Source organism: Hippopotamus amphibius, chromosome 1 (assembly GCF_030028045.1).
Source record: "Hippopotamus amphibius kiboko isolate mHipAmp2 chromosome 1, mHipAmp2.hap2, whole genome shotgun sequence".
NCBI lineage: Eukaryota > Metazoa > Chordata > Mammalia > Artiodactyla > Hippopotamidae > Hippopotamus > Hippopotamus amphibius.
The window spans coordinates 47,823,927-47,938,758 of record NC_080186.1 but is presented as its reverse complement, the minus strand read 5'-3'; the positions used below and the strand labels follow the sequence as shown (position 1 = coordinate 47,938,758).

At 43.4% G+C, this 114,832-nt stretch overlaps 2 protein-coding genes across 2 annotated transcripts; one reads left to right on the top strand and one right to left on the bottom strand.

The window, feature by feature from the left end:
- Positions 1 to 263: 263 nt before the first annotated feature.
- Positions 264 to 40,920, top strand: C8B (complement C8 beta chain). The gene is made up of 12 exons (XM_057715382.1): positions 264 to 423; positions 6,436 to 6,592; positions 9,626 to 9,767; positions 13,607 to 13,748; positions 16,143 to 16,275; positions 18,276 to 18,473; positions 22,955 to 23,195; positions 25,221 to 25,349; positions 27,800 to 27,963; positions 35,813 to 35,966; positions 38,136 to 38,204; positions 40,357 to 40,920. The coding sequence occupies exons 1-12, from the start codon at positions 332 to 334 to the stop codon at positions 40,506 to 40,508; spliced, it is 1,773 nt and encodes a 590-aa protein (XP_057571365.1). The 5' UTR covers positions 264 to 331; the 3' UTR covers positions 40,509 to 40,920.
- A 10,369-nt stretch (positions 40,921 to 51,289) lies between these two features.
- On the bottom strand, positions 51,290 to 111,627 carry C8A (complement C8 alpha chain). Its single transcript, XM_057711424.1, has 11 exons — positions 111,446 to 111,627; positions 98,659 to 98,761; positions 93,554 to 93,698; positions 92,420 to 92,567; positions 87,033 to 87,222; positions 82,532 to 82,732; positions 80,638 to 80,878; positions 61,621 to 61,752; positions 60,305 to 60,462; positions 55,893 to 56,115; positions 51,290 to 51,963 (listed from the first exon to the last, which is right to left on the bottom strand). The coding sequence occupies exons 1-11, from the start codon at positions 111,520 to 111,522 to the stop codon at positions 51,812 to 51,814; spliced, it is 1,770 nt and encodes a 589-aa protein (XP_057567407.1). The 5' UTR covers positions 111,523 to 111,627; the 3' UTR covers positions 51,290 to 51,811.
- Between the last annotated feature and the right edge of the window lie 3,205 nt (positions 111,628 to 114,832).

Genomic DNA, 114,832 nt, shown 5'->3' with positions numbered 1-114,832 from the left:
GCAGAGAACGAATTTGAATCCAGGCCGTTTGGACCTGGAGCCCAGAGTCCTTATTGCCTCACTAACCGCCTGTCCTCTCAGCTGCTTACCCCAGAGTCTGTTATACATGAATAAAAACCAAGCTGCAGCATATTTTTCCATCATTCTCATTGGTTTCTGGAGTCACAGATAAGTCTCTATCTGTGCAAAGTCTAAGGCATTTCTGGTCACTGGTGGCTTTCTGTTTACTTTACTGTTTGCTCTCTGGGGACAGAGGCTGACGGTTGCACTCCCTGTGCAGGCTCTTTATGGGTCCAGGAGCCTTTGTCAGATCTACTGCCACATAGAAAAAATGCAGACATCCAGGACGTGGGCTGGGAGGGCACCGGCAGAGCTGTTTCTTCTCTGTGCTGCCCTGGGATGTCTCGGTTTGCCGGGGTCCAGGTAAGTGACGGTTCCAAATGACTCCCTAATCAATAATATGACAGGGAATATGAACACATCACGCTGACCCTCTCCTTGTCACATGCCTATTGAATAAGGGACATCTCCTGACGCAATTTGCATGCGTCTGATAAAATAATATCAACAACTCTTCAAATTATTGTGGAACCCAGTGACCGACTTCCACAAAAGTTCTTGTAGGAATCGGACATGTTTAAGTGTACTTTGTCATGCTGAGAATACTTGTTCTGTATTCTGAACAAAGCCTCGACACGATTCTTTATGTGAAAGGTTTGTTATGTGTGGGGAGAAAAGCCAATTCATCACAAGGATTTTAATGTGAGAGTGTCCTACTCTACCTGCTCATCAGCCTAACCTCGTTGTTCTCGGGCTCCCTCGCTCTCTCCCTCCCTCTCTCTTTCTCACACATGCATGCAGGCATTCCAGATGTTCCCAGCAGGGACATGGCAACTGGGGGATCCTCCTGGCAGAGGAGAAGCCGCCACCATCGGAGGCTGAAACTGTCAGCCATCCTAGGCTCCGTGTGAGCCATCCCTTGGGAAGAAGGACTGTTAATACCATTCCTTTTACTCATCCCATAAAAGCTGTGTGTGCACAGCCTCTCATGGGAGGAGCACCTGGTACCCACTGTACACACCCCCTGGTGTCAGCTCTGAACACTCAGTTCCCATTGAGCACCACCCAAGACCAGGGTAATGAGTGTTTGCTACCCATTGGGCACTCAGTGAATAATAGGTATTATGATTATCAAGAATCTCAGCTTGGCTCTGAGAAGAACGAAGCAGCCAAGGCCTTCCTTGTGTGTCCTGTGTGCCTATCAGGATCCAAGGAAATGTATCTGGAGTGGAGGGTTTAAAGGGATCATAGAAATCCTACATATGAACCCCTATGTGAGGCCCCTTGTCAGGCTCTGAGAATACAGAGATGAATAGGACACAAAGGGCTTATGTTCTCATGCAGAAAAACCAACATGTGAGCACATGTTATGTGTGCTGTTGCAAGAAATAGCACAGGGGCAGGTGGGAAACACAAGAGGGAATGATTGGCTTTACAGGAGATGGAGTCTGGAAAGGCTTCTGGATGAGAGGATGCTTGAGCTGAATCTTTACATAGGAATAGGTGTTTGCCAAATGGCCAAGGGGCTGAAGGGTGTTCCAGGCAAAGGAAGCAGCACAGACAAGGGCATGGAGATGGGAGAGCCTGGCTTGTTCCTGAAGCTGCACATCTACTTCAGTAAGCGTTGAGCACAAGGTCAGAAGCTGCCAGAGATGGGACCAAGTAGGAGTCGGGAGGAGTAAGATCCTGGATGGAGTCGGGGTGGTGGTGGGGGGGTGGTGGTTACACCACCTAAAGAGCTTATCCTCTAGGCAATGGGGACCCATGGAAGGGTTTTAGGCAAACGATCAACACAGTCAGATTTATACATTAGGAAGTTTACTCAGAAGTAGGAAGTGGAGGTGTGACTGGGTGAGTATAGACAACAGCTTGGGAAACCTTGCTTAATTTTCCAGTGATGTCACAAGATGTGTGTTATCCCTACTCATACTGTAAAGAAGAGCAAACGGGTCCTCAGAGAGAAGAGATTCAGTCACATCTTGTGAGTCTCTAACCCTTACCTGAGTCCAGGTTTAGTGCTCTGGCTTCTACCCGCAATTCCCATGGAGCAGTCTTGAACATGGCATGTGTTTGAATTCCATACACCATGTGGAAGTATAGCCTTCAGTTGTGCAACAGGAAATGCTGAGACCTCCTTCGTATTAGCTAAGAAAGGTTTCTGGTTTTAGTTACTCTTGTAGTCAAGTCAAATGAAATACTCATTATGTCAGCATAAGACTTACGTTTATTGCCACTCTGTGCCAGGCACTTAGATATATTAGGTCTAATTCTCAAAGCTATTTGAGATGAGTGCTATTGTTTACAGCTTACAGAGAGGGAAACTGAGATTTGGGGAGATAATGTAACTATCTCTGGGCTCCTCACTTACTATATCAATATAACAGAATATGGATTCAAATCTATTTTTTTCTGGTTGCAGACCCTGTATGTCCCTGTATCTTTCTGCCTGTAGCTAATATATTATCCCCTCTCCACCTGCATGGTGGATCTGACTTGCTGAACTCCCAGGCCATTTCTCTATCTCTGGACCACACATTTGTTGCCTTGAGAGGTTGCTTTAAATTTCATGTCTACAACAGCAAATGACACAGAGAAGAGAAATTGAAAATCCGCCACCCAAAAGCTGCCCCTTCCAGCAAAGAGGAAGGATGCTATTTGCAAAGGAGATGCAGCTGCCTAACAAATTGTGTGTGACAAGAAAGTTGTTGTGTCAGGGCATTTCTACAGAAAGCCAAAATACATTGACGCACCCCATCTATATAAGCTGATGGTTCGCAATTTACTGCTGACCTAATCCTGCTGCACACAATGGATCCATCTTTATTTTGGTCAGAGACTCCTGTTAGAAAGAGAGTAGGAGACAGGAACCAGGTGAAATATGTCCTCCTGCTGGCAACTGCATTCTGTGTACCTCGAGGAATGGCAGGTACATCCTTGCCAGTCCTTACGTAGGGGATCTGTTCCAAGGACTTGCAGAAAGGTGTTTGCTGTAGCATTGTTTGCAGTTGCAAAACATTTTTAAAAATATAAATGTCCTTCAAAAAGAATAAGTTGAATACAATGTATGTCTTATGATGGAACATCTAGATAGAAGAAAGGAATGAGACCTCTTTATAAATCAGCATGGTTAGGCCAGAAATACAATATTGATTGACAAAAGCAAGTTATAGAATACGATGTCCAGTGTGAGTGCAGCTCACAAAAGCAACGCTATGTATTGTATCTATATGTATGTATGTAAACATTTAAAAGACTGGAAGGATATATACCAAATTCATGACAGTAGTATCCTCTGAAGAAGAGGAGAAGAAATGGAATTGGGGCTAGTGTAAACCACAGATGTCAAGTTTATAAGGTTACTTTTTTATTTGAAAAAAAAGACTTGAAGGGAGTATAGCCAAATGTTAACATTGCCAATCCTGAGTATTTATTATTTTGTTTTCTTACTTCTCTGGGCATGTTTAATTTTTCAACATTAAAAACATACAGAGGATTTTGAATGGCAGAAGTCAAGGCAGTTGGTCAGAACATCCATCTGGTTCATCTCTGTAAATTCACAGTGTGAAGGCACGTGTTATAACAACCATACACAGAGGCCCTGACTGCCCCTGTCCTCTATCGGGTCCATGCTAGTCCCGGGAATTAAAGATGCAATTTAATGCTAGCCTTGCTTTCAGAGTTGCATTTTATAGTACTAATAAACCACACACATCTTAGCCAATGTAATTTATCAACATACTATTTATTCAGCTGATTATTTCATGATATTGCCACCGCCATAATGAAAATTGGGTACAAAAATGAGAGATCTGGTGGTTGTAACTACTTTTTACCAAGTTCCCTTATAAGTGATCATCTTGCCCTTACCAGGCTTTCAGATCTTAGAGAGGAAAATAATTGGGACTCCTAATAGCATATGTGCAGTTTACTTATCTACTCAGTCTCCACTGTGGCTGGAATTGGGTGGATAGTTGCTAAAAACACAATGTAACTCTTTTTTAGTAGAAACAGGAAGAGGATACCCTGCAGAGCTGTCAAATACATACTTAGGAGAAGCGGAATCACAGACAATATTGTTTTGTCAAACCTGCACAAATTGGTAGATAAGAGCACTGTCTGAAGCCCCCCCCACCCCCCGCTGTGCCGCCTCCTGCCTCAAGTAACCATTTTAAAGAATCCACCTGTGGTTTCCACTAGTCTTTGACCTTTTTCAAAGATCCAGCTTTACTAGGCAATTGATTTTTGCTGGTCTCTGGGGTGGTCATGGAGATGGATTTCACTGTAGTTAATATTATCCTCTTTTTAGGACTTTTGCCAAGTGAGAAGGCATTGTTAATGACCTTGTCTGGAGTGATGGGCTATATATTTGAGACAGTGGAAACTTTGTGACGCTCTCCCTAATGACTCAATCTTAGACCCAGGGATACAAGAGGCCTTGCAAGGAGATGGAGAGGACTGGCAGAGTGGATGCTGGCCCAGTTGCCCTCCGGGCAGCATAGAGAACTGGACATAACAGAGACTAGAGTGGAGCAGACCTCGGCTCAGACCCCAAAGCGACCATATACCAGCTGCATGGCTCTCGGCCATTTCCCTCATCTGGCTGGAAGGTTGCTGCTTCTAGCATTGTTGCCAGGATTAGATGAAATGGCATGGGTGAAACATCTCACCCGGGATCTGACACGTCCTGGACGCTCAACAAATCTTCTTTCTTTCTCTTCTCTTCTCCCTTTTTGCCTTGAAAAGAAATACAAATTATGAAGAATCTTACAGCGTTATACATTCTTTCAGATGGAAGAAAAATAGAAATTATAATATACCCATCATATTACATATGGGGAAACCCGAGGCCTAGGCAGATTAAATAACATGCCCATTCATTCCCTCTTTTACTCAATGTCCCACGAGTGCCAAGAACTCAACAAAAAGTGTTGCCTTATCTTCTAGACAGATTTCAGATCTCATGTGGCTTGACTGCTCTGTGGTTGTGACACCATCTGTCTCCCCCACCCCCACACCGGCCTCATCCCCCCACCCCCACACTGACCTCACCCTATCTCCCACCCACCTCTGTGTACTGTCCTCACTCTGGCCTGGCAGACACGAGCCTCTCCTTATCTGCTGGTTGTGCTTATTCCCCACGGGCTTATCCTTGGCCAGTGTCTCTCAAGAACAGTCTTATCCTCTCCCGTAGCTTTTCATGATCAGATCTGTATTTCTAGTACAAATCTCTCTCCTGACTTCCAAAACTATATAGGAACTGTTTATCGAATGACTCTATGTAGGTGTTCCACAGTCACCTGGAACTCAGCTTGCCCCAACTCCATCACCCTCAACAAATTCCTTTGCTCCCTCGTTCCCCACCCACCCACCTACTCAAACTAGAAACCGGCATCAGTCTAAACCCATTCCTCTCTCAAAGCCCCACCACATCCTATAACCTATCACTCTATCCATTTCACTGAGAAAAGTCTAGTAAGTCTGTCTTTCCCATTCTCTCTCCCCTGGATGCTGCAGTGGTTCGGGCTCACATCACACATTGGTACCACTGCTTGAGTCTCCTACCTGCTTTTCCTGCCTCAGGGCTCTCCCCACCTCCATCTAGCCTCCACACTGCAACCACAGTGATGTCCTAAAGCTCAGCTCTGACCATGGGGCCTGCATGCTTAAAAACCTTGCCTACTGGATAAAGTCTGGAAGAGCTAAGGTGTGAGACACATTTGTCTTTTCCTATCCTGAGACAGACTGTGAGTTCCAAAGCCTTTTGGAACTTATATTTCTCTGTATTCTCTCTAGCACAGTATTCTGAATTTGTTTGTTTGTTTGTTCTCAGAAAAAGTTTCATAGACTCATAATGTGAGAGGGCAACTTAAAGACTACCTAGTTGAAACTTCTCATTTTCCAGGGGATTAAACAGAGACCCCAAGATTGGGAGGATATTGCTTGAGGTCCTACATCTAGCTGTGGTTGTAATCCCTGCATATCTAAAGCACTTTAGAGTTTATGAAGTGCTTTCACATATGCTTTCTTATTTAATCCTACAAATAGCCTTATGAGGTAGGTATGATTCTCTCGTTGTATAGGTGAGAAAAGGGAAGCTCACAGGCATTGAAAAACCAGAGCAAGATCACCCAGCTTCTGACGGACTGTCTTCTGATCAGAGTTTAATACTCTTTTGACTCTAGCTGGTCATAATGTTCGGCAATAACTGGGGGTTCAGTACATACTTGTTGAATGAATTAACCTATACCTGACTGATATACAAATAGCCTCGCACAAATGAGCACATGTATATTAATTGAATGGACTGACAAGTGGTTGGATGTATACTTAATTCCCTTCTGATACTTGACTCTCTTCTCTATGATGACCTTTTAGAGGTGAAAGGCCACCCTCTCTTGAGTCAAATGCAGTCAATGGGAGCCTTGCCAAGACTAGACAGATGCGGAGTGTGGATGTCACATCAAGGCCTGTTGATTGTGAACTGTCCAGCTGGTCTTCCTGGACCACGTGTGATCCCTGTCAGAAGAAAAGGGTAGGTACCCAGGCTTTGGGAGACATCTAAGCTTCCAGGAGCCCTGATCCTCAGCAAGATTGGCTGAGGTACTACTGACGGTGCCAGGATCATGGTAGGACCTTGGTACATTTTGGCTGATTTAATTAATGGATTTTATTCCTCTGAGCTTTCAAGGAGCAATCAGATCCTTTCTTTGATTTTTCAGGTTTTTTTCAAAGCATATCTATCCTTGCTCCCATTAGCAGCTTCCTAATTAGACTTCCTGCCTCCAACCTTGCTCTCTTAATCCATCTTTCATGGTACAACCAGGGGAGCTATTGAAAATGAGAGTCTGGCCAGTCTTTCCCCAGCTTGAACATCTGAAGTCCACGCATGGTCTTTAGGATCAAGTCCAGACTCATGGTATTCAAGGCCCCCCATGCCCTAGACCTGGCCTACACCTCCATTGAACATCCCCCATGCCAGCACGCAGAACACGTGTGTTTCTCCGACCATTTCACACTCTGTTCCTTTATTCCTCCTGCTTTCTTGGGCTGGAGTGACCTTTCCACCTCCTTCACCGGCTAACACCTGCTCATGATCTGAAACTTTGTTTAGGGGCCACCTCTTTTGAGAAGCCTTCCCTGACCTCTCAGCCCACCTTGACCTTAGCTAGACACCCCTTTATGAACTGCAATAGCTCCTTATTCTTCCTGTATCCTAGCACTGTCAATTACTTTTCTTTTATTATTGATCTTTGCATTAAACTGTGAGCACTTGAAAACTTACTCAATTCTGTGTCTTTGGTGTACAGGCCAATGTCTGGCATGTAAAAGGTACTCCATAAATATTTATTGTTTGATCTCATCATATTTCTTGACATCTCTATAAGGAAGGGAGGATGATTGTTACACTTTCTGTTAGGCAGATAGATAAACAGAGACCCAGAGCAGGTAAGTGATTGCTCGGGTTCACCCAGTAGCAAATACAGACCTTGAACTCAGGCCACGGCTTCTTGTCTAGTGTTCTACCAGTCAAAATACACAGTCTCTGCAGTATTTATTCTTCTAGCTTCCTTGTCACAGGAGGGCTGACCCAGGAGTCAGCTCTAAGAAGAGCATGTGTGTCAGAGAATAGACAATGGTTCTCATTTCCCTGGCTCCTTGAGAAACTGAACCAGCCATGAGCTAGGACCCTAAAGAGGTTGTGGAAGTAGGCCCAGGACAATTACATGCTTAATTGGATTGATGTGGAGAGCCAAGCAGGCGCATTCAGGTCCCAAAGTAGGCTTTATTGCTGACGTGATCAACATTGATCCAATTATCTGGGTAATTGCTTCATCTGCACTGTAAACCAGGAAGACCCAGCATGAGCCGTCCGTCCATCCGCTAGCTCAGCCAGCCAGAGCTCTGCACTCAGACTTGGCTACACATGGTCCCTCGGTGGACATCATCGCTGTCTGCAGGGTCAGTGGCAGGGAGTGCATCAAAACCTTTCCATAGGAATTGGGAGATCTCATTCCTCCATCATCTCTGTGATCCTCAAACCCATTTCTGTCTCTAGTGCCTGGGGCTCGTCTTCCAGCATCTTCTTTGCAGACCTTATCCCTGTCCTGCCAGCCTCTGCCTTCCAGGAAGAAAGACTCTCTGGAAAATCAAAGGAGCATGGGTGGATGGTTGTCTATGTTTCTTTTCTAGAGCTCCAGATACCATGAATGTATAGCATTGGCCAAAAAGTTCGTTCAGGTTTTTCTGTAACATCTTATGGAAAAACCCAAACGAACTTTTTGGCCAACCCAACAATAACTGCGGCTGGTTAACTTGTGGTCTGCAAAGGGGCTGCTATCCTGGTTTGCCTCCTGTGGCGGCACCAAAATCTTGACTGTGACTAGCATTTGGAACCCACCCAAACCTGATCATTTCCTTCCTCTGCAGTGGTTTCTCATTGCCGCATAGTGAAGTACTAAACCCAACCTTACTGAGGTCCGGGAGGCGCTGCCTCACCTGCTTCTGGCTATGCCTCCCTCCATTTCTTACCACTCTCCCCCCCTCCCTCTAGATGTGGTGGATATCTTCCTGATTTCCCAGAACAAGTCGCATACTCTCTAGTCCCTCGGCTTTGGTATCTCTGTTCCCTCCCCCCGGGTCGCCCTTCTCTCCCCGCCTCATGCCAGCTCTCCGTGTTTGCCTGACGTGTCTCCTCGTCCTCTGGGGCTCAGCTTAGATGTCGCTTCCCCAGCTCCTGGGTCTGCACCAGGGTCCCGCTGTGCGTTTACAGAGCACTCTGTACCGCCCCTGCCGCGGCGCCCCCCGCACTGTGTTGTCACTGCCTGGTGTTCACCATCATCACCACAAGCGCCATCTGCAAGCTCCTTGAGGGCAGCCCGGAGGGCATGACGGTGACCAAACACAAACAGGTGCAAATAGCACCTACTTCTTTCAGCGCTGGGTGGCTCAATCAGTATTTTGGAATTCCAATCAATATTTCTGGAATAAACAAACAGGACGGTAGAGATAGAGAAATATTGACTGCTAAAACTTAATGATTAAAAAGAAACCTAAGCACAAGAAATTGAGTGCCTACTATGTACAACATAATGAGATTTCATATGATTGAAACTACATCACTATACATAGTGAATTAGCCCCATTTTATAGATTAGTAAATTGATATCACACTGCTTAAGTAACTTACCCAATATCATATAACTAGAAAATATCAGTCAGTGACTCCAAAGTGCATGTTTTTGCATTATAAGCTACTTAGTAAATGAGAATGCTTGAATCAACCCATTGGATTAATCAGGCTGAAAGACTGAACTGGCTACGTCAATTCTCTTACTACCTTTGACTCCAAAGCCCATGCTTTCCCCACATTCAGCAAATTTTTACTGATCACTGCAGATGCAGACTGAAGATAAGGTCCCTGCCCTCAGAGAGCTCCCAGTCTATTTGTCTATTCAAACAGAAATAGGCAAATAGCCAATGGCAATATAGATCCTTAAGTGTACCCCTCAGTTCTCCAGGTCCCCGAGGCTCTGCCCTTGGTTCACCTTGCTCCTCTCTGCTACAGTACAGACATGCCTACTTGCTCCGGCCCTCTCAGTTCCATGGGGAACCGTGCAGCTTCTCTGACAAGGAAGTTGAAGACTGTGTTTCCAACAGAGCATGCAGAGGTCAAGTGCGATGTGAAGGCTTTGTGTGCGCGCAGACAGGTATAAAGGGACACAGGAGTGGGAGGGGGAAGCTATCAAGTGAGCCGATGAACATGATGATGGGAGGACTGGCCATTGCCTCGTGCTCAAGATCGGGTCATGTGTCACGTCAGGAGGTCTCCTTGTCCTCCTTGACCTCTTTTTACACATATTGTTTCATAAAAACGACCCTACCGTGTAGGTGTTAATATTACTCCCGTTTTACTAATTGAGAAACTGAGACTTGGAGAAGTTATTCACCCAAGATCATATAGCAAGTAAGTGGAGCAGGTACAATTAGGAATTGGGAAATTCAAATTACATTCACTGACATCAAGGACACCAAAGTTATGTGTGCTAGAATCAGAAATCCCGAATCAGATCTTATTTTGACTTATTAGTAATTTAGAGAAGTCACTTCTTAACCTTTCTGAGTGTTAGTTCTCTTTTTTAAAATTTTATTGAAATATAGGTGATTTACAATGTTATGTTAGTTTCAGGTGTATAGCAAAGTGATTCAGTTTTATATATATATATATATATATATATAAAATCTTAAAATATATATATTCTTTTTAAGATTCTTTTCCATGATGGGTTATTACAAGATATTGAGTAGAATTCCCTGTGCTATACAGTAGGTCCTTGTTGGTTATCTGTTTTATATATAGTAGTGTGTATATGTTCATCCCAAGCTCCTAATTCCCCTCCCCCCCACCAAGACTATTTTAATAGTATCTGCTTTCTGAGAAGGTGGGCTCACACGGCTGCTATGGTCCTGTAGGACGAATGGATAGATGGTCCCCAGTGTCATGGAAAACATTTTCTCTTCTGCAGAACTTGGAAATCTAATGCAAGAAAATTGTCACCCTGTGGAAGAAATATTTAAGTCATAATACAATGTCGTTAACAGTAGTAGTCTTCAGATGCCAGAATGAGGGAGAGAAGAGGAAAGGAAGTTCAAATAAACGAGGTGCAATCGGGAGATAATCACCTGAGATTCTGTCCTTTGCCTGGTTACCTGATTCAATGCTGGGTTTAAATTTTGTTTAAAAGAATTGTTTGGTTTCTCCACTCATATGAGACAGGAAGGATAAAATGTTACCCCTTAGAAGGAATATGGAAGCATATCTCCTGTGACCGCCACCTCCACCTTTCCCATTTCCTGTGCCAAACAGTCAAACCCCATACACCTGTTGATTATATAAAGAAAACATTGGCCCCACTAATGGAAAACCAACTTGGAAAGTTATTATATGAAGCTGAGTTGTAAAGGGGAGAATAGTTTAGAGCAGTGGTTCTAAAACTTTAGCAGGTATAACCATGACCTGGAGAGATCGTTGAGCACAGATGCTGGGCTCTACCTCCAGAGACTGTTGATTCAGTAGGTCTGGGTGGGTCCCAGGAATTTGCACGTTTGGCAAGATTCCAGATGATGTTAATGCTTCAGTCAGTGGTAGGTAAACTTACACTTTAACTAGTAGATGTTTAGAGAGTCACCCCTACGATCAGGGGACTTTTCTGGAGTGCACACAGATTTGGCCATTTCCACCATCATTTTCCCTTGCCACCTTTCCATGATTACCTTTCAAATCTTTTAGGGGCAACCAGTGCTGATTAAGAGGATGAGGTATCCAATAAAAAGTTCAGTGCTGCTACTGAGGATGTAGATCAAAAGGAGGAAAAAGGTCACTAGGCCAGGTTGAGTCTGACCAGGTATTCAGTGTAAGAGAGTCGAAGCGAAGCTGATTTAATTACTACGAGTTTATAATGTTCAGTGTCATGTAGTGCAAGTCTCTCACTAACTCTTTTCTCCTCTGTTTTGTTATATTTGTTTAATTTTTTTAGATTTTGCATATAAGTGATAACATGCAATATCTGTCTTTCTCTGTCTGACTTATTTCACTAATCATAATACTCTCCAGATCTATCCATGGTATTGCAAATGGCAGTTTTTTATTCTTGTTTTTAATGGCTGAGTAGTATTCCACTATATATATATACATATATATATATATATATAGTATGTATGTGTATATATAGTTTTCTGCCATATATATACACACACACACCTCACATCTTCTTTATTCATTCATCTGTCGATGGACACTTGGGTTACTTCCATATCTTTGTTGTTGTAAATAATGCTGCTATGAACACTGGGATTCTTGTATCTTTTCAACTTAGTGTTTTCATTTTCTTTGGATAAATATTCAGGCATGGAATTTCTGGATCACATGGTAGTTCTATTTTTAGTTTTTTGGGGAATGTCCATACTGTTTTCCACAGTGGCTGCACCAATTTACATTCCCACCAGCGTTTTAGTTCTTTGAACAGAAAATCAGAAGTGATGTTAATACCTTACAGGTTTGCTATAAGCCTCAGGTGACACAATGGATATGAACGCTGTTTGCAGACTGTGAGTTCTGCTGGCTCTCTCAGAGGGCCACATTCAATGTAGCAAAGCCACCTGCAACAGTTAAATAGGGTGGGTAGCATCATTTCTCTCTGAAAGCTCTTTGGTGAGATAGTCCCTGCATTTCTGTATCACCAAGTTCAGCATAACCCTTAATGCATGAGAAAGTAAAACATTTTTGATTAAAGGAAGGAAGGAAAAAAAAAAAAGGACCAATGGATGGGCTGAGGGAGGGAAGGAAGAAAGGAGCCCACAAATGAATAATCATCAGCTACAGAACTAAGTAAACACTTGTCTGTTCAATTCATTCCTCCAGCTAATTCAGGCAAACCTATGCCTCTCTGTTTCTCCAAGGCTCCAGCAAAAAGAAGAGTATTTTGATCAAAATTATCTGGATGGGAGTTGCATCTCCCTGCGTTCCCTGTAACCATGTGGACTGTGCTTCGGGATGTTTCCAGAAAGAATTAGGGATTCTTAGAGCAATTTCTAGGGCTTATTGCAAATGCAAAACTCCATCCAATAAATCTGAAAGACTTTTACAGGGTATCCATGGACTCATTATGGCCAGTGTTCCATGATTCTGACCAAAGCCGTAATGGTTATTCAGGCTGGCTTTAGTTTAAATGCCTTGGAAGGAATATTTGAAAACCAGATTGTTGCTTTTATGCCTTTAATACCCCAAAACATTGGTTAAAAATGACCAGACATATCTGAGGAAAACAGATTACCTGTATTATGGGCTTTATTCTCCAAGAATATACAAATAAGAAAGCAAATCAAATCAATGGGGAAAAGAGTTTCAAGGAAGCAAAGGCATTGCAAATAATTTTAAACATACAGTCCAAATATTTTTATCATCTAAAAATAGTCCCAGTGGCTCTGGTCTTGAAGGCAGGGTGGTTTAGTGGGGGGAGTTGATGATGCGAAAGCTGTAAGTTCCAATCCTCCTGCCAGTACTTACCAGCAATGTGCATTTGGACCCTCGAAACACTAAAAATAGTAATAACAACATGTATTCAGCACTCACCATGAGTCAGTACTGTTTCATTTATTCATTTAAATCCCCAGCAACCCTAGGGGGTAGGTATGATGGCGTCTCATATTTTAAAGTTGAGTGAATTGAAGCAGGAAATCAGGTAACGTTGGGGAGACCCCATCACTAATACTATTGCAGGACCCATAGACTCCACCTCCTCTCACCCGCCCCAAGCAGAGGAGTCTAGCCTTCCTTTCTGTCTGGCCATCCAACCCCTGCCTAGCAGTGCTTTCAGAATTACAACACTGGCTGCTTTGGGGATAAACTGTGAATTCCATCACTCACCCCGCTACATGAAGACTAATACAAACAGACCGTTAAAGGTGCAGCAAAGTGGCCCACAGTGGGTCTCAAGCCATGTGATTCCCCCTCTTGCCAGCTGTGGGTAACCCCCTTTCTCCATCCCAGGGAGGTGTGTAAACCGCAGACTTCTTTGCAATGGGGACAACGACTGTGGAGACCAGTCAGATGAAGGAAACTGTAGAAGGATTAATAAAAAATGTCAGCAGGAAATGGACCAATACTGGGCCATTGGCAGTCTGGCCAGTGGGTAAGTTACCATCTCTCTGTCGTGGAGCTGGAAGGGCACATGGTTAGATGTGATTCTGGAGAAGAGACAGGGAGGGAGCTGTAAACAGAGTGGCTCCTTTTTTCCTTTCTGAAAAAGGCTGGTGTGTAAGCAGAGGCTTGTGGCTGCTGCCTGAGGACAGACCCAGCAGCTCCGGGAGCACGTCCCACAGGCAGATGGACAGATATGTCCGCAGGGAGGGAGCACTGAGGGCACAGCTGTATGTGGGGACCACGGGGCCCCACACGAGGGCTGGGGGCAGGGTGATTTGACACCTGCTCTGTGGCCATATTAGGTACTTTCTAAGCATTGCCTCTGAATCCTGTTGACAACTGTGAGGGAGGTTTATCTGTGTGTCTGTCCTGAGGCCCCAGCAGAGGGGCTGGCCCAGAGAAGAGGCTGCTAAGTAATCAGCCAGTGAAGGAGTGCCTTTCCAGCATGGCTCTGCGGCCACTCTGTGTGCAGCTTATCTGGAGGCCTCTGAGTTGGTTAAATCCTCTGGGGAGGTGAGGGTCAGAAGGGGCCAGACTGGCCTGGTGCTCACCCTCCTTTCCTGCAGCCTCTCAGCCTCCAGGGGAGGATGGAGGGCCTCCCCTCATATGCCTCACAAATCTGCACATGTGGCGCAGTGTGGGGAGCAGAGTGGCCCTGGATGAGGTCTCCTTCTTCCTAAACGAACCTCAGATCTCCATCCTGAAAGGCTGGCATTAGAGATACAGACTCCTCACATGGGGAAGACATCGTCTCAGGACCACCTTAGGAACTAGTGATGATAAGCTCCATCTCCTTGATAAGGAAGCTGAGGCCTAGAGAGTTAAGAGAGTTCCCAGAGGTCACCCAGCAAAGAGGGTGACAGAGTGGACGTTCAGGGCCAGCAGCAGAGCCCCTCTGAACCCTGCAGGAGGGGCAGAAGGATGGCTCACAGGCCACGGGACCCTGGCCGAGGCACATGTCTGTGCTGTGCCTGAGTTTTGTCAATTGTAGACGTAAGTTAGTGATACCCTTCTTGCCAGCTCTGTGAGGGATGACTAAGCGGGTGCCAGGGTGATGAACCCCCACATGAGATGCAGCTGGTATGGTGGAAGAAAGCAGACTCTGCTCTTGACTTAGACACTCAGACTTTAAGTCCTGGCCCCGCCAGCTGCTGGGCAGGTTGGTTGCCCTCTCTGTGCCTCACTTTTCTCATCTTTTAAATGGGTATAATAATAATACCTATGGATTCAAAGAGCCAATATGTGTAATTGATTATTACAATATTAAAGAAAATAAATGAGTATACATTATTATGCTACATGAAACTCTGTCATAGGAAAGAGAGCCCAAGACAGTTCTGGTAGAGCAGAACAGGCCAGAGAGGCAGAAGCTCCTTTTAATAAAAAAACAGAGCAGTCAGTAGCAGTCAAAGCAGGTCAGGAATGGAAGATTGCCTTAGGAGGCGGTAAGAAATAATGTCAAATTAGAGACAGGACTTTCATCCTTCCTAAACAGACATAATGACATCTACCACCCAGGGCTTCAGGGACACTATGTAAGGTGATGCCCTGAGCCATCCGTGACTGTCTGTTTTCAGTTAGACCCTCAGTAAATGGGAATTTAGTATCTTGTGATGGGGGTCATAGAGAAATTAAGAAGAAAACCTCCATCTCCACGGAGCACAGAATCTAGAGGAAAAAACAAACACATAAATAAATAACACATAAATAAATAATAACAAGCCTTTATCACAGACCAAGCAGTATTCTAAGCACTTAACAAATATGGACACATGTAATCCTCACAGCCACTCCAAGAGATAAGATTTTCCTTGTGCCCATTTTACAGATGAGGAGACCGAGGTACAGAGAAATTAACTGCTGTGCCCAAGGTTATAACTCGTAAATGGCAGAGCAGGCATTTGACCCCAGGCATCTGGCTGCAGAGTCCATGTTCTTGCCTACCATGCTAGACCATTCTTGGAAGGCAACTGCAGTAGTGCAGACAATAAATAAATGACTGGGGCAAGCACGGGGTCTAATGAGGACCTCTGCTGCAGCTTGGTACATGTGTCAGCAAGGGCTTCCCGCAACAGGCAACGATGGGACTCAGTCGTAAAAGAGAAGTAAGAGGTAAAACCATGAATGCCTGGAAAGGCATTTAGGCATAGGGAACAGCCCTTACACAGAAGAGAAGGTAAAGCTGTTTGGAGGAAGAACACCTCCAAGTAGTGTAGTGGGGGACTGGCATTGTGGTTGTAGCCAGGGATGAAGCTGGAAAGCTGCTTTCAACCAGATATTGAGGGCCTTGAGTGCTGTGCCGGGGAATCTGGGTGTCCTTTAGTAGGTCTACCAGTCGGGATTACACCCTCACCACTTCCGCTCCTCCACCCCTTCCCTGCAGGATAAATTTGTTCACAAACACCTTGGAGGGCCCAGTTCTTGATCACAGGTATTACGCCGGTTCGTGCTCCCCCCATTACATACTCAACACGAGGTTTCGGAAGCCGTACAATGTGGAAAACTTCACCCCACAGGTATGTGCTAGCAAAGAAGCCACCGCGGGGCCGTGGCGGGGGCATCGGCAGGGGAGTCGGTAGCGTGGATCCAGGCCTGGCCTGCAGCCTGCCTGCCAGGCAAGCTCAGATGCACCGCTTTTTCTCTCTGAGCTTCAACTCTTCATATGTAAAATGGGTGGTTCCTTCCTCTGGACACAGTGGTGAGGCTGACGTGCTGTGTATAGTAAGGCACTAAAGAGATGTGGTAGCAGTAGTTACACTAACAGTGATAACAAAAGCTACTGTGAAGAGACAAGCAGAGCTTAGAATTTGGAGTCTCATAGATGCCTTTGCAACTTCCATCCGTATCATCTTAAGTGCTCTGAGCCTCCATTTTTCTATCTTTAAGTTGGGAGTTATAAAGCTTCTACCTGCACGGAGAGAATTAGTGAGGTGACGTGTAAATGCTTAGCACACACAATACCTGGTTTAATTGGTGAGTCTCAGGAAGTGTTGACTCTTTTTTTTTTTTTTTTTTGTATGAAAAAAGGCTATTTTTGCTTTTTTATTTATAGCCATAGACAAAGAACACTGGTAGCCTCAGTTTCACATTTACATCAAAAGCAAATACAGACACTGTAGGTCTGTATTACTTTATTTTGCCTTTGGACAATTTCACAGACTTTCATATATAAACATTGGTATGACAGCTGGGACACCCTATCCAGACTTGCAGGGTTTATATAGACATTACAGACAGAGAATTGTATCAATGATGGAAAAGTGAATGGTCAGTGGGGTACAGAGTGATACAAGTGACGTAACCTTGTGACTGGAATCACTCATCAATGGTTTGAATAAATGTAGTCAGTTTAGTGGCAAAGAGATAGATGTCTCAGGTGCCTGGTGATGATAGAATCGTCATGACAGACATGCAAGAATCCTAGCATCCAGAGACAGCCAGATTACAGGAAGTGTTAACTCTTGTCATTATCAAGTCCTTGCCTATTAGAACCAGGTGGTGTTCTACGCATTTTTTTTAATTATGAAATGCTCTACCAAGATAAGCCTGTGTTATTGACACACAGACTAAAAGCAATCTCACAGGGAGCAGGGTTTAGAATAGACTATGTTACTGTGTTAAACAACAGAGACTGAGAAGGAGACCTGGGTGCCAGGCCTGGTTCTGTCACAGGTCCCAGTTCTGCTTTAGGCTAAGTTCCTGCTCTGCTCTGGGCCTCAGTTGTCTTATCTATAAAACGAGGGGCTGAACTGGACGGCATGGATGGTAGTTTTTACATCTAAAATTGTGAGGTCCTGAAGGTTAGGTTGCTACCCCTTCTTTCTCTTCCTTCCTGCCCCCCTCCCCCCCATACATAGTTCTTGGCTGAAAACGACAAAATGAGCCTTGGGACAAACACACCCTCCCCCGTGGCGGCCAGCGCCATCCCTGTAGCCTCGGCTTTCAAGGGAGGGTCTCAGAGCAGCCGTTTATCCTTCTGGTAAAAACAGCTCCTCACCCAGGCAGGATATATATCTTAGAGTCTCCTCTCTCCACAGCTGTTTTTTGAGCTCTGTGCCAGGCACTGTACAGTGTTTTACCCACATGAACCCAACCCTCAGAGTAAGCCTGATGGGAGGAGCCGTTATTGTCTCCATTTTACATATGAAGAAACTGAGGCACAGAGAGGTTAAGTCCAATATCAAGGGTTACCCACCGAGACGATGGTGCACCCCACCTCGGGTGCCTTACTCCAGGCCACACTCGGAATCACATCTGTTTTTCTTCCTCGGAAGCTGAGGTGTCATGGATGGGGACTTCAGGCATCCAGAAGCCGGTGGGGTGAGGGTGGAGATAATTTGGGGCTGGTCACTCGGGGGCCACCGAGGCAGCGCCCTTGGCAGTTCCCTGTGCACAGCACCATGAGCGCTGATTTTCGAGCAAACAGCTCCTCTAAGCTCTCAAAGGCACTTTGCTGCTGTTGAATTGAACTGATGTGAGTCAAATGACATGAACATTTTCTTTTTCCTTCCTTCAGACCCAAGGCAAATATGAATTTGTGCTGACAGAATATGAATCGTACTCAGATTTTGAACATAATGTCACAAGGACATCAGTCAGCAAGTCTAGTTTCAGCTTTGGTTTTAAAATACCTGGGATATTTGAATTTGGCATTAGCAGCGCAAGTGATAACGGCAAACGTTTTATTAGCAGGACCAAACGATTCTCTCATACGGTAAGTACCCTTTGGTTGCTCTTCCATTTGTATGTAATCATCTGAATTTTCATGCCTACAGATGTGCCTGTATTCTGTATTGCTGCTAGTCATGGCAACCAATTATATTTGTTACCCTGAAATCTTTTCACAAAAAATACCTTGGTCTTACATGAACTTACTTTTCTGAAAGGCCGAGCAGTGGTGGCCTTCTATAATTATTTACTCTCATTCTTTTTTCAGTGGGATTGTTGTTTTTTTTTTAACATTTTAATTTTAGAGGAGTATTGTTGATTTACAATGTTATTTTTTTCAGGTTTAATATTTTTATTGAAGTATAGTTGATTTATAAAGTTGTGTTAATTGCTGCTGTGCAGCAAAGTGCTTCAGTTATACGCATATATACATTCTTTTTTTATATTCTTTTCCATTATGGTTTATCATAGGACATGGAATATAGTTCTCTGTGTACTCTCATCTTCTAATAAACTTTCCCTTGGTTTTCGTTACGCTGAACAGCATAGCTTTGCGAGACTAAATCATCTCTGGAGACTTTTTAACTCCCAGCCATTTGACATTTGTTCCAAACAATCAGCTGAAATTCCTCTCCAGAATGTCACCCACGACCTCGTCTCCGACTTCTTGGGGGTGTTTCTCCTGCTTGTTTTCTGCTCCTTATCAGTTCATTTCCTTCCTGGGTTCTCGTGGCCCATGTGGGCTCTGTTTACTTTGCTGTCATCTTCCCTTGTTACTCGGCAGCCACCCCAGGTGACCTCTTCTAGTCACCCCCCTCCTCTACCAGGGCAAGCGTGAGCCTTCGCCACCGCTTCTATCCTTTCTGTGAAGCTCAGGCCTGTACCACCCACCCTCCTGGGTATCATTTTTTTAATAAATTTATTTATGTATTTATTTATTCATTTATTTATTTATTGGCTGTGTTGCGTCTTCATTGCTGCGTGTGGACTTTCTCTAGTTGTGGCTAGCGGGGACTACTCTTCATTGTGGTGCACAGGCTTTTCATTGTGGTGGCTTCTCTTGTTGCGGAGCATGGGCTCTAGGCGCATGGGCTTCAGTAGTTCTGGCGCATGGGCTCAGTAGTTGTGGCACACGGGCTTCATTGCTCTGAGGCATGTGGGATCTTCCCGGAGCAGGGACCAAACCCATGTCCCCTGCATTGGCATGCGAATTCTTAACCACTGTGCCACCAGGGAAGCCCCCTCTCCTGGGTATCATTACTTGGATGCCTTGTGGACACTTCAAAGCAAGTTCTTCCTCCCAAGCTCTCTGTGTTAAATAGCCTTCTTTTCCTTCCACCTTTCCAGGCTAAGAATATCAGAATCATATTTGGCTCTCTTTTCTATTCATTCCCACATTTTTTGGCCACCAAATCCTTTAGTTTCACTCTCCAATATTTCTTCATTTTTTTTTGAAGTTGATTTACAATGTTGTGTTAATTTCTGCTATACAGAAAAGTGGTTTAGGTATATTTATATACATTCTTTTTTGTATTCTTTTCCATTCTGGTTTATCACAGGATATTGAGTGTAGTTCCCTATGCTATACAGTAGGACCTTGTTGTTTATCCATTCTATGCATAATAGTTTGCATCTGCTAACCCCAAACTCCCACTCCATCCTCCCCTACTCAGCCCCGGCAACCACAAGTCTATTCTCTACGTCTGTGAGTCTGTTTCTGTTTCGTAGATAAGTTCATTTGTGTCATATTTTAAATTCCACATATAAGTGATATCATACGGTATTTGTCTTTCTCTGTCTGACTTTATTTAGTATGGTAACCTCTAGGTTTGTCCATGTTGCTACAAATGGCATTATTTTGTTCTTTTTTATGGCTGAGTAGTATTCCATTGTGTGTGTGTGTGTGTGTGTGTGTGTGTGTGTGTGTGTGTATGCCACATCTTCTCTATCCATTCTTATATCAGTGGACATTTAGGTTGTTTCCATGCCTTGGCTATCCAGTATTTCTTATTTGAACTCTGATTACATCTTCAGTAGCCCAGGCCCTTTCACCTCTGGCTTCCACCCTCCTAATGGGTCTCCTGTCCTCCAACTTGCCTCTTCAAATTTATGTTTTTATGATACTAATCTAATCATATTAGCTTCTCCCTATTGCCCATAAGGTGAAGGTCAAAGCCCGTGACTTAGGGGAAGAGGAACAATTGGAGTGGGAAATAAGGTGACAGGCACACTCGAAGAACCTTGGATTCCAGAGTGAATGAGGTGTGTGTATTCTCTGGTTCACTGAGAGTTTGCAACATGGGCATGATATGGTGGAAAACTAATCTGAGAGGAACATGGAGGAAATTAAAGCTAAAAGTCTACAGCGATTTATGTGAGAAAAGGGGAGTGGTGAAGGGCTCAGAAAGTTCTCTGCTGCCAAGATATCAACCAGCAGAAAATGAGTCGTAAACATGAATTAGACTGTAACTGTCTCTGCTCATTTTCCTTCATCTTCTCAGATGTGAGCAACTCGGGGATAGAGGCTGTTTCTTTCATCTTTAGATTCAGGATGGCACTTGGTAGGTGCTCAAGACTAAAATATAGTGATGAAGGACAGGACTGATTAAAATCCACTTGCCTTGTTAGCAGAGAAAAACAGGGGTAGCATCCTTTCCTCATTCTCTGTCTCCCTCCCTCCCTCCCACTTCCCTGATTGAAACAGCCAGTTACAGCACGATGTTTATATCATACTAGGCACTAAACTAGAGACTTGGGACCTAGAGAAATATAACATGATTCTTGCCTTCAAGTTCACCGTCTAGTAGGAGAGGTAAACATGTATGCAGATAACAGTCTTAATTTTGATATCAGTTGTAATACAGCATGGTCTACACTATAAAGGAAATATAAGCAACACAGATGCAATCCTGGGATATGGAGTGTGTTCAAGGGAAATTCAGGGATGGGATCACATAGGCAGCAATGGCTAAGCAGGAATTTAAAATATAAGTAGGTGTGTGTCAGGCAGAAAAGGGAGGGAAGAGCATCTCTAGGAAAAGGAACAACATGTGCAAAATTATGAAAGAGAAGGACAGATGTGCAGAAGAGCCAGATGTCAGATGGATGCTGAGGTACAGTGCGGGTGGTGGAGACCAGTACAGTATGCAGGTGGGGGGGACTTCAAGGCCATAGAAGTTGAAGCCAGGAGGCTATTGGGGGACAGATTGTGACGTTCTTACATTCAGAGAAAGGGAGCTGATTTTATTCTGGGGGCGATAGAGAGCCAATGCCGGGTTTTGTTTTGAGCTCAGAGGGGCATTGTAATAACAGACTTTCAGGATGTCAACTCTGATTGGAGCCTTGAGGGCAGCTAGAGGGAGAAGGGAGATCAGTGGGGAAGTTTTTATCATAATCCAAGCAGAAGAGGAAGCCTAAAATATTTAGAAAAGTCATGAACAGAGCACCTAGCAACTGCTTAGGTTGGAAGGATGGGAAGAAGGGAGTCGTGAGTCACTGGGGCAGGACTAGGATGAGGGAGAGCAAGACAGGGAGCAGGGGTGGCATGACTTATGGAGCTGATGGCTCAGCTGGCTGAGAGTTTTAAGATGAGGGAAGAATGTGTATTTCACCTTTTCCTCCGTCTTCACCGCAGTGTAGGCACCTCTCGTCTCGGGTTACAGTAACATTCCTGGATGCTCGACCTTCATCTAGCATCGCCATCTTTCAGCTTCTCCCAAACACCAGGAGTCACCAAACTTTTTCTGTAAGGGGCCAGAGAGTAAATATTTCAGGCCTTGCAAGGCCGTAGGGTCTCTGTGGGAACCACTGCGCTCTGCCATTGTAGGGTGACAGCAGCGATGACACTGCAGAGACATGTGGGTGTGGCTGCACTGCAGTAAAACTGGGTTTACAGAACAAGCACTGGATCCTGTGTGCAGGCTGTGGTTTGCTGACCCTTGCCATGCACTATGGTGTCTAGCCTTCCTGAAGCACCACTTTTACTCTTCCTTGAATGCCTTTTCTTCAGAGTTTAAAAAGCATCAACTGGCCTCTCCCGCCTTCCAAAATGGCCCACACTCTGTCTGTGGAGTGCATTTCTCCCATGGCCTCTCTCACCTTCCGAGATGGCTCACACTCTGTCTATGGAGTGTGCATCTCCCTGAATAAACTTTCTTCCTGTTTTTAAAAAACAACATCAACCAAAAAGTTGCCTTTGCAGGTCCGCAAACCCTGTCTCCCCTCAGAGTGGTCCACAGGCACCTGCTGCTCCCTGCCTTGTCAGCTCCTACTTCCCTTCCTTCTTGTTCCTTATTTGCTGTTGTAAGGAAGTGAGAGAAGAGCATCTCTTCCAAGCTGAAGAGGACATCAGGATATTTCTGAGAAATGAAGGCTTGTCAAAGAGGCCATCTTCCCTCAAGTCTCCTAAAGGAATCATGAGTGATGACCCCTGGCCAAGAACATCGGATGGTATTTGGAAAGTTCATCTTCTCGTTCCAGATTCCGGACTTTAAAGGTCTGCTTTTCCCTTGTTGGTCTTTCATTTAGAAAAGCGCATTTCTGCACGCGCGCTCTGACCTTGAAGTAGCGCGTTACAAGCTGAAGCCCAGAAACCTCATGCTGCATTACGAATTCTTTCAGCGAGTCAAGCAGCTGCCCCTGGAGTACAGCTATGGGGAGTATAGAGATCTCTTTCGCGATTTCGGGACCCACTACATCACAGAGGCCGTGCTCGGGGGCATTTATGAATACACACTCATCATGAACAAAGAGGCCATGGAGAGAGCAGGTACGCTGCCCGAGGACCGCGGCTTTGCTGATGCGGCACGTGGAACTAAGAGTTAACAGGGAGAGGCTTCTATTCCTTGTTGGGGGAGGGCTTATAAGTCATGCTCCTAGGTTTCCTCATCCCTCCCTGGCAGTACTTTTGCAGTTTCATTTGTGGATTCCTCGTCCTTTTCTGAATTTGTTGGTGTTGATCCTCCTCTGCCAGCCCCCTCTCAGGACAATCCTCTTTTCTACATAATTTCCCTCTAGACAGCAGCATCTAATCTCCTGGCTTTAAGTGCCTTGTACATGCAGATTATTCCCAATGTATATGTCTAGCCTCGATCTCTTCTATACGCCCAAGAGCACATGTGGAAATGTGTCTCGGATATCTCCATTTCAGTGTTTAATGACCATCAAAAACTTAACATGCCTCCAAAGAGAACTTTTGCATACGTTTCTTTGTAGTCCTCCGCATCTCAGAATGGTTCCACCATTCAACTGGTGGCTCAAGCCAAAAACCTGGGGGTCAACCTTGATTATTTTTCTTTCCTTCCAATCTGTTGGCAAGTCCCATCAGCTCTACCCCCAAAATTATATTTTCTCTCTTCCTTGACCGTTACCACCTTATGCTCACCCCGGGACCAGTGTTTCTCAAAATTTAATATGAATGTGAATTATCTGCAAATCTTGTAAGAGGTTGATTCTCATTCAGTAAGTTTGAGGTGAGACCCAAGATTCTGCATTTCTAACCAGCTTTGAGGTGGTACCAGTGCTGCAGGTCCCTAGATCACACTTTGAGCAGCGATGTTTCAGATTATTATCAGAGCCTCCAAACTAATATTCAGCTCCCGTTCCCCTTCTACAGTCCATTCTCCATACAGATATTACAGGTCTTTCCACGTGCAATCAACTTCAAGTCTGTGTGATTTCTTCCTCCCAACCCAGTATTCTTTCCTACAGCACGGCATTTCTCAGGTTAAGTGACCTGCCCTAGGTCACCCAGGTTACAGTGGCAGAGCCAGTGCTTGGTTACAGGTGCAGTGTACTTGCAAGAGGACACATGGCATGTAAAGTAAATTTAGGTCAGTGTGGCCTCAGTCTTGCCAAGATCAAGGGTACCGTCCTCCATACCACAGGTTTCAAAAGCACTTTTCGTAGTTCCTCAGATTGCTTCCAACAGAAAGGTTCTATGATCAACTTGGATTAACATGTAATAGATCCCGCTTCTAGGGTTTCACAGGCGTACTGAAATCAAGTGACCACTCCACCTGTTTTGATACAACATTTGTCACACTGGCTTGACTGCAGAAGCCTGGTTTCTTCTTATCTTACTGTTACAAGAATTAGACGAGATATCGTCATGGGATTCATGTTTCAAAGAGTATACTTTGGGGAAAACTGATCTACAGCAACATTTCTAGACAAGTCCAGTGTCAAAGCTGTTCTCCTGTCCTTTCCCTGACCTCAGAGTGCTACAGAAAGGTGCTTACAAGTCATACTGAAGACTTCAGCAAGCCTAGGATAGGAAGATGTCTTGAGGAGAATTAGAGAAGAACAGATGGGCAGTGGTCCCAAGATGAAGAGGGAATAAGGGAGATCAGCTCCTTTTTTTTGCCAGGCACTATACCAGACACTTCATAAGCGTTAACTCAACTAATCAGTGAAGAAGCTCTTTCTACTATCTCAAAGAGTAGAGTAGGGAGGGTCAGGGGTAAAGGGACAGCACACAGCAGCCTCCACTCACTGGATAAGGAGTCACATTTTTAGAAAGCGACTCTGAGCATGTCCTGTGTTTGGAGAGCAGCAAACACCCTCAGCGTCTTTGAAGAGGCTGAAAGGGGAAGTTGATGCTGATCTCGAATGGGGTCTCTGCCCTGGTGCCAGGAACTGCCTGCATTTCTTGTCGTCAAGCTGGCCACCCATTAATTTACACCTGAGTCCCTGCGGGCCTCCAGGAAGGGTCAGGCCTCTGGAATTGATCACAGGAAAAGGCACAGGACAAATTACCTTCTAGGTCATGAGCCTCTTTTCTTGCTTCCTTCAGGTTACTCCCTTAAGGATGTCCAGGCCTGCGCCAAAAATGATTTTAAAGTCGGTGTCGGCATAGAAGTGGTCTACGTCAAGCTGGGTGTGTCGGTGGGCAAGTGCAGGGGCATTCTCAATGAGATAAATGGTGAGTGCCAAGGGCATGTGACTGCTCTGCTTATCATCCTTCCCTCTCTAGCACCCCAGACCCAGTTGCTCTTTGAGCTAAAGACTCGATATTCCAAGGCATTTCAATTAAAATAATAATTCATTCAATAAAAACCTATCTAGCTCCTACTAGGTGTTGGATATGCAGAAATGAATAAGATGGTCTTCCTATCCTCATGGTATTCACATGAAGTCGGCAAACAAAGAAGCAAGGACAAGGCATTGATAAGCACCAGACCCAGTCTGGAGCATCAGGATAGGCTTCCTAGGGCAGTGATCGTTTGAATTGCAACTTGAGGAGTAAAGTATCAAGGTTGGTTTTTGGTAGGGGAAAAAAAATTTAACAATAAAAATTCGCTCTGGGGGCTGGGAGTTGGCCTGGCTAGAGGTAAGATGCTCTAGGCTGAAGGGGTAGGATCCAGGTGGAAGCAGTGGGGAAGACAGGTGGGGCAGCTAGTCGTTACCTGAAACCATGGGCGAGATGGAGACTAGAAGCCACAAACCGCATCGCAGAGTCCACATGGCAGGTAAGACCAGGAGGTGAGTGCTGAAACCAGTGTGTAGAACCAGGTGTCTGGGAGCAGAGAACTTGGAGGCCACACAAGGGATCTGGGAATCAACAGAGCAAGTGGAGTAGGAAAAAGAGGCTGATCAGCAGGGCTCCAATCCCTGTCCCCTTCTGCACCCCAAGCAGCTCTCTTTCATGTGCTCTACCTACTGACTTGTCCCTGCACATGTGATCATGTGTGAAGAAAGAGTTCCACAGCCAAAGCAGAAGAAAATAAAACAGCAATGAAACGGACTGCTGGTCTACAACAGTTTCTTGTGATTGATGTGTGGTGGATACTGTTGTTTGCTTTGGTGGGGCTGGGTTGAATGGTGCATCCTACGTGGGGAGGCATGCAGAAAACAAGGGGGTCTTTAAAGAAAACTTGTAAAGTAACCCTCCATCCAAGTTACTGGCCCGGCACCCCAAGACCCTTATCAATGACAACTCCTCCCTCCCTTTGGAGATAACACCATCCTGACTTCCATGTTAAACATCTGCTTCCTTTCATCATAGTTTTACCACCTACATGTATTGCTAACCAATATGACTTAGAGTTGCTGGTTTTTGAACTTTATATGGATGGAATGTAATCTTTTCAGTTCTGTTTCTTTTTTTCATTTGTCATCATGTTTTTGTGCATAACTATAGTTAGTTCATTTCCACTGCTGCACAATATTTTTTTAAATTTTTGTTTTTTTTTTTATCTTTTGGCTGGGCCACATGGCATGTGGGATCTTAGTTCCCCAACCAGGGATCGAACCTGTGCCCCCTGTAGTGGAGGCATTGAAAGCACTCAGTTTTAAACACTGGACCATCAGGGAAGTCCCTGCTGCATAGTATTTTATTGTGTAACGCTTTGTTCATTCTGTTGTTAAATTTGGGTTATTTCCTGTGTCAAGCAATTATAATCAATGCTGCTATGAACTTTCTAACACAGTCATCTGGTGCACATGCACAAGGGGTTCCCCAGGGAATGTACCCAGGAGTGAAATTGTTGGGTTGTAGAGTATGTACTTTTCCTAGACCAGGTAATGCTGAGTTTTTCTGAAATGGTTGTATCAATTCACAGTCTGACCAGTAGTATACAAGACTCCTTTTTTGTGATGCTCAGGTGTTGCAAACTCAGAGCAGAATAGTCACTTTACACCAGTTCCTTTGGCATTGGGCACACAGAAAAATTAGAATAGGAATGACTCACTGATATGATTGAGGGCTTTCTGGGAAACTCCATGAGAAGTCAAAATAATAATAGTAGACACTTTAGTGAGTATCTATTACATTCCATGCTCACCCTTTGCAAATTTTCCCACTTTTATCATCTGAGACAAAGAAATGATATATCTTAGAGCTCGGGCAGGGTTAGATGGGTAAATTCCTTCACCCTAATGCCTAAAATTTCTTATCTGCAAAGTAAGGATTATGTAGTTCCTATTTCATAGTGAAGATTAGATGAGTTAATGTATGTACAACATTAGATTAGTGAATGACACATACATGATTAATTATCTATCTACAATCTATATACCTATCTATGATCTATTAATCTATCCCTATGTATGTATGTATGTATGTATGTATCTATCTATCTATCTATCTAATCTATCTACTCTCTCTTCCATTGTTCCTTAGCAACTAGCACTTACAGATGCTAAAAACAAATGTCCCTTTCTTGTCCTGTCCCCAGCTTCTGTCATGTATGATTGAACTGCCCTTTTGCCTCTTGCACTGTGACTGCCTTGGTGGCAGGGATGCATGTCATCCACCTACATCTCCAGGGCAAGCTCTGTGAATATGGTAACCAGGTGGTCAGTTGGGTTGCAGTAAATTCCAAGGTGTGAAAATGGATCCTCTGACATGCCAGGTCTCCATGTCCATTTCAGACAGAAACAAGAGAAACACCATGGTGAGAGACTTGGTGGTCCTTGTGCGAGGAGGGGCAAGTGAGTACATCACTGCCCTGGCATACAAGGAGCTGCCGACAGCAGAACTGATGCAGGAATGGGGAGATGCGGTGCAGTACAACCCGGACATCATCAAAATTAAGGTACATGCAACTGCCCTACCTATCCTTCTCTCTATTCAGAAAACAACTTCTGAAGGGACGCTCTGAGCCAGGGTATAGAGTACGGAGTTCAATAAGACCCAAGCCCTGATCTTGAGACACATATATTATAATGGAAAATGTATCTGGAGTGAACCTATTGTAATGCAATAGTGCAACACCAGCTAAAGACCCCTGACTCCCTCTCACCTGGGCCCCCAAGTTGCTAAAGGAAATTAACCATCAGCTTCTAATTCCAGGCTTCTTAAATCAATATCATTTCCATTTCATCAGGGAATTCACTCATTCAGTTACTTGTTCATTTAAACATTCATTCATGCAACCAACAAATTGTTGCTAAGTTTCTGCAGTGTGATAGGAACTAAGGCACAGGAGGAAAACAGAGGAGGGTGCAAGGATGAAAAATACAGTCTGTGCTGAACAGTAAGATACATGCACGCATGATGATCTTACAGGACAGCATAATACATCATGGTGAATACTAACATGTTTTGGGCACCTACTGTGTTCACGACACACTGCCAAGAACTTTAGGAATGTTGTTTCATCTAATTCTCATTAGTCTGCAAATTACGTATGCTTATCTCCATTTTGTGGCTGATAAAATCAAGGTCACAGAGGTTGCATCCATCTGTGACTGCTCAAGCGTCTGTATTAGGTCCAGACCTGAGAATTTGACCTCTTCCCTCCCCTCCACACTTTCCTGTGGGTTTGGGAAATAGAAAATAATGATCCCAACCACCTGTCACCCAAACAACAGCAGTTTTGCAACCTTAAACTAAAAAGACGTTTGCTAGAACAGGACTGTCATACACATCAGCAGTGGTAGGTCCTTGCCTGTGGGGACTTCAGCATGGTGTCCATGTCACATCTTACACTGTCCTCTTCTTACCATTGTCTGTACAGTCACTGACGATCCACATCCACCCTCCAGAGATTTACTCTTGCAGCCAGGGAGAGGAGTTAAGGGGCTGGAGCCCTGATGAGAGACTCTGCAGTTCCCGACCCTGGCAATTTTCCAGTGTCTTTATTTATATGTCAGATGCACAGTTTCTGCAGAACAAGAAGGCTGCCATTCACTCCTTTCCTCTGCTACTTATTCAGTAGTGACACTTAGGGTACAGTTGCTGGCAAGCATGGAGAAGGATAAAGTCAGCCATAGCTTCATAGTTTGCAGGCAGCTCCAGAGAAATCTGCACTTGGCTGATGGCATGGTGACGTTGGTTGGTATCACAGATGGGCATGGGAGAGAACAGAGTTCATGGGAAAATAGATCCCTGGTCTTTGATTTTTACTTATATCTTACCTGAATCTTTTTTTTTTTAACTTAACAATTAATGGATTGCCCTGGTTACCTATCTAAATAGGTTGAAAGTGCCAGCCTGGGCATTGGGAATGTCAGGTGTCCAGCAGAAGGGGTGTGTGTTTTGTGTGTGTCCATTTGTGTGTGGGGGGGGGGAGAGGAAGAGGAAACACATTTTACTGTGCTAAGCACCTCAAACAGACGTGGCACCATCCCCAGAGATGTAGCACTTTACTGAAGGCACCGAGAGGCTTCCCAGCATGCATGTGATACCCACTATCAGTTCAGTGCTATGAAGGGCTGTAGGGGCTGAAAGGGGAAAAAGAATAGAGAATTGGTATGTTTCCAGTGGTAGAGGAGGTGCATTTGTTAAAGGTTTTTATGCACTTCTTCTGTACATCCCTAACCTGAGTTGGAAACATCTGTTGTGGGCATGGACTCTTTCTGGCAAGAGAAAACTGCATATGACTTCACATTATCTCTAAATAATTCTCTTCAGAGTGAGCTTACCAGGTAGTTGGAGCAGCAGTTGCTTTCCAGGAGAGCAGAGACCACTCAATAAGGAATTCCTAGACACAGAGTGTTGGCCAAGGCTTGTGTACATAAACCAGTCTTGAAGATCTGCAAACACAGTTCCTGTAGGAGCCAGGTAGGCAGGAAAGGAGACCACAGAAGAGCCCATTCACAGTGTTTATTGGTGAACTTTAGATACAGAGAGAAGATGTGGAGAAAGCAATGGACATATGTAAAGAGAACTTTGAACACAAAAGATTGAAATTACTTTCAAAATAAAGAAGACACACCTACATCTAAAAATAGAAGTAAACTTTAGATTATATTTACTTTGTGATTATAATAAAATTCAAGAAAACAAGGAATTTATGAAATAAAAAAATAGAAGCTGAGATGTTTAGACACTAATCAGATGAAAAGGGAAATGGCTGAATGTAGGAAGCCCAAAACACAATAGTCGAATCAAAAACTACATTGGAAACTATAAAGAACAGAATTGACACTGCAGAAAATTGAGTCAGTGATGTGGAAGGCACTATAAAAATGTTCCTATAATGCAGAAGCAAAAGACAAAGAGATTAAAACAATGGTATAAAAGAAATATGATGGACAGAGATTACAGAAGTGGAAATCTAAAAACCAAAGACTTCTGAGAAACATCCGGGATTAAATGTGAAGATGCATTAATCAAGCCCGTAATAAGGGAAACTTCCCCGAGCTGATAATGCAAAATGAACAGCTCATTGAAAAGGAGGCAAAAGTACTGAAGATAAAACAATACTGAGACACATTATGGTGAAATTTTTGACTTTGAGGAACAAATAGACCCTACAAAAGTAAAAGTCATACTGCTCTTAGAATTCTTTGCAGGGCTAAACGCCTGAAGATTACGGGGTGACAACTATGAGATCTTGAAGGAAAAGCTTGTGGCCCAGTGAAATGGTCAGTAAGGGATGAAAAATCCCCAAGACATTCTGAGATATTGAAGAGTCACATAGAGGATTGCCAGTTATAGCACATGAACATGCAAGATGTCCAGTTAATTCTGAACTTCAGACAAATGAGGAATTTTTTAATATAAATTTATTTATTTATGTATTGGCTGTGTTGGGTCTCTGTTGCTGCATGTGGGCTTTCTCTAGTTGCAGCGAGTGGGGGCTCCTCTTCATTGTGGTGCAGGGGCTTCTCATTGTGGTGGCTTTTCTTGCTGCTGAGCACAGGCTCTAGGCGTGCGGGCTTCAGTAGCTGTGGCACATGGGCTCAATAGTTGCGGCTCGCGGGCTCTAGAGCACAGGCTCAGTAGTTGCGGAGCACGGGCTTAGTTGCCCTGCAGCATGTGGGATCTTCCCAGACCAGGGATTGAACCCGTTTTCCCTGCATTGGCAGGCAAATTTTTAACCACTGCACCACCAGGAAAGTCCCAGGAATATTTTTTTAGGATAACCATCTTTCAAATATTTCATGGGATATATACTAAAAAATTGTTTGTTGTTTATGTGAAATTCAATTTTAACTGGGCATTCTGTATTTAATTGGCAACCCTAGTCACAAAGTCTACCATCTGTTAACATTTCTATAGTGGTTGAGGTACTAGGTTGTGGTCTGGGATTCAGGCTGATGGAGAAGCCATGGTAGGGAGCTTGGCATAGCCAAGCATAGACGGGAAAATACAGTAGTGACTGATTCAACTAGAGGTCGGGAGAGCCTAGGTTATGCCGCAGTGAAACACCCCCAAATCTCAATGACCTAGTCCAACAAAAGTTTATTGCTCAGTCACACATCGTGTCCAAGTATTGGTGAGGGGTCTTTTCTGGATGTCACTCAGGGATCCAGGCGATGGAGGCTTTATCTGGTCATATGCTCCCAAGATCACCAGAGCAGTGGTAGGGCAATGGGAAAAGTCACCACACTCTGCTCCCAAAGCTTCAACCTGGAAGGGACACTCCCTCTGCTCACCTTTCACTGCTCAGAAAAAGTCACATTGCAAACCTGCCTTTGAGGATGGTTCAGGGAAAAACAGCTCTGCGAAGTGCTCAGAAGGAAAAGAAGCTGATACATTTGGTAAACAGTGATAGTGAATCACACCTTACTAAAGCAGCTTAATTCATAGACTCTCTAAAAGCAGATTACTCTGATCAAGAGAAGGTTTTGTGTTTTTTTAACATTTTATATTGGAGTATAGGTGATTAACAATGTTGTGTTAGGTTCAGGTGTACAGCACAGTGATTCAGTTATCACGCAGATGCTGTGGTAGCATGACCTGGTAAGATGATGTCGGACTTAGACTGCCAGATCTCACTTGAAAAAAATAAACTCTGAATTCTAAATAAGGAAACCCATAAGTATAATTAAATGGAAGATAACACAACAAAATAATTTTGCCACACATGAAATTTCTCATGTGTAAGGAATGATACAATGTATAAGAAACATATCTCAAAGGAAATAGACAACTCTCAGAAGAACTCAGATGATAAATAAATACGCAAAAATTTAACTTCTCTAGGAATAAAAATGAAAATTAAAGTAATAATGCAATGTTCTTTTTTACCTATCAAATTAATGATGATTAAAAATCTATAGTCAATGTCATTGGGAACAATGAGATGGGAACTTTTATATGATGAAATAGGAATATAAATTAGTACAACCCTTTAGGAAAAGAATTTAACTGTATATATCCAACACATTAAAAATGTTTATAGCTTTTGATCCAATAACCCTAAATGCAAGAATCAACTAAAGAAATCATTTTAAAGGTTGGTAAAAATGTATCTATAAAGACATGCCTCATTTTATGTTACTGTAGTCTCACCTTATCTGAAGTTTCAGTTACTCCTAGTCAATCTCGGCCTGAAAATATTAAATGGAAAACTCTAGAAAGAAACAATTTATCATTTTTTAATTGCATGCCATTCTGAGTAGTGTGATGAAACCTCATGCTGTCCTGCTCCATCCCCACCTGGAATCCCCAACCATCAACATCATCTGCTCCTGACATCCAGCCATTGATATGATCATGGCTGATCCAGGGCCACCCAAAGCAGATGCTCCTTCTGATGATACATCAACAGTAGTAGCCTAACACTATGTCACAAATCTGTGTCATTCATCTTACTGCATCTCATCACCTAAGCAGTTTATGATCTCATGTCATCACAGGTAGAAGGGTAAGTACTTACAATCAGATATTCTGAGAGAGAGAGACAGAGAGAGCACGTTCACATAACTTTCATTAGTGTATTGTTATAATTGTTCTATTTTATTAGTTGTTGTTAATCTCTTACTGTGCCTAATTTATAAATTAAACTTTATCATAGTATGTGTGTATAGGAAAATACATAGTATATGTTGAGTTTGGTACTATTCATGATTTCAGGCATCCACTGGGGGTCTTGGAACATATCGTAGCTGATAATGGAGGACAATCATATTTGTAGTACCAAAAGGAAAAAGAAAAATGGAAACAACCTAAAGATTCAATAACGGGTAGAGTTGACTACATTGTAGTCCACCAATACAACAGGTTACTCTGTAGCCAGAAAAAATCATTTTATCAAGGATTATTGAATGGCATGGGAAAATGCCATTCAATAATACATGATGTTAAGTGGAAAAAGTGGAATGTAAAACAGCACTTTTCTTATGCCACCAGTTTGGTGTAAATATCTGTCCATCTACCTATCCAAAAATATATACTGAAAGGACACAAACTGCAATGGTAACAATTCAAATCTACTGCCCGCTGTTTACTCACTGTGACTGGCCAATCTCATTAACTTTTCTGTGCCTCAGCTTTGCTATCTGTAAAGTGGGGATGCAGAAGTCTCCCTGACTCGTAAGATGGTTGTGAAGATTAGGTTAGATAACATATGTATTTAGTTCAGCACCTAATAAATGCTAGCCATGGCAATAATTATTTGTTATTGTTTAGAACAGCAAACACCAGGGTCCATTATAGAGAATTGCATGGAGTTTCATAGACAGCGCCCACCATCTCTGTGCAGCGAAATGATCAATAAAATTTCCACAAGGGCAGGTGTGCTAAGGACCCAGTGATCACTGTGAGCAGTTAGGATTGCGTGTTTGTGGGAGAGACGGAGAAGAAAGAAGGAGGAAGGAGGGGAAGGGGGAGGGAGGGAAGAAGAGGAGGACAAAAAGAAAAAGGAAGACAGGGGAAAAGAACCAGCGAACCAAAAAAAGGACAGATGAGCCATATTAAGTTAAAAAGGAGCTGTGGAGGGAATCCTGAGGAACTGCTGCCAAGTTCCAAGGCAAACCGTCATGGAAAACTCTGGGACAGAGGTTGGAAGTGGGAATAATCACGGTTTTTATCACCAATCATCATGTGATGAAAAAACATAGATCTGGGTTCGTGAGCAGGAAAAAACACAGATTTGGGGTTAGAATCCTAGCGGTGCTCTGAGTTCTTTGACTTTGCTCACCTGAAATGGGGCTAGTAGCTGCTCCTGTGTGAGGAGGCAAGTGGGATCACGTGTGTGGGTCGCCAGCACAGCTCCCTGCACACAGTACACATGGAAGGTTTATTCCGGGTCTGCCCCTGACTTACTCTATTTCCTGGAGCAGATCTCAGTACTGGTAGAAAAATGCCTGGGGGGGTGAAAGGCAGGTTAAAGGCAGCCTTTCAAGGTTCTCTGGCAGGGAGAGCGGGTTGTTGGAGGAGCTCATCTTGGGAGTATAGCAACCCCCCCCCTCCCAAGTACCCCCGCCTTCCCCCAAGTGTGGCCAGCAGGCCGGACCATTCCGCAGACAGCCTCTGGATCAATTCATTGACCACAAAACGCTGAGACAATGGGACCACCAAGGGGCCTTGCTTTGCCTACTGGAGTGAAGGTCAGCATCGGATGCATTAAGAAATGGAAGCAATTTTCTTCCCACTGGAGGCTTCTATTAGGCATGATTGCCTGCATTTAGACAGACCCTAAACTCTCCAGGGCCGGATTAGGACAGGATCACAGACAAAATCTGGAGAGGAACCTGGCCCTGGCGCTGGTGCTGAAACTCGAGCCAAGAGGCTCTGAACATGTTTAACTGCCTCTCTGGACTTTGCCTCTGTTTTTTTCCGAGCCCACAAACACCATCACATCCATTTGTGGCTTCCAGTTCTGTGATGTGCCCACTGAGAGCATTGCTCTCCTGGGTCGCCACACCCTCACCTCCACGCCAGCTGCTGTTGCCCTAATGAGGCCTCCCATCCCCCTTTCAAACTTCCACCCACTGTTATTAGCAGCTCTCACTGAGCTTGGAGTGGGACCCTGGAGGCACAGCTGAGCAGTATATGAGTCTGATCTCCAGGAGCTTACAATCTAAGTAGAGAAGAAGGAAAAGGGACTTCAATCCAAAACATTGACCGCAAAGGAGCAAAGAGGTAGAATTTGCCTCAGATGAGTAGCGTAGGCAATATTTCGAGCATTTCATGGTGGGAAGGTGTTCTGGGAGCTTTGGAGCTCGGGAAAGGCTCCCTAATGGTGGCTCTGGCATGATATGAAGGATTTTCACGTTTGGAAGTGGGGGCGATGGGAGTGGCGATGCTTGAACAATGCTCCCGTAATACTTTCAAAGAGCTGCTTGTAAATCACCTCCCTCCCCCACCAAAGACAGATTAACCAGCTGCTCCTCTCTACCCATTACCAGTTACCACTGTTCTCTGTAACCACGGTGCTGCAAATATCTCTTCGTACTTCTGTCTCTATCTCTAGATTCTGAGTTTCTTGGGAGTGGGGATTTTATCTTACTCATTAAGTACGCTTCATGCCTGACACTTAGAGGGTATTCAGCAACTGTCTGTTGACCTGAACTTGAATGAGCTTATTTGTGGATATTGGATGGGGTGGGAAAGAGAAAGGATGGGGCATCCACCTACATGCTGTGCCTTCCATCTGAACCCACTGTGGTCTGCACGCACCAAACCTGCCCGTTCCTGTGGAGCCCTGCTTTCTGCTTCTATGTGATGAATGTTCTCTGTTGAAATAAACTCCTCTGCTCCCTTCCCAGGCAGAGCCTCTGTATGAACTGGTGACGGCCACGGACTTCGCCTTTTCCAGCACAGTGAAGCAGAACATGAAGCAGGCCCTGGAGGAGTTCGAGAAGGAAGTCAGCTCCTGCCAATGTGCTCCCTGCCAGGGGAACGGAGTCCCTGTCCTGAAAGGTACCGTTTCCAGTGTCGCTTGTGGAAGACGTCATCTGGATGGGCTGGTTCTGGGGCCGGGACACATGATCGTAATCCACACACCCTCCAGAGGTGTATTTCTGGGTCGGGGTTTGGTGTGTATCTCCACGGGAGTTTCTAGGTCATTCCCCAGTCCTCTGCCTCAAGTCCCAGGGACTGTCATAAAGCTCCCTTCTTTTTCTCAGAGGAAGAAAATATGAGCCCCCGACCCCAGCCATTGGGAGCCTTTTAAAGCTGAGCTTCTCCACCCTGATTGGGCATTAGAACCACTGGAGATCTTTAAAACTACTGATGCTCAGGCCACAAATGTGATCATTGCATGAGACCCTCATCAGGATGATTAACCCCTCTCCTCTCCAGGTACTTTTAATCTGTGGCCCGGGTGTGACTCACCATGGCTAAAGTCCCCACCTCCCTGGAGCACAGGGAGGCGGGGTTGCACCAAGGAGGTGCCTGCACTCAGGTGCCGCTTATGGCAAGGTGCCTGACATCGCTCTCAGGCATGTGAGAATCACCCAGGCAGCTTTTCACAAACACAGAGCCCTGGGCTCAGCCCAAAAAGGTTAAAGTGAATCACTGGGGTGGGCCTTTGAAAAAGCCTACCAGGTGATTTGTTGTAGAGTGAGGGCTGGGAAGCTGTCCTACAGCTGAATTCACTGGCAGACATGATCCATGATTTTGCCAAGCTTTTGGATAAGCAGGAGAGCTAGACTTGACCCAAGGGGTGCATTGAAAGGTACCAGTGTTAGGACCAGTGTTAGTCTGACTATCTCCCAGGAAGTCAGAATGCAGGCAACTAGAATAGGCTACTCTGGCTGCCAGGATACCTAGGTTCTAGCCACAGGGGACACTTGGGTAACAGCAGCTTTAAACCGAAGGCAGGAGCAGGCCGAGGCTGTGTGGTCTGCAATAAGGAGTGGGGATGGACTCAGGACTCTATCCTGGTCAGAGAAGAGGCCCTCCCTGGGCCGAACAGGGGAAAAACCTTGTGCATATCCTGACCAAAACATGGTGTGATGATCGGGGAATGGGAAGTGACAGCATGGATGGTGCACTAGAACTTGATTGCTAACTTGAGGGTCATATCTGGGGTCACCACAGTGGGCAGGGCAAACATGGGGGAGGCTGGGGCCTGGGATCTTCTGCTCCTGTTGTGAGGGGCTGAGGAAGAGTCTGGCCCAGAATGGTACCAAAACAGGGTATCAAGAGCAACTAGGTATAGCAGATCCCAGCCCAGGGAGCCAGCTGGACTAGAGGCAGAACTCACACGGATGGAGCGAACTCAAAAGAGGGGACGTGAGAGAAGATCTATTCTCAGGGAGAAAGATTCCACCTGCCCAGCTGAGACAGAGAGATGGCATGGAGAGGAGCAGAGCAGATGTAAGTGACAGCCTAAGAATGGGAAGTTCTGCCTCAGGACGAGGACCTATTAAGTGAGGGTCAGTTCAGCAGGAAGTGGGATTCATTCACCGGCTCCAGGTTTTGGTCTAGGGTGGTTGAAATCCCCCTTGCCTTGTGTGTAATATGGACCTAGAGAATGGGACCTACTGGAGGCTCTACTTTGGAGGTGAGGGAAAAAAGGAAGCCAGAGGCTGGAATGCCCACAGGGCCCGGCTTATAAAGAAAAGTCCTGTAAAGAGAGTTTGTGTGATTCAGGTGAGAGAAGCTTCAGGGTGACCTGTGACAGATTAACATAAGGCATAACTTCTAAAATGTCAGAACTGGCCAAAGGTAGCATGAGACAACTAAGGAGAGTGAGCTCCCCATCACTAGAGGTGTTCAAGCAGAGACTAGACAATTACATGTGGTGAAATTGAGCATCAATGACCATTGGCCCCAGTGACCTTAATAATGTAGCTTCTGACCCCCAAAACCCGTAAGTCTAGATAAAACGTCAGCTAACGGGTAATTTTCCGCAGCAACTCTACATCATTCCCTATGGTAGAGTAAATACCCTTTCATGAGCAAAGGACCCTCAAGAAAGGAGTGGGTATTCTTGGCACTTAACCTTCTTATTTCAAACTTTCAGTTAAATGTTTTCCCTATCTTAACCTAATGGAAAAGCTGTGATGTGAAGGGAGGGGTAAACTCCTGGAGGTCTTTGTTTCACCTGGTATGATTCATACTCTCTCTGCATTGTCTTCTCAGGATCACACTGTGACTGCATCTGTCCTGTCGGATTCCAAGGCTCGGCCTGTGAGATCACCAGTCGGAAAAGTAAGGAGTCCGTGAGAGTTGGTTGGGAAAGGGAAGTCTAGGGAAGTCCAGAGAATAATTCAAAGGAGCGAGAGCAAAGTCGGGGCACAGGCTAGGGAGCTGGACACTATGAAACCTGAGATCCATCTTGCCTCCTGATTTTGTATTTTATTATTTTCACAACTGAGAGTGCTCCATGGTACAGGACTGCTAAAGCATGGCATCTGCAAGGCATCTCTTTGAATCATTCTGGAATGTTCATCTTTTTTTTCATTTAGTGAACTCCTATTCAGCACTCAAAATCCAACACAGATGCCCCTTCTTCTGTGAAAATTATTCTAACCCAAGTAGAATTAATTTCTCCTGTGGGATCCCATAGGACTTCAAACATGTATCTATTATAGCTCTTAGCACATTCTGTTTTGGGTTGTGTGTGTCCACCTCCCCTGTGTCTGTGAGTGGGGATCATGTCTCATTTACCTCTGGGTCCTCAGGTTTCCACACAGTTTCTGCTGTTGAATTAACAACAGAAAGACTCAACTATCATGAAAATCTCTCCCAGCTCTCGGATTCTTTAGCCAGTTTATTTTCTAAGAATTCTCAACACACCCACGCTCCTCTTTTTTTTTTTTCCCCCTTTCTGTGACTTTTTTAGTGATACCGTTAAAAAAGGAAATGGCACATCCAATGAAAACACTAAATATTTATTAAGCACTCTACTAGGTACCAGGCACCTTGCTGCAGGCTTGGCCTCAGCGTGGATTCAAATTCCATCTCCATCATTTAATAGCAAATTACCTGACCTCTTTGTGCCTCAATGTCCTCATCTGTAAAATGGAGATGATGATATTAACTACCTCATAGACTTGTCTTGAGTCTCTCCTGAGACATGTAAAGCACTTGGGAAGGATGCCTAACCCATCGTTAGAGCAAAATAATTGTTGGTTAGTTTGTTTTCGAGCAAAATACAGAGTGTTACTTTATATTTCAGGTATAATAAATCCTTTCATCCTCACAACAACCTCATGAAGTAGATACTGTCAATACCCCCATTTTATAGGTGAAGAAACTGAGGTTCAGTGGGTGGCCAACTAACTTGCCCAATGGCCACACAGTTAGTAGGTAGTTAGTAGGGACCCAAGTTCAGGTCCAGTGGGTCTGACTCTGTAGCCTTTGCTCTTGGTGCCTGCTCTGCTCCCCTCCCCAGCAAAGTGCTCAAGGGTATCTTTACTCCCTCTTCTGCTACATCTAAACCAAACCCCCCCCCCACAACGGTGACCCGCCCAGCAAGAGTGTAATGGCACAATCATAGCATTTCCACTGGCTGCAGGAGACCTTGTAACCACCTCCCCCCCAGCTGTCTCATGTTACCAGTGGGAAAGTCCAGAGATATTAAGTAATGTACCCAGCACTGCACTGCAAGTTGAAGGCTCAGCCAGATGCATGATCCGTCATGATGGATGTAATTGATTATTTGCCAGTCTCATCAACAACCAGAAATCCTCAAGGTAAAGGCCAATGTCAGGGAGGGGAGAGCACAGTGTCATTACCTTATTTAAAACACACAATGACCACATAGGTAATAGAGCTCCCACTCAATACATTGAGAAGAAGTGAACTATCCAGCATCCTATAGGTGGGAAGTGTCTAAGCTGGAAACTATTCATTTATTCCACTAATATGGACTCAGGGACTCCTATGTGCCAGTTTAGGTGCTGGGGTTCAGTGGTGAGCAAATCAGATCTAATTCCTGTCATCATGGAGATTGCTCTTTAGAAAGACCAACATCATTTCAATTGTCCCAGAAATGCATTTCAAGTTTCCACTATAACTGCTACAAAATGCTCTGAGAGCTTAAAATATGAAGTACTGATGGGGAGTTGGGGATCAGGGAAGGTTTCCCTGCAGAAATAACACTTAAGCTGAGATCTGAAGGGTGACTAGGATTGACCAGATGAATAGAAGAAGGAAGAGTATTTGGAGCCAGGAGAACAGGCCCTGTGGTAGGAGGGAGCATGGTGAGCCAATGGCCTGAAAGAAGGACAGTGAGCTGGAGTGGGGAGATCAGAGATTCAGACTCCCAAAGCCCCAGGGTTTATACACCTCACCCCTTCTGTAGGGCACCAGAGTGTAATAAGGGCTAATTAATGTTCATTGACCTTCTTTCTTATAGATGTCCCCATTGATGGGAAGTGGAATTGCTGGTCAAACTGGTCTCCGTGTTCCGGAGGACATAAAACAAGACAGAGGCAGTGCAACAATCCCTCTCCTCAAAATGGGGGCAGCCCCTGCTTGGGCCCTGCTTCAGAAACACTTAACTGTTAAGGAAGGGGGAGCTTCTAGTAGGTGATGCTGCTGTGGGCAGCACACAGCAAGAGCTCTGAGCCCTCAGGAGTCAGGCCAGCTCACCCCCACACCTGCTCCCACCTGGAGCTGGCCCCGAGGGTAGAGGCTGTGCCATTCAGAATGTTTAAAATAAAGATATTATTTGTAAAAAGCACATTGATTTGAACAAATAGTAAGTTAAACAATAATTACAGTCTCCCGAAGGGCTTTAGCATCCTAGTAACCTTCACTTTGTTCGTCTCTACAATTTTATTTTGCTCACGTTTACTACCAGCCTGGAACTGTGTTGGGAGCTGTCCACGTGAAAGTCCCACTATCCACCAGTGACCTGCACATAGTAGGTGCCCAGTAATGAATCCATGAATAGATATTATGCTGTTTCTGTCTTAAGGAGCATGCTGGCTCGTTCAATGTCGATGGAGTTTGTATTTATTGAATGATTAGTACGTGCCAGCCATGGTGCTCAGTGCATTCATTCATTCACTCCATCCTCATAACAGCCTTATAAGGTGGATGCTCTATTAACCCTATTAAACAGTGGGAAAACCAGCTTCGAAGAGTTCAGTGACTTGTCCGAGGTTATGCACCCAAGGAGTGGGGGAGCGGGGCTGCACACCTGGGCACTTGGGCTCCAGAGTTTTAAACTCTTAACGGTGATGCTCCTTACCTCTCAGTTCTGGACATTGGACTAACAAAGAATTTTTTTATGAAATAGAGTGTAGAGGATGCTCCGTGTGTGTGTGTGTGTGTGTGTGCGTGCGTGTCTGTGTGCATGTGTGTGTGTGAGACTGTCAAATCCCCACCCACTGCATCCCGAAGAGAGTGGGTCTGGGTTCCTCAGCCCCTTCTCATGCTGAGCACAGGAAGCAAGTGGTTGTTCGGAGGCAGAGCTGAATTGTTGTGACATGAGTGGGTGCTCAGAGAAGATGCTGAGCTGGAGACAAGAGCCAGGGAGACTGATCACTGAATGAGAGACAGTTTAAAAAGAAAGGAAAACAAGAGGAGCGGTTGTGGTGGCTGGAAGAGGGAACACATCAGGAGATGTTCAAGCCGATGGCTGTGGCTCAATGGGCAATCTAAACCTTCCCTACCTCTGTACGTTGTCCTCTGCTCACTCATGCTTTTGTGCAAATCCCATTTGGGGAGGGAGGTACTTAAAGATGAGAATAAGAGGGCAGTTGATTTTGGTTACTAAACACCAAAATATTCTTATTTTTTAGAGTCAGTCAAGTGATCATTTAAGCTTTGTTGCTCTCATTCATTACGTCTCATTAAAACACCCTTAATATTCTCTTTGCTCTTGGGCACTCCTGTCCGATTGCATAACTTCGTGTGAAATCAAATTGGTGGGGAAAAAAAACAGTTGAAGGTGATTGGTTCACCCTATGCATTTTCACCCAATTTGTTTTTGGCCACATCATTTTGCTGTAAGTTTGCTGCTGGGCTGGGTGCCCAGACCATAACACATCCATGACACCAATGCACAGATCACCAACACCCGCCAATCAGGCCACTCAGCTCCCTGGAACTGAGTCAACAGAAGAACAATGGAAGGAGCTGATTCTTTACTGTTCAGGTGTTGCTATGGCAAGCTTGGCAATTCTGCCTAACTTACTGCATCCCTGTGTCCCCTGCAATTGAGCTGATGGGTCTGGGCCCTTGTTTGGCTTAATATTATTGCTTTGCCTTCTGCTGTTATTTCAAGAGGCTAATCCAATAATGCTTTATCTCTTTCATTATACCAAGGCTGTATAATTTTCTTGCTTTATAATCTATCTTCTTTTAAGAGTCCCCAGAGACAGAGAAGAGTGGTTCTGTCTTGGGTTGATGGGAGGCAACCATGAAGCCGACCCCAGCACGTCGAAGCCAGCTCCGCCAAATTAAATTCTGAATCTCAATCACAGCCACCACTTCTAATGGGAAATTTGAGTTGATTATGGAGGTGACAGCGCAGGTTCACATTTATTGCATTTAGCAGAAATTGTTTATCCTGTTAAATATGGTCTTGAAGGAGAGACGATTGAATTGCCGAGCGCCGGTGAATACCCGGGTGACGCCCAGGCACGACTAAACTGTGTAATAATTATACTCTTATTTGTGGGCTGAACTTCCCCTCGTGGCTCTTTTTGCAAACAAATGCATTTTGGAGGAGTCTGAAACATAATGTAAGAATTGAACAAAATAAATGCAAACTGTGCTTTTGGAAAACCTTGGCAAGTGTAACTCACACTGGCATCCCATGCCGTGAAGGAGCTTCAGCATCCGTGGGGCGCGGGCCAGGCAGTGTAGTTTGGCAGTGGTCCTGGAAGCTTGAACACAGCGCAGGATACCTGGGTGTGGGGGGTTTTGTGTCTAGGAGCATGAATCTCTGAAATGCTGGGAGCTCCACTGTGTGCCTGATGTCGGGGCAGGGAGCTCTGTGTCTGCACTTCCTCCCTGTGTGACCTTGGGATAATAATATAACTTCTGTGCGAATAATAAGTATTATAATTATTTTCACAATAGTAGTAATACTAATAGCTGCCAATTATAAAGTGCTTCTCAGTTTATGAAGTCTTTTAGCCTGCATTATCTCATTTAATCTTTATCTGAATTTGATGGGGTAGATATTAATACAATCAGCAGATGACGTGTAGGGAAGCCTTCTAAGGGAAACTTGGTCCTTGCCACAGATGGGCTGACTCTGGAAATCAAGGTGGGATGCTGAGGCCACGAGAAGGGCATCTGCTGGCGGAGAATCCAGAGGAAAATGCCATCTTTGTTTCAAAGGAGAGAACTCTGGCCTGCTCCCAGGCACTTATAGAAAGAGCCCTCTGGAGAGAGTGGAGCTGGAGCAGAAAGCCCTCAGGACACTGGCCAGGTCTCGCTGAGGACCTTCCTGATTAGCATCTTGATGGGCATATATTTTGTTATACAGATTGAAGATGTCCTTAGCGAAAGTATGACTGTTTATCAATGTTTCCAGGCTCTTTGGACACTGTATTATAATTTATTTTTTTACTATCTCCTATTCCTTCTCAAATATTGTGTCCTTGAAGACAGAGATAGTGTCCGTCTGTTGTACTCACATGTCCCAAGTGCACAGTACAAGGCCTGGCACAAGCAGGCAACAATAAGTCATTGCATGAATTAATGAACTAATGAAAAGGGATTGGAGCTGAGGGTGGAACCATCCCAGGCTGGATAGAATCTTTAGTGAATCTGTGGTACATGATGAAGGCATCATGAAATTTGGGGTACAGCAACCTTGAGATACAGGCAACCACACAGCATTGGCTGGTAGAGGCACGTATGGCCAGCTTGGTGGGCAGTAGTGCAAAAGAAGAGTAAAACAAAAGAAGCAGAAAAATAGCTGATGTCAGGTAGGGGCTGAAAATACTTGTTAGGGGATGTGGTAACACCCACTAGGGACCACCAGAAATCTCCAGGAAAACTTTACAGACGAAAGGAGCAGAAAACTGTCATCATTGGTGGAGTAAACCTGAGAAGCATATTTACAGGTTGAGAAAGAAACCAAGACTCAAGAGGGTTAAAAAGCCTGCCCAGTGTGTGGCAGAGGTAGGCTAGGAATAAAGAAAAACTTAGAAAAAAGTTGTCTTGCAACATTCCGACTTCACTTCACTGTCTCATTTGTGGATTCATTTTAAACCTACTATGACCGCCTAAACCCTAAGGGCATGTGGGAAGACATTCGGGAACCTTTCTGAAACCTTGAAAATGTTAAAGTATGTGGGCCGAGCGATGGGATTCAGAATGTCCTGCTTGAGCAGTGGAGGAACTGAGGGTGCGGGGCGTGGAGACTAATATCACCCTGTTTGGCCCTGAAGGATGGCTGGTTAGCCAAAGACGGGTAAGATTCCTCAGAAGAGGAACAACCTAAGACAGGCACAGCCGCAGAGGGGCCAACAGGGGTGGTGCGTAGAGCCTTCCTTATATCACTGTGTTTGGCCCTGGAGGATGACTGGTTAGCCAGAGACGGGTAAGATTCCTCAAGGGAGGAACAACCTAAGACAGGCACAGTCGCAGAGGGGCCAACACGGGTGGGGCACCGACCCCCAATATCTGAGAGAGGTCTCCTGCCCCCAGGGCTGTTTTGCTCTCCACCCCCAGCTCAAATCCACACCTGCTCAACTCGGACCCAGGAAGCAAACAAAGATACTTGCCTCAGTCATGTGAGGCCTTTGATTGTTTATGGGTGTGACCTGAGAATGTTAGCTGAAGAACTCAATAAAAGCAACCTGGGATGAGTCAGCAGGGCTCTTGATCCCAGAGGTCTTGAGCCCCCCGGTCCCACTTTTCTCTTCAGTCTGTGTCTGTGTCTTCTTCAAGCTTGCGGCACCCGTCACTCACCTCGAGTTGCCGAGCTGGTCTCGGCAAGGGCAGCACACTGGAATAGTACACTGTACATCTTTGAGAATCCCAGTTTACTGAATGCCTGTTGTGAAATGAGATTTTTCTATATTGTGTCTTCCCCTTTGAGCTGTCTTTCTGGAATGTTAATTCCAGTACTGAGGGAGGAATTCAGAAACTGGGGTGTGGGGTTTGCTGCGATTCCTTGGGAGAGGATTGCATCACGACCTCTCAGGCAGAACTGGAAACAGGTGAGGAGAAGCTGAGGGGCACCATGCTTAGAAGTGTGTGCCCTGGTGCCACACTGCTGCTTTTGTGGCCTTGCCTGGCTCTGTGGCTTACTAGCTTTGTGGTGTTACACAAGTTCCGTACCCCTCTGTGCCTCGTTTCCTCATCTGTAAGATGGGAATGGTGACAGTAGCACCCTCCTGGGGTTCGGGAGATAATGAATTAGCCATATACAGGAGAGCACCTGAGACAGCTCTGCATAGTATCCTTGACATCAGTGCTTCTGGGGATTCTCAAAACATCAACAAGAACTGTGGTTTGTGTGTTTGCTTTTTAAAAGTCATTTAAAACTGCTTGAAACTGGTTTAGTACATTTTGGTACTAAACCCACTGTAACACATGAGAACAAGAAAGACATAAAATAGCTTAGCTCCTAGGAGATGTCTTAATAAAGGACATGGAAAGCTTTTATATCCCAAGCTCTGGGTTATTAAGGGAAAATGTAACAGCATAATAACTAATATTTGCAAAGGGCATTACCAGTTACAAAGAACTTTCACATACCTAATCCAGCTTAATCCTCTCAATGCCTGCAAGAGGAAGGATTTATTATCTGCCTTTGACAGGTGATGAGACGGAGCCTCGGAGAAACTGAGCGATTTGCCCAAGACCACACAGCTCGAACGTGGCAGAACTGCCTCAGTCTGAGGGCGGCTGCCGCAGGGCTCCCCAACTTCCTGCTGCAACAGGAGCAGGTCCAGTTTCATTGTACGGTGGGTGCCTGCCCACCTGCCTGCTTGCATAGAAGGGATAGAAAGGCCCCTGGTCTGGCATCCCTGCAGCAGAGAAGCAGAGCTGTTTAGAAGGCTTTGTAGCAGAAGAACAGAGGGATCAGACCCCATACTACCACTTCCTAGCTGAGAAGCCTTGATGATGTCCCTTATCCTCTCTGTGCCTTAGTGTCGTCATCAGAATATAGGGCCAATAATTGATGGCTCAAGCATGAGGCTTGAATGACATGGCATATGCAAAGGGACTGCTCTCACCCCGCCCCCCCGCCCCCCCCCCCGACGCCCCAGGGTGCCTGGCGCATGGCAGTGCTCCACTGCCTTCCCATGCTTGGATGCTGAACCAACCCTGCCTGACATCCGGCCCTTTGTACCCTGCCTAGCAGGTCTTGCTTGTTGAGCATGGAAATTGCATGTTACAGAAAGGAAAAGGAAAGGGAGTAGGACTTGTCTTTGCAGCAGTGAATCTTGGAGGATTGCCAAAGGAAGTCAAGTGACTGTTCTGACATCCACCTCTGTGTAGGAAGCTGCTCCAGAGCCCAGGCATTCCCATTATTGGAGGCTGCAGCCACCAGTTATCTCACGTCTACACCTTGTAACCCTAGCTGCTCCTTCATCCATCACTGGCCATTGTCTGGTACCCACTCCTCCTTCCCCAACACCTCCTGCCGAAGGGGCCGCCTTGTTAATAAGCCAGTTTGTTCAGATCCTGAAAACTGTCTGATTCTGGCCCCTTTTATCCCAAACACCATCCATCCATCAACTGCCTGCTCCACATGCTTGGTTAGGAAAATGGGAGTGGCGGGGAGAGACAAATAACAGATAAAAGTTCTTAGCCGCTATCTCTAAAGAAATAGAATGGATAAATAGACCCGTCAGACACGTATCATGCCACTGGACAGCAAAGTCCATTTGTGAAAAACAGGTTAGGACGGGAGGATTTATGTCACATTTTAAGCTGTTAATATAGAAGGGAAACATATTTTCCTTTATCTCTCCCAGAGGAGGAGGGGAAACCCCTAGGCTATGAATGCAGAATTTTTAACTCAATTTGATGGCCTTTCCTTCACTAATGTAGAAAAGGTGGCCTCTGTCTTAAGGTATGCGGTCTCTAAGATCCCCTCTGATGTACCAGGAAGGTTGTGGGAGCCAGGATTCCTGTGAAAAAGTCTTCCATGGGGTTGTTTCTCACCAGTTCCTACACACTATATGCAAAGGCTGTTTCAGAGCCTTTGCATCTATCACGGAGGGACCAGGGAGAAAACAGTATCCAAACTTTTACTGGGAAGCTCCTAGGTGCTCAAGTGCTATGCCATGTACTGGGGCTCCACAAGTAAATCTGAGTCCCCATCTGCCCTGCAAGGTGTCACTGGGTGGGGGAACTACAGTGACAGAGTATGTCGCCTACAGTGATAAGGTATGGAAAGTGCTGAAATGCAGAGCCATATGAGGGAGTAGGATCTGATGAAGTGTGGGGGAGCAGAAGGGGTCAGCGTTGGCTTTGGGTGAATGGACACCTAATCCGTACCCTGCAGAGTGCTGGTGAAGAGCTGGGAGGAGATGGGGGCTGGCAGGCAGGGGTGCTTCTCAGGTAGTATGTAGGCCTGGAGGGGACAAAAAGCCAATTTGAGGGATTAAATTGGAAATAGTTTATTCATACAGCAAATATTAATTGAACCCCCTCCTAAGGCCAAATACTGTTGTAGATCCTGGGGATCCAGCCATGAAAAAGCTTGCATGTGAATGGGGAGAGGCACACCAAGAAAACATCTATACTCTCAGGTAGTGATAAGTGCCGTACTAGAAAAAGTAAATGAGGGTAAGGTCTTTGGAGGGGTATTATTTGGGCAGAGATGGGAATGAAACAAGGGAGTGAGTCTTGGATGAGCTCATTTAGAGGATGAGCATGTCAGGTGGAGGAGAAAGCAGCTGCAAAGGTCCTGAGGCATGAGAGAGCTTGGCATGCGTGAGGAACAGCCAAAGGGCTTCCATGGTTGGAGCAGCATGACTGCAGGAAGAGTGGTGGAAGGAAGTGACATCAGAGAGCCGTGAGGGCTAGGCATCCAGGGCTTTGTTGTCCTGTTAGAGACAACAGATTTTTAGTATATTGGCTCATAAAGTCTGCAAAGGGAGATAAAGGTGGAGTGGTCCATTGACATCAGACCAGAGCAAACCTTATGAATCCAGGTTAAGATTCTTGTGCTTTAAAATGATGGCTGTGGAGTGCTGAAGCACCAGGAGCTCCCGAGGAGAGCAGGGACGTGGCTGGAAAGGGGCCGTCTGTGGAAATCTCCCCAGGACCACGCACTGCTGCCCTCAGGAAAGGCCCAGTGACCAAACTAATGCTCCAAACCCAGCTCTCCCCAGCCGAGGGGGACCAGCGACCACCTCCAGGAGCTGAGCAGTAACTCCCCTCCACCCCTGTTGTGGTTTCCTACCTCTTAACTCTGCACATACTAGTTCCTCTGCAATGTCCAGCCCCTTCTTCACCTTTCTCTGCTTTTCTAAATCCCACTCATTTCCTAGACTCTGCTGGCCTCATCTCCTATCCTACCCGGCCTGTCTTCCTGCTCCCCAGACTGGGCTTCCTGCTGCTTCGAGGCCTGGGGCCTCTTTCACAGGCCTCCTCCATCAGACCAGCAATTCTTCCCGCACTGGGACTGTGTCTGATTCATTTTTGGGCCCCCAGCACCCAGCCCGGGGCCCGGCTTAGGGCTCCCCAGAGTGCTCATCCATTTCCCAAGTGAGGGGGTAGCAGCCCTGATTTTTTTCACGGATGAGACGCGTCCGTCTGCTAATCCGTATCACATGCCCTTCTTCAAACGGCACCCGGCGGCTTCCCTCTGCCATCTCTCATTCCTACACTGTGGTTTTTGAAGCCTACCCTTTCTCTCTGTCCATTTTCTTCAGCCTAAAGGCATCTGGTTCAGAAGAGATTCATTGAGTGCTGAACTCTTTAGATCTTCCTCTATCTCAAAGCAGAAAAAAAGAAAAAAGCCTCTCCTTATTGCTTTTCATTCTGTCATTAATTTACTTTTCAAAAGACACCTTGTCAAGCTGAAGATTATATCTTTAAACCGTGTTTTTACATCCGCTACCTATAAAACTGTAGATCATAGATCTCCTGAAAAGACCTGAGGGAGAACACATTTGACGGGTTTTATGCCTTTTGCGTGGTGAGCGCCAGGCATTCTTGAAGAGGGAGAGGCGCTGATCTGGTAAAGGGTGACTGCCGCTGAAACTGCTACTGCTGCTGTATTGTCATTTCTAAAGCTACTGGGGATGCAGCATCCTCAGAGGAGCGGAGCAGACGCTGGCCTTGGTTCTGTGACTCAGACAACAAGAAGATGGCATCGCTTAGCTGGTCATTTTGGCTCACAGGTGATCCAGGCAGTTGTTTAATCCCTATGTTCTCACCTTGCATCTAAAGGACTACACTTATTTCCTAATGAGCTTCCTGGCCTCTGCTTTCTTCCCTCTTCCCTGCGCCCCACACACCAAACTCCTCCACTGGCTGACAGCCCAGAGCAAAGGTTGGGGAGCACGTGCTTGACGGACTGCATCACACCCTGACCAGTCTGTCAGCTCTGTGACCCACCAGGCTCAGCCTCTCGGAGACTCAGTTTCCTTAGCTGTAACATAGAACTCAGAAAACAAATCTTCAGAGGTCCTGTTAAGACTAGATAAAGTACACGGATAAACCTTACTGTGGTGCCCTTTTGTCATCCACCCCATGAACGTGTAATGATTCCTTCACTCTCAGAAATTCTCAACCTGGGAAGCTTTTATTTATTTATTTTTAAATTTTTAAAAATTTTAAAAATTGAAGTATAGTTGATTTACAGTGTGTTAGTTTCAAATGTGCAGCTGTGATTCAGTTTTATATATATGTGTATATATACACACACAGATATATATATATATTCTTTTTCAGATTCTTTTCCACTACAGGTTATTACAAGGTATTGAAAGTAGTAAACTACTGACCTCTGGCTCTTACCTCTAGAAATTTGGATTGAGTTGGTATGGGGTGAAACCTCTGGACATCAGCGTTTTTAAAACTGCCCAGGTGATTCTCGTGGGCAACCAAGACTGAGAACTACTGCTTTTAGATCAAGATTGAATGTCCTCTGTAAACTGCCCACTTGCCTGGCCAATCTGCCTCACATCACTTTCTAGGGTATAACTACCACTCTGCAGCAAATAATGAATGGAAATTATTAATGGAAATTAATTTAAAAAGTAAAAAGTAAATTAATGACAGGATGAGAAGCAATATGGGAGTCTTTTTTTCCTTATTTAATTAAGATCTAAAGTGTTAAGAAACAAACTTCTAAACTATAAGCTTTCATAATAGTAACAAGTGATGCTAATAATTGCATGTGCCAGGCATTGTGCTAAGTATTTTATATAACTTCATTTATTCCCCCCTGCCCACTCCAATACATATGCACCTACACACACCCCTGATGTTCTCTCAAGTTCCAACTTTGTCACGTGCTGTGTTTCTATCTTAAAGTTCTCCTCCCTCTCCGCCTAGTTCAAAATTCCCTCAAGGTCTAGGTCAACCCCATCCCGTATATTTAATACACACAAGGAGAGGTAGATCCCTCTTCCCCCTGGCCTCCTTTGGCGCTTGGGTGCCACGTATTTTGGCGTTAACTCAGCAATGAACTTCCTGTCTCCCTAAAACTGCTTCTAATTGTTTCGTGTGTGTGTGTGTGTGTGTGTGTGTGTGTGTGTGTGTGTGTATTTATATGTCTCATTATCACCAAAAAAGATGGACGATTCTGGAAGGGTAGGGAGTATATGTGTATATGCATATATCAGTCAGCAGATGTTTCTTGTACTGCCTGAGACTGCAGATTTCACCTTCAAGGAGCTCACAGTCTATAGAGGAAACGTATGGGTCAGCAGGAGAAGTCAGTGCAACACACACATTCCCTGTTTGAGGCCTGACTGGAGTGCTGTGGGGACACCACGGCAGGCTGTTGTGACTGGCTCTCCCATAGGTGGGCCAGGGCAGGCGCACCGGTCCAGCGCCCTCAGATCCGCACTCCACTCTGGGAGGCTGACCACATTTTTGAACTGACTCTTGAGTTCAGTCCCTCACTTCATCCTCAGATGCTTGTCAATTCTCTCCAATTCAAGGCACAGCCCTGACCTCTGGGGATGTGGTGCTGAACCAGACAAAGCTGACCCCAGCCCTCAAGATGACCGTCCATGGGGAGACAGGTCTTACATAGCCACAGGAGGCTTGGGACCCAGTATATAATTACCAATTGTGAAAAAGGCCATGAAGGAAAAGAATAGTGTGCTGTGAGAACATAATTGCGGGAAAGGCGATATCTGTGGTAAGAACTCAAGTAAACAAGAGAGATTAATTGAAGGCACACAAGAATATATTGAGTTCAAGTGAAGGAAAATTGAAAGAACTCAAGCCAGTCTTTAATTTTTCTCCTTGTTTCACTATATCTGTTTATCTTATAAACTAACAATGGTTTTCTACAAATGAGCAAATATTATCAAAGAACTGAGATCAGTCTCATTGTACTTTGTTTTATTGGCTATTGATGGTTTCAAGAGTGTCTGCTGCCTTATGCTTCTACCATCCTACAAGTTCTTCTGAGACATGGATCGAAATTTCTCCTTTTTTTTTCTTTCTTTTATTTATTTATTTTTTGGATGATCCAAAGTGCTGTGAGCGGTTAACCCTTTAGTTAACACTCAATACCCAATTGTGGCTGAGTTTTGCGGCTAATGGAACAGCTGGTTGCTGATGGCATGGCCTGGTCCAGGACAAAGAAAAAGTCCATGTTGATTGGCATCTTCTGTCAGCTGAGTGAAGTCAGTATCCAGAGGTCAGCGTGGACGGTGACATCCGCTGCCTCGGCTCCAGCCTGTGCCCAGAGGCCCTCAGCATGCCTGGGTCTGCACTCTGTGGCCTGGACACGAGGTGCCTCCGTTCTGGGGTGCGGGGTTGTTGCACTCTCTCCTCCTCTCCTTGGTGCCCGATTTGCAAGCAGACCAGGAGCTCCAGCAGCTCCAGTGACCATCTGCCTTGGCTCCTGCATGGATAATTTCCCAGGGGACAGGAGGTTAGCATACAAGCAGCAGCTCGGATGGATGGTTAAGAGTGAGGCCCAATCCACCGCCCTAGAGTGGTCTGCAATCTCTCCTTGGGGAAATGCCTCAGTGTAGCCAACCAAGACCTCTGTGCTCGCTCCCTCGCACTTAATTTGAAACTCTGGATGGAGTGAGAAGAGGCCACTGGGAGCCCATCTCATGAAATTGGAACCCGCAGTTCCATGGAAGATGGATAGTGGAGAGAGGCAGGGAGGCGCGCGCCTCTGGAAGAATGTCACCAAGCCAGCGGAGGGTGTGCAGACGGAGCTTGCCCCAGCTGGGGCTTCACAGGCAAAGGCCAGCCAGACACCCCTGTGGAAAGGATTGCTGGGCTTTTTTTTTTTTTTTTTAATTTTTTTAATGTGAACCATTTTTAAAGTCTAGTCTTTATTGAATTTGTTTCAATATTGCTTCTTTCATGTGTTTGGTTTTTTGGCCACGGGGCATGTGGGATCTCAGCTCCCGGACCAGGGATTGAACCCACACCCCCTACATTGGAAGGTAAAGTCTTAATCACTGGACCACCAGGAAAGTCCCAGGATTGCTGGGCTTTTAAATGAGGGCTTGCAAATCAACCCCACTCAGACTCCAAAGATGGGGCCACAGTGGGTGACAGATTCTCTGCACAGAGCACCAGAACACACGCACTGACCATGGGCCATCTCTAGAAATCCAGTTTATATATTATACAGTCCCTCTAGCCTGGGGCTGCTGCCTCTTACTGGCTCTGTGCCTTTGGACCAGCCCATTTCCTTTCTCAGCCTGAGTTTTCACCTCTGTAAAGGAAAAAGGCGGACTGATCCAGTAGGGTTTTTCCATCATTATTTTTTTCTTTACTGGTTTTCTCTTTTTTCTTAAATGAAATCTTCTATGGGCCCCAACATGGAAGTCAGATGAAAGGGAAGCTGCTCTATTTGAAGCTGGGGTCTCCATCAGGTTTTCCCTACTCCCCTGGGGCAGCTCCTAGGAGACCCCAAGCTTCCTCAGATCCCAATGTATCATTGGATTAAATTATCTTCAAGTGCCTTCCAGCTCTGTAATTACACTCCCTGGTGGGGCAGCCACAGCAGGGTTCTCTATTTCTCCCACCTCTGTGGCTTGGTCTCTACAGGCAAAGATTTGCTGGGAAAATCCCTGGGGACCTACATCAATGGGTCTCCATGGTGGTTGACTCCACAGCCTTAGATTTCCTTGCCAGATTGATCTCCGTCCGGCTGAAAGTTCAGTCTGATAGCCCCAAGGCCACCCGAGGTCCATAGCCCTCAGGCATGGAACAAGGTTAATGGAACACCCCGGAGCTGCCTGCAACTGACTGAATGTAATCTTGCAGGAGAAACGGGGTTGGGAGGACCCAGCCCACTACGCCCTGCCATCCCCCTAGGTCACTGGTGTTGTGTCCCCCTCTCCAGTGCCCATCATGTGTACATATGACTCAGCATGGCCACCACCAAGCCCAGCACTGGATCATTGGCGTGGCATCTCTAGGTAGCCCACACTCCCTGTTCACTTTGCTCTATGCTGTGTGGACAGGGATGCAAACAAGTCACTGGCTCTGAGGGCCCTTGACATGCTCTAATTCTAATTACCCAGGCAGAGCTCACATCTGTCCCTTTAAGCAAGGTCAGCCTGATACCCATGACCTGGGCCGTACCCTCCCTCTTCACTCTGCAAAATGATAGTGCAATCATCTTAGATCTTCTACCCCCGTTCCCCAAATTTCCAGACTCTTAGGATGTAAATTAGTACAATGTAACAGTTAAGAGCTTTGGTCCTAACATCAGACCACCTGGTCCAAGTCCTGGCTCCCACACTCCCCAGCTAGATGACTCAGGAGTTATCTCACCTTCCTCCTGCCCCCAAGACCTCATCTGTGAATTGGGGTGATAATAGTATTTACCTCCTCACATTTTGGGGGGAATAAAGGAGTTCATGCACATAAGGTGTTGCAATATTGCCTGGTACGGAATTTGCTACTCTTTCTGTTCATTGACCTTTGGACCTGCTGGAAAGTTTCCTGGCCAAGGAGGCAAATGGGGACTGAAACCACATCCAAACTCTGCTTGAAAAGTCGAGGAATCCCTGGGCCCCGGAGCTGGGCAGTATCAACCCCGAGTGGTTTTCCTTGTTTCTCCCAATTTACCCACCTAACAGGCAGTTCCTTTTTTCATTTCACATGAGAAAACTGTACCAGGCTTGGCCCTGGTCATTGTTCTGCTTGGTTTTTGTTCTCTGCATCCTCCTTCATAAGGACTATGGAATCCACTCACCATCGTGGCTCACCTCACTTAGAATTCCTCCTACAGGATACCAGGCAGCTTGTTGGGACCCAATTTGTACTCCCTTTAGCTCACAAAGGAGGGGTTTAGGTGTGGCACCAACCCAGGACAGATCTTCTTCCAACAGGGCTTTTTATTCTTCTTACTTATTAGAATTGAGCTTGCCATACAAGTTAGCCGGTTTAATCCTCAACCCAACCTGTGATGCAGGTACTGATACCATTCCCATTTTTACAGGGGATGTCCACCCAACATGCAAATTGGCAGCCCTGGGACGTGAAGGCCTATTTGATACCAGAGCTATACTATCCTGTCTCTCATTTAGAATGACTGAGAAAATTGTAAGCCACCATCATCTAATTTTATAACCAGGCTCCTATCCCATCTACCCTGCACTTTGTTTGTTTTATCTAGAACCTTAGATATACCCATCCAGACTTTTTTTCCTTTACATTTCCTTCATTGCAGTTGACAAATGAGATTGATTTATACATTGATTTGGTAGCCCATATTTTTGCCGTCATTCTATGTACCAAGTATACATGGAAAATTGGAAGCTCAGGGATTAGAACATGCATAGAGATTCTTGGAGCTAAAGGGAAACGTAGATGAGAAAGACAGGCCCCAGAAAGAAGAAATGATTAACCAGTGTCTCAATAAATAAGTGAAAAAGCTGAGATTCACACCCAGGTCTCTGCACTTCGTTTGTTTTTTAGACTTCTTCATCTCTAAGGGACGTGGCTTTCTAACCCTCGTCTGAGAACTTTCTTTTCTGGTGCCAGTTGGTTTATGTTGCAGCTTAATGTGTTTAAATGTTGAAACATTAAGCATTACATTACTTGCCCCAACCTTGTTTTTAGTCATGACTCTTTGTGCTATAATGACAACTTATCCCTTGAAGTGGGTTGAATTGTGTCCCCCAAAAGATAGGTTGAAGTTCAAACACCACTGTGAAAGTTACCTTATTTGGATATAGGGTCTTTGCAGATAAAATCAAGTTAAGATAATGGCATGTTGGATTAGGATAGGTCCTCATCCAATGACTAGTGTTTTTATAATAAGAGAAAACAGAGACGTAGAATGGAGAACACCTTGTGAAGACAGAGGCAGAGACTGGAACGGCACAGCTACAAGCCAAGGAATGCTGGGTGTTGCTGACAGATGCCAGAGGCTAGGAGAGAGAACCGATTCTGCCAGAGAGCCTCCAGAAGCAAGCAACATGGCCAACACACCTGGATTTGTGATTTCTAACTTCCAGAAGTGTGAGACAATAAATTTCCATTGCTTTAAGACACCCAGCTTTTGGTAATTTGTCATGGCAGCCCTAGGAAAGGAATACATCCCTCTGGAAATGAGTCCTGTTGTCCATATACACCTTAGTAAAAAACAGTTCTCATCTGAGAGGGTCCTAATGGCAAGGAGAAAGCATAAGAACCAGTAGGTGTAGGGGTTCAGCCATAAAGCTCAGAATGTGGGTTCCTAGAGCAGTGGGCGAGGGCACAGAACGGAGAGGCTGGGAACCCCAAAGGTCCTTTCTGTGCTGGCCCCTCTAAGCTGGAATAGGCCAGAGCGTGAGCAAGGATGCCAGGTCTTACCCTCTGACTCCATGTGCTCACAGGCAAGGCCATGGCGACCCAGCGGGCACTGACATGTGCAGCTGGTACCCTCGAGGATGGGCTTCCCATTGTTGAAGCAGGGCCCACAGCGGCAGGTGTTGAATTCCAACAGGTACTGGTCCAAGGCTCGCTGCATGTTCTGGCGCTTGGTCTCCAGAGGCCCCAGGTTCGTGTGCCGCAGTATCTCATGGATGGGCTGCAACTGTTGCACGAAAAGAACAGAGGGCCCCTTCCTGGAATCTATCCAGCTTCCCGGAGCCCAAGAACTAGCCTTCAACTTCTGGAAGGCCTGCTACATGCCAGGCACAGAGCCACATGCTCAACTTTATCCCGCTGTATTGGATCCTGACAGCCACTCTACGAAGCAAATACTAAATCCCCCAACCCACAGATGAAGAAGCAGAGGCTCAGAGAGTTTGAGTGACCAGCTCAGGACCACACAGTGGACCACACTGAACATGGACCTACTTAACTTTGAAAGCTGTGGTCCCCAGATCCCAGAGGAAGAGCCCAGAAGCTATCTGCGCCAACACATCTGCCCCCTCCAGCACTTTTAGGAACGGGGAAGAGTATAAAGTATTTATGTGTGTGTGTGTGTTTTATTGTCAACCATCAAAGCAGAAATTAATAAAGTCCTTGATACAGTTGTGTTGCCACTGCTGAGCACAGCCCCTGATGGTGTGAGTGTGGTGTTTGCCTGTGTGTATTCGGGGAGGTGGGGGCTGTTGGTGGAGTTTTGCGTTTGCAGCAACCCATTCTAGGCAGGGCTGTAGTCTAGGGTTTCTTAACCTCAGCACTATTGCATTTCCAGCTTGACAATTCTTTGCTGGCGGGGCGGGCAGGCCTCTGCACTGTAGGGTATTTAGCAGCATTGCTGGCTGCTATCCACTAGATGCCAGCAGTACCCTCTAGTCATGAAAACCAGGACTGATTCCTGACATTGTCAGATGTCCCCTGAGGTGGGGGTTGGGGGGTGGGGTGAAGTGAAGTGGGGGGGCAAAGTCAACCCTTGGTTGGAAGTAGATGTAGCAAAGAGCATTGACTCTGGAGCTAGGAAATCTGGCTTCAGATCCCAGCTCTGCGACTCCTAGCTGTGTGATCTCCGTCCCGTTACACATGAAGCCTTCCTTCCTCCTCTTAAAGTGAGGACAGTAGTCCTACGCTCCAGATTTATTGTGAGGGTTAAGGTTGAGAGACGGGGAAAGCCTGTCACATAGTCAAAGCTAAATAAATGCTTCTCATTTCCCAGCTGTGTGGCCCAGAACTCATAACTGCCCCCCCAAACCTGAGCCCTGTTATCTATAAAATGGGGATAACAACCTACTTCTTAGAATTCACGGGAGGATCTAAAGAAGTAATAAATGTGAGATACCATTGCAAAGAGGAAGAACAGTATAAAATAAAGCATCACTTTTATTAGTTAGATGTGATGGTAGTAAAAAAAAAAGCCTATATTTTTCAAATTGTATGTATATATGGTTATCTTCAGCATGCTTATAAAGCTATATATTTTAACACATAATCATAAAATGAAAACTCTTTTTCAGATCTGTCATTTTACAGGAGAGTAACCTGAGGGTCTGAGATGGGAGGCATTTGCCAAAGTCACAGAGCTATTCAGAGATGGGACTGAGCCCCACTGGAGCAAACTCACTTCTCGAGAATCAGAGGTCAGTAAGGGCACTCTCCATGCTTTGAATGGGTTCCTGGAAATATGTACAGAAAGACCCATGGCAAACAAACCTTGACCTGTGGCCAGGGGCTGTGGCTGAGATCACCAGTCTGGTCATGTCAGGACTGGCTGGGCCCCCAGCCAAGGGGAGACGATCATTACTGGAAGTTCAGGGAATCTGGCCCCACTGTTAGGAAATCAGTGCAGAAAGGGCTGCCCTGGTTAAAGAAGACTCTTAGTTTCAGAGAAGGCCAGGACCTCTGCCAACTTCCCTTTGACCTTCCAGTGGACGTTAGCACTCAGACCCCCATCTCTCCTTTTTCATCCCTGAATTCTCAGGAAGGGGATTGGGAAGGGCTGTGGGACTTAAAGAGGGAAGAGGGATGGAGAATGATTCTTAAAATGTTAGAGTTTGAAAAGATATTGGCAACGGTCTTGTTCCCATTTTACAAATGAGAGGAAAGAGTCAGAGAAGGCAAGTAGTATGATATCAACACACTATAACATAACATAACATAACATAACAACATAACATAACATAACATATAACATAACATAACATAACATAACAACATAACATAACATATAATAATATATACCATAACAGCATCATCACATAGCACGATTCCTATGTTCACTCAGTCTAGGCACCTGCCATAAACAGGCACTGCTAAGCTCTGGAATAGGCAAGTGAATAAGACTCTTTCCACTCCGAGCATCAGGTTCCAAATAGCTCCCTAATTGGTCTCCTCTCCATGTCCACAGTCTGTCTGTCTGTCTGTCTGTCTGTCTGTCTGTCTCTCCTTCATCCTTCATACCTCTGTGAGCATTTTCCTTTCAAAGCACAGCTCTAGCTGTGTCACCCCCCCACCCTATGACCTGCCAATGACCTCATGCATCGATTCCAACCTTCCAGGGGGCATCCTGGGTTGTGAAGGGGTCATGAGCATCAGAGTCCATCGGTCTTGTCTCCAGTTGGGCTGTGCCGTTTCCCGGCACTGAGATCTGGCCAGCTTACTCACCTCCACAAACCTGCTTCTTCACCTGGCGTTTACTAAGTACCACGTCTCTCTCCCCAACCTTGGGATGTAACATTTTATTATCCCCATATTCTAGACTAGAAAACTGGGGCTCAGAAAATGAAGTAACTCATCCAAGGTCAAACATCAAAAAGGTGGCTAACCCATGAGCCAAACTATATTTTTTCACCCCAAACCTAGGCTCTCTTTCTCAAAAGACTGTGTTGGGTCTTCTCTAAACCATGAATGTCAGTCTTCCCCTTGGAAGTTTTGCTCAAGGCATACAAAGAGCTCACCTCTTGCCCATGAAAGTTTATATATTACTCCTGATAGCAATTTTACAGTTTTGCCCAAATCACTAATAGCTTGATGATAGCAATTTTCAGACCCTATGTGAATTACAGGTGCGTGAAAATGGTCCCTTACTTATTGGAGAAGAAATGAAATCAAGGTTAATCCATCTGACCTCTTTCTTCATAGAGAAGAGGGTGTTATAATAGATTTTTAGGTTTAACTGTTGGTATATATTTTAAGAGAAGGAATGTATCCACACCTGGAATTTTTAACTATATATAGAAAATGAGCAAGTGTCAGGGAAAATGGGCAAGAAAACAGTAATATTTTACTTAAAAGCCCCAAATACAGCTCTTTTTTCCTAATGGACTGCCATTACATATGAATTGAATAGTGTGTCAATACCGGTAGAACAATCCACTTCCTTTGCAATTTGAATACAATTTTACTTTCTTCGTGGTGTTAGAGATTTAAGGCAAGCTTTCTCAACTTTGGCACTATTGACACCAGGGGCCAGATATTTCTTTGCAGTGGGGCTGTTTCCTGTGCATTGGGGGATGTTTAGCAGCATCCAACTAGATGCCTGTAGCATCTTCTCAGTTGTGACAATCAAAAACATCTTCAGACGTTGCCAAGTATCTCCTAGGGGAGCAAAATTGACCCCAGTGGCTGAGAACCATGGCTTTAAGGATGGTGCTAGGATAGAGAGCGGAGAGAACTGGACATGAATTCCAAAGGTCTGGGATCCAGGTACTGCTGCATATGAGCTCTCTGTGACCTGAAATGATTCACTTGATGACTTGGAGCCTCAGTTTCCTAATCTTTTCAATGGGGAGAATCCTATCTGTACCAGAGGTCATTGAGATGAGATCATTTAGAGCAGGGGCAGCAAACTATAGCTTGAAATCACACTCAGCCCACAGCTTATTTTTGTATGGCCTTTGAGCTAAGAATGATTTTTACATTTTTACAAGATTGCAAAAGAAAAAAAAGTAGAAGAACTTGTATGAAAGGGACTGTATGTGGCCCACAAAACCTAAAATATTTACTATCTGCTGCTTTACAGAAAAAGCTTGCCAACCTCCAACTTAACAGATGTGATTTTTAAAGTCTTTTATGTATGTGTGTTGTGATTTTTATAAGGTGGCCTAATCCTGAAGAAATTCTGGGGCTACTCGTGTAAAACTAGGCCCTGAGCAGATAGTAGGCTTGTGATCCCAGCTCTCCTGTGGCCTGAGCCTGGAGTCACACATCCCTGTATTTAGACGGAAGGCCACCAGTTCAGTGTGCCGTTACATTTAATCTTGTTCTTTGATGGGCTCATAATAAGAAATATGAAATGATCTGCTCTGCTTCACTTTCATTCCTCGTGGACGTAGAGTTTCTTCAACTGCGAAAAGACTTACCTCAAAATCAATAACAACAGGATTATACTTTAATGACCTCCCCCAGGAACGGTATGTAATGATGCTCGTCTCCTGTGTCAAGCCACCGCCCCAGCCAGGGCTGCCACCTCGCACCAGAGAAATGATGTCTTCCACACCCACTGCCTTCTCGTTGGTGTCTGCCATCGAGAGAATAACCGCATTAGCTCATTTTCTAAAATGCCAGAGGACTGGTTGGCAAGCTCCACTAATGATATTTGGAACAAAGTTTAAGTGGTCTCTCATTCTTCTACCTTGCTCAGTTAACTAGCAGGACAAGGCAGAAAAGAAGCACCAAGACTTGGAAATAGACCCATCCTTTGGATTAAAGCAGACCCTGGGAAGACAGCCCAACCCAGCATGGAGGAGGGAGAAGATGGGAAAATGGATGAACATTCATTCATTCATTTATTCTTTCACAAGTCAGATGTTTACTTGGTGCATACTGTATGCCAGATAGGTTCAATCAAGTATCCTAAGTGCTATGACAGATTTCTCTCTCAGTAGGGGTGCACAGTAGGGGTGCAGAGAAAGATGTGGTCAGATCCATGGTAGGGGTGGGGAAGTAGTCAGGAAAAAAAGGTGATTTATCTAGAAGAATGGATGAATTTTGGCAGGTAAATGGAGGGAGGAGGGAAGGGCATCAGAGAGAAGAAGGATTTGACTTAAGGCCCTGAGACATGAGTAGCCCAATGCAATGGGAGTAACTGAACCTCATCTACTCATCCACTATACTATAAACTATTCCATCATCCCTGCATTCTCTGTGTCTCCCACCTGGAAAAAAGTACTCAGTACATGTTGAATAAATGAATAAAGACATGAACACTCGTAGTGACCTGTGCAGGAGATGTTACGAAATATTCTTGTACAGTCTTTCTCTAATAATTATTCTTTGAGCTTGGACTTGGTAACCACATTTTTCTCTCTCAGCAAACTTGTTTCCTCCCACTGGCCTGTACCTGATGGGACTTCATCTCAACAGTCAACTTTCCAGGTTCTGCCTGCACATTCCTTTCATCCCAGCTCTTACTTAGATCTTTGTCTAGGGCTTGAAATCTAGGAGGGTGCACCATACCAAGTCAAATATTTCTAAGGTGATCTCAGCCCATGCAGAATTCAAAATAGGGCCACTACAGGTCAATGGTTTGGGCTTTCAGCAGATATGCAGTATGACCATTGACTGAAATGGAATCAACTGGGGTGGGGGCAGGGGGGAATAGTGTACATGTCGTGATTTTGTGTCCAAGGGAAAAATCTGGCTTTTCCTTTTGGGAAGCCCATTACTAAATACTTGCCCATTTCACCACCTCCAAGCTTTTTACAAGCTTCTCCTGATAAACGTCCTTCAACTCGTGTTTCATCTGTAATCTCATAGTCGATGCCAAAAGATCCTCCAAAGCAGGTCTCAATTTCATGGCTGGTAACACCTGCAACAGGAAGCAGAGAAACACAGAATGCTGAGATGCTGAAAGACAGTGAATATGGTAAAACCAGCTCATAGTAGTAGTTCCAGCTCACTAGCTCACAGTAGTAAAAGCTAGCTTTTATTTTGCATTCTAAGTGATCTGGGTTGAAATTCCAGTTCTTTAATCCAGTTTCAGTGTTCTCTTCTCTATGGTCCAATGCATATATTCTTGAAATGAGAAGGAATGTGTATTGCACACACTAGTTGGTCAAAAGCGCTTGTTCCCTTTCCTTTGCACATTCTCCACAGAGCCTCCTTAAGACAGTGATTCTATGTCATCCATCTCTGCACCCCCCTGCACCTAGCACAGTGCCTGGCCCAAGGTTGGCACCAATTTTGCATATGTTGCCCCTTCTTCGCTCCTTTTTCACTGTCTTTCTAAAGTCTACTCAAGCTCCAATTCAAATATCATTTCTTCCATGAAGCATTTTGGATCAGAATACTTTCCTCTTTATTCAGAGCTAACCATGTGCTTTGTTTGGGCCTGAAGAATAATATTTGTCCCAATTCCTTTTTTCCAGGTCCTCTTTGTACCCCAGAGAGGCCAGAGTGATGTAAAATGGATAGATCTCTGTGGGGAGGCTGCCTGACTTCTGACCCCATGAGAACTGTGAAGCCCACATTAGCTGTCTCCGTCTCTGTCTATATCTGAGGAGCTGCTGAGGAATCTGCATTTTGCCAGTGAGGAACATGATTCTCAAAAGAATAACATCATTTTTCCCCAACCCCACAACCTGTAAGTGAACAGAGCTGGATTTCCAATCCTTGGTCAGCTGATGATATAAGGCTAGAAAAGTAGACTGCAGCAAGATATTGACCATTGCTGCAGAGTTTAAATTCCTCTGTAGCTAAAGCCTTCTGAAGGTTATGAACTGGAGTTTTCATTTTCAACCTAACATTACTTTTCACTATACAATAGTTATATCCAATTATACAGTAATTACGACCAGTCAGTGTATTATTCTGGCAACCACAAAGGAAAAGTAATTTAGGTTGTAATTCAATTAAGCTAAGGATTAGATTCAATATTTTCAGGGGAGTATCGGGCAGCAAGTTTACTTGCCATCATTCCCACGAAACTGCAAACTCTGTGGGGTCAAGGACTGGCATCTTATTCACCACTCTCTTGTCAGCCTAGCAGCACGAAGTCTGCCATGGGGGAGGAGCTCAGTAAATATTCTCAGAATAAATGACTGATGAATGAAAAAAGTGAATAAATGAATGCCAAGAGTCATTTGGTAAGGGCTTCTGATGGAAAGAACCTTAGAAGTCAGGAATCCTGAATTCAAATCCCAATCACTCAGATGAATGGATAAAAAAATTATTATATATATAATTATATATATTGGTTAATATATATGTGAATTTTATATACAATTATATATAATATATAAATAAAATTCATATATATATTAACCAATATATATAATTATTATATATAAAATTGTGTGTATATATGTATATACTCTCTATATCCCACATATATACCCTATATATATTCCATGTATATACTGTGTGTGTATATATATATATCCCATATATATATAAAATAGTTATTCAGGCTTAAAACATAAAGAGATCCTGCCATTTGCAACAACGTGGATGAAACTAGAGGACATTATGCTAAGTGAAATAAGCCATATGCAAAAAAGGAAAAAAAAAAAAACCTCCATGATCTTACTTATATGTGAACTCTACAAAAGTCAAATGTATAGAAGCAGAGCATAGAACGGTGGTTGCCCGGGGCGAGGAGGTGGGGGAAAGGGGAGATGCTGCACAAAGGTGCAGTTATGTAGGAGGAATAAGCCTAGAGACCTAATATACAGCCTGACAACTATGGTTAATATCAATAATATTGTATTCAATACTGGAAATTTGCAAAGGGAGTAGATTGCAGTTACTCTCATCACACATATAGCTATGTGAGGAGAAGATATGTTAACTAGCCTAACTGTACAATCATTTCACTTTATATGTATCGTCATCATGGTGTATACCTTAAATATATACAAAATTTATATTTTTTAAGTAAAACGAAACACATCCCAGCCCCTGAAAGCCTGTATGAGCTTAGAAAAGGAGCATGATCTCACTGGGCCTCAGTTTCCCATATATGGAGAGAAGGCGCTGGACTTGCTCATCCCCCAGGCCCTCTCGGCTGCAGCTCTCTGTGCCGCTGTGCGCAGCAGTTTCTGAATAACTCCGCGCTGAGTGCCTGGGAGACGTGATGCTTTGAGCACCAGCACTCAGCACCAAGCACAGGGCTGCTTCTGCCATTTCCGTTCAAGTACTTTTAATTTTTAACGTACTACTGATTGAGGAAGATTTAGCATATTTAATTGTTTTGATTAAAAAATGCTTCAACAGTGATAAACAAAAGTGGATGAAAGGAATTCACTGGGCAGAAGCCAGAGTGATCACTTAGGTGAGTGGTGGAGTGCTGCCGAATTAAAGTGACGGGATGGGCTGATTAGTGGGGGCTGGAGGATGCCTGTGGAGTGATTATGCTCGTGAAGGGTCTGCCGACAGCGTGTCATGCACTGCTGGAAGAAGAGACTTCCAGCTTGATTCCAGCAGCACAGCTTGACTGCAAAGAATCGCCTCCCGAGGGTACTCTCCTGAAGGAGGGTATCAGCCAGCAAGGCGAGGTCCGTGACTTAAGAACTGTACAGTATGAGAGCTAAAAGTATCCTTAGACACTTGCCCCGTATTTCTCATGTTTACTTGTGATGCCCTTGGTTCATAAAGATTATCTTGCCCAAGACCACAGAGCTAAAAAGAACAGTGGAGCTGAAATTCAAACTTGTCTGTCTCACAAGAATTAGCGGTATGTTCACTAATTTTAGTTATTGCATCAGACTAAATTCTGCTGAAAAATTTAGTGAGCATCTACTATGTACCATCCCCAATGCATTGTGTGTTGGACAAGGTAGATACCACGATAATAAAACTAATATGAATATGATGCAAATCTGAGTAAGTAAGGTCCTGTCCTTGAGAAGATAACAGGTGTGGGGCAATATAGTCAATGAAGACTCAATTGGATCCAGAGATGTGCTCATTTCAATAGACCGGGGCCGGAAGAGGAGTCTCTCACCAGAGGCAAAGGGAGCTGCTAAATCACAGCCGTCTACAGAGCACCCATGGGAAACCAAGACCAGTAAGCTGGGGTAGGGGTGGGGGAGGTTAAACATGATGCCAAAATCCAGGGCTTGAAACTGGTATTAGAAGGCAAGATGCAGAACCAGAGAGACAAACGCAAAAAGCAGAGGAGAGGGTGAGAAGAGGAGCAGAAAAAGGTCTGGAGCAATCGTGTAGCACTTGCCCAGATGGGCGCATGGCATGGGTGGACAGTCTGTAGGACCAGGCAGTGCTCTGCCAGGGTTCCCACCTGTCCCATCAGCCTGACTCCTTAGATGTCAGCTTTGGACCAGATCAAACTAGCATTTGTTTTAGACTTTTGTACTCAGTAAACTGGAGTTGATGTTTGTTAAACCTGGCTACATATTGAGATCATCTGGAGGGCTTATTTAAAACACAGGTTACTGGGCCCCACCTCTATCCATTCTGATTCTGTATTTCTGAGTAATCAGCAATCTGTGTTTTTAAACAAGCATCCCAGATGAAGCCTATGCAGTGCATCTGGGATGAGATATTGAGTACCATGGTCCTACAGAGAACCTCCAGTGGCCTGTCACAGAAAGCTGGCCACCATCCTATCCTAGTCAATACCTTTGTCAATGCCTTGGATATGGACTTAGCAGCCAGGCTCATTGTATCTACCCAGAGGAAGAGACTAGAAAAAAAATCAGGATCCAAAAAGCCCTCAAAGGGCTGATGGACAGACAGACCAAACATAGCAAAATGAGACTTGGGAAAGTTGTAACATCCTGTCTTGGGGATAAAATATCAAGTGCATGAGCACAGTAAGAGAGCAAGCCAGCTTCGCAGAACAAAAGGCCCAAGAATTTGAGATTACTTTCAGCTCAGTAGGGCAATGAAGCCGGGTTAAAAAAGGCCAGGTGAAGACCATACCCAGGGAAGTGAAGGCAGAGACAACCTCACTCCCTCTGCGCAGGTTAGAGAAACCCAGAACCTGGTGCCAAGTTCTGGGAGCCACACTTTTAAAAGGAGATAAGAAAACAGAACATTCACTGGACATCACACAGCATTTAAAAAGAAGGACATCCTGCCTATGCAACAACGTGGATGAACCTGGAGGACGTTATGCTAAGTGAAAGAAGCAAATTACTGCATGATTCCACTTAATATGAGGGATATAAACTAGTCATATTCATAGAAGCAGAGCATAGAATTGTGGTTGCTGGGGGTTGGGGCGGGGGATGAGGAGTTGCTCATCAATGGGCATAAAGTCTCAACTAAGCAAGATGAGTAAATTCTGGAGATCTGCTGTACGATATTGTCCCTATAGTTAAGAATTTCATATTGTGCAATGAAACATTTGTTACAAGAGTAGATCTCATGTTAAGTGTCCTCACTGCAATAAGATTAAAAAAAAAAGAAGAAAATGGGGAATGACTGAATAAGAATGGCATGAGGGTGAATAAATTTAAAGCCAAACCCTTTGGGGAATGTTTGAGGGGATGCAGGATGTTTACCTGAACAAGGAAGGAGAGGTTTCTCTTTAAGAGAGGTCAGTAGAACAAGATTCAGCTCTCCAGAGGGTTGTCTTGAGGAAGAGGAATTAGGCTTGTGTGGATACAAGCACAAGGACTAGGACCAGAAAGGAAGATGCTACAGGGAGATAGATTTAGGCTCAACATAAGGTAAATCACCACAACGCTCAGAGGCCAAGGAGATAGGATTTGTTTCATGAGGCAGTGAGCTCCCCATATCTGGAGGGTCCCAAGCGGAAGCTGGCTACTTGCTTGTGAGTAGAAGGGTTTGCAACATTAGCAAGAGATCTTTTAAGAGCTCCTTTAAAGCCAAGACTCTGAAACTTTAAGAAACACAGCAGAACACCTGAGGAACATTTGAGATAACTTGGGTACATCCTTAATGATTTCTTATTGTGTGCCGAGCATCTAGGAAGTAAGGAGGGCTAAGGGGAGTGTTCGCTGTCAGTGAACTTACAGCCAAGTATGCAGACATGGACAGGTAAGCTGATAATTCTTATACTTTATGACAAGGACTTTGAAAGAAGGCAGCAAGGCCGGGGCAGTCTTCCTTAGGGGTCAGAGGAAGGACAGCAGAGGCAAGTTGAAAGGATGAGTAGGGATTAGCCAGACAAAGTGAGGAGAACATTGAGAGCAAAGGGAGGCCATGGGGAGGCCTTGTGTCCGCAGCAGCAAGGCTCTGCTCAGAAAGGCCAACATGGTCTGAACTCCAGCATGGAAAAGAGGGAGATGCAAAACAGTCCAGGAAGTACTGGGAGACCCTTGGGGTCCTTCCCACTCTAGTCTGGTCCCCAGAGGAGCTGTTGTGCCTGCCTGACAGGCCAGAAGCCCAGGGGACACGTCTCTGGCCACCATGTCTACTGCTTGTTTCACACCTGGCCTGGGCTGTGGTGCAGGTGTGAGACCTGTCTTCATAACTCCGTGGAGATGCTGCATCCCTGTGGCTCCGAGGCAGAACAAGGCAGCCTTATTTCTGAGGTGCCAGAATCAGCAAGTCTCTGTCATTCCTCAGATGAAAAGCATCAGGTGGAAAACAGCAGGTGTAATGCATTATTTATCTCTATGCAGCAAACAAATGCCATTCAGGTTACTGTGATCTATGTGCTATGTTGCTTTGCTACGTTGGTTGCCCTCAAAGAGCCTCAGAAGGGAAAGGAAGAATCATATAGTCTATTTCAGGCCATACCATTGGAGAAGATGATTGTTCTGTCTGAGACTGGATGAGCTGGGAAATGTCGGCTAACTTCCCTGCCCCCTAGGTGCTCCTGTGTGTCCATTAAAATGCATGCTTCTTCCCAACCCCCTGAGAAGAAGAGCGCAAGTACCTCTGTGCCTTTGCATGTGTTATTCGCTCTGACTAGAAAGTTCCTCCCACTCAGCTCTAGAAAACATTCCCTTACTCCCAAGGGCCCTGTATCTATGTCCCCGCAGCATCCCCGTGCGTCCCTCAAGGCATCCCCATGCTTCCCTATAGCATACTATTTAGTGCACCATAGTAATTGTCAATTTCTCGGTCTGTTCTTCCAGTTATCCTGCAAACTTATGAAGTCATTTCTTGGATTTACAAGGCTTGGCATCTAATAAGCCCCCAGAAGTGCTCAGGGATGGGCTGATTCCAACCCACCTCGACAATACCTCTAAAATGTTTTGAGAGTCACAGATTTTCTTTTGGTTGATGCTAGAAATCATATCTTTGTAATAATATCTCACACTTGATTAAGAGTTGATATCTTGTAAAGCTCTTTCATCTGTATTATCTCACTGGAGGCTCACAACCATCTTATGGGGCCAGGAGGATTTACTCCTTTTACAGGCAAACTGGGGTTAGAGAAGGCAATAGCTGTGGTAGACAAGCGTGTGAACTCTGGAGCCAGAGTTCTATCCTTCACTGGGAATGTGGCTTTGAATCTCTTTGTGTCTCATGTTCCCCATTTGCAAATGAAGATGACAATGGTTTCTACACATGAGTCTCTAAAACCGGTGTCTGGTACAATTAAGTGTTCAACAAATCTTGTTTGTTGTTGCTATGATTGTTAGGTAACTTGCCCAAAGTTCTGTGATTAATAAGCCCAAGAATCGGGGTTTGATGCAAGGTATGCTATATCCAAACTCAGGGCCTGCACCATCTCATCAAGCCAGTCTTACTCTGCAGGGAACCGTTCACCACGGGGCATGAATAGCAGTGGCCTCACCAAGCCCCTCATGCCATGTCCACCTCACTCCACAGAGCAGCTCAGAAAAAGGAAGCCATGCTCTCAATGGGCAGTGTTGGGGCTGCAATCTCAGGAATCCCCCAATCTTTGATAAAGGGCTACCTTCAGGGCCTCTGGCCTGCTAGATAATTTTGGTCGTGATGAGAGGTAGTAGTATGGGTGAGGCCAGGCTTGGAAATGGAGATTGCCTGAGATGGAAATTTCCATATGCACTTACTATCTGAACCTTGCTGTATCATAGTTATCTCATCTATAACACGGGGATCTTAACACTGTCTACCTCATAGGGTTGCTCTGAGGGTTAGATGAGTTAATCTATGCCATGTGGAGCACTTAGGACAGTTCCTGGCTTGAAATAGCAATAATGGTCAAGTATTACTATCATTACTGCTGCCAGAAATGCTGCAGCATACATAGACTGGGCTCCTGGTTCCTCATCTGCACTGGAAAAGTCAGGGAAGAGGGGAGCCTGAGGCTTTTGTCAACACCAAAAACTGTACTATAAACTGAGAGGGTGTGAATGAAGCAGATGGAGGGAGCATCCACACTATGTGCTGGGCAAAGATTTTCCAGGCGTTATCTCATTTAATATTCACAGATCACTCCAGAGCAGGTACAATTATTCCCATTTTAGAGATGAACAAATCAAGGCTTAGATAGTCCCAGTCACTTGCCCAAAATGATATTATAAGTAAATAGTAGAACTGGGATTGAACCAAGGTCTGTGTCCAAAGCCCATTTTCTCCTGGCCACATTATATCACTTGTGGGAGAGAGAGCTAACTGTGGCCCTGGGAGTAATTTTGACATCATCACATTTTTTTCTCCTTTCGGGCTGAGGCTGTTTTCAGTGATAGAGGTAGAAAGTCAAAATCAGGACAAATTCAGGAGAATGATACTGAGAGTCTCAGTTTCATGTATATGCAAATGACTTAAGGGGGGTGGGGACAGAGCCAAGACACCAGGAGTCTGTCAGTCAATCAATACCATCCATCACTGTGAAGCCTGGTTGTCATGGTAACTGGGGATAAAGCCCAGAGCTTGTTAGAATCTAGTGCCTGTCTGTTCAGGATGATTGGTTGGGTAGCAGACACAGCAAAAGACCTTTTGGGCCAGCTCAGACTATTTAGCCATGAATATAAGACCCTTCACAATTAGGTTCCTGCCCCCCTCACCATCCTCACTATTCAATCCAGCTCAGACTCTTCAGGAATCCACCCCGGAATCTGCAGAGTGTAAGAGAAACTCCAGAGGATACCAAATATCTATAGGTTTAGATTCTGAATAAGCCCTGCTAGAAAGACACTGGGTCTCTACTGTGAGTCTGCCTCAGCCTATGGGCAAATCTCCAGAAACACATCATTCACCAGATGCATTATGGAAACAGGCAATTGTAATAGTGTGATATACACAGAGCTATGCCCTGAGTGCACTGAAGTACAATACCTAAGACAGGCTCCCAACCTGGAACTGGGGAGACAGACTGCCTGGAAAACCCTATCTAAGCAGAGACCAAACGTGAGTAAGCATTAGCCAGGTGAAGAAGGGAGGGGGCGTGGAGGGGAGCAGAGTTCTAGGTAGAAGGAGCAATGCCAAGGAGAAAGTGGCTATGATTAAGTCAAGGTGCCAGCAAAGAGCTCAGGACCTCATAGCCCCATAGTGAGCAGTGGGCTGGAGGGCTGACCAGGGCCAGGACATGCTCCGTTGAATGCCACCCATCTTGTCCTCCCGCCTCAATGTCCACCTCTGCATGGCTCCAGCAGCTTGCCGCTCTGCAGCTTGTCATCCTCTCTGTGGCTCCCTGGAGGCCAGCACTGACTCCATTTCCAGCCTACTGATGTCATCACTCCTCCTGCCGTAACCCAACCACTGGATTGTTCTCATGTATGCACCGGCCTCAAGGGCAAGCCCTCCACAGAGTCTGGCCTTTGGGTGAATCACTCATCTCCTACTCCTCACTCTCACCCACTTGCTGCTTTAGACACTCCCATGCAACTCTCTCTTCTTAGACAGCTCCAGCTGCAGCCTCCACCAGGCAAGCTCCTACTTCTACTAACTTCAGAAGATCCGGTTTGAACGTCTCTGGAATCTAGAAAATGGGAGGGCCGGAAAGGCTGGGTTGCTGCCTCCTTTGTGCCTCTACTGTATTTATTTCTATCAAGCATTTATCTCGTTGTATTATTCTTAGCCCCCAGCTGACTACACATTTCTCTAGGGCAGGGATCTGTGGTTTCACTCCTGTGTCCCCAGAAATCATGGGTTCTCTCTGAGTATTTACTAGGTGAGTGGATGGATGGATAGATGGAGATTAGATTATGAGAAGGGTTTTCCTCAGAGGTTGTTCCCTGCCTCCTACTTTGGTTAGAAGGGAAAATGCTCTGCTCAGAACCATCCTGAAAGGGAATTATCAGCAAACAACAGCAATAATATATAAAGGCAATGGAACATATGAAAAATTTGAGGAACTTAAGTTATATATGCATCTCATCCCAATTACTCTCCATACACAGCTTAATCATCTGGGCTTTGTCTCATTCTAGTAAAGGAATAGAAAATACATAGCTCAGGGGCGCTCAATCCCTGCTCACACCCTTTAGGAATCCACCCTGACCCTCCAGAGTGCAAGGAAAGCTGCAGAGAACGCCCAGGATTGTTGGGCTTGGATTCTGATTTAGCCCAGCAAGAAAGACACTGAGGTTCTACTGTAGGTCAGCCCCTGCCTCCTACAGGCATCACTAATTGCTCACAATACTTTCTGGCTGAGCCCATATCTGGTGTCACAACCCTCAACTCAGCGGTCCTGGTAGCATTTGCTATTGAAACCACCTGCCATTGGTGGCTTAGATATATTTTCTGGCCTACAGGTCTTTGAGGTTCGCTTCTTTGAGTGCCATGGGTGCCAGCACACCATGCTTGTTCCTGGCTCTGTGAATGTACCTAAGCTTCAGAACAGACCATCACAAGCTGGTCAGTTTAACCCTTAACAATCGTCTGTGACCACTCCCGGTCAAGGGTCAAGCTGACCCAGTACTGCTCTTAGGAGTGAATATTGAGTATAATACTCCCTTGGGTATTTTTAAAACCTGATTTAATCACTTTCAAAGCTATCATGAGCAGTTTAATAGTTTTTTAAAAGAAAATAAGTGAAATAAATATCCAGAGGTACCACAAGAAGCACTGAAGTGGGAATCAGAAATCCTCATTTCACACCTCACTCTGCTTCTCACCAGTGGTGTCACCTTGGACATGTCATTTACCTTTCAGTGCCTGGTCTTCATCATTTGTAAAATGCGTACAGCCATAAAACACAGCTCAGAGCATTGCCAGGGAGCTTAAATGGGATGAGAAGCATGTAAGAGCTCAGCATGCTGCCTGCCACAGAGTTAGAACTCAGTGAATGCTGGTTTTTTCATCTTCATTTGGATAAGCTGTTTTATGACATGAGACTTCACACACCTATCTTGGCAGTGATTACTCACATCTGCCTCTAGCTTTCCCCCTTGACTACTTTCCTGTGATGGTTAATTTCATGTGTCAATTTGCCTGGGCCAGGGTGTGCAGATACTTGGTCAAACATTATCCTGGATGTTCCTGTGAGGGTGGTTTTGGATGAGATTAACATTTAAATGGGTAGCCTGAGCAAAGCAGATTGCCCTCCCTAAAGTGGGTGGGCCTCATTCAATCAGTAGAAGTGCTGAATAGACAAAAAATCTGACCCTCCCCTGAGTAAGAGAGGATTCTTCCTGCCTGACTGCCTTGAGCTGGAAAATTGGCTTTTTTCTTGCCTTCAGACTCAAATTAAAACATCAGCTCTTTCTGGGTCTCAAGTCTGCCAACTTTCAGACTGGGACTAAACCCTCAGCTCCCCTGATTCTCAGGCCTTTGAACTCAGACTGGAACTAAACCATCAAATCCCCTGGGTCCACAGCTTGCCAAATGCAGATCTTGGGACTTGTCAGGCTCCACAGTTGTGTGCGCCAATTTGTTATAAGAAGTCTCTTTACATATATATGTAAAGTATATACTGGAGAACCCCAACAAATACACTTCCTAATGACTTCATTATGGCTCTTGATGATTTTTCCCTCATTTAAAGTGATTAGATACATGTCCACAATCAGTGGAGCACACTAGGTTAAGACAGTATGTCTAATGCTGTTTTAACTACCCCCAAAAGTAAGCAATGCATTTTAAATCATGATCCAGTCCACTTACATCCATCTAAAATAAGTTGCAATACTTAACCACACTTTGTGTGATGCTCTCTGATGCTTTCCCTCTTAGCATATCCCCTCTTAGTATAAACTGTTTCATTTTGTTAAATACTGGTCATGACCCACTAAGTTGCTCTCCAATCTGCTAATGAGCTGTGGCCTGCAGTTTGGAAAATCCTGGGTAAAACACCTCTGAGGCATTACAGCATGTTGGTTAGCATCACAGGTTCTCACACGGACCTCTGGCTCCACCCATAATAACAATGTGACCTTGACCTTGCACAAGTTAGTTAAGGTTGCTGAGCTTCAGATCTTCATTTGTAAATTGGGGATTATAGTATCCTCTTCCCAGGTCTTTCCTGAGGATTAAATGAGACAGTGCATTTAAAGTGCCTAACTCTGTCTGCCACATAATGAAATGCTCAGTAACTGTTGGTCATCTTACCAGTGCTGCTAGAGTCTAAGCCCCTGGAATATAGTATCAGAACGAATGACAGAAGTGTGGGGAAATGGGGCGAGGGGTAAATACCTGGACAATACACAAAGTCTACATCAGAAGACCTTAGTTCAATACTAAATGAATCATGTTGAGCCATTTACTTGGGGTCTTTGGACCTCAGCTTTCTCTCTATAAAATTGGGAAAAATAATAAAATTCCTCATAAGCTATTATGAAGATCATCTTGCATACCAGATGTGAATGACTGTATTTTATCAACCTTAGGCGTTATTATATGTAAATATATTTTATTAGAACCAAATATTTCAGTTAATTCTAAGTACAGTGAATGAAGAGATAATTTGTTAATCCATTTTAGGTAGTAACCAATTTGGTTGTCCATTAATAAATCATCCCTGACTATAATCAGATGATTATAACAGAGAAACCCTGTTACCTTCTATATAAGGGGACCCATGTTGCTATCTAGACAGTGCTTACCATGTTATGTGTGCTTAATAAATGTTGCATGAAAAGCTAAAGGAATGAATAAAGAGAGGAAAGGAAGGTGGAGGAAGAGAATATAGAAGTATAATTGATATCAACTTTAGTGAGATTTAGGTCATGTCCCTGTGACTTTTTCTACCCAGTGTGTTAGGTGGTAGACCAGTTGGTCAAAGACCCCAGCTAGAGGGCAATGATCAATGATTGGCTGAATGTACTGCACTCTCCCTGGAAGGATCTTTTCCAGGGTCACTGTTATCTGGCATCCATCAAGGGGAGGAATGATGGAACGCAGGCACTGATTTAGGCAGAGTTGTTAACACCTTGAAAGATAGTGATGAGAATTCAAAGTGACCTTGATCAATGGTAGGAGCAGTCCCTCCAAAACTGGATGAAGCTCTATGGACAGAAATGAATGGCCTTGATTTAAAAAATGGGCAGGTTGGGGAGGAGGCATGATTGCTGAGTCTCCAAGTCTCCAGCAGAAATATTGGCCACTGTGGGCTGGACATAGTGATAATGATTTCCCTTCCATTTGAACAATGTTTCAGAGCTGACCAATTGCACAGCCCGATGAGACAGATTGTCTTATTGTCCCTACTTTACAGATGAGGGGACAGTTAACATTATAGAGTTACTAACTAGAAAGCTGGGAATAATAAACATGTGGTAATAGCAACACCAACATAATGCAGCAATAATAGGTACCATTTTTAAACTCTTACTATATGCCAGGCACTGGGCCACCTGACACATAGATTGTTTCATTTCATATTCATAACAATCCTATGAAGTATCTACTACTTCTATCATTATCTCATTTAGGGGAACAGGAAACTGAGGCCTGAAGAGCTTAATTTGCCTGAGGGTCACATGGTTGATAAGCAGTGGAGATGAGATTTGAACCCAAGGAATCTAGGTTAGAACCTTTCTCAGCAATTGATGCTTATTGAGTGCTCATTAGAGTCTGAGCATTACACTAAATATTTTCTTTGGATAAGTTCACTTATTCCTCACAGTTACTCCATGACTTAAATGCCATTAATACCTACAGATTAATAGGTGAGGAAATTGAGACTTAAAATGATTAATCTGTCAGTACTCACACAGCTAGTAAGTGACAGAACCCATATTTTCAAACACTAAGCTATCCTAATGTCCTGCGTTAAGGGGAAAACTATCTATTTAAACACTTATCTTGCAAAACATACTTGGAATTATTTTCAAACAAACCCTTATTATCATTCCTATTTGGTTCTTGAAAAAACTGAGGTTCAGAGAAATTAAGTACCCCATCAAGGTCATGCAACTGCTAAATGGTAGAACCAAGATCCCCACCCAGATGTGTCTGACTCCAAAGTCTGGATTCCTTGCTGCCATCTGCCAGCGTATTTTTTCATTCCACAGACCTTGATCCAATGATATTTGCTACCTACGTTCCCACCTAAAACTGTAATCCGTAATAGTAACTACTGTTCAGACCTTGTTTTATCTATCACATGCTTTTTAGAGTCAACTCTCATAATAGCCTTTTGAAGTAATGTTATCCATACATTAGTTATGGGAAAACTGAGATTCAGAGATGCAAAGTACTAGCTTTTAAATGGCAGAACCTACATGAAAAGCAAAGATATCTCTGTAAAAAGAACTCTTGTCATTACCACATTGCCTGATGGCTTTTATGGGACCACAAAATGCTACTGGCTTCCTTCACAAGCAGAACGTCAATAGAAGTCATTTTTTGTAAGGTCTTTGCAGAGCCCTTTCAGTATGACCCCAAACTATAGAATCATGAACGTTTAGAGCCTTGAGGGCTATTAGTTTACTTTCTATTCCATGCATGGTTTCCATTGTAGCATCCCTGATGGAGGTATCCTATCAGACTTACTTAGATTCCTTAACTGATAAGAAACTCTATTTCATGTTACATTTTGAGAGATGAAGGGCACAGAAGCTGAGCCAAATGTGTCAGGACCTATCTACATTAGCCAAAAAGGGGATCTAGTTCACTGTCTAGTAGAAGAGACAAGTATAGATATAGATAATTACAAATGTAGATAATTACAGTTAGCATAGTATATGAATTAATATTGTATGTATTAATGTAACATATATATTTTGGATTCTTCTCTTGGCTCCAGAATCCGTGCCATATTTCCCAATGCCTAGAGGCATCTCTGCCAGGAAGCTGGCCCTCTCAGGAGAACTCATCCTGTCCTTCTCACCATAATGTGTGTGTGTGTGTGTGTGTATGTTGGAAATATAATATAGAAGGAGTATTTACACCTCACAATTCACACTCAGGCCATCTGCAAATAATCTAAACTCTACTTTCAAAATATGTCCTGAATTGGTCATATTCTTTCACCTCCATTCTTTATTCCTTACCTGATTATCAACAAGAGTCTTCTAATTCTGCTCCCTGAGTCCACTCTCACCCCCTCTAATCTGTGCTCTGCATAGCAATGGAACTGCCTGCTGACACAGAGATTAGACCATGGCACTGCCCTGCTGATAACCCTGCAGTGGTTTCCCACTTCGCCACAGACATGGACTCTACTTCTTACCATGACCAGCAAGACCATGTGCAGCTTCTTCCAACCTCAGCTCCCTCCTCCTCCCCTTATCCACAGGCTTTAGCCACACATTGCTTATTTCAGTTCTCAAACATGCCAGGCTGTCCACTCTGCCCAGGACATCGTCCTTCCTTCTTATCTTTGGAGTCTCTTTCTGAATATCTTTTGGACCTTATCCCAGTTTGGATTTCATCTCCTCAAGAGACCTTCCCAGATAATCCTAAACTAAGTGATAGTCCTCTCCCTCTCCTCCATAGTTATTCTCTATTTCTACAACCTGTTCATTTTCTACACAGACCTTAACACAATTTGCCATTATATATGTATCTATTCATTAGCTCACTCAACAGACGTTATTAAGGCCAGACACTGTTTTAGGAAATGAATATCTGAGGGTGAGTCAAAAATTATCCACACTGCAGTTATATTAAAAGTTCTATAAATTCTACAGCCAGCGTGCGGATAATTTTTGACTCACCCTCGTATAACAGTGAACAAAACCTATGAGGTCCACCCCTGCTTTCATGGAACATGCATACTAGAAGGAGGGGGTTGACATTAAACAAATAAGCATATGAAAGTGGTAATTACCGAATATATAACGATGTTCTGAGAATTAAAAGTGGGTGCTATAACAAAGAGGGACTGGCTACATGGTCAGAAAAGCCCTTTCTGAAAAGGAGGCATTTAAGTTGAGATCTGAGTGATTAGAATACAGCTATGCAAACATCAGAGAGAAGGGTAGCCCAGAGAGAACAGCTAGCGCCAAGGCTATAGGCGAAAATAAGCTTGCTGTGTTAGTGTTAGCAGAACAACAATGATGAGAGCAACAAGAAAAGAATACAAAGAAAGCAAAAAGAAAAGCCATCACACTCTAGCAGTGGCCAGATGAGAGATCATAGTGGTTTGGACCAGTTAGATGGTAACAGGAATGAACACAAATGCCACATATGCTTTAGAAGTAAAGATGACACATCTCACTGAGGCAACAAGGATGACATCTGGATTTTTGGCTGCTTATTTAGTTTCCTCCACTAGATTGTGAGCTTTGCAAGAACAGGAACCATGTCGATTTTGTTCACCTGGCACATAATACAAACTCAATTTAACATGGTTGATGAATGCATGTCTGAACAAACAAAACTATGGAGAAATGGGCAGAGGGATGTCAGGTCAGGTTTCACAGAGGTGGGGATGCCGGTACAAGGTTCAGAAGAATGAGTTGCAATCTGTCAGGTTGGCAAGACAGGAAAGTGCTTTGGAGGCTGACAGCACAGCATGCACAAAAGAAGGCAGGAAACATACATGAATAGAACAGTGTCACTGAAGTACTTGACCTGCCCTAGGTAAATTATTGCTCTGTAATGGGGCCAGACTCCAGAGAAGCCAGATGGTGAATGCGCTCTTCTCTTTGTAAGATCTTTATATAAAGACAAATAATAAGAGTTCCAAAGAAGGGATGAAGGAGAAAAAAAAAATCTATATCCAGAAATTCAAGCCCAAAGCCATACCGATTCCTGTAGAAGGTAGAAAGCTGTCAGCCGCAGCCCATGAGGAATGTCTAGGGTCCCATTGAAGTCTGACATCACCTCCCCAACATCCAAGATGTCCCTTGATTTTTGATGCATGGTTTCATGCTGTCTTTGGGGGAGAAGCATTTTATCTAAAGGACACTTTAGAAGGAAACAGCCTTGTGCATCCTCTGGGATGAACCCATAGAGGATCTGAGGCAAACCCAAGGACAAAAGACTCCCCCAGAGCAAACCAGCCCACGTGTTCACTTAAATCATCCCGTGCCAAGCTCAGCTCTTTGAGGACATGAATGTATACCACACAGGGTGTTTCTTAGAAACAAGCACTTAATAGAATATAAATATTATTAAAGTCATATAGATCAAAGATACACAGAGAGAAAAAAGACATTAAAAAAGAGAAGAGAGAGAGAAAGAGTGAGAGAGAGGAAGAAAAAGAGACAGAGAAAATTAGACAAACATCAAACATGGAGAGAGGGTGCGTGATTCTATTTGTCAAACAGAAAGAAGGTAGATGTTTTTTTCTTTGTAGGTTAATATGTAAATGACATTCTGATTTATTAGCAGGCTCCAGCAGATGAGGTGATGATTAGCACATTTCCATATTTATAGAAAAGCAACACTAACTTTCCGGATTTATAGAAAATCAGCTCTTCACAAATAGCAAATTGTGCTATTATCGACATATGGTTTTCTATAAACAGAGCTGAGGTAATTATCCCTGGGACAATTCGTTGGTGGGCTCCTTTTGAATATTAACCACATTGGAAGCCCATTTCTGCCTCACAGATTTTTAAAGAGGAGGGGCTCGAGATACCCCAGGCAATTAATTAGTAATCCAACACCAAAGACAGAGCCCAAATGATGTTCTACCACGACCATGTGGTGGAAAGACCATAGGTCCAGGGCTCTGACGCCAGCTTCCTGCAGCCCCGGGCCAAGTAATTAACTTCCCTGAGGAGCCTCAGCGTTTCTGAGGCTAAAACTAGAATTACACTAACCTCCAAATGTTGTCAAGAAAATTAAATGGGAATATACATAACAAGTCCTGGAACTTCGTAAGTACTCAACAAAGGTTAGCTCTTTTTCCTTCCTCATGTTTTTGAGTGACTCTAAAAAGATCCACTTGAATTAAAATTTTCAAACTCTTTTTATACTGATCTATCCTGAACTATTTATTTTGTGTCCGCCCATTATACGTCTTTAACTGGAAAAAAGTTTCTAGAAGGAATAATTTATCTTCACTACCTACAACCCACTATGATATTTTCTATTCTGTTCTGTGTTGTTGTTTAAAATATTTGTGATCCATACATTGATATCAAGACCTACTATTGGGTTTCACCTGCAGTTTGTAATGTGCTACAAGATGTTAGGGACTATGTTTAGATTTGCACGCCTTTGAATCCCTAGCACGAACACATAATAGATACTCAATAGATATTTGAATTATAAAAGAATGGATACATGGATAGATGGATGAATTAATGATGATGCTAGACAGGAACCTAAGTTAATGTCCCCTTTTGAACTCCATGTCTTGTTCTGCCCATGCACTACGTACTAAATCCTGCATTGAGTGCTAAAGTGGTAGGAAAGTGTCAGACATGATGCTTGCTTTCAAGGATCTTGCTATCTAGGTGGAGAGAGAAATATTAACATTTGGAAAATTATTTTTAAAGACTAACAGTGTGGAACTTACATGAATGTGTTGAAGAAAGGAAGTGGCCAGCCTGGGCTGGTGAAGTCAGGGAAACTTCTTGAAACTTGGAAGTTGAATTTGGCTTTGAAATATGGCTATACCTTTCATCCTTCTACTCATTCATTGACTTGATCAGTGGTTCTCAAACTGTATTGAGCATCAGAATCACCTGGAGGGCTTGTCAAAACACACTGCTGGGCCCACTTCCATAGCTTCTGATTTAGCAGATTTGGGATGGAAGTCTGAGAATTTGCATTTCTAACACCTTCCCAGGTGACGCTAATACTGTTGGTTGGAGTCCACATGTTGAGAACCACTGTTCTAGCAGTTTGGGGTGAGACCATGAAGATTGTTGATGTCACACTTAAGAGTTTAGACTTTATTCTTAGTCATTCAGGGTATTAGGTAAGGAGGTGGTATCTTAGATTTGTGAAGTAGAAGGTCCTTCTTGTAGCAGTTGTTGAGAATAGACTGGAAGGGGTGAATCTTCCCCTAGAGACCATTTAGGAGCTGATGCAGTAATAAGTGAAAGATGGGAACTCAGCCTACGATTGTAGGAGGGGATGCAGAAGAAGGGATGGGTAAGAGCTGCTCAGGAGAGAAAACAGAAAGGTCTTAGGGATCTACAGGGGTGGCAGGGAAGGAGGGATCTGGGATGACTCCAGGTTTCTGCCATCACTGACTGATTGGATGGCAGTTCTATTAACCAAGAATCTACATTTAAAATATCTTACTATTTTAAATGGCAAAACTCCAGAGATTCTTTATTATTGAAGAGGTAACTATGGTGCAACAGAAAACACATGGTTTTGGAGAGAAGTCTGAGTTCATATTCTGTTTGTGGTTCTTACTAGCAAGTCATTTCACATTTTTGACCCTCAAGTCCCTGTAAATAGTAATACTAATGCTACCTTAAAGAGTTGTCGTGGAGGTTAAATGAGGTCATGCGTGGCTGATAGTGCCTAGAAAACTGCAAACCATGTCTGGTGTACGCATCGAACACTGCATGCCTCGAGCATCCGTTCTACTTACCAGCTGTTTTCATTTTTTCTGTGTTAAGCACCAGGATATATTCATAAACGCCACCCATCGTTCCAGATGTTATGTAATGGGTGCCATAGTCATCGATGAACTTGGCGTACAGGCCGTAATTGTACTGCTCCGGAAGCTCCATCAATGACTGCACCATAACTTCGTCCAGCATGATATTTTCCCTCCTCATCTTAAACTGAGCAGTCTGCACCTTTGTGAAAATTCTCATGAAGCTGTATTTCTGCCAGCAACAACAACCACCATCGAATGAGAGAAAAGGACAAAGAGAGTATACGTTTTACCACATGAGATTATGCAAAAGGGCAGCATTTAGTACCTGTGGGAAATAGAAATATATTTACATGTAACTGTATGAACAGAAATACATATAACAGAGTATTATTACATTTTGCAAGCATATATTAGACACCAGCCTGGCTTCTCCCACGTCTTCATCTCTGTTCCCACTGCCCCTGTCCAGGTCAAGATCTCAACAGCTCTCGCTGGGTTGGTTATTACAGTGTGTTTCACTGTGCTCCTCACCTCTATTCTGCCTCCAGTCCATTCTCACCTCTACATCTCTCCCTGCTGTAGTTAAAGCATTGCATGATGCAACCTCCTGCATAAGTATTATGTATCCATTAAAAATTATGCTTAGGAATATTTTGATGATATGAGGAAATGCCAGCATCACTTAATTTATTGGACAAATACCTATCAGTGCCTGTAGTCACATGCATTATGCTAGGTGCAGAGGACATGAACTTGAATGAGAGAGGCCCCTGCCCTCATGGAGCTTACATTCTAGTGGTAATCTTGTACTGTTCAGTAATCAAGAAAAGCAGGATACACAGGACCAGGGTGAAGTTGGATTGGGTTACAAGGAAGAGGGTCATGTATGAGCCTTACTTGAAGGGAATATAAACCTTGATCCAAAGTCATAGTGAAAGTTGGAAGAAGCCACCTGCTTTTAGAAAAGTCCACATGAATTGTGACAGCCAGATCTCAGCACAATACTTTCCCTTCATATCAATAGCTTGTTTGTAGCAAAGCTTCAGAATATAATTTATATTTGTTGAAGAAGTTAATTTTTATAACTGTATTTTCAACATCCAAAATAATGTTTTGAGCCCTAAGTAAATTCCCAGTTCTGGTATCAATGTCTTGAGGCATTTGGTAACTTTCCGATCAGTTCAATGACTCTCTCTTCAGCTCCTGATTACCTCTCCATACTCATCACTCCCTCCGTTCCATTCCCACCTGTGCTTCAGCCCGCAGAAGTCCTTTCAGTCCCACATTTGTGTTAAGCAGTCTCTCATCTCCAAGCCTTTGCTCATGCTGTTTCCCAGACCTAGAACAACCTTCTGTTAACTTCTGCCCCGCTTCATCCTGACAACTGGTACTGGTCTTTAGATCTCAGTTTAGGCAGACTTCCTAACTTCCTCAAGGATGTGTTGCCTGACCTCTCAGGATAATAGGCAGTTAGTAGTAAATGTTTGATGAAGAAATGAAGATTCATTGAGCAGGCCAGTCCTCCAATCTATTTGGAAAAGCCAGGCTTGCTTTAGAATTCTTCCAAGTCTTAGAGGGCTTGGCTATTTCTCTTTAAGACATTACCATTCTAAGTGTTTCCCTCTAAGCTCCAAGTAACCATGAAAGGGATGGGGAAAGTGATAAGAGCACTAGTCTTATTGTGCAATTTTATTCCCTTTGTGATGCTTCTGTGTGGGAAAGCGTAATAAGAAAAACAAACATGATTACCACTGATCAGACATTTCCAATTACACAAGCAAATGAAGGTTCAATTACTACTGTACTTTTTAATGCAGCTAAGGTAATATGTGTTCAGTGTAGATTATGGAATACTGTGTGACACGGGCATTATGTTTAATACCTTTTGATTATACTTGCTTAACTTATTCAAGAGCGAAGTGGCTCGTGACCCAGATAAACCTGCAGTCACGGTAAATGGGCTGTCAATCAAGCCCCCACCAATGGTCACTCCAGCCGACACAGACTTGTCATTTTTTACATTAGAATAAAGGTCATTTGCATCATCATACAACTCTGAAGAGCTTCTAGTATCTGCCAGGGCCTGAAAGGAAACACATAGGTGTTAGCCTGGTGCACTAGCGTTACATACTTAATATTTAAGTATGTAACTTAATACCTAATACTTAAATCTTTGCTTTGCAAAATAGCCAAAGATTCAGATTATTATAAATAATTCTCTTAAGTCTATTCCAAATTGATACTAAAATACAGAAAATTCAGCGGTGCTTAGTCTTTAGTGGTACCTGCCTAAGGAGGCAAAAGACCTGTATGCAGAAAACTATAAGACACTGATGAAAGAAATCAAAGACGATACAAACAGATGGAGAGGCATACCATGTTCTTGGATTGGAAGAATCAACATTGTCAAAATGACAATTTTACCCAAGCAATTTACAGATTCAATGCAATCCCGATCAAATTACCAACGGCATTTTTCACAGAACTAGAACAAGAAATCTTACGATTTGTATGGAAACGCAAAAGATCCCAAATAGCCAAAGCAATCTTGAGAGGGAAAAACGGAGTTGGTGGAATTAGGCTTCCTGACTTCAAACTATACTGCAAGCCCAGAGTGATCAAGACAGTATGGTACTGGTACAAAAATAGGACGATCAATAGAACAGAACAGAGAACCCACAAGTAAACCCAAGCACATATGGGCACCTTCTCTTTGACAAAGGAGGCAAGAATATACAATGGAAAAAAGACAGCCTCTTCAATAAGTGGTGCTGGGAAAATTGGACAGCAACACATAAAAGAATGAAATTAGAACACTTCCTAACACCATACACAAAAATAAACTCCAAATGGATTCAAGACCTACATGTAAGGCCAGACACTATAAAACTCCTAGAGGAAAACATAGGCAGAACACTCTATGACATCCATCAAAGCAAGATCCTTTTTGACCCACCTCCTAGAATCATGGAAATAAAATCAAGAATAAACAAATGGGACCTCATGAAACTTAAAAGCTTTTGCACAGCAAAAGAAACCATAAACAAGACAAGAAGGCAACCCTCAGAATGGGAGAAAATCCTTGTCAATGAAGCAACGGACAAAGGATTAATCTCCAAAATATACAAGAAGCTCATGCAACTTAATACCAAAAAAAGCAACTAACCCAATCCACAAATGGGCAGAAGACCTAATTAGACATTTCTCCAAAGAAGACATACAGATGGCTAATAAACACATGAAAAGATTCTCAATGTCACTACTCATCAGAGAAATGCAAGTCAAAGCCACAAGGAGGTATCACCTCACACTGGTCAGAATGGCCATCATCAAAACATCTAGAAACAACAAATGTTGGAGAGGGTGTGGAGAAAAGGGAACTCTCCTGCACTGTTGGTGGGAATGTAAACTGGTACAGCCACTGTGGAAAACAATTTGGAGGTTCCTTAAAAAGCTAAAAATAGAACTACCATATGATCTAGTAATCCCACTCCTGGGCATATACCCAGAGAAAACCATCATTCAAAGAGAAAAACACGTACCATAATGTTCATTGCAGCACTATTTACAATAGCCAGGACATGGAAGCAACCTAAATGCCCATCAACAGATGAATGGATAAGGTGATGTGGCACATATATACAATGGAATATTACTCAGCCATAAAAAGGAATGAAATAGAGCTATATGTAATGAGGTGGATAGACCTAGAGTGTGTCATACAGAGTGAAGTAAGCCAGAAAGAGAAAAACAAATACTGTGTGCTAACTCATATATATGGAATCTAAAAAAAAAAAAAAGGCACTGATGAAGCCAGTGACAGGGCAAGCATAAGGATGCAGATGCAGAGAATGGACTGGAGAACACAGGGTTGGGGGGAGGGGGGCGAAGGGGAAGCTGGGATGAAGTGAGAGAGTAGCATAGACATATATACACTACCAACTGTAAAATAGATAGCTAGTGGGAAGTTGCTGTATAACAAAGGGAGATCAACTCGATGATGGGTGATGCCTTAGAGGGCCAGGACAGGGAGAGCGGGAGGGAGTTGTGGGAGGGAGGGCATATGGGGATATATGTATAAATACAGCTGATTCACTTTGATGTGCCTCAAAAGCTGGTACAAGAGTGTAAAGCAATTATATTCCAATCAAGAGCTTAAAATAAAATAAAATATTTATTTAAACACGCACACACAATTCTGATAAAATGCTATGTTGTTCTGAGCATGTATTTCTTTCCAGCAGGTTTATCCTTCTTGTACAGATGGTTACTTGGCTCTGCAGTAGAGAGATACAGAAAGCCATGTCTAAGCGTGGACCTGGGAAGAAAGGGGCAAACGCATGCAGGTGGTGATAATTCTAAGCAGAGATATGCTTAGGGACCACCCGCAAGTGTTTGGTTATTTCATTCCAGGACTGCATTTTTCTGCCAGCTTGACCTGAGGAGTGGTCTTGTGCCTTGCTTGAGCCAAGGAAGCAAGGGTTAGGAGCCCATGAGCAGTTCGCTCTGTAATCACAAGAGCATGTGTTGAGATGGAGGCTCCATTAGTTTGGGTCCTGAGTGTCTGTGATGAGTTTCCTTTCCACCTTAGGATGGATGAGTAGAATAAGTGGGGCATTGCTGCTTTAAAGCACTGAGATTTCAGAATGCTTTGTTGCCACAGCATAACCTAGTCTATCTTGCCTGATATGTAGGCCCTAGACTGTCCTCCAGGTTAGGAAAATAGCATTGTCTATGTTTTCCAGCTTGGCATACTGTAGGCCTGATGGCAGAGGAGGAAGTGGGGTGGGGAGAACCAATTTATTTTTTTTAAACTGTAGTTGATTTACAATATTGTGTTAGTTTCAAGTATACAGCTTCAGATTCTTTTCTATTATTGGTTATTACAAGATATTGAATATAGTTCCCTGTACTATATAGTAAGTCCTTGTTGCTTATTTATTTTATATACAGTAGTGTATATCTGTTAATCCCATAGTCTTGATTTATCCGGCCCCCTCCCCTTTCCCCTTTGGTAGCCCTAAGTTTGTTTTCTATATCTGTGAGTCTGTATCTGTTTCTGTTTTGTAAGTAACTTGGTTTGTATTATTTTTTTAGATTCCACATGTAAGTGATATCATACAATATTTGTCTTTGTCTGGCTTACTTCACTTAGTGTGACAATCTCTAGGTCCATCCATGTTGCTACAAATGGCAACATTTTCATTCTTTTTTATGGCTGAGCAACATTCCTTTGTATATATGTACCACGTCTTCTTTATCCATGCATCTGTTGATGGACATTTAGGTTGCTTCCCTGTTTTGGCTACTGTGAATTTCTTAAAAAACAGACTCCATAAGCCTGGCCTTATCCTCTGTCAATATTTTTCTCTTGAGAAACTTGGGGGAAGGAAATGTGACAAGATAATTGTTCAGAGTCCTGGCATCCTATCATCTCTCATTATAGGTAGAATGTGGAAGATGCATAGATAGAATTTGCATAATCTCGCCTCCCTTCTAAATGGTGTATAGCCAGGCTTAGTTCAGATAGATCTGGATTTAAATTTTGTCTGTACTACCTACTGGGCCTGGTGCTTTATCCCTCTGAGTCTCTGGGGTTTTTAATCTCTAAAATGGGCCAATGATAGTATCTGACCTATCGTCTTGTGATGAGGATTCAGTGGGAGAATTTGTGTGAAAGTAGAAGAGCTGGCACATGGTAAGCCTCCAGTGAGGTTTGCTGTGTAGACGGCTTACCCAGAGAGTGAGGGGTAAAGAAATGAATGGTCAGGAGCAGGCTCTGGAGCTGACTGAGCGACATGGTGACCAGGAGACCACAGAATTTTAAAGATGAGGAGAATCTTAGGGATCATTAGCAGTTTGCAAGCACTTTTCAATAGCAGAACCCTTTCTTCCTACAAAATCACATAGAGAAAGCCAAGAGATGAAGGTCATCAGTGAGGACTGCTCTTGGTGAAGCAGGAACACAGGTCTCAGAACCCCCTGCGACCTCCCGTTCTGCCCCCACGTTACACCTTAGGAATCTGGGCCTGCGGAAGGGCAGTGAGCTGCTCCAGGTCTGATATACATCTGTCCTAATAGAGCCAAAACCTGAAAATAGGTCTTCTGACAAGCAGCCCAGAAAATAGGGCCCTGACTCTATTTTATTGATTTAGCACTGGAGTGGAGCTCCAGCAGGGGGGTGGTCCCATTTACAGCATGCGGCTCACTGACCCTGCCCTTGCCTCTTCAGCACTAAGGATGTGTAGGGGCAGGTGCAGCGGGACCTTCAGCTACCAGCAAACACTACAGGAAATCAGATCTTCCAAAGCAAGGCATCTCTCTCTAGGCTTTCCCTCCCTGCTCCCACCCAAGGGCCTATGAGCACCCCTGTTCAAACTTACTTCAAAGTGGTACTTCAGGAAATTGTAGGGTTTCCGGAAGTACTTCTCATCATCTCCATAGTAGAGACGCTCACAGGCGGAGTCATACCGGAGCTCCCTCCACTCCCCGTTGTATACGGTCTCACACTGGCCCCCATAATACCTGGCATCGTATACGCTCTGAGCTTCTTGCTGAGTCAGGATATTATACCTATATTGGAAAGGCAAGCAGCTTCTGGGAGAGAGCATTGGAAAAGCAAAAATAGCACAAAATATCCTCTGGACGATGATGTAGTGGTGGGCTGAGCAGTGTTTCTCAAACTGTGTTCTGTGGAACCCTAGGTTTCCTTGAAGTATCTTAAGGGCCACTTTGGGTAATAATGGAAGATGGAGTGGACTGGGCCTGGGCCCCCAGGTTCCCTTAGGCCAGATCAGACAGATGATTCCATTCAGCATCGAGAGAAGTACTCCTACATAGGAGGCACCCTAAATATTTGTTGAGTAAATTGAAGAAGAATATGAGTGATTATCAAGAATCTAAGCACAGGAACCAGACAGTCTGGACCTGTCTCCCATCTCTGCCACATCTAGCTGTGTGACCTTGGGCAGATCATTTAAACTCTTTGTGCCTCAGTTTAGTCATTTACAAAAAGCAGCTGATACTACTGCCCTCAGAGTTAAATATGAGTTAAAACAAGTAATGGAATCATAACAGTACTTAGCATACATGAAATACTAACTAAATGTTGCTGTTGTTCTTGTTAGTATTATTTCAGAAAAGGTTTTGCTGCTAAAAAATAGGTTTGAGATATTGGGTGTCGTTCATAGTGCGAAGCTGGAGGATCTAATCCTCAGAAAGGCTGTCATGTGGAGGAAGCACAGTGTGGAGGTCAGGGAGACACCTGCTTAATTTCCAGCTCTGTCATTTACTAGCTGTGTGACTTTGGACACATTCTTGATAATTTCTGAAGCTCATTTTCCTCATTTGAAGAACAGACCCAGCAAAACTACCTTTCGTGGTTTTCGTGATGTCTAAATGAGAGTATCAGAGTAAAACAGAAGTACAGTTGATAATAATGTTTCTTTTCCCCTAGCCCAATACCTTTCCAGAAATAGTTCCCATATTTCCCTCACTGGGGTACTTCAAATCTATCTGCCCAAGTTCTCTGTTTTAGGTCATGGATGGTTTAACCATATTTAGGTAAAAATAATGTGAAACAAGTGAAAAACTGCTTTAATTTCATGCAAAGAGAAAGTTAACAAAAAACATTGCAAGTTGGCTGAGAGTTGTAAGACCTAAGAATCTAAGCCCCTTATTTGTGGATAATAAAATGGTTGTTCGTCTTTGCCTCTCAAACTCCTATTCAGCCTTTAAGACCCAACTCAAATATTGCATCCTCTATAGCATCTTCTTTGATTATCCTGGACAGACAATTGTCCTTCCTCTGTGTTACCATGTCATGCAATGATTGCCTCTGGCATAGCATTTGTCATGTTTGTTTATGTCCTCCATGAAAGGGCACAAAGGCAGATGAGCAGGGGAAAACCGTGAATAAAACCTATTTCAAAGGAATACATGGATAATTAGCACCTCACATGCAGTAGAAATTCGATGTAAATGCATGTCCCTCTTCTCTTCCTTTCTCCATCTCTTTCTTCACATTAGTGGAAGTGATGTAATAATAGCTGTGATGAATTGAATACACACTACACCAGACATTTAGCATACATTAACTTTCAACCTCATGACAATTTTGTAAATGCAAAAATTGAAGCTCAGAAATAATAAGTAACTTGCCTATAGTCACAGCTGGAATTTTTTCCTTGATTTTTTTTGACACTACTATCTGGGTTCTTACTCTTTACCCTGCAGTTTCTATCATTCCCCTTATGGAACATGTTTCTGCCTGTAGCTGATAAATACAGGCTCTCCAATGGGCCAAAGAAAAGCTCAAAAGAATGATAAGCCCTAAGATTGTAATGTAACCTCTAACCATAAGTAAAGCCTACGTATATTTGGAAAATCTGACTGCAGAAGCCCCAGTGAAAATAAAAAGAGAGAAATTCCACTTTTTGGAATTTAGAAATATTCACACATGTGTGCAAAATTATGTAAGAATGTTCTTTGCAGCACTGTTATAAGAGAAAAATGGAAAACAATCAAATTATCTTTCAATAGGAGATAGTTAAGTAAATTATCATATAGTTATACTACAGGAGAATTGGAAAAAAATTTTTTTTTTTTTACAAAGGGCTAGCTAGTAAATACTTTAGGCCTTGCTGTCTAGAAAAAGACAATAGAAGATATGGGAGGAAAAACTTCAAAATATATTATTAAGTGAAAAAAGCAAGTTACGGACATCATGTATAGTCTGATCACATTTATGTAAAATACACTTATGTCTGTAATGCACAGTACATCTGATAGGCACACTTTCCACACAATGTATGCTGTCAATACAGTTTTACATGATTGGAAAATTCCTGCTGTTAGCAGCGTTCAGCTCTAGGGAGGGAAGAGAGAGGGTGAGTGGGTGGGACCAGGTGGGGGACCGTGAAGGAAGAGCTTCAGTTTTTACCTCAAACAGGCATTACTTCTGCAACAATAAATGACAATTAAAAACTGGGAAATGCCTAAAGTAGAAAAAATAAGATATCAGGAGCGGCCTCTGAGATTTTGAGATAAATGGAAAATCACCATAATGTCAGCTGTTGGGAGTGGAGGTGGGCCTGTTCTGCTGGCTTCAGTGTTAGGTGTGGGCAGAGCACACAACTCAACAAGTATATCTGAAATGCTCCTGATGGAATCACATGAGAGCAGGGCCATGGTCTGTGATCTTTTTGTCAATAAGGAGGGAATTGTTTCTCAATGCAACACCTCACTATTTCATGCTTGTACTCTGTTCATCCCACAGTCACTTTCAAAATCAACAAGAATCCTCTTATTGACATTAGAGGCTGAAACATGTTCTCCTACTGTTTGTATGTTGAAGTCCTGACCCCCAAACCTCAGAATTTGTGTTTTGGTGATAGGATCCTTAAAGAGGTAATTAAGTTAAAATGAGGTTTTTAGGGAGGGCCCCAATCCAGTAGGACTGGTGCCCTTCTAAGAAGAGGAAGGTAGGACCCAGCCACGTACAGAGGGAAGACCATGTGAGGACACAGGGAGAAGATGGCTATTCACAAGCCAAGGAGAGAGGCCTCAGAAAAAGCAATCCTGCTGACATCTGCATCTCAGATTTCTAGCCTCTTGAGAAAATAATTTCTATTGCTTAAGCCACCTATTTTGTGGCAGTTTGTTATGGCAGTCCAAGAAAACTAATATTATTGGTCTAAAAGAAACAGGATTTCAATCATCTTTTCATTCGTATGTGTCTACATGCACTTACAGGATTCTGTCCCATCTTCTAGGTGGGCTGTGATCCGAAGGTAATTAAACCACAATGAATGAGAGCTGCATTTCACAGAGCCCACACCTGACCCCGAGTGGGCTGCCATGTGGCCAGGTCACTGCGTGATGAGTACTCTCTCTCTCTGTTTCCTCATCTGTAAAGATCCACCTGTCATATTGATTTGTTTCACTGCAATCAATACTCAGAGAGAGGCTATTCTAGGGAAAGCTCTGGCATAAGGGCTGAGGAGATGAAAAAGATGAATCAGAGCAGCCTCTGTCCTCAAAGAGTTTATATGCAAGTTAGGGGACAAAGTCCAAAGCAAAGCATCAGGGAACTAACCATACCATGTGTCACTATGAGTGTGGCCCTGTCCTGGGTGCTGGAGAAGCAGAAGACGATGAGGACCCCTTAGGGGACCCCTGGGAACAGAGGTCTCTGCCCTGTTGAATAAGTATGGGCATGCTGGGAGCAGTGGGAGGGGACTAAGCCAGCCTAGACCGTGTTGAGAAGAGGGGAGGGGGTGTCAAAAAGACCGGCTAGAGGAGGTGATGCCGAGGAGTCTTAGCTGGGCTGGCATAGCAAAGTACCATACCCAATATAATACCCAAGTCTGGGTGACTCAAAGAATAGATATTTATGTTCTCTCAGTGCTGGAGGCTAAAAGTCTAAGAGAAAGGTGCCATCAGAATTGGTTTCTGGTGAGGCCTCTCTTCCTGGGTTGCAGATGGTCAGCTTCTCGCCATGTCCTCACATGGCCCTTCTCCGTGCACAGGGTGAGAGGTGAGAGAGAGCTCTCTGGTGTCTCTTCCTCGTCTTAAAAGGACACCAGTCCTATTGGATTAGGGCTCCACGCTTATGAGCTCATTTGGCCTCTACAGAGGTAATTTGTTAATTACCTCTGTAAAGGCCATATCTCTAAATACAATCATCTTGGGGGTTAGGGCTTCAACATAATGAGTTTTAAGGGGATAGAATTCAGGGCATAACACTAGGTAAAAAGTTAACTGGTTAGGAATACAGGGAAGGACATTCCAGAAAGAAGGAAGTAACTTTATGAAGGCTCAGAAGAAAAGAATATGATGTGTGCAAGGGACTGAACGAGAGTATAAAGTACACAAAAAGTTACCATCAAAGCTGATTGGATCTCAACAGAAAAAGAAACTGTGGCCTCAGAGGCATAAGTCAGCAATGGCGAAGTGGAGATTCAAGCCCCACCCCGTCTCACCCTAAAGCCTGTTTTCTTTGTACTGCGTCACGTTAGCCTTGGTTATATCATCAACTATAGTGCAAAGCAGAGTATGAACAGGGCTCCCGGAAAGTCCGCTTGGGTCAGAAAAGAGCTATCTTTTGGGGGTATCGGAAGGCTTCATGGAAGATGTAGCCTCTTAAAAGGGTCTTGGGAATGGAATTGGGGCAAGAGGGATGAGCAGTAAAGTGGGAAAGGGTGAAAGGAGGACCCTTGGGCAGAGACATAAAGGGGAAAACACGAGCTGTGTTGTGTACACAGGACTGGCAAGCCACGTGTATGGGCTGAATGTTTGTGTGCCCCCCAAATTCATACATTGCATCCCTAACCCCTTGTGTGCTGGTATTTGGAGTGAGAACTTTGGGGGGGTCTTAGGTCATGAGAGTGGACCCCTCACGAATGGGATTCATGCTCTTATAAAGGAGACCCCACAGAGCTCCCTAACCCCTTCCACCATGTGAGGACACAACGAGAAGTCTGTGTCCTGAAAGAACACCCTCACCTGACCAGGCTAACACCCTGATCTCAGACTTCCAGCCTCAGAACTGTGAGAAATAAATTTCTATTGTTTATAAGCCACCCAGTGTATGGTATTCTGTTAGAGCAGCCCGAATGGACGAAGACACTTAGAGGGATGGTGAGGGCGGCCTCACAGGATGTACTGCAGAGGAATTCCCCCAAACGCCCTCTTCTTTCCCTGAAGCTAATACTCACGATTGAAGGGAGATCATGCTCTGCACCCACACAGCCAGTCAGCAGGGACTCACCCTGAGGTCATCCTTTCTGATCCTGGGATCGGGTCATACTGGCTGCAGTCATCTTCCCAGACCCTGGCGTCTTCACAGTCATCCTCGTCAGAGCCATCCAGGCAGTCCTTGTCTCCATTACACACCAGGTGGCGTTTCAGGCAGCGACCTGAGAGAGGGGAGGCCGTGGGTGCATCTAGAGCATCCGGGACTCTGCCTCCTCCCTCAGACCTGCATGCATGGCCACCAAGTCCATTCCACCTCTGAGATAGCGCTTCAGTCCTCTCAGTCCTGTTCCATCCGCCTTTCTTCCTCACTGCCTCCTCCCCGCTTCCAGCCTCACTGTCTCCCACCTGCAGCGCCCCCAGCTCAGGCCCTGCCCCAGGCTTGCTCTCTCTAATTCAGTCTTCACATCACAGCTCCAGGGATCTTTCTAAGATTCCATTTCTGGCCATGTCATCTCTTGCTCTGCATCCTCCAGGGCATCCCTGTTTCTTTGCTTGCAAATGCCACCATCTGGCCCCAGGTTACCTACCTGGTCCATCCCCTGCCTCTTTTCCCAAAGCACTTATTCTGGGCTGATTGTGAGTCCCTAAATCCCTGCATTTTTGCACATTTTGTCTCCTAGAAAACTCTTCTTCATTTTCTAAGGCTCAGCTCAAGTACCATTTTGAATCCTGCCCTGACTGCCCAGAGCAGATTTAGGCACCCGCTGTCAAAGTCTGTACATTGGACCCTGTACATCCACCTGTTACACTGGCTATCACAGGACATTGTCATTGCTTCCTTATAGGTCTTTCTTCCAAAGAGACTAGGAGTACTCTGAGATGAGGCACACAAATTTTTCACCTCTGCATCACCAGCAGGTAGCACATTGTCTGGCCATCATATGCACCGCATCAATATTTACTCAATGAATGGATAGAGGAGTGAATTGTACCTTTTCTAAATCAACAGATGTTCCAACAAAGTTGCCTCAAATTTACTTGGGCTGCTGACTTGGCTTAAAATTCAGCTTCCTGGGTCCCATCCCAAACCCCAGAACAACTTCTAGGGGAAGGGCTCAGGAGCCTACATTCTAACAAGCTCCTGGAGAACTGTTTTGCATATTAAGTTTGACAGGCACAGCTGTGAGCCTGCTGAGATGCTACTCACCTGTCTCCTTACACTGGAAATCCTGTCCACACTGTGCTTGCTTCACACAAGTTTTGGAACTGTGACAGCTGGCTTCGTCCCAGACAGTCCCACTGCAGATGGTTCCCCCAAACTTGTTTGGCTGCAGGAGGCTCCGGTATCTGTACTAAATCAGATTTGGAACCAGACACATTCATTGTCTGTCAATCAACCGAGACTGATGCAGGCAGGTCTCAGCTCAACGTAAGGAATGACTGTCTAATGATTGAAAGCTACCTGCAAAGCTGTCTTTTGAGGGGATGAGTGATCATAAGTGGTGGTGTTCAACCAGAGGTGGCACTGTCACTGGCTGGAATATTGAGTAGGGCCTCCAAGTATCAAATGAGAGGTTTGGACTAGGTATTTCCAGGGTCTTCCTACTTGCTAGGAAGGACCTCTATCACCTCCTTCTGAAGGCAGTTAGTACCTATTCATCTTTCAAGACTCATGGTTTACCTCATTGGGAAAAAACTTCCCTAACTAAGTAATTTATTCTCAGTTCCCTACATACCACCACTCCTAGCACTTGTCATATAAGGTTGTGATTGGTTGTCCACTTCTTTGTTTACCTTTCTCACTAGTTTAGGAGCCATTTGCACACTGGATTAGGGTCAGCAGAGGGAGGGCCGTGTCTTATTTGGCTTCATATACTTGGCACTTGACCTATGGTCAGTTACATGGGAGTCACCTTTAAAAAGATGTTTATTGCTTTTCCTTTGCAGCGTTTCTTACTGTCATGGCATTTGCTCTTTCCTTGTGCCATGTCTTACATGGTTCAGGTGGGGGTGACATCACCCCCTCAGTCACAGGATGTGTGGATGTGAACGAGGCAGGGCAACCAAAGTACCAATCATCTGCCAAGATGCAGTGATGGGCTCATGACTCAACCTTACAGCAATCATAGTCCTCTCTGGGAATTCTCTTTCAGGACTATTGGAAAAGACAGTTTCTTTTCAGCGGAAGTTGCTGGGAATTGCGGGTATCAAGTGATCATCTTGCCTGCTATATAGAAAGAGCCCATCCAAGAACTAGAGAGACAAAAAAGAGCCCTGAAGACATCATCTGAGGCCCTGTGTCCAGCGTTGACTGCAGATGAATAAATACTTATTGAAGGAAGGAGAGAAAGAATAAAAATGCATACCAGTCTTGGGCTCAATGTTGTTCTGACACTGTTTTCTCTAGGGAGTACAGCGTTAGGTCCTAGTGCATAAGGGGGAAGCTGAACAGTAAGATATTTCAAGACACTGGAGTTCCATGCTTGTCTTTAAGAAGCTTAGAGATGGTTGAGGAGATAAAAAATATAACAATAAAAAGCATGCTGTATGGAGAGCTTCACACTGAGTGTCCATCAGTACCATGTTTTCTGCCGCCTCTTACGCTGGCTCAGCTCACAGGCCCTGCCTTCAAAACTGTTACGAAGGAAATAAGCAGGCAATGATTTGAGAAGTAAGACAAGTGAGTTTCTGACCTGAATCTATGTATTACTTGCTGTGTAAAGTTATCAGTGCCTGGTACTTTCTGCCTCAGCTTCCAAATCTGTAAAATGAGGTAGTTGACCTAGTTGACCTCCCTAGTCACAATTACTAATGATTCCTTCACCTTTGTCCTATAGTTGGAAAAGCACGGGCATGAGATTAGACCCACTGGATCCAAATCCCAGATTCACTTACCAGCTGCCCATGAGCAAGTCACTGGTCTTTTCTGAGCACCCACTGCCTAATATGTAAAAGGGATTTTGTGAGAACCGAGCAAGGAAAGGTCCGAGGACACACGTAGCCCCGTGCCTGGCATATGGTTGGTGCTCAGGTAGCAGAAGTGGTTTCCACATCATTATCAACATCAATGTCAAGGTAGCCTTTTCCAGATGCTTCCAGGGGTGAGTGCGAAGCAGTGAGGCTTCCCCTCTCTTTCCTCTTGCCCACTTCTGCTTACTTAGCAAAGAGGCAGAGGTAGCAAAAAGAAGTGAGGATGCAACCTGCCCATCTGCCTTCCCTGACTTTCAGTTAATAACAACGATAGATTTGTGAACTCAGTGAGAAGAGATTATAATTAATGATCAATGTGGGAATATGAGGATATTTTCATTTTCTACCCACACTCTGGCCCCACAATGCAGTAAATAAAAGAGAGCTGATCATACAAATGTAGAACCAATTCTCTTTCTCACCCTTGAAAACATTCATCAGTTATAAGACCTGCAGTTACCATTGGGATGACGATGGTGATGGCAGCTGCCAGTTATTGAGTGCTTGCTACTGGCCAAACACTTCACATTCTTTATGTCACTTAATCCTCACGAGTCTAGGAGGTTAAGTACTATTAATGATCCCATTTTAAGCTGGGTTAGATTTTCAGTTCTGCCACTTACGGTATATGTGTTGCTGGGTAAATTACTTCACGTCGCTGACTCTCAGTTTTCTCATCTATAAGATGAGATCTGAGAGTGTTCTGAAGATGAGCGATAACACAGAGAAAGACCTCCACCTTCTGCATGGTTCTGCTACGTGCTTAGTAATGATGGTGGTTGACGTGGGCATCATCCTCGTAGCCAGCTGTTGGGCTACTCCGAAAGGATTATGACTGAGCGGGACTCGGATTGGGTGACCTCTGATGTCACTTACTCCTCTCCAGATAGCTCTAGGAGAGGCAGGAGAGGCATATAGTTCAGGTGCATGGGCATTTTGGGATCAGACTGACCAAGTTTTAAATCGAGGCGCCCCACATTCTTACTGGGCCACCTAAGCAAAGGGATTGATGGTGTTTATCACCAACTGTTGGCTGTGAAAGTCAAAGAAGAAGATGATTTATGTAAAGCATTAGCACAGTCCTTGGTATACAGAAATTATTTAATAGATCACTACAATATGTTGTTATCATCCTTCCCATGGTTTCTGTACTTGGAATGATGGTGCAGACATGAGGTTCATTCCCACCCACTCCCTATTTTCTAGGTTGTTATCAAATAATGAAGACACTGGGTTGCAGGAAGGTTAGTAAGGATACTCCCCTAGGGACTTCTCCGTGCCATTGCCTGTGGTTGGCATCATTAAGACATAATTTTCTTTTCTAGCTACTAGATAATGTTTCCTTCCAGAAATGCACATCTTTGTTTGGGTGATTTTGAGAGGAAGAAAAACATTAATAAAAAGAAACTCAGATGGCCTTTCCATCAATTAACAGAATTTAATTATTTTAAGGATTACTTTAAAGACATGACTTTTTGAGTCTCTAAGAAAGTAATCAGTATTGATTCAAACTGTAAGTCATTCACCTGTGCTATCTGCTATCTAAACTGCAACATAGAAGGAAAATGTAGCTTTAGGATGTTGTTTAAATGTCTAATCAGTTGAATAACGGCCATGCAAAGAAATTAAATCCTAATCCTTGAAAGTTGTAAATGTTACCTTATTTGAAAAAAGGATCTTTGCAGACATCATTAATTTGGAGAAATTACTCTGGATTATCCAGGCGGACCCTAAATGCCATCACAGTGTCCTTATAAGAGGAAAGCAGAGGGAGATTTCACACAGACACATAAAGGAGACACACAGAAGTGGAGGGGGTGATACAGACACAGGAACAGAGCCTGGAGCAAGGAGTCCACCAGAAGCTGGAAGAAACAAAGCACGGCTTCTCCCCTAGAGCTTCCAGGGAGAGCCTGGCCCTTGACTGCAGACTTCTGGCCTCCAGAACTATGAGAGAATACAGTTCTGTTGTTCTAAGCCAACCAGTTTGTGGCATTTGTTACAGCAGACTCAGAAAACTAATCCAGGATGTCAAAGCAGAATGAGAACTGGGGGCCAGATATTTTTAAACCAGGACGTCTGAGATTCTTTGGCATATGCCAGAGATAGGAGAGGCAAAAATCATAAATTTTAGCCTTCAAAGTTGAATAAACTAGCTCAAAATGGTATTTCCACCAGTATTGTCAAAGCTTCACAGGGTACTTTAACTGAGGAGAGGGTCTGGGGGCAGGAGGATGATCAGCAGACTCTGCAAGAGGTCAGATCAGAGAGGAGCAGGGCTTGATTCAAGGCAGCGGGAGTGGGGTTGGAGAGGAGGGCACAGAAAGGAAGTATAGAAAAAACTCACATCTACTGAACACTTACTATGGGCCAGATGCCATGAAAAGCACTTTGCATGCATTACTCATTTAACACGCTCAGTAACTCTGTGGTGTAAGTACTATTTCTACTCCCACTTATAGAATAGGAATCAGAGGCACAGAGAGGGTAAAAATTATGTCCAAAGTAACACAGCAAAGAAGGTGCAAGCCAGAATCTAAGCTACAGAATCGAAGCTGAAGCACAGACTTGACAGCAATAGGCTAATAGATAAGGTTCAGGCAGTGGTGTACCGTGTAGGAGGGCCGCACCCACCCTGGGTGCATTCAGTGAAGGCATGTGTCATCTGCAGAGATTTTAAAATACAAAGAAAACGGAGTAGAAGTTAGTCTTCTTTTTATCATCCCCATGAGCCAGCGACTCTGAACAAAGGCAGCATTGTAATGCTCCTCCCTGCCAGAGCCCGTGCCCTCAACATCGCCCTTATGGCCACTGACATTAGCGATCATCTTGGACCAGTTAAAACCTCTTAGATGGGCAAGATAGATACACACCTGTTCACTGGGTGTGTCCGCCTTCTCAGTGCATGAGAAGGAAATCCTCAGGAACGCCCCGTGTGCCATGCTTTGGTTTATCTCAGTTCCCCATAGGTCATGGACAGCTTGGCACTTTGTTCCTAAGCCATCGGTCCCTCCAGATGACCCTCATTAGAGGGCGATACATAGGCTGGGACCCAGAGAGGGCAGTGGGGACAGTGTGCGCATGTTCAGAGGGCCACTTTTCTGCATCTGAGCCATAACATACACATCTTCTGCAGCCTCGTCCAAATGCTTTACCAACAAAATCAGAAGAGGTGGAAATGAGTTCCATCAGCCACGTGTCTATGGCATCTGAATACCTATTTCTAGACCCACTTTCTGCCCAGATCTCTAGATTTATAGACCTGACTGCTTATCTCCATTTGAATGCCTGGTACACAATTTAAAATGTTAAAGGCCCCAAAATTGGTCATAAATGTCTCACCTTTTTCTCCTGGCATGGAAAGCAATCTGTCCACTCTCCCCAGTTGCCCAGCTGGCAGGAAACAGCTGCAGGAGTGAAACTCTGAACAGCCCGACTGACTCTCCTAAAGAGAGAAAAGACCCCTGCTTCAATTTTTAAATTTTTTATCATGATCATTTTAATTTTTGTAATTATAAATTCAAAAAGGTCTTTTAACATGACAGTATCTTAATAATATGAAAACAGATGCTGAACTTCCCCCCAGCTTTATTGAGGCATAATTGACAACAATTGTGTGGTACATTTAAGATGACCAGTGTGGTGGTTTAACATATGTGTGCATTGTGACATGATTATCACAATCGAGGAAAAACATCCATCACCTCCCATAGCTACCTTTTTTATTCTTTTTTTTTTTTTTTTTGGTGTGGTTAAAAAAAAAAACACTTCAGATCTACTCTCCTAGCAAATTCCAAGTATAAAATACACTATTACTAACTACAGTCACCATGCTGTGCATTAGAGCCCCAGAACTTTTTCGTCTTATGACAGAAAGTTTGTATGCTGTGACCAACCTCTCCCCATGTTCCTGACCCCTCAAAGCCCCTTGTAACCACTATTCTCTCTGGTTCTGTGAGTTAGACTTTTTTTTTAAGATTCCACATATAAGTGAGATCATGCAGAGTTGTCTTTTTCTGTCTGGTTTATTTCACTTAGCATAATATCCTCCAGGTTCATTCATGTTGTCACAAATGGAAGGATTTTCTTCTTTTTTTATGGCTGAACAGATGATTAACGTATCTAATTTATAAAGGTTACCCCTTGATTTGGTCATCTGGGTACCTGTAGCTGTAGAGCATGAAGCAATATCACAACAGGTATTCCCTTAGGCTTCAAGTGATCTGGAAGAGGGAGTGGGGTGGTAACAGGGAAAGGAGAGCAATGTCCATACATGCAGTTATTCTTGCTTGGAACTCTGGGCTGTAAGGGTACTTCTAATACTTGAACGATTCTATCTTCCTTCTTGAAAATTGCATGTGCTATTTTTAGAACAAGAGATACGTGGTGTAATGCTCTTTTTTCCCCCAGTATTTTATGGTGGTTAAATACATATAACATAAAATTTACATTTTACCATAACCAGTTTTAAGCAGACAGCTCAGTGGCATTAAGTCCATTCCTATTGTCGTGCAATCATCCCTAACTTCCATCTTCAGAACTCGTTTCCTCTCCCTGCATCAATTCTGAAATGTAAAATTTGAGCAGCAACAACAACAACACAAGAGCTGTGCACTTTTTCCCTCCGGTCAATCAGGGTTTTAAGAAATGAAGAATAAAAATGTATTGTGCCTCAACTCTATGTAGGGATGATGCTGTAGTACCTCGGATCTCATGCTAATTATGCCATGAGCTGCTCCTCGTGATGAATGATGCCCCCTAGGCTGAAACCCCAGATGGGAAGCCCTAGGATGGTCAGGAAAGTGATGTTCACTTGTATCACTGGCTCTCAGACTTTGGTCCCAGGAATCTTTTATACTCTAACATACTATTGAGGACTCCAAAGGGCTTTTGTTTAAGGGACTGGATCTATCAATAGTCACAGAATCCAGAAATCAAAACTACAAATTTTGAAATATTTATCCATTTAAAATTACAATGAAACCATTATGTTAGGATATATATGTTTATTGAAAAATCCATTTCTAAGAAAAATAATTATTGAAAGGAGTGTTATTGTTTTATGTTTTTGCAAATCTCTTTGATGCCTGGTTTAGTAGAAGGCAGCTAGATTCTCATTTCTGCTTCTTCATTCAAGATGTTGCTTTGGTGAAGATCTATGAAGAAACTCCAGCCCCCTACAGTTAAGTAGCTGAAAAAGCTACATAGTTGAGGAGTGTTTTAATAGTCTTCTCTGATAATTGTGGATGTTCTTTGATGCTACACCAAAACTTGAAAAGCAGTCATTTCTTAGGTGTTAGTTGCAATTGGAATCTGAAAGCCTATCAATGACTTTTTTGGACTCTGTTACATTAACACCCATTGATCCATGTATGCTTTAAATTGATCTGCTACATATACATGATTTTTATAACATCAGACATTGGAAATTTAGAAAATAATGGTTCCCTGAGTGTACATATCTTAAAAATATTCACACATTTCATTTTAAAGTATTAAAAAGTCAAATTTATTAATATTAACAGTGACCTCAAGCTTCTGGTAGTAAATATGTTTTCCAAAATTTTAATTTTCTCCTGAAAGCCCGAATTTTGTCATTGGTAACAAATAATGCTCTTTGTTTTCCTGGATGTAATAGGCCTTCTGCTCATTTTTTGAGACAATGTCTGCCCAGTATCTTAGCCTGAAAAACCATAGTTTGTCTGGCAGTTATTCTGTCAAGTAAAAACAATGTTCCAGGAAAAAGGCATCAACACTGACTTACAACTCAAACTATTGTTTTGTCTCAAGACAACCCTCATACTTAGATGCAGTAGAAGTTCTCTATGCATCCTTTCCATTTCGTCACAAATAATATTTAAAAAACACATATTCAAAGATTGGGTTTTAATAAAATTAACAATTTTAACTATTTTAAGGACTTTTCTAAATGAAACAATCTTTTTCCTGTGAGTTTGGTGTCTCTGCCTTGATTTGTATCAAGGCCACAGTAGTTTTATCCACCATTACTTTTACACAGTAAGGGCAAACATAAACACAGTGAAAAGAGCAAATAATGTCTTAGTATTATTGTAAAATTGCTTTGAACTCCCAGACACCCCCCCTGAAAAGATCTTGGGGACTCCCTGGAGTCTGCAGACTGCACTTTGAGAAACTCTGATCTATAAAATCATGCTGCTATAGAGTGCCAGCCCTATTTTCCCTTCAAAAAACACTTTAGTGCTCAGCTCACCATCTTCCTCTCTATGCCAGTTCCTCTCCTCATCTGGGAGACCTCAGCATCCCTAAGAATGGACCATCTAATGCTCTGCATTCTCAGCTGCTCCTTTTCTTTCTCTCCAATGACCCTTTCCTTCACTCCATTATCGTCCATGGTTTCATCCAGGACTTTCTTACTCTCTGAAACAGCTTCTCCAAATCACTAATTCATGAGTTACCTGTGCATAGTTATTTGGGGCTCTACATCCTCTTCTTCTTCTATCTCTATGTGATCAAGGATTCCCACGCACTTTTCTTGGACCTCACTGGGGCCTCTATTGACACCTAAGCTTTCTCTTTAGCAATAAGACCTCTCCTATCTTCATTTTCCTTTATGGTCAGTTTTGATTTCATGATCCATCACTTAAAAATTTTAATTATGTCCTGAATTCCTATACCCCACTATTCCTTTGATCACACCTACATGTAAAACCCAATCATGAAAGAATTCAACTATCTTTCTCCTGGTTAACTCCTAGGTATCTTTTAGTCTCATCATAAACATCAGTTCCTTAGGAAAACATTTCTCAATACCCAGACCGATTAGCCATTTCCTTTCATATGATGTGATCAATCTCTGCACATCTTCTTCTCAACATTTAATTATCACACTCATAATATTTGCATAATTTCTGCTTCTCCACCAGATCATAAGCTCTATGAAGGCAGGTACTTGTACTGCTTGTATGTTTGCTACTGAACTCCCAGCACTTATCATGGTGCCAGACCCAAGGAGGGTGCTCAGTCAACATTTAGGAAAGTAAAGAAAGGAAGGAAGTGAAAAAGGAGGGAGAAAGTGGAGGTGGGGGAGGAAGGAAGGAAGGAAGGGTAAAAGGGGCTGGAAAGAATGAAACCAATTTATGGGAAATAGAATGACATTGTTTAGGAATTTATTTGAACCTAATTTCCAGTTAGAATCTAAATAAATAATCCTGGTGTCTAGACATTCAAATGGCTCAAGATTTGGTCCATATGTCATTTTTCTGACAGATTGTCCTAATAATAAAAGTGTGAAGCGTGGAAACATGGAGGAAAACAAAGGTTCTAATCACCAAAAGGTGGGAGAGAAGTTACAGGCAGCAGGTTTGGGAGCAGAAAATGACTCCAGTGTTAGTTCTGTGTCTCACTGTAGAATTGTCAAGATAATGTCATTGTAAGCCCACAGAGACTGCATTATGATGTCAAAATGGAAGGAAACAGTATTAATAGATGGAAGCAAAAGCTTAGACAGAGCAGCGCTGTGTTGCTGTAGTTTTAAAAGCTTTGTGACATGTTGTCTAGAGGGAGGATCACAAGTCATGCTATCACTGAAGCAAGGCTACAGAAAGTACACAAGGACCACTCATTATTACAGGGCTCCAACCTTGTAGCCAATATCAATATGACCGGCAGTTTCTCTTATCATTCCAATGAATTTTTTAATGTAGTTTATATTTTGTTGATTATAGAAGTCATGCATTTTCCTGAAGAGAACATAGAAAAGATTATAAAAGAAAAAAATTGCCCCAGAGTCTACCACCATTAATATTTTGTTATATTTCCTTTCATTCTTTATTCTTATAGTTGTGGTCATATTATTACATTTCTATATCTTTATTTTTCCATTTAACATTATCAGAGAAATGTAAACTTTTTATGATGACCACATATTGTTCCACTCCACTAACATTAAACAATTAGAGTATTGAGCACCTGGTTTTTCTGTATTCTAAGTTACTTACTGAAGATACATCCTGTAGAATAGAATGGCCGAGTTGAAGGATGCAAATGGGTTTAAAGCTTATGACACATCTGGCCAAATGTCTTTCCGAAAGAACCATATCAATTTTTCAATTACTTAAGGGACATTTAATAAATCTGTGGCCTAGTAAATCTTGGCAAATAGTTTGAAAGCTTCTCCCAGCTACTGAAAATTTACTCAAGCAGTAAGAGATTTAATGTAGAGCAGTAAGATTCAGGAGTCTGATTCTAGTCTTTAGTTGGCATCTACCTTGCTGTGCCACTATGAGCAAATTTCTTTAACTGCCTGGCTTTTAAGTTTTTCATCTGTAGAATCACCACAAGGGAATATAGTGCTATGTGCAGGGTTCCCAGCATATGCTCTGTGGAGTACTAGTTCTTGAGATATGCACAGAGGTGAGGAGGGAAAGAAGTAAAGTTATCTGGTCAAATACATTTGGATAAGTTGCATACAACATGCCGCTCTTGGAGATTTAAAATGCCCAACAACACATTAAAGGCTCTGAGAAGTTCTGCATTTTAATTTACTTAATCCAGCGTTTACCCAATTTTTGACCACAGGTCATTTTTTTAAATATAATATCTATAAGACTATGTAACACAGTTAAAGAAGCACTGATAGGAAGGGGTTTAGAGTCCACCAAACATGCATTTAAATCCAATTTCTGCTATTTACAGCTAAAAAACAGAGATAATAATAACTTGTGAGACTGTTTTGAATATGGAGTGAGATTACATACGCAAAGCATGCAGAGCCCCAAGTATCAGCCTGACGTACATGTTAGTTTCCTTGCTCTAACCTTCTCAACCCCAGACGTGCTCATCAAACATCTCCATCTTCATCAAAAACATACTGAATGCCTATGCTGTGGATGGCTGGAGACTAGTGAGATGCTCCTCATCTGCCTTTTTAGATAGGGTGGCATGTTGGGCAAAAGGCCTAACATAGCCTAAAACCTAGACTTGAACAGGTAATTGATGAGTCAAACACTTGACCCTAGAATGTGGCCGCCTCGGCAATTTAGATCACAAAATAATTAACTAGCTACCCATCCTGGGGTAGGTCAGAAGGCCCAACCTGATTATTTCCAGTGGGTCATCCTAATAAATTGGCTCAGCTTTTATTCAAGGCTGATTGTCACTAATTCTACAACCTTGAGCCACTCCCATTCGGTTATATGGAAATTACACCATGAAATGGGTATTTAAAATTTGACTTTGAAAGTGCTGAGTCTCCAGTGATCCCCATGTTGCTAAATCCAGTGGAAAGCTTTCCGTCTTGGTCTTAATTGCCCTCTGTTAACCATTGTTTCCTTCTTGAAATCTTTCCTCTCTTGGACTTCTTTAACACCAAGCTTCCTTGCTCCATTCCTACCTCTGTGGCCCGTTCTCTTTGATGTGCCTGAAAACTAGAATTCCTCAGGGTGCAGCCTTGCCTTTCTATGCTAATGCCTCCTTGATTTAGATCTTCAACCTGGACCACTCCTCGGAAATCCTATTTGGTTTATCCAGCTGCTCCATTTCATATCTCCACTAGGTGCCCCTCAGGCACGGCAAACTTAATGGCTCTGAATCTAAACTCTTAATTTTCTCCTTTTAACTTGCTCCTCTCTCAATTTTATCCACATCAATAAGTGGAACCACCCTAACACACAGCTGCTCAAACCAGATACCTAAGAGTGGTCTTTAATTCCTTCCCTCCCCTCACCCCCATATCTAGTCCTTTGAAAATTTCTGTCCATTTTGCTTTCAAGATATATCTCAAATATCTTCCCTTCTGCCTGTCTCAACTGCTCCTGTCCTAATTTAAGGCACCGTTATCTCTCACCCAGATAATTGCTATGGCCTCCTATGGTCCGAGGTGGTCCACTTCAGTTTCCTCTAATCCCTTCTCTGCACAGACACCAGGATGACTTTTTAAAATTAGAAATCAGGTAATATCCCCCCTGTAAAAGACTCTCCAGGGATTTTTGTTTGTTTATTTTTCACTACACACAGACTAAAATCCAAATTCCTCATCATGGTGCCCGAGGTCCTCTGTAATCTGGCCCCGGCCCACCTTTCTGACATCCTCTCAAGACACAATCCCCTACTCTCATGCTGCTCCCATCCTGCAGGTCCTCAAAAGTGATGAGCCATCTTCCGCAGGGGGGTCTTATCATATGCTGACCCCTTCACTCTCCCTGCTCTTCACATGGTTTCTCCTTACCATCCTTCATATCTCAGCTTAAATCCACTTCTGCAGAGAAGCCCCAACCTGCCTATCTTTAGATTGCTCCGATAGCCTCTATCAAAGGACCCTGTCTGTTTCCTTCATAGAATTGATCACAATTTTTACTGAAGCGTTTGGTTTACATGTTTATTGACTGAGTCCATCACTACACTGTAAATTCCATGAGGGTAAGGACTTTATCTGTTTTGTTCTCCATGGAGCATACCTGGAATATGTATTGAATGAATGAATGAACAAACAAATGAAAAAAAAGTATCTACTGTGTTCCAGGTACACATAGAATTCCACACAGAACTTCTGGTTCTAAGCATGTTCCAGGCTCTCGTGCAATATACGCTCAATGGTCTTTCCTCTGCATGGAGCAATCACGCCTCATCCATCTGAACTGGCCAGGCCTTCCCAGTTCAACTGTCTTGTGTCCTCCAGGGGGTTTTCCTGGCCTCCCTGCCCTATGCCGACATAATCCCACATATGGAGAGCTCCCACACTTTGTTCCCACCCCTAGACTGCAGGCTCTGCAAGGCAGGGGCCATGACTCTATCATCACCTTGGCCCCTCGTGCTGAGCACAGTAACAGTGGGAACGCAACAACAACTTTTGTATGGATATATTATCTTATTCGTTCTTATGTTATATAATTTAAATTTTGCTAGACCCTTGTGGGGTAGGAATTATTATACCTATTTTACAGATAAGTAAAACAGATTCAGAGGATGATGAAATAATGGGCTTGAGGTTATATAGATAGTAAGTGGTAAAGCAAGAATTCAGACCAAGGCTGTCTTGACTCCCAAATCTATGCATTTTTAAAAAAGGTTCCAAGATATACTATGAAGGATTTCTGACAAAAGGGAAATAGAGTAATAAAAGTAATTTTCTAAAAGCTTACCATATGCCAGGTTCTATGCTCAGTGATTTACATTAACTCTCTTAACTCCTGATAGGCACCCTATGAAATATGTATTGTCTCTGTTTTATAGATGAGAAAGTTGAGCTGTAAAGAATTTAAGTAATTTACCCAAGTTCCATAGCCACTAAATGGTGAAGCCAGGATTTAAACCCAGGTGGATCTCACATCAAAGCCCACACCCAATGCTGCTTGAAGCATAGCTAAAGATTAGTTACCCTGAAAAAATGTGTCCATAGATATGAAACTCACTTTGAATTGCATCCACTACTCCAGTTGTTGAGATTAGCTGAAATTTCATGTCTCCTGAATACATATGGATTTCCAGTCATATGGACAGCTATAGAAAATATTCACATGGCCCTGGCCCAGAATACTTCAGTGAACACTCTGATGCCCATGAAACAATAAAATAAAAAAGAGGGTGGTGATTTAAATTTCATTAGGATCCACTGCCTATACGACCTATTTAAAGAAATAAACACATCCTTCTGGTTATCCTTTATGTTTGAGGTCTTCACTCATATTTCTTTAATTCCCCCTAAGGGATTTTGTTCCTTCTTCATTAGTGGAAATGTTGGGTTAGAAATGTTATAAAAAACCTTTGGGTATCCTAATTCCAAATAAAATATTTGTTTTGAATTTTAAAAAAAAAATTTATTAGAGCAAGGTGATTTACAATGTTGTGTTAGTTTCAAGTATACAGTAAAGTGTATCAGTTATGCATATACATGTATGCACTCTTTGTTAGATTCTTTTTTCATATAGGTCATTACAGAGTATTCTGTAGAGTTCCCTGTGCTATACAGTAGGTCCTTATTAATTTCCTATTTTATGTATAGTAGGATGTAAATCTCAGTCCCAATCTCCCAATTTATCCCTCCCCCCCTTACACCCCTGGTAACCATAAGCTGTTTTCTACATATGTGGCTCTATTTCTGTTTTGTAAATAAGTTCATTTGTACCCTTTTTTAAGATTCCACATACAAGCAATATCATGATATTTGTCTTTCTCTGTCTGACTTACTTCACTCAGTATGATCATCTCTAGGTCCATCCATGTTGCTGCAAATGGCATGATTTCATTCTTTTTATGGCTGAGTAATATTCCATTGTATGTATGTACCACATCTTCTTTATCCATCCATCTGTTGATGGACATTTAGGTTGCTTCCATGTCCTGGCTGTTGTAAACAGTACTTAATAAAATGGGTGCTCAGTTTTGAAAAGAATTTGTTTTTCTGGTAGGTGAGGGTAGCAGTAATGGAGTGATAACACTGATCTGGGGATTAGAAGGCCTGACTGTGTGACTAGGAAGCTGGATGAGTTACATATCAAATTGTGTTGTTTCCTCTCTGGACCTCAACTGGAGAGGATAATGATTGCAACAATCTTAGAGGGACATAATGAGGTTTAAATTGGTCAATATTCATAAAATGCCTAGAGGAGTGGTCTGGTTGTTATTTAACATTCCCCTTCTCTTTCTGGGTTGCAATTTCCTTATCTGTAACATGAGTGGATTAAATTAGATATAAAGTCCTTCCTAATTCTGAAGACCTATGAGATAAAAGTGATGGAAGTAGCAAACAAGGACTTTAAGAGAGTTATTTTAAGTATATTAAAGTTAAAGGAATCAGGGACATAATGAGAAATGAAAGATATAAAAAAGTACCAAATGAAACTTTTGAAGCTGAAAAATTATAATAACCAAAATGAAAGATTCATTGGATGGGCTAAAAACAGATTAAATACTGCAGAAGAAAAGATCAGTAAACTTGAAGATATAGTGATAGAAACTATCCAAAATGAAGCTGAGAAAAAAATACTGCCAAAAACAATAAAAAAAGAACAGAGCTTCAGTGATCTGTGGGATAATATCAAGCAGTTGAACATATCTGCAATCAGAAGCAGAGGCGAGAGTATGTGGCAGAAAACATATTTGAATTAATAAGGGCAAACTTTTCCCCAAATTTGATGAGAGCTATAAATCCACAGAACCACACCAAGGCACATCATAATCAAACTGCTGGAAATCAATAATAAAATATTAAAGGAGTCAATTTTTAAAAAAATATGACACACAAAGAGTAGCAAAGTAGATTTCTTCTCAAGGATTATGCAAGCCAAAGATAATGGAATAACATCTTCAAAGTGATGTGGGAGGAAGAGGGAAATTTTTCACTTAGAATTTTGTATTTATCAAAGATACCTTTCAAAATAAAGGCAAAATAAAGGGTTCTTCAGACTAACAAAAATGGATAATTCCCTTACCAAAATTCATTCTGCACTATAAGAAAGCTCAAAAGGAGTTATTCAGGAAGAATAAAATTGGTACCAGTAGCAGTATGATATTATTTGAAGATAGGCTGTGATAAGTTAATGACAAATGTTGCAAAGCTTAGAGTAACAAGCAACATAAATAAAGTAGAATTGCTAATAAACAATTTGGAATTAGAAAAATATGAAATCCAAAAGGTGACCAAGAAAAGGAGAAAAATAGAAACAAAGAACAGATGGGACAAGTAGAAAACAAATAGAAAGATGGTAAACCCAAACCCGTGCATATCAGTAATTACATCTCATATAAGTGGTATAAATACTATGATTAAAGGACAGAGATTGTTAGACCCGATAATAAAGTAAGACCTAACTATATGCTATCTACATGAGGAATACTTTAAAATATAGTCAGCTAAGTTAAAATAAAATATTGGGAAAAAAAACTCAGCATGCAAAACCCAGGGATAATGAAAGCCTTTCATAATGATAAAGGGGCAAATCATCTACAAACCGGAAGATAGTTAGATAGGTAGAGAGATAGAGAGACAGATGATAGATAATAACAGAGCTTCAAAATACATGAAGCAAAACTAATAGAACTGAAAGGAGAAATAGACAAATCCACAAATAGAGTTGGGGATTGCAACATCCCTCTCTCAGTAATTGATAGACAAGGAGGTGAAATTTGAGCAGCATTAATAACCAGCTTGACTTAATGACTTAGAACGACACCCAACAACAGACAAATACATACTTTGAAGTGCCCGTGAAATAGTCACTAAGATAGATCATAGTCTTTATCACACAACAAGTTTCAATACATTAAAAGGATTGAAAAAATGTTTAACTTTTTAAAGCAACGCACATGCTATTATTTGTATAAAACACATAAAAGAGATTCATTGATTTTAGGCTGAATATTATAACGTCTTTTCATCGACATTGTCTTAAAATATTTTTCTCAAGCAACTCTTCTGAGAGTTTATTGTAATGGTATAATAACACATAGGCAATATATACTTTATAATGATGGTAAATATGAGCTTATAAAAATAAATATATACCATTAAAAATGTAAATGTATATCATCTGTTTTCAATGTTGGTGTTTATATAAGATTTTATTTGAGAAAAATATTTATTTTGCCTTTGTTAAATTTTTTAAAAGTTTGAAATCACAGACTAATCCAAAAGATCCATACTAACTGGCACATTACAAATTTATTCTAATTTTCATCAACCATCAGGGAGAAGAAAAATACCAAAAAATGACAATAACAATCAAACCGTCACACTGGCAACAGCTGTCATTGACTGCTTACTAAGCACCAGGCAGTTTTCTAAGTACTTGTACGCACTTAATTCTTCCTCATATTTGCTTCCCATTTTACAGCCCAGAAAACTTAAATAACTTGCCTAAGATCATGCAAATAGTAAATGCCAGTGACAGAATTTGAACCCAGTAAAGTTATTTCACCATGTAGCTTTGCATTTGCAAAGCCAGGCTCAGACACTCTGGCATCAGACACAAAGACCTTGTGATTTCCTCTACTTCGGCACTTTGTAATGTATTTAATTGGTTCTCTTTTGCCTTGAGTTCAAATTTGCCTCTTCACTGGTCTGTCTTATTTGATAAGTTCATCAAACATCAAGACTGTTCATTTTCAAAAAGGATTACAATGATAAGCTTTTATAATTGAGTATCTCAGCAAAGATTTCCTTTACCACAGTTCTCCTGCCTTTATCTTCTAATTATTAGTGATAAATTTCCTGATTTTTCAAAATTGTATTTGCTTTAAATACAAGTTGCAAATTAACTGCTTATAAAAATGCCTTTCCCCCCTTCTGAACTGTTACTTAAAGGTAGTCTCTCATCTAGCATTTAAAAGCAATAATGATTCTAAATTGAATCATCCAAAAAGAATTTGAATAAAATAACTCTACTTAAAATTGTCAATATTTGGCAGACTGGGACTCCTTTAAAACTGTCCCAAAGGCAAAATAAGAGACTGCTTAAGCACCATAAAATGTTTGATGTTAAGATTTAAAAAAAAAACAAAACAACAACAACAACAAAAAACTATGAAGCCAGTTTGGGATATTCAAGGAAAAGGAATGGGTAAAATGCAATGTACATATGAAAATATCACTTCCATTTGTTACTCCACAGCAAAAGGTTAAGTCATTTCTAGAATGAAATGATTCAGCAAGCATCTGTACAGTCTCTTGCCTTTCCCAAGATAATTTTATATACATTATCTAATTTTATCCTCGCCAAAACACTATGAGATGGATATTCTTATAATTCACAAATGGATAAGGAGAGGTTAATTGTCAGATATCACTCAAGAGAACTATTGTTTATTAAGTTGACTTTATTTTATATCCAGGATCTTATTTCATGTTCATTAAGTCTTATGGAAGAGGCATTATTATTCTCATTTTACAGATAGGGAACAAGCGCAAACAGATTAGGTGGTTTACTCCAGATGATCCAGCACCTAAATTCTGAAACTGTGATTTGCACACAGGCCCATCTGACACCAGGTGAATGTTCTTGTCACTGGCCTGGACTCCTTCACTGAATTAGTAATAATGTGGAAAGAGGTCACACTCCATCCTAAAACAGCCTGTTGCAAACATGAGAGAGTCTCAGTTCCCCACCAAGTAACCCCTAAGTGCAAATTTTGTGGAAACTTTTGTCCAACTCACCAGTTCACCTTCTCCTCTATGGTTACCCCAGGCTGACAAGTCATCAAAGACAAGAGGAAAAAAGCAACAGCAAACATCTCATCCAGAAGCCACCACCCTATATTATCTAGAGAGGAATAAATCTATTCAGGGAGATAGAGTAAAAGAAATCTACAGGCTGGGACCTATAAGATCTATCTAATGTTTGAAATTAACAGAACTCACTTGATTCTCATTCAGATGTGGTTAATTACTTACCAGGGTATTGATTAGCCAAACACCCTAAAATCCCAGGCACCAAAGGCCACTGTCCTTCAGACCTTTGGAAAAACAATATCCATATGATTGAGGAAAGAAGGATATTTAACCAATTTCAGCCAAGCAAAAGGATCTTATTTTCAGAATGAGGCATAAGCCAAACCAAGTTATAGCTCCAGAATTTGTGGTCTTTTGAGTAGCTCTTGGAAATTCTGAGGTCAGATCAATTTGTTTTGCAAGGCTGAAACAAGGCTAATACTGGCATTTCAGCTCAGCCATAAAGAGCCAGCAAAATGTAGGAAATGCTAATGGTTACATGGGGAAGGTCTCCAATGTAATGCCAAACATCTGGAGCCTGAGAAATGTGAGTAATTGAATGGACTTTCCACTTCTCGTCCAGACATTGGGTATCTACCATTTAGCATATTTGTGTCTTCAGGGGACCAGATGCCTTAAATGGACCTCTCCAGGAGCATACTCTAGAACAGTAATAACAGCCACACACTGGACTGATGATGCCATATCTACATACTTCTCTTACTCTTCCAGACATAGTCATAAATTAATTACATAGACATGGATAGATAGATAGTAATTGAGCATGTGGCAGGCATTTCATTTGTCTTATTTTACTTAATCCTCACAACAAGTCTATGAGATGGAAATGACTCATTTCATTTTACAGTTGAAGACATGAAAGTCCAGAGAAGTTAGCTAACGTGCCCAAGAATCGACAGCTATCTTGATATCCTCAGCAATAGTTAGATTCTCTCATTAGCAGGATTGGCCAGTACTATCATTATTAATCTCCAAGTTATGAAAAAAATGTACTGAATAACTTGCATGCATAAGAAATGTGTACCTGGTTTAATTGTGGGGATTTAAATAAGGCACTCAGTTGTTATTGTCTCCATTTCTTCAGAGATTTAGGTAAAATTTGACAGAAGTGAACACCAATTCCAGGTCCTAGAAAGCCCCTCCAGCCCCCGATTTCTGTGTGTCTCTTTGGCCCTCTCTGTCTTCGTTTTGACTTCTGGGACCTCTCTGCTGCAGTTTTACCCTCCTTCTAACCCATTTGGAAAACTCTGTTCTTTTTCCTTTTCCCACAAGTAATCCAGTCATGACTGGTACTTCACAATGCTTTTACTGAAATGTGGGTGTGATGGGGGGTGTTATGTCTGGACACCCTCGGGGCAGCTCAGGGTGGCACACGTCTAGAACCCACTTCTTTCCACCAGCTCCCTAGCTGCCTCTCTCCTAACCCCTCATTCCAGCCAAAGTCTAGGTTCCAGACACAGGTCCACCTAACCCCCGGGAGTGCAGCTCAGGTTTTCCAACAGCACTCCTACAACGCTTTTCATGGGAAGCAGACTTCTCCCTACAACAGGGATCTCAAGTGGGGATGATTTTGCCTCTCAGGGGATATTTGGAAATTTCCTGGGACATATATCACAAGGTTGTCACAACTTTGGAGGTTGTGCTGCTGGCATCCGGTGGGTGCTAAATGTCCTACAATGCACAGGACAGCTCCCCAAACAAGGGATTCTCTGGCCCCAGATGTCAATAGTGCCAAGGCTGGGAAACACCCCAAAAGGCTGGTCTGCCTTCCCCAGACCCCAGAATTCCGGTGAATTATATTTCTTCTTTTTGCATACAGGTAATATTGTCTTCCTTCCTAGATTAGCTCCTTCTTGAGATTTCCCTGATGCCTTTTCTCCTCATCCAAGACTTCAGTGGCACTCAGGACTCCTCCTTAACCTCGGCTCACCTCTCTCACCCTCCACACCCCCAAATTGGTCCCTTCAGTTCTCTCATTTTTCCCTTATAGTATTTTCCCTCCAAGCTTCTCTCCTTCATTCACACCCTTTGATCCATTTCAAGGCCTCAGCTCTCTCTGTAGCTCTCCTAACCGACTCCTAGGGGGCCTCTGTTTCTCCCCACTCCAAACCTCCCTGTACATTACGGCTGGATTCCTTGTCCGGAAAGCTGGCCCCACTCACTTTACTTTGAGCAGGAGAGTGATGTCCACAAGGGTGTCCTTCCATGGATCCTCTATTTTCTACAAGATGAGAAGTCCAAATTCCTCCTGAAACGGGTCCCAACCCATCTTCTCAAATTTATCAGCGGCGACCCTCTAAGGATCGCCCGCACTCTGGGCTAGGTTCCCCTTACCTTCCTCACACCTTCTCACTGCTGTGATCTTGCGCACAGTAGACGTGAACCACTTTTATCCACTATCTGCTACCCTTCTGCCAAGTGTTTTCTCAAATAGCAGGTCCGTCACGGAGCCTCTGCCGATGGCCCCATCTGGAAGGTGTCTCCTTGTCATCTTTGAGCCTTACAAATACATCACCAGCACTTGTCATGTTTGCCTCATCTTATGTTCTCCCAGTGGGGTGGGGTATCTTGAGAATGAAGGTTTCTTGGGGGTAATTTCTACGTCTGATTCTTCTGCATTATCACCCATATCACTTAACACTGAGTCTTTATTAAGAAATATTGGTTGATAGAGTGAACGACCAAAGGACTAAAAATACTTTACAATTTCATAATAGTTTCAGGTGTATTTTCTCATTTAACCCTCAAAATAATCTTGCGAGATAAATATTATTCTGAAGAGAATCCTGAGTGTCAGAGAGACAGTGATTAAGGTAGAAAAAGACAGTGATTAAAGAAGTAAGAAATATAGAGTACCAGGCCCTGTGCATGCCACTTTTTGTGTTTTTCAAAAATCTTTTTCAATGTATTTAATATTTACAGTGATCTTGCAAGACCAGTAATAACAGTGCTGTTTTGAAGATGAGGATATTGAATTTCAGAGTAGTTAAATAATTTGTCTGCAACTGCACAGCTGGTGAGTCTCAGAGTCATGGATTTATAATCAGTCCCAGTTTAAAACCTGAGATTGTATTTGGTTGGTCTGGTCACACAATGACTAAGTGGTATATCAGGACTAAGGCCTGGGTCTTCTCGCTGCAAGTCCAGTTCTCTGTTTTATTATGCTTTAGCTAAGAGAATGAATATCATTTGCAGGGGCAAAGAAAGCAACATAAAGTGAATGGAGAGAGAAACACGGGATAGAATCAAGAAAGAAGCAAAGTCAAATGGGATCTTTCCCTTGCTCTATGACTAAGTATGTGAGTGCATATG

Bases quoted from the DNA above. Each gene is read 5' to 3' on its own strand.
- C8B (XM_057715382.1), top strand. From the start codon at position 332: ATGCAGACATCCAGGACGTGGGCTGGGAGGGCACCGGCAGAGCTGTTT. The intron at 16,276-18,275 runs GTATGTGCTAGC...TCCTTCCTTCAG, and splicing joins TGGAAAACTTCACCCCACAG to ACCCAAGGCAAATATGAATT. The intron at 38,205-40,356 runs GTAAGGAGTCCG...TCTTTCTTATAG, and splicing joins TGAGATCACCAGTCGGAAAA to ATGTCCCCATTGATGGGAAG.
- C8A (XM_057711424.1), bottom strand. From the start codon at position 111,522: ATGTTTGCTGTTGCTTTTTTCCTCTTGTCTTTGATGACTTGTCAGCCT. The intron at 93,699-98,658 runs GTGAGACATTTA...AATCTGATTTAG, and splicing joins TTCCATGCCAGGAGAAAAAG to TACAGATACCGGAGCCTCCT. The intron at 56,116-60,304 runs GTAAGTCTTTTC...TTCGTGCAACAG, and splicing joins CTGTTGTTATTGATTTTGAG to TTGCAGCCCATCCATGAGAT.